At 38.7% G+C, this 144,179-nt stretch overlaps 1 protein-coding gene and 1 long non-coding RNA gene across 7 annotated transcripts; one reads left to right on the top strand and one right to left on the bottom strand.

The window, feature by feature from the left end:
• Window positions 1-37,577: 37,577 nt before the first annotated feature.
• Window positions 37,578-137,210, bottom strand: NRIP1 (nuclear receptor interacting protein 1). Of its 6 annotated transcripts, none has more exons than XM_042230194.1 (4): window positions 136,870-137,210; window positions 117,416-117,497; window positions 89,609-89,731; window positions 37,578-44,824 (listed from the first exon to the last, which is right to left on the bottom strand). In XM_042230194.1, exon 4 carries the CDS (start codon window positions 44,482-44,484, stop codon window positions 41,014-41,016), a length of 3,471 nt encoding a protein of 1,156 aa, XP_042086128.1. In that variant the 5' UTR covers window positions 44,485-44,824; window positions 89,609-89,731; window positions 117,416-117,497; window positions 136,870-137,210; the 3' UTR covers window positions 37,578-41,013. The 6 variants fall into 6 exon arrangements, with proteins under 6 accessions (XP_042086128.1, XP_004002872.3, XP_014947876.3 ...); XM_004002823.4 differs by having other exon boundaries at window positions 137,011-137,210; XM_015092390.4 differs by lacking the exon at window positions 136,870-137,210 and adding an exon at window positions 135,984-136,250.
• On the top strand, window positions 136,528-142,305 carry LOC106990866 (uncharacterized). Its single transcript, XR_003591646.3, has 2 exons — window positions 136,528-137,201; window positions 138,559-142,305. It is a non-coding gene; the product is annotated as an uncharacterized LOC106990866 (long non-coding RNA).
• The last annotated feature ends 1,874 nt before the right edge of the window (window positions 142,306-144,179 follow it).

The following is a 144,179-nucleotide window of genomic DNA, read 5'->3' as shown; positions in this document are numbered from 1 at the left end:
TTTCACCATCAATTTGTCTATTATTATGCCAACATCTCACTGATCATTACTGTAACATTGTATCAAGTCCTTAAATCATGTAGTATAAATCCATCAACTTTGTTCTTCTTTATCAGTACTACTTTGGGCTATTCTAGGTCCTTTGCATTTTTGGACTAACATGTAATTTCTTTTTTAAAAATATCTGCTAATATTTTTATCGACATTGTATCAAATCTATAAGTAATTTTGGGGAAGAGGACATCTTAACAATCTTGAGTTTTCCAGTTCATGAATATGGTGTTTATTCAGGTACCTTATACTTTCTTTCAGTAATATTTTATAATTTGCTGATCTTGCATTAGGTTTATTTCTAGATGTAAGGGTTTGGGGGATATTTAAATGGTATTTTTAAATTTATTTTTACATTTGTTAATAATCAGAGAATGTAGTTGCTTTTTGAATATTGGACCTATATCTGAGAATTTGCTAAATTCACCTGTTAGTTCTAGTAGTTGTTATTTTGTATATGTGGATTCCATGGAGTTTTATACACACATAATTATGCCAGCTATGATTAATGACAGATTCATTCCTTCTTTTTGAATTGTTTTGAATTGTTATGCTTCATGTATTTTTCTGGCCTTATTGTAGTAAATAAAATTTCTGGTCAGCGTAACATGGTTACATCATAGAAATATTTATTTACATGTTTTCTCTTTCTGCTATTCTTTCTTTTCAGTCCAGAAAGCTTTTTAAGTATTTAGTATGGTGCAGATATACTTCAGATAAACTACACCTTTTTTTTCACTCTGAAACTGCTTTATTTCATCTTTATTTTTTAAGTCTATCTTTACAGGCTATGAGCGCTTCCCCAGTGGCTCAGCAGTAAAGAATCTGCCTGTAATCCAGGAGATGCAAGAGACGTGAGTTTGATCCCAAAATTCAATCCCTGGGATGGGAAGATCCCCTGGAGGAGGAAATGGCAACCAGTATTCTTGCCAGGAAAATCCCATGGACAGAGGAGCCTGGCTAGCTAGAGTCCATGGGGTCGCAAAGAGTCAGACATGAGCATGCATGCACCTGTGAGATATAACAGGACGTGAAATACAGGCTGATAATTTTTCTTTTAGCATCTTAAATAAAGAGGTTGTTCTATTTTCCACTAGCCTTTATTGTTTGTAAAAGGGTCCTTATCATCATTTCCCTGTTTGTGGTTGTCTTCTTTATCAGTTTTTAATATAGTCTTTTACTTTTAACTTATGGTACTTGGTCTATGAGGTACTAAGAAGGAAATTTCTTTGTATGTACTCCATTTAAGGCTTGTTGTGCTTCTTCAATGTCTTCCATTAATTCTGGAAAATTTCTGTTCATCATCTTTTCAAATGTTTCTTCTGCCCCATTCTTTCTCTCCTTTCCTTGCACACCAATTACACATATTTTTATCATTTGGTTTTGTCCCATCAATCTCAAGATACTCTACTCCATTGTTTTCCCTGTTTGTTTTTTTTTTTTCTGTATGTTTCATTTTGGATAATTTCTACTGCACTGTTTTTAAGTTCACTAATTCTTTTTTGCGTTCAATCAAGTTGTCAATAAACCCATTGAATGAATTAATGTCTTGGAACATATATTTCATGTCTTGCATTTCCATTTGATTTTATAAAAATGTCCAAGTCTCCAATAAAATTCCTCATCTATTCACACATGTAATTCATCCTTTCCACGCATTGATCACAACCATTTTTAAAAGTCTTTTTGATAATTTCAATACCTGGAACTTAAATTAAATGTGCATTAATATTTTTAAACATCAACCTTGTAGAGAAGGGGGATAAAAAGAAGCAAATGTAGGCAAATATGGGAAACCTATTGAAAATGCGTTCATTTTCCCAGTATCCCTCGACTCCTCCATCCTGCAACACAAAATTATTTCAATTGATATTTGCTTCTATTCACTCTTTTCTCTGTTTAATATGGATTAGATTTTCTTCTTTCATCACTTGGCTTCTAATTTTTTTGTATTTTGGGCACAATCTGTAAAAGAACAGTAATGAAAAAGAAAGGCAATGCTCAAACTACCATACAATTGTTGTCACCTCACACGCTAGTAAAGTAATGCTCAAAATTCTCCAAGCCAGGCTTCAACAGTACATGAACCGTGAACTTCCAGATGTTCAAGTTGGGTTTAGAAAAAGCAGAGGAACCAGAGATCAAATTGCCAACATCTGTTGGGTCATTAAAAAAGCCAACAGGTTCCAGAAACATCTATTTTTGCATTAGTGACTATGCCAAAGCCTTTGACTGTGTGGATCACAATAAACTGTGGAAAATTCTGAAAGAGATGGAAATACCAGACCACCTGATCTCTCTCCTGAGAAATCTATATGCAAGTCAGGAAGCAACAGTTAGAACTGGACATGGAACAACAGACTGGTTCCAAATTGGGAAAGGAATATGTCAAGATTGTATATTGTCACCCTGCTTATTTAACTTATATGCAGAGTACATCATGAGAAATGCTGGGCTGGATGAAGCATAAGCTGGAATCAAGACTGTAAGGAGAAATATCAATAACCCCAGATATGCAGATGACACCACCCTTATGGCAGAAAGCAAAGAAGAACTAAAGAGCCTCCTGATGAAAGTGAAAGAGGAGAGTGAAAACATTGGCCTTAAAACTCAACATTCAGAAAACGAAGATCATGGCATCTGGTCCCATCACTTCATGGGAAATTGATGGGAAACAGTGGAAACAGTGGCTGACTTTAGTTTTGAGGGCTCCCAAATCACTGCAGATGGCGATTGCAGCCATGAAATTAAAAGACGCTTACTCTTTGGAAGAAAAGTTATGACCAACCTAGACAGTGTATTAAAAAGCAGAGACATTAATTTGCCAACAAAGGTCTATCTAGTCAAAGCTATGGTTTTTCCAGTAGTCATGTATGGATGTGAGAGTTGGGCTATAAAGAAAGCTGAGAGCTGAAGAATTGATGCTTTTGAACTGTTGTGGTGGAGAAGACTCTTGAGAGTCCCTGGACAGAAAGAGAACCAACCAGTCCATCCTAAAGGAAATCAGTCCTGAACATTCATTGGAAGGACTGCTGCTGAAGCTGAAACTCCAATCCTTTGGCCACCGGATGCGAAGAGCTGACTCATTTGAAAAGACCCTGTTGCTGGGAAAGATTGAAGGCGGGAGGAGAAGAGGACGACAGAGAATGAGACGTCATTGGATGGCGTCACTAACTCAATGGACATGAGCTTGAATAAGCTCCGGGAGTTGGTGATGGACAGGGAGGCCTGGCATGCTGCAGTCTATGGGCTGCAAAGATTGGACGTGACTGAGTGACTGAACTGAACTGAATGACTAAAGTAACACATTATTCTCCCACAGAAAAATCACGTCTTTTCTTCATGAGCTGGGTCAATCTATCCACTATCAGGCTGTGTTTGGACATTTTTGCAGGTTTAGTTGTATTCAGTTCACAACTAACTTCACATTATTTGATAATGGGATCAGAAATTTCCATTCAACTGTACTTGGGAATCTTAGCACCAGTGATACTCTGGAGATTTCTTTGTAATTTTCATCCAGCCTCCAGTTTTCTGAACCAGGGGCCATCTCTTTTATGATTTATAGCCTTGTGACTAGATTTTTAGTCATTGGGGAGTTATCCTTGCATTTCTTCCAGAATTCCCGAATTTTAACCTTGTACCTATCAATGATTGATTGTCTGACTTGGGTGAACTTACTAAACTTTTTCATCTCATTGCTAAAACAGAATAAGGAGTACCCCACGCCTATGATTCTTAAGGAGAGACTTAACATTAGAGACCCAACATGCATTTAGGAAAAGCACACTGTGTTCTGGTTGAGCTGAATGTGAAAATCAAAGTTAGATTTGTTGTAGAAATCAAATGCTCTTTTTGGATTGATCCGTCTCCATCAATAATACTTTGAACCCAACAGTGTTGTATCAGTTGCTTAATTAATTTCCCTTTTATAGGGATATCCCCTTATAAATAAGAAAGCATTAAGTCAGTATGAGCTATTAAAAGAAATATTGGGAGCATCAACTCAAAAACTATGTGGACTCAAGAAATGATTTTATTATTTCTAATTTTCTAATGACCTCCAGAACCTTAGAAGATATGATACTTTCAGGGAAAAATGTGAAAGACACACAGCATGGATATTTACAACCTGCTGCCAAGGAAGGGCTAGATAGGAAGGGAAGGAAGGAGATAACTATGGAGTTAATATTCAGCATACTTTATCAACTAGCTGTAATGGCCTCTCATTTATGATTCTGGGATATTAGCCACATAGAGTCACACAGAGAGTTTCTGTGCTCTCTGTCTGTAACTGTGGTTTAAAAAAAGAAGTTTGCATTGTTGAAATTAGCCCATATCCAGTGCCAAAAGTACATGATCCAGTGGCTAACATGTAATGATGCTATTTCTGAAAACTGTGTTGTAATTAAATGTCAGAGTCTTGCATATATTTCAGGCAACTCAGCATTGAAGTCAAGTCAGGTCACCGATAGAAAGTTATTGGTCAATGATCCCATTAAGCAAGTTAAGGGATGCTCTATATTCAAAATGACTTCATCTTCTCAAAGGATAAAACCACCACATAATCCCAAAGGATATCTCCTTGTCCTCATGAGAACTCCATTAAAAATTAATATCTCAACCAATTACAATAAACTGTAAAGAGATTTCACATTTATTGTGGGGAAATTCTATTATAATGAGAACATTGCTAGGAAAAATATCCCCAAATAGCAGGTTATAAGGTCAAAAAAAGAATTGAAAGAACCTTCTCTTCACCTTATTATCTTCACCTCATGATAAGACCTAAGAAAATATTTGCAGTGCAAGATAGCTTATGATATACAATTCACCATGCTCATATTTGTAAAGCCCTGTGCTGAAGGCCAAATAAACTCTGGAAATGTTTCCACTGAACTTGGGGGGAAATAAATTCACTTTTGTAAACTCTTCTTGTAAAGATGATTTCTGATATAGGACAGACTGAGCACATATTTATATTCTGCTTCTCATTCCAAACCATGCAAAATAATACCAACGCAAAAAAGAAGTATTTTTTAAAGTATAGAAAGTACTTTTGAAAGTATAAAAAGTCAAATCACTGAACCACAAAGTTTTGGAATCTCTGAGGTATGGGATCATATACAATCAGATCCTTAGCAAAACAAAACTGGAGGAAACTATTGGTTAAAACATATGTAGGAGGTAAGAGGTTATCACCTATGCCATGGAGGAAACAGGTTTGAGGATCTCTAAGCCTCGTGTCAGTAATGCCAAAAATTTGGAGAAAACTCTGGAGCATTTAGAAAGAATTTTCATTGGAGATCTGAATTCGGTCTGGTCAAAGTGCAGTGGGCTATTTCTTCTTTTCTCAGTCTTTTACGCCATGTGGGCTTGAACAACTGGTTCAAGAAGAGTGTAGGGCTGGAGAGGTCTTGTAGTTGTCAGATGGCTACTGATTTCTGGGTATGATGTGTACTCTCACATTTGGAAGAAAAGCATTCATCCCAAAGACCTCCTCCATACATTAGAGTCAGATCATAAAAATACAAAAGGCACAGGGATAGTGACTCTCAAAATAAAGCTAAAGACAGCCAAGAAGCATTACTCATTTTAGGAAAGTCAGTAACATAGCAGTCAAGCAATAACAAAAAGAATGATGCTCCCCCACCAAGAAAAGAGTTAATTAACAAACAAGTATAGAATAAGTATATAGTTAGATTTGAAAGAATATTGCATGTATATGAAAACATATTTCCTAGAGTTCTTAGAATAAAAATGGAACAGAAATGAAAAATTCAGTCAGTAGGCAATAATTGCAGTAAAATATACTATATAGTGAATTAATGGGTTGAAAAATAGAGCTGAGATATTCTCACATGAAGGCGAACATATGTACCAAAGGAGGAAAAATATGTGTAGAGTTAACTGATATAAAGAATATATCCAGAAATTCCAAAGTCCAGATTATAGAAATTATAGAATGCGAGGAAAGAAAATGCAGGAAAGATATATTATCAAATAAATACCAACCAAAATTTCTCAGGCCTGAAGAAAGCATGAATCTTCAATTAAAAGTGCTAAGCTAGACTTTAAATGAGCTCAAACCCTCTGAAAAATCAGCCTGCCATCAGCATAATTTCTCAGGAGCATAATTCAATACTAGAAGATAGATATCACTATTTTCCAAATTAAAGAAGGAAAATTATTTCATGGGCTTCCCAGGTGGTGCTAGGATAAAGAATCCTCCTGCCAATACAGGAGACATAAGAGATGCGGGTTCGATCCCGGATCAAGAAGATCCCCTGGAGGAGGGCATGACAACCCACTCCAGTATTCTTTCTTGGAGAATCTCATGGACAGGAGCCTGGTGGGCAATATAGTTGGACATGACTGTAGTGACTTAGCAGGCAACTATTTCAAATCTATAATTCACTCAATTAAGTGAATTAATATTTTTATTTTATTAAAATAAAAGATAATATAAACAAATATTCAGAAAATCAAAGCCTGGCAGTGTTTACCAAGTTAAGCAATACCTGAAAGAATTAGTTGGGAATACACATCAACAAATAAGCAATGAATCCCCCAAAGAAGGGCATGATGTAGTTCCAAATATACAAAAAGTAGTAGCAGATTCATAGTCATGTCTAAATAATTGTTGATGGGCAGAGGAAAATCAAAAGCATAATAAACTTCAGTTAAACTCAACATGAAAGGTGGTAACATTAACGCAAAAGAAGAAAAGTAAACTGAGATAAGATTTTGCCCTCTAGGTAGAGCAGATACAGATATTTTTAATCATAAATAGGAATAGAAATATTGATCAGAAACATTGATGCTGGGAAACACTGAAGACAAATGGAGAAAAGGGCAGCAGAGGGTGTGATGGTTAGATAGCATCAGTGACTCAATGGACATGAATCTGAGCAAACTCTGGGAGACAGTGAAGGGCAGGGAAGCCTGGCATGCTGTAGTCCACGGGGTCTCAAAGAGTCGGACATGACTCAGCAACTGAACAACAACAACAACAATCAATAGAAACATAAATTTTTTAAAGTGTGTTTAAATTTTAAAAGTACATTTTAGAAGAATAGTATATACAGCTTCTCAATCACAATGTAAGAATAAATGGATCTTAGAAGAAATACCAATTTGAAATCATCATGCTATCACTCTTCCTCTTGTACCTCTGAGGCTGATGCCAAATGCAGTCATTTTCTGCCAACGACGCACTATCTTTGCTGAAATGTTTTCTAGCTATTTGTCTATTAGTAAATTATTTTACAATATATGCTACATCATGTCACAGTGCCAAGAATTTTTTGACAATTTAGAACTTTCTGAAGCTAAAGGAGATTATTAGATGTATGCAGTACAGAATGCCATGTGTAGTCAACTTTCTTCAGGCTGACTAGGTTTAATCAGGGGCTCCTCTGCAATGCACTTGAAAAAGCTCTGAAAAAGAACTCCCAGGCCAGCTATTACTGGAGTATTGGGTTCTAGCAGAGTCATCTGGATTTTGCAAATGTCTGATTCATGCATTCTGATATAAATTACAATCTGAAAAAAAACATTCCTTGCTTTTTTAGATGAGGAATATACCTGATATATAGAAATTTGCCTTTCCCTAAATCCATTTAGACATAATAAAAACAAATTCAGAAAAGGACAATCACGGGTAATTTTATTAGCATCCTATCATATTGATAAAATGTAACCATTTACAAAACTAACCTGTCTCTCTATAGTTGGTCCAATGAAGGCTCCCGTGGAGGGTGGGACAAGGGTGAACTTGGAAGAAAAACTAGATGCCTGGGGTAATCAGATGTATTATTCATTTAAACACATTGTAGATGGAGTCTTTTTGACTATGACATACAATGGTAATTTTTTTTGTTTTGAGAGATAGTTGCTCTTTTACAGATGTGTGCTTTTATATTTAATCAGACAATGATGATATGCTAGTTAATTTAACTTAGTTAGCTGAATATGCGCAGATGTCATTCATATGGGCAAAGTGAAAAGCAAAACAATTTGTTCCAATTTCTCTATAGCCTGTATTATTTTTATGATATTCATGTGGAATAAAAAACAACAACTCCTCAGTGGATTTAATCTAATACATCTGTTAAATCAACCGTGACTTGGTAATGCATTGATAAAATCTACCTAACACTCAATTCTGGAGAAGGAACTGGCAACCCACTCCAGTGTTCTTGCCTGGAGAATCCCAGGGACGGGGGAGCCTGGTGGGCTGCTGTCTATGGGGTCGCACAGAGTCAGACACGACTGAAGTAACTTAGCAGCAGCAGCAGCAGCAGCAACACTCAGTTCTAGCTATTCTTCTCATATAAAGGCTTGTAATTATTTAAATAAAATGGAGAACATAGAGTTGGTGAGAAGAAGCAAATACTCAGCTTTTTCAAACAGCACATTGAAAGCTCCGGTAGCAGATTCTTTATATACTAAATACAAACCTTAGCAAAGAAGAGGGACATTAGAAATAGAATTATTGATATACACAGCAAGATCCTCCCCAACCATATGTGCAGAGATTTTTTCTACCAACAATAGCAAATGATTTCATCAGAAAACAAGAATGTATAGTGTCAGTGCCGAACTGAATGGGGTGACATGGGTTCTGTGAGCGCTGTGGGGCCTGGACAATCCAGCGTTAATATCGTATACAACATGAAACTTTGAGGCCTCTTGCTGTGCAGAGAAAGACAACAGAAACTCTAGATCTAATAGAACCACATAAAATGCTTGAAAGACCTCGGTACTTTGATTTTTAGGATATATGTGCTTGTTTTGGGTTTTGATTTTATGTACGTATATATATTTTTATATACATATATAAAGCAGAAAAATTACATAAGGTCAACTAACTTGTGAACTAGGTCAGTAGACATGTGCTTCTTAAGAGCTCTCTGGCGGAAAGGCGAAAAGTTTAAATTGAGAGAAAACAAAAAAGATTACTTTGGGAGTCACTACTTTGGAGGACTTTTCTATCTGAAACCCTGGTTCTGTCAGGCATGCACAGACACACTCACATTCACACACACACACATTCACACACACACAACACAATATTGCCTGGAAGCTAGCTATTTTAGCCCAAATCCAGACTACACAAATGCCAGTGTTTATTTTTAAAATATCTATTATTTAGATCTTACTATGTTACAGGTACCATTCTAAGTGATTTATGTACATTAATCATCAAAACAGCTATGATCCCTATTTTTACACATTTTTATTCAAATGAAGGCACAGAGTGGTTAAGTCTTTCTTCAAGTTTCACACAACTAAGCAGTTGGAAAACCAAGCCTTGAATTCAGAGGGCAACTTGCAGCTTCCAAAATTTTTCCACTACATGCAGGAGGCAGAGGAGACACTAGTTAGATACCTCGGTCAGGAAGATCCCCAGGAGAAGGAAATGGCAACCTACTTTAGTATTCTTGCCTGGGAAATTCCATGGACAGAGGAGCCTGGCAGGCTATAGGCTATGGAATGACAAAGAGTTGGACAGGACTGAGCAACTAAGCATGACCCGTACTATCTATCACTTGCTAAATTACTTCTCAGCAAGATTGGGAAAGGACAAAATATGCATCCCGTCACTGTGTCCTCTGAGTAGTGGACAAGAATGTAGACTGGGCTTTTCCCGTAATGGGAATCATTTCCACGCCACAATAGCAGCCTTAATGGAGACGTTTACCTTGCTTCTTAGAGAAGGTACAGACAGAGGAGCAGCTCGGCAAGACCAGGACATGTCTGGACAGGATTCACATTATCTATGCTAGATTGCATCACTAAAACAGGTTCTCAAGATAAAGTGGGTCTGTTCCAAGATACATTTATGTTTCACATATTCATTTGATTTAATCTTTAAAATTTTATCTGTCCTGCTGGAAATTTACCTAATTAACTTAAGAATTCCCGCATTCTGTTCCCTCATCTTCTGCTCTCAACCAACTGCAACTGTATGGTTAAGCGTGGAACACAGATGTTTGAAACACCTGGATGCTCCCCCTGACTCTGCTACTGCATAACCGAGGTCAAGTCGTTTAATTGCCTTGGTTTCATCATCTGTAAATTAGAAGGATAGCTTCCAGATTTAAAACTCTGATATTCTAGCTCACTGCGTCCTGTGTGGACATTTCCATAAATTCCATGAATATCTGAATTTAAAAAAAAGAAAAAACTTCATGAGAAGACAGATTATGTTCACCTTAACCATTAATGTGGATGCAGAACTTAGTGCTTAGTAGGTAGTCTTTAATTTTTGTTGAATATAATTTGAAATGTAAAAATATTCCACATATGTAATAAGTAAAAACAAAGGTAAAAATTAAGTATTTCAGAAAGAAACCCTACATTTGGGCCAGTACATGTGGAATGGCCAGAAGTATTTAATTTACACTTTGACACATTTTCTGAGAAAGCTCTGAAGAGATTCAGGACATGTTATTCCAGCATATGGTACCTTGGCATATTGAATATTTTAAGCTGAAGGAGGTTAAGAAAATGGCAGAAGCAGAGAAGTCAACTCTGGCCTGCTCCTCCCTTACTCTTCTTCCCTGAAACAGGTTCGTAAAACTTCCAGGTGGAAGGTAACCTCCCTGAACCAAGAGGAAGGAAGACATTCAAATAACCAGAAACAGGGAACTGAGGGCAGAGAAATCAGCAAACCAATCTTGTTAAACTAACTCTCATCTTCCTAGTTACTTCTTTATCATTCACAACTCCTAGCCCAAACTCTGTCTTGTCAGTTCTTTACAAACTTATTATTTCTATGTCTAAATTGTATAAAAGTTCTTGTTCTAGTCACTTCTTTAGGCCTTCACTGTCTTGTAGACTCTTATAAAAAATTCAATAAAATGTGTATGCTTTCTTCTCTTAATCTGTCCTTAATTTTTAGACAGTTTAGTTTTCAAACCTAGTCAGAGACCTAGAGAGGGTTAAGGAAAACTTCCTCCCCTACAGATCTAATAACACATGTTTTTTTCTCAGAGATTTAGCTTTCAAAAACTTGAATATAACTCTGCTTTCCCTGTAGTGTTTATTTAATTTTTTATAGCCTGGGGGTTGCCAGTAAATATGTCTCATGCACAAAAAGTGCTATTACATTACTATCTTTACTCTTATAGCCCAAGTTCATAAAATATAATGGAAAACTAAAATGTTTAGACTTATGCATTGTTTTTTCAACAATCACCCTTGGCTCACAAGCACCTACGCTTTTTAGCACCTCACCTAGCTTGATTTGCTAGGGTTAAACTTGGGGACACACAATACACACATATACTTAACAGAATCATTATCTTGGGAACCCCAAATGACCAATGATAGAATGCTATGAAATCTTCTAAGTTGTTCTGCAGAGTCTCTAGGTCAGACCTAAACAATTATTACTGACTTTTTGGTTGATATATTGAACCTGAAATTATTAACTTGAATTCTCCCTCTTTTCTACATATTTTGTCCCCTAAAATGCTATTATCACTAAAACTTTCATTTAGGTTCAAGTCAAATTAGTTTTAGAAAAATAGCAAGAGGGAACCATGTGTTAATTATATATGGTTCTGAGAATTTATGAATTGCTCCTAAATAAATGAACTCTTATGCATGGAAAATTCTCCCACTTACTCTTGAGGTAACCTATAGGATTAAAAAGGAATAATAGAATAATTTAAAAAAAAATAAACATTTGTTTGAACTGCCTGCTTTGCTTCCATTCCATGTTAGATGAAATACTTTTCAGCAACAGAAAAGTATTTAAATTTAAATTTGCATGTAATTGACTTAGATTAGAAACTAGAATTTTATATTTAGCTACATTTATTTTGCTGTTAAAGAGTATATATTATCCTAAATTGATAGGGTTTGATATCTTATGTCCATTAGAAAATCTAGTCTCTGGCTTTAAAATATATTCAGAAGAAGAAAGCTCCTAGTTGCACTTCTGTTGCTACCATCCTAATATAAGCAAGAATGCAAAAATCATTTTTCCACTGGATTACCGTGTGTGTGTGCGTGTGTGTGTGTGTGTACTCAGTCATATCTGACTCTTTCTGACCCCATGAACTGTAGCCCACCAGGCTCCTCTGTCCATAGAAGTTTCCAGGCAAGAATATTGGAATGGGTTGCAGTTTCCTTCTCCAGGGGACCTTCCTGACCCAGGGATTGAACCCACGTCTCTTGCATCTCCTTCATGGGCAGGTGCCATAAGGGCCTCCTAATCCTTCTCCCTGTTTCCATCCTTGCTTTCCTCTACATCTACTTTTAACAAAGCAGGTCAGGGAATCTTGTTAAACGAAGATCAGGCCATATTATAATTCTTCACAAAATCTACAAATGCTTACTTCTTTCACCTAGAAAAAAACAAAAACAAAAAAATAAAGTCCTTACAGTGACCGCAAGGTTCTGCATGATCTACCAGTCACATGCACACACTGTCACCTCACTCAAGCCACACATGGTCTCCCTGTGGTTCTTGGGGGTAGACTGGGCTTGCTCTTGCCTTAGAATAGTTACACTGGTCAGACCCAGTGTCTGAACTGCTCTTCCCCAAGTTAACCACAAGGCTAATCTCTCCATCCTTCAAGCCTCTGCTCAAATGTCATTTTCTCAAACTCCTGCTGTTCTGTTTGCAACCACATCTGACCCTAAATCTGTACTTCTATTGCTGAACCAAACTTGAGTCCACTTGCCCAAGTGCAATAAAGCCATCTATTGATACTGAGTTTCGGTGAAGTAATGGACTTCCCTGGTGGCTTAGATCATAAAGCGTCTGCCTATAATACGGGCAACCCGGGATCAACCTCTGGGTCAGAAAGATCCCCTGGAGAAGGAAATGGCAACCCACTCCAGTATTCTTGCCTGGAAAATCCCATGGATGGAGGAGCCTGGTAGGCTACAGTCCATGGGGTCGCAAAGAGTCAGACAGGACTGAGCAACTTAACTTTCACTTTGGTGAAGTAAAGTATAGTGTTTATTGTAAAACACTGCCATACAAGTAGTAGTGCTGAAAAAAGCCTCAAACTCCATGATGGGTTTCAAGAAAGCATTTTGAAAGGTCAGGGAACGGGTGAGAGTCCCAGGTCATGCACAATCTGACTGGTTGATGATGAGATAACAAGGTGCTGTCACAGGGGTTATCATTATGAATCCTTAGGCTCCAGTAGGCCTGAGGGCTATGGGCTCATGGCCACCAAGTAGTTATCGTCTTCCATCTCTAAAACTATTCAGGAAATGTGCATCAGATACTATTATCCAGAAGATATATTTCAGAGAAGAGCTAAAGCTGAGTTTAGGAAAGGCAAAGGAAACAGAGATCAAATAGCCAACATCCCTTGGATCATAGAGAATGCAAGGGAACACCAGAAAAACATCTACTTCTGCTTCATTGACTATGCTAAAGTCTTTGTCTGTGTGGACCACAAGAAACTGTGAAAAATTCTTTAAGAGGTGGGAATACCAAACCGCCTTACCTGTCTCCTGAGAAACCTGTATGCAGTTCAAGAAGCAAGAGTTAGAACCAGACACGGAAAAATGGACTGGTTCAAAACTGGGAAAGGAGTACCTCAAGGCTTCTTATTGCCACCCTGCTTGTTTAATTTATATGTAGAGTATATCATATGAAATGCTGGGCTACATAAATCACCAGCTGGAATCAAGAGTGCTGGAAGAAATATCAGCCTCAGATACACATATGATACCACTCTAATGGCCGAAAATAAAGAGGATCTCAAAAGTCTCTTGATGAGGGTGAAAGAGGAGAGTGAAAAAGTTGGCTTAAAACTCAGTGTTCCAAAAAGTAAGATCATGGCATCTGGTCCCATCACTTCATGGCAAATAAATGGTGAAAAAGTGGAAGCAGTGACAGATTTTATTTTCTTGGGCTCCAAAATCACTGCAAATGGTGACTGCAGCCGTGAAATTAAAAGACACTTGCTCCTTGGAAGAAAAATCATGACAAACCTAGACAGTGTATTAAAAAGCAGAAACATCACTTTGTTGACAAAGGTCTGTATAGTCGAAGCTATGATTTTTCAAGTAGTCCTGTATGGATGTGACAGTTTCACCATAAAAAAAGGCTGAGAGCTGAAGAACTGATGCTTTCGAACTGTGATGCTGGAGAAGACACTTGAGTCCCTTGAACAAAAAGGAGACCAAACCAGTCAATTCTAAGGGAAATCAACCCTGAATATTCATTAGAAGGACTGATGCTGACGCTACAGTACCTTGATAGCTGATACTAAGAGCTGAATCATAGGAAAAGATTCTGATGCTGGGAAACACTGAGGGCAAGAGAGAAGTGGGAGACAAAGGATCAAATGGTGGGATGGCATCATCAACTCAGTGGACATGAGTTTGAGCAAACTCTGGGAGACAGTGAAGAACAGGCAAGCCTGGGGTGCTGCAGTCCATGAGATCACAGAGTCTGACAAGACTTAGTGACAGAACAACCACAATGGGGGCTGGGGGGGGGGGCGGTTCCTGCAAATGCTCCCTAGGGACTTCACACATACTGCTCTTTCTTTCCTCCATAACACTTAGCATTTTCGAATACTGTATATAATTTCCTTAAATATTGTGGATATGACTGATTTTCTCTTTCCCCCTACTATAATGTAAACTTTGTAAAGATAGGAAATTTTTGTTTTGGTTTGCTAGTGTATTTCATGTACTATGGGATATTATAGGTACATCATAAATATTTGTTGAATGAGTAAATGAATTTGAAATTTTAACCATTAATTAAAATTTTCTTGAAACACAAAACTCTAGAGGTAAGTTGATGCCATTAGTTTTGACATTTGATAAGGTCAGGGTCCTAATTCTCTGAAATTTCCTTATCTTTTCCTTGTCTTGATAGCCTCGTAGCTTCCCTATGGCTGCTGCTATTCCAGGCATTTTATCTGTGGTCCAGGCAGAAAGAAGGGCTTCACCAGCGGCTCCATGGTAAAGAATCCACTGGCAGTGCAGGAGCCATAGGAGATGTGGGTTCGATCCCTGGGTCGGGAAGATCCCCTGGAGGAAGTCATGGCAACCCACTCCAGTATTCTTGCCTGGAGAATCCCAATGACAGAGGAGCCTGGCAGGCTATAGACTGTAGGGTTGCAAGGAGTTGAACACCACTGAAGCAACTTAGCATGCACACACGTAAGGCAGAAAGAAAGCCTAAGGAAAAAGGACAGCTCTCCCTAAAAAATTAAAAGATTTCTTTTCCATAATATCACTTATAGGCTTCCACTGGCTTAAATCTAGCTGACCAGAATTGGGTCATGATGTCAAGTTCAGCCATCAGTTCAGTTCAGTCACTCAGTCGTGTCCAACTTTTTGAGACCCCATGAACCGTAGCACACCAGGCCTCCCTGTCCATCACCAACTCCTGGAGTTTACCAAAATTCATGTCCATTGAGTTGGTGATGCCATCCAACCATCTCATCCTCTGTCATCCCCTTCTCCTCCTGCCTCCAATCTTTCCCAGCATTAGGGTCTTTTCAAATGAGTCAGCTCTTCGCATCAGATAGCCAAAGTACTGGAGTTTCAGCTTCAACATCAGTCCTTCCAATGAACACCTAGGACTGATCTCCTTTAGGATGGACTGGTTGGGTCTCCTTGCAGTTCAAGGGACTCTCAAGAGCCTTCTCCCACACCACAGTTCAAAAGCATCAATTCTTCATCACTCAGCTTTCTTCACAGTCCAACTCTTCACATCCATACATGACCACTGGAAAAACCATAGCCTTGACTAGATGGACCTTTGTTGACAAAGTAATGTCTCTGCTTTTTAATATGCTGTCTAGGTTGGTCATAACTTTCCTTCCAAGGAGTAAGCATCTTTTAATTTCATGGCTGCAATCACCATCTGCAGTGATTTGGGAGCCCCAAAAACAAAGTCAGCCACTGTTTCCACTGTTTCCCCATCTATTTGCCATGAAGTGATGGGTCCGGATGGGTCTGGATGCCATGATCTTCATTTTCTGAATGTTGAGCTTTAAGCCCTTTTTCACTCTCCTCTTTCACTTTCATCAAGAGGCTCTTTAGTTCCTCTTCACTTTCTGCCATAAGGGTGGTGTCATCTGAATATCTGAGGTTATTGATATTTCTCCTTACAGTCTTGATTCCAGCTTGTGCTTCCTCCAGCCCAACATTTCTCATGATATACTCTGCATATAAGTTAAATAAGCAGAGTGACAATGTACAGCCTTGACATACTCCTTTTCCTATTTGGAACCAGTCTGTTGTTCCACATCCAGTTCTAACTGTTGCTTCCTGGCCTGCACACAGATTTCTCCAGAGGCAGATCAGGTGGTCTGGTGTTCCCATCTCCTTCAGAATTTTCCACAGTTTATTGTGATCCACACAGTCAAAGGCTTTGGCATAGTCAATAAAGCAGAAGTAGATGTTTTTCTGGAACTGTCTTACTTTTTCAATGATCCAGTGGATGTTGGCAATTTGATCTCTGGTTCCTCTGCCTTTTCTAAAACCAGCTTGAACATCTGGAAGTTCACGGTTCACATATTGCTGAAGCTTGGCTTGGAAAATTTTGAGCATTACTTTCGTAGCGTTTGAGATGAGTGCAATTGTGTGGTAGTTTGAGCATTCTTTGGCATTGCCTTTCTTTGGTATTGGAATGAAAACTGACCTTTTCCAGTCCTGTGGCCACTGCTGAGTTCAGCCATAGGGAACTTGAAAAAAGGGTACAAGATTTCCACAGTAGATTTAGATCAATTATGAATCACCAGCTTTAGATGCAAACATAGCCAGTGGATCCCTTAAGTTGTGCCCAAGGGAAAAGGAGGAGGAAGTGACAAAGATGCTGCCAGTCATGCTCTCATGAAATCTGCACTTGACCTTCTGAGCCTAGAGTAACACAGAAAAATAATAATATAAAAGAAGATAGGAAGTGTTTGTTTCATTGAAGCTCTGAGAAAAGAAACAAAATTACAAGAGTTGGTGAATTATTCTTGAGTTTGTTCTTGGGTAGAGAAGACAAATCAGGAAGAGGTAAAATTGAGAGTGAGGATAGCAAAAGAATATCGGCTCTATAATAAATGTAACCTATCAGTGATATTTATTTTGGGGGCTCCAAAATCACTGCAGATGATGATTGCAGTCATGAAATTAAGAGATGCATACTCCTTGGAAGAAAAGTTATGACCAACCTAGATAGCATATTTAAAAGCAGAGACATTACTTTGCCAACAAAAGTCCGTCTAGTCAAGGCTATGGTTTTTCCAGTGGTTATGTATGGATATGAAAGTTGGACTGTGAAAAAGCTGAGTGCCAAAGAATTGATGCTTTTTAACTGTGGTGTTGGAGAAGACTCTTGAGAGTCCCCTGGACTGCAAGGAGATCCACCCAGTCCATTCTGAAGGAGATCAGCCCTGGGATTTCTTTTGGAAGGAATGATGCTGAAGCTGAAACTCCAGTACTTTGGCCACCTCATGCGAAGAGTTGACTCATTGGAAAAGACTCCGATGCTGGAAGGGATTAGGGACAGGAAGAGAAGGGGATGACAGAGGATGAGATGGCCGGATGGCATCACCAACTCAATGGACATAAGTTTGGGTGCACTCTGGGAGTTGGTGATGGATAGGGAAACCTGTCATGCTGCATTTCATGGGGTCGCAAAGAGTTGGACACGACTGAGCGACTGAACTAAACTGAACTGATCAGTGATATAGCAAAGTTAAATTATGGCAAGGTTTTGTACTATCCCTTAAGGAAAGTGAAAGTGAAGTCGTGTCCAACTCTTTGCAACCCCGTGGACTGTAGCCTTCCAGTCTCCTCTGTTCAGGGGATTCTCCAGGCAAGAATAAGGGAGTGGGTTGCCATTTCCTTCTCCAAGCCCTTTAGAAAACATATATTTAACAGCAGAAGAGACACAGAGTAAATAAACCATATGTAACATATTATCAGATTTCTCCAGTGGCTCAGCAGTAAAGAATCCACCTGCAGTGCAGGAGACTTAGGAGACCAGGGTTGGATGCCTGGGTCAGAAAGATCCCTTGGAGAAGGGCATGGCAACACACTCCAATACTCTTGCTAGGAGAATCCCATGGACAGGGGAGCCTGGCAGGTTATAATTCATGGGGTTGTAAACAGTCAGATACAACTGAATTAACTGAGCATGCATGCATGCAACCTAACATCTGAAAGGAGTTGGAGCTTTTAAGGGCAGGATTGATCCCCAGTGATCTAATCTAATATTTTTATTATAATCATTAAGAACTGAGGCCCAGATATGTTAATTGATTTTTCTAAGATACATGGTTACTTTCATGGCCAAGAAAGGACAGGCACTGAAATCTTTATATTCCATTATTATGTTTCCCAAATTTCATTATAGCATGAATATCCTCCCTTAAAAAAAAAATCACCAAACAGCAGTTTGTTATCAAATAGCAAGATCCTTATTTTTCTCATCCTGGCCTTCCTGAGTCCAGCTCTAACTGTGTTGCTAGTAATAGCAAAAATGCATTAAAGATTTGGATATGCCATAGTAAGGCAGAAAGTGAAGAGGAAATTAAAAGCCTCTTGATGAAAGTGAAAGAGGAGAGTGAAAATGTTGGCTTAAAGCTCAACATTCAGAAAACTAAGATCATAGCATCTGGTCCAATCACTTCATGGCAAATAGATGGGGAAACAGTGGAAACAGTGTCAGACTTTATTTTTTGGGGAGGCTCCCAAATCAATGCAGATGGTGATTGCAGCCATGAAATTAAAAGATGCTTACTTCTTGGAAGGAAATTTATGACCAACCTAGAGAGCGTATTAACCAGCAGGGATATTACTTGGCCAACAAAATCCTTCTACAAGGCTATGGTTTTTCCAGTGGTCATGTATGGATGTGAGAGTTGGACTGTGAAGAAAGCTGAGTGCCAAAGAATTGATGCTTTTGAACTGTGGTGTAGGAGAAGACTCTTGAGAGTCCCTTGGACTGCAAGGAGATCCAACCAGTCCATCCTAAAGGAGACCAGTCCTGGGTGTTCATTGGAAAGACTGATGCTGAGGCTGAAACTCCAATACTTGGGCCACCTCATGCAAAGAGTTGACTCTTTGGAAAAGACACTGATGCTGGGAGGGATTGAGGGCAGGAGAAGGGGACGACAGAGGATGAGATGGCTGGATGGCATCACCGACTCAGTGCACATGAGTTAGGGTGAACTCCAGGAGTGGGTGATGGACAGGGAGGCCTGGCGTGCTGCGATTCACGGGGTTGCAAAGAGTCAGACACGACTGAGCAACTGAACTGAACTGAAAGGAGAAAGCAAAGACATGTATCAACAAATTCTGGGGGAAAACTGGATAAGAAAATGTTAGTGTTTATAGAATTGAAAGCAGCTTTGACTATTGACAGGACAGCTGTTACATCCAGAGCTTTGTATCCCAGAAAAATACCCAATTATCAAGAAGGCATTCATTGATTCACTAGCTGCACATTGCTAGAATTTTCTAAAAGAGGCATAAAGGTTTCCACACTTAAAAAGATATTGAACATTACTGTTCTTTTATGGAAATTGATTCTTTTACTATTTATTCAACTGTTCATTCAGCTGAACTCACTGAGGAGAACTGTACTGCAAATATCGAAACAGGCTCCGGTTGGAGACAGTGAATCAGCATAAGTAGGCAGGGAGCTCCATTGGCACAAGGCTGAAAAAAATACTCTGGATAAAGAGCCCAATTTCACATCCAGGACACCAGCCTCAAGCAGTTTCATCATCAGCAAGTCTTGCCAAGTTCATCATTTGTGCTCAAGACATATAAATGCCCATTTCAAACTTCAAAACAGCAACAAAATGTACTAAGAAACCAGTGTAGGGAGAGCGGAGGAAAACCTGAAGTCTGAAGGACTAGGAAATGAAGTCACCAGCCCATTTTCCTCCTTGACCTCAGGCAAATGATTGACTTTGAAACCGAACAATGGCAGGCTTAGAGCTATTCAGAGTGTCAAGTGCCACCTGGTTTCATGTCACTGAACATGTAACAAAGAACAGGAAAAGAGAGGCTGAAGTAATGGGGGAAAGTACATATCAAATTACGTCTTGAAATCTCCATCTTTCCCAAACAAATGTAAACACTTAGATGCATCTGAATCATTCATTTCGAAAGTTCAACAGAGCCTTTCCGGGGCAAGTAGGACAGATTAAAGCAACAATAACTCCTGCTTTGCTCAACTGGTTTCCCAGATTGAGCGAACAAAACTGCTCTTGCAGAAATCTGGCCTTGCTTCCTTTCTCCTACAGAATTGAAATGTCCCTCTTGGTTATAATGCTGGAGAACCACAGCAGAATAGCCTGAGAAATCCTAGCGAGGCTTGGGGGAGGAACCCAGAGCTGAAAGGTCTGAGTTAGGACTGCCTATTGACTGGTTTTACTTACAGTATTATGATAATTTCAGAATGAGTTAATCATCTGCCAAAGAGCATCGTCACCAGTGTCTCCGTTTCATCATCACGTTTTTCAGTTCAGTCAGTTCAGTCGCTCAGTCGTGTCCGACTCTTTGCGACCCCACGCCAGGCCTCCCTGTCCATCACCAACTCCCCGAGTTTACTCAGACTCATGTCCATCAAGTCGGTGATGCCATCCAGCCATCTCATCCTCTGTTGGCCCCTTCTCTTCCTGCCCCCAATCCCTCCCAGCATCAGAGTCTTTTCCAGTGAGGCAACTCTTCGCATGAGGTGGCCAAAGTACTGGAGCTTCAGCTTTAGCATCATTCCTTCCAAAGAAATCCCAGAACTGATCTCCTTTAGGATGGACTGGCTGGATCTCCTTGCAGTCCAAGGGACTCTCAAGAGTCTTCTCCAACAGCACAGTTCAAAAGCAGCAATTCTTCAGTGCTCAGCCTTCTTCACAGTCTGACTCTTCACATCCATACATGACCACTGGAAAAACCATAGCCTTGACTAGATGGACCTTAGTTGGCAAAGTAGTGTCTCTGCTTTAGAATATACTATCTACGTTGGTCATAAATTTTCTTCCAAGGAGTAAGCATCTTTTAATTTTGTGGCTGCAATCACCAACTGCAGTGATTTTGTGACCGGCCACTTAGTCGTCATCTTATTAGAGAACTAAAGGTCTCAGGTTTCCTTCAGTTGTGTTCACTTATTTCTTTATTCACTGGCTTGATTTCTTACTCTTTCTTCTCCCAATTAGCTACCCAACTAACTTTTTTTTGCATAAAATGTGCAGGCATGATGCAAACTGATGGGGATGTGAAAGGCAAGAAACGACCAGGTAATATATGCCCTTCCAGGTATGGAAATGGAGAAGTTGGGGCAGACTAGATTAACTGAAGCTTTGCCTAGCAGAATTGAGGAGGCTTCTAATATTAGATCACTGGCTTTGAGAAGTGGTGGTGGTGGTGGTGGAGGAGGAGGAGGTGCTTGGAGGGAGGTGGAGATACGAATTAACCAGGAAGAAAGGGCATGCCAGCAGAAAAAATGGTAGGTATAAAGGCAAATAAGCATGGATGCTCTTGGTGTGTTCAGGGAAGAGTGGAAAAGATCAATATGTTTGGAAAGAGAGATGTATAAGGGCAAGGAGGCTAGGGAAGTGATAAAGACCACCAGGGAGTTTGAGGAAACGAGACTGTAAAGACAGGTTACTGTCCAAACTGCTTTTCTACTTACTGATTTCTCAAACCAATGTGATATGGCCTCACCTTCACCACTCCTCTGAAAGTACAGTTGTCAAAGTTGCTAAGGACCTTCTTATGGCTGAATACATAGGTCACTCTTAGGCCTCACTTTACTCATTGTCTTCAGTAGTGTACCAAATGCTGGAAAATGAAAGCTGATTGAGTATAGGCAATAAGTAGGTGCATTTTCTGTAAACAATTTAGAAGCAATAATAAGAACTAACAAGTTTGTGTGCAAATTCACTTTAGTCATGTCCAACTTTTTGCAACCCTATGGACTGTAGCCCTCCAGGTTCCTCTGTCCATGGGGTTCTTCAGGCAAGAAAACTGGCATGGGTAGCCATTACCTTCTTCAGGGTATCTTCCTGACCCAGGGACTGAACCTGGATCTCCCTCATTACAGGCAGATTCTTTACTGTCTGAGCCACCAGGGACGCCCCCCAAATGCCAAGTCTCGTCAATTTTTTATTACTGCAATACACCAGCAATTGATCAATAAAACTCCCACTATTTTATAGCACAGGAAATTATATTCAGCATCTTATGATATCTAGTATCTTGTAATATTCCGATGGAAAATAATTTGAAAAAGAATAGATATGTATGTATATATGTTCATGCTAAATCACTTCAGACGTGTCCAACTCTTTGTGACCCCATGGACTCTAGCCCTATCATGCTCCTCTGTACAAGGGATTCTTCAGGCAAGAATACTGGAGTAGGTTTCTGTGTCCTCCTCCAGGGCATCTTCCTGACCCAGGGGCCAAACTCACGTTTCCTGAGACTCCTGCATTGCAGGCTAATTCTCTATGGCTGAAGCACTAAGGAAACCCATATGTGTATACATGTATAGCTCTGTATACCTAAAACACAACATTGTGAATCAACTATACTTCAATTTACATTTAAATTTTTTTTAGTTTTTTAAAAAAGAATAAACACTCCTCCCCAAAGCTCTTTTATTAATCTAAGATCTGTGTTCAAATTTTAATAATATACATATTATCATATATGTCTGTTTTAGTATATTTGATGTATATTTGTAGGCACAATTAAAATAAACACATTTTTCTTACTTATCTTTACCAAGTATCATATTCTATCTGAATGTGAATTTCAGCATCCACAATTAAACCATTCACCCCAGACACATGTGGACTCAAGAGTGAATCCATAACGATTCAGAATCATTCAGGCTTGCTCTGTTCATTGTGTCTCCAACCCTATAGTACACGTATTCCCATGTTTTGAATTTGTAGATTCAAAATAAACGATGACAGCACAGAGACTACAAGGACAAAGAAATAGAAATTGAGTTAATTCTGTCATCTTTATGTTCTACATGTTAAGAGTTGTTATTTGTGTTTAAAATTGAAAATGGCAAAGCAGACTATATACTCTGACATATTATTTACTTTCTTGGTAAGTACAAATTTTAAACCATACATGAAATAGTTGACTGAGTTTGCATAGTATCTTTAAGACAAGTTCATTTTTTTTTAAATGGTGCTCTTTTTAAAATTATAGAACAGATCAAGAAAATGAAGAGAATTATTGATTCTTACATGATGATGACTGAAAATAATTTCACCATACAGAAGAGAGACTCCACCCTGTGTATTAAATGCACTCATTACTGATCAAGGCAATGTTCAACACTTATGACCACACTCTATTTCTGTAAATAGTCTTTTCTTTTGGTTTCCATAATACATAATCTCCCAGTTTTTCTCCCACTGTCAAGTCTTCTTTGCAGGATTTTCTTCTCCTCAGTTCTTAAAATAACATAGTTCTCAGGGTTTTGCTCCAGGAGGTCATCTCTTCATAAACATACAAGGTTCCCTGGGCAATCTTTTTGACTTCAGAGGCTTTAGCTATCAACTGCATACTAACCAGCCTCTGAATCTATAAAATCTCTCTCCTGAAATAGCTAGTTTATCCAGCTCTGGACTGAATATCTTCCTTTGAACATACCTTGAGTTGAAGTGAAAGTCGCTCAGTCCTGTCCAACTCTTTGCCACCTCATGGACTATAGCCCGCCAGGCTTCTCTCTCCCTAGAATTATCCGGGCCAGAATACTGGAGTGGGTAGCCATTTCCTTCTCTAAGGGATCTTCCTAACTCTTCCCAACCCAGGGATTTAACCCAGATCTCTTACACTGCAGGCAGATTCTTTATCATTTGAGTTACCAGGCAACATGACTCAGACATCTCCAATTAATTTGTCTGAAACAATTTTATTAACTTCACCAACCATTTGGTAAAGTCTAGAAAACCTTAATTTACCTTTCTCCTTTTTCACCCATGCCTACTTAGTTAGCAAAGCCAACAAATCTATCTCATAAATATCTCTTGTATCATCCACTTGTCTCTTCCCTCACCATCATTACCATTCCCTATGCTACCATCACCTCTTGCCACAATTGCTTCAAACAGCTGTCTCGTGCATCGTAGACAGAGACCTTTCCCTGAAGTGTAAATCAGACTACATCACTAAACAGCCAAACATCATTTAATACATTTTGTGTTTTACAAGATGCATATGAAGAGGCCTCTTTTAACCTTCAGAGCCTCATGTCGCAGCCACTCTGATTCAGTTTCAGTTATTTTAATGCTTTAAATTCTCTTCTACCTCCAAATTACTGCTTATGCTAGATCCAGCCTCTAAATTCCAAAGAAAATATAATTTCCTCTGTAAAACCTGGCTGCCCCTCAAGTCTGGGTTACATGCTTTCCTGCTGAACCCTATCAACAGCACCAAGTCAGTCTCTCCTACCAGTCTTTAGTAACTAGACTTCAAATTCCTTAAGAGCAGGTATAAATCTGTTTTACTGGATTTCTAGGATCTTACACAATGCTGTCATAGTATGGGGACTAACAAGTATTTTGTTAAATGAATGAATATGTGTATGAATCACTTTTCCCCTCATGAGAATTTCTCTCTACTTCATGGACCATGGCTGCTTTGCCTATGGCTTACAGTGTCCATTGCTTCATTTTGACTTATTTCATTCCTAGAAAACTTTTCCTATGCTTCATATTTATAAATACATTAATGATTTATTTCAGAATACTTCTGTAGTATAAAAAATGTGACATGCCAAATGAAATCTGGCAAGTTTTTCCCTTACCCTCAGGAAGAAAATGTGAATGGTATATATATTTATATAATGGTATATATTTAAATAATATATAATTTATATATATATACATATACTATATATTTAAATTTATATAATGGTATATATTTAAAGTCTACCACGTGGGAATGGAATGCAGAATCTTGTCAATGGTGAATGTTAGAATTGTCCTTTCAATTTTATTTATTTTTTATATTTATAGCTCCACTATATATTACAATTATTTTTAAGTAGATAAATTATGATTTTTTAAGTTGAAGTTTCAATATCAAGCTCTCAAAAATTAATAGAATGAGTAGACAGAAAAGTACAAGGATATAGTAGACTTGAAAAACACTCAGAACCAATTCAACATGATTAAGATTCATACAATTTTCACCGCACAGCAGGGTACAAATTATATTCAAGTTCCCATAGACTATAAACCAGGAGACACTGGAACATATCCAGGGACATAAAAGAAGGTGCAAAAATTTCATGATCTGAAGATATTGAAATCATTGTGTCGATTCTCTTATCGCTGTGGAATTATGTTAGAAATCAGTGTCAAAAGATACTTATCCTTTCCATTTTAAATCTGTGTATGGACAGAGGTGGTCATTTTAAGTGTCTCTTGGTTCTGAGCTTCAGGGGAGAGTTTATAGAGGGGATCTTTCCAGATTCCAGATGAAGAGTTACACAAAAATTACCAAAGCCGAGACGTTTGAAGAAAAGGATGAGGCATTTGAAGAAAAGGATGAAGCATTCATCACTGGAGATGCCCAACTAAAGTCCAATGCTTAGGAAGAGAAAAAAGAGGCCAAGTCATATTTTCTAGCCAGCCTGACCTTCTCTTCATGTTTGTGTCAACAGCAGTGGTGCCTTCTGGTCTGGTATTTACGTGGAGATGAGAGGCAACTGGATGGATTCTCAGCTCCGTGCTGCCCCAGGCAGGGCTGATAAGCAGCAGGTAAGAGGCACCTGGATGGGACTCCCCACGGGTCATCAGGGGTTCTAATCAGCTTCTCTCAGCCAGCAGATTTTTAACAGTGGGTATGTTCCAAATGTGTCAAGGCCTATTTTTCAAACATCACTGCAGATTCATTCGTTATGTCTTGCCTTTTTTTAGACCTTGACAATAAAGGGACATTTTTAACCAAGGAAGGGAAAGAGAAGCTAGTGTACACTGATGTTTTATGACATGCTAGGATCCACAGTGAGATTAACCTATTTCTTTGAGATCTTTGGGGCCCTATTATCTGTGACTCCTTGTTATTTTCCGTTCCAGCACTGCAATTATATCTCCAGAGGGAGAGGATTCAAACTGCTCTTTCATGTTTATGTGCTCTGAATTCTGACACATTTCAAAGTGTATACGTTAAGGTGGACTTTGAGGAAGTACAGGAATCTGTCCTCTGCTCCAGATGTTTGTGCGTATGTGTGTGTCTAACGTAAGATATAAATAACTCAGGTGTGAGAATCTTTGCCTTCTTACTCTCCACAGGACAGGGAATGCTTCATACTTAAATTTTCCCACACAGGTAAAAAACCAAAATAAAACCTCCAAAGATCGCTAATGTATTTTGCGTCTGTTTACTGTACCTATCCTAGGAAGATATTTGAGGAAGAGCATTTGGAGCATTAAAATGAACACCTTTGTATGATGTTTCATTTATTTCCTATGCAGCAGGCAAATGGTATATCTACTAGGTGCCTTACTCTCTCACTGTGCTGGAGATCGGAAGTCCAAAGTCAGTTTCTCTGGGCCAGGACTGAGGTGTTAGCAGAGCTACCGTCCCTTCAGAGGCTACCGCCCGCTGCTCCTTCCAGTTCCTGGTGGCTCCTGGCAGCCCTTGGCGTGTGGCTGTATCACCCCAGTTTTTGCCTTCATGGTCACATGGCCTCCCGTTCTTCTGTCTGTGTCAAATAACCCCTTGGCTTCTCACATATACGAACTCTGGTGATTGCATTTCATATCCATCTGGATAATCACAATATCTTTCTATGTCAAAAGCCTTAACTGAATTATACCTTCAAATACTATTTATCACACTAGGAAATGTTCAGAGGTTCCGGGGATTAAGATATGGACATCCACATGGGGGCCACATTCAGCCTACCATAGGTAGTGAATGCATCACCTTACTAAAAACAAATTTCTCCTTGGGTACAAGCCATTCAGGGGAAATCAAAGATGAGAACAACCTGTCACAGCAAGAATCAGTCTCCAAAAAAATAAAGATACCTTATCCTCACTCTGATTCAGAAGTCAGTGAGAAGAGAATCCCTTGGCAGTCCAGTGGTTAGAGCACTGTGCTTCCGTTTCGGGGGGCACAGGTTCAATCCCTGGTTGACCCCTCTTTCCATGCGATTCTCCAGGCAAGAATACTGGAGTGGGTTGCCATGCCCTTCTCGAAAGCAACAATATAGAAGGGTTTTAATAAATTATAGAATATTGACAGAATGGAATGTCATTTAGCCATATTAAGTTGATGTAAAAATTGTTAGACATGGGAAAATGTACCTGTGAAATTTAAGTGAAGTAAATCATGACAATATGTCTTTTGCATGTGAATCTGTAATTTGGGCAGGGCTCCCTGGAGACATCTTTTCTCTACTCCATTTGGCATCAGTTATAGCAGCTCAAAGGCTGCAGTCATCTGAAGGTTGACTTATGTGCTCAGTCACTCAGTGTGTTGGACTCTTTGCAGCCTCATGGGCCCATGGCCCATAGCCCACCAGATTCCTCTGCCCACAGTTTTCCAGGCAAGAATACTGGAGTGGGTTGCCATTTCCTACTCCAGGTCACTTACACATCCAGCAACTGATGCCGTTGGTCAGAACATCTCCGGGTTTCCAAGGGCCAAGGTCTTAAACATGAGAACCAGGCAGAAGCTGTCTCATCTTTTATGACCTAGCCCTAGAAGCCAGGCAACATCTTTTCACCAAATTCTGTTGATCAAGGCAGTTGCAAGCCCCTGCCAATTAAACGTGGAGGAAAAATAAGACTCAGTGTGTTGATGCAGAGGCAAGGTTTCGGCACCAGAAGATATGTGGTAGCCCCTTTTTGAAAACACAATCTGCCACACAAGGACATAAGCTATATACAGAGCATAGTCCTGACAATATTAAATACAAATACATGATTACTAGTAGATCAGAAGAAAGTAGTAATAGCTTTTCATATTAATAGAGATAACTGATAGTATTTATATCTTGGTGGTAGAATTATAGGTGATTTTTGTTTCCTCCCTCACGTAATTTTCTGAATCCCCCTAAATTTTATGAATGAATATAATTATTATGAATGAAACCATCAATATCCTTTTTAGAAATGAGAATAGGGGAATAACAGTTTACACAGTATTTTCATACATAACACATCATGTGATCCAAGCAATAATCTAGTGGTCAAGAGGTAGTGAACAAATTTTCAGGCCCAAAATCTGAAGCCAAGACAAATTCATGCTGATTTGTAGTGGATTTGAACTTCAGATTCCAGTCTTCTGATTCCAAAGTCTTCCTTTCCCTTGTACCCTAGTTTGCATGACTTCTCCTTTAAAGTGGGCTGGAAACTGCAATTATACTTACAACCTCTAGGGCAAAATCTCTCCTTTCTTCTTGCCCCTCATTCCCACAGTGACAGAAAGATGATTCCTTCTCCCCTCTTTATGCCATCTCTTTTGCTCTAGAGGTAAGTGTTGGGAAGATGTAGAAAATTAGAAACTCTTGAGAAGTTCCTGGAAATGTTCATGGAAAGAAAGGATGGGAAAGGCACAAGTCTGGGATGGGGACTCGGGAAAATTCTCATGATGTGGGAGACATCAAGCTGGAGTACAGGGCTGACTTTGGATTCTGTTGCCTCTAGGCTCAGCACAGGTAGGGGCTGGTTGTGTCTTGATCTTTACATGGTGATGCTGAGACAAGATAGATGAGAAATATGGAAGCAGGATGACTTTCCTAGGACATCAGTTTCTGTAAGGAAAAGGAGAACTTTCTGAGGTTGGACAAATAAATGAGTGAGTACCTAGTTCTAAGGGGCTTCCCTGATAGCTCAGTTGGTAAAAAAATTTGCCTCCAGTACAACCCAGGTTCAATCCCTGGGCTGGGAAGATCCCCCGGAGAATGAAATGGCTACCCACTCCAGTATTCTTGCCTGGAGAATCCCATGGACAGAGGAGCCTAGCAGGCTACAGTCCATGGGATCACAAGACTCAGACATGACTTAGCGACTAAACCACCACCACCTTGTTCTAAGAGTTGATCATAAATAACTAAAGGATTTTCATAAAGTAAGTGCTGCTGTAAGATGTTATGGGAAAACCTGACCAAACCTTTTTGCCAACCCAATATTATGATACTCTTCATGTGGGTACATGTTATTATACATTCATAGAAACCTATAGAGTGTATACAGCAAAGAATGAACCCTGCTATAAACAAAAGACTAGTTAAAATAATGTATCAATATTGGTTCATCAATTGTAACAATGTACCACATGACTATAAGACAATAAGAAGGGACAGAGAGTGGGCAGCTGTGTGGAGGTATGTGGGGGAACTCTGTTCTTCCTGCTCAATTTTCGTATAAACCTGAAACTGCTCAAAAATTTAATTTTAAAAGAAGCATAAGAAAAAAAGAATAATTTTCCTGAATTAAATACCAAAGAGCCATTCAAAGTACTACAAGCTGAATATAAAAGTGATGGCAGGTTTTTGCATTGAGGTTGGTCTGTTGGGTTTGATTGTGGAGCGTTGCATGCAAGAAGAGTTATGAATCAATCAGAATATTATCCTGGATGACTTCCTTGATGGCTCAGAGGTTAAAGAATCTGCCTGGAATGCAGGAGACCAGGGTTCGATCCCTGGGTCGGGAAGATCCCCTGGAGAAGGAAACGGCAACCCACTCCAGTACTCTTGCCTGGAGAATCCTATGGAGAGAGGAGCCTGGTAGGCTACAGTCCATGGGGTCGCAAAGAGTCGGACACGACTGAGTGACTTCACTTCATCCTGGGTAGGATGTGAAAAGAAATTAAACAAAATTGTTGGAGAAAGAAAATAGATTTAGGTAAACTATGTTTAATAAGAAAGAAGAAAATAGTCATTCAAAATAGCATGCGGTTTAGTCCTCAGGGCCAGAAATGTGTCATCCTATGGTTAGAAAAAAATGCTGCAGCACAAAGTTGCTAAGTAGGTTACCCCGAAGGCAGGTGGCTTTGAGTGCATTTATTTGTTGATAGAAAGATAAGAAGGAGGAATTTACTTTGGGAATGGCACCATGAGGAGCTTTGCAAACCCATTCTCCAGCAAAACAACATACCTGGTAAAATTAATTTTAAAAAACACTCTGAAAATTTTCCTAAAGGAACACAGCAAATGAAGAAACATTATGTAAGAAAATCTATTATATGTTGCTAACAACATCTGAGCCATGGCCTACTCCTTCCCTACTCCTGCAGCTTGTGAAAGTGCTGATTGCTCAGTCGTGTCAGACTCTTTGTGACCCCTCCTACAGCTTATTGTGATGGAAGGTCCCTTCAAACTGGGTGTGGTCGAGAAGATGGGATGCCCCTCTCCTGCTTTGTTAAGGACGTCATTATCTCCCTGGAAGGGCCAGGTCACCAGCATTTCTCATTCTTGGCAAAGTTCTATATAACAAGAGGCCACTGTTGACTGAGCGACTGAACTGAACTGAACTGAACTGTTGACTGAAAAAAAAAAATACACAAACTAAACACTGAAAGTTCTGTTTTATTCAGCAGACAAGAGGCTTTAAGCCCAGGAGGCAGGTAAGGGAGGAGCCAGGATTTATAGTAGTTTCTGCAAAACAAAACAAACAAATAAAAACCCCAGGAAGTCAAACCCATCAAAAGATTATCTAGTTAAATAGAAACAGTCACCTCTGTTGAGTTTGTTGAGTAAATTTAGCACTTTTCTCTCTATGGGAAGATGCAAGAGTCTGGGCTCCTTGAAATCATTCCATTGATACGCACCTTGACTATCTAGGGCCAGTATCCTGTTTTTCTTCATCCTGAATCCCCTCAGGGTGCACAGTTGGCTTGGTGGCTACAACATCCTTTGTTTACTGATACAGCAGATATTTTTTGTCCACAATGCCTTCAAGGTGAATGCCACTGAAAATCAAGGAATTTCTTCCTCTACTGAGATTCTTCTCTAGGGGCAGACAATCAATTCTAAATGTGGCAGGGAAGAATATGGAAATTTGATTGCCTTAGCCCCAGCTCACTCATAGGGTAGAGGTTCCCCACTGCAAGTAGTCAACTGAGAAGACCCAAAGCTATCATCCCCACCCAGCACTCAGCTCATAAAAACAGGGATGTTACTCTTGAGAGAAGCAGGCCACTCTCTCTGCCTAAGCAATGTAACAGTGGCTCGGGGAAATTTTAACCAGAGGATGCACAGAGCATAAGAACAGAGAGTTCTGAAGCTCCCTCCTCACTTAGAACAGAGTGTGAGAAACTTAAAGCTTGAAATATTCTTGAAAGCAGCAAAGATCTCAGTGTTAGGCAGTTGAGAGAAGGTCGGTAGTTCCATGAGAACAATGAGCTAAATCACAGGTCAACTAGTTTACTAGAGAGAATCAGAAAAAGAGACAACTATGAAGAGTCCTCTGGGGAACAGAGCAAATCTCAATGACCTGCCTCAAAAAATACTATTGCTAAAGGGCCCAATGAAATTGGGTCAGACAATGGAGATATTTATGTGCAGGGCATTGTAAAAAAAAAAAAAGAGTAATCACAAGATTCAGCTCAGTTGTGTCTGACTCTTTGCGACTCCATGAATTGCAGAGCCTAATAGCACCACCAGAAGAGGCAGAGAGCTTAACAGATAGATCAGGGAAAGAGTCTTCCAAAGTGGACCCTGCTAATAACAACGTCGTCCCAGGGTGACTGTTGGAAGATGTCAAAAGAGATCTAAATAGGTGGAAAGACACTTTATGCTCACAGATTGGAAGATTCAATTTTATTTAAACGGCAATACTCCTTATTTGATCTAAACAAATTCAATACAATCCCTATCAAAATTCTGAGTATCATTTTTGCAGAAATTGATAGCCTTATCCTAAAAGGCACATGTAAAGTTAAGAAATCAACCATATCTAAAACAATCTTGAAAAAGAAAAGCAAATTTAGAAGATTTACATTCTCTGATTTCGAAAATGCCTACAAAGCTATAGTGATCAAAATTGTGTGATACTGTCGATTCTTTACTGTCTGAGCCATCAGGGAAGTCCAGTTGGCATAGGATAATCATATAAATCAATGGAAGAGAACTGAAAGTCCAGAAATGAACCTCCACATTTACATTCAGCTGGCTTCATACCCTCATATTGCATGTATGGCAACAGCCAAACCAAATACTCATTGGTTGTCTACCTTGTTTTTGATGAGTGAGAACAATAACAAAGTTCATAGCACAGTTACTCATAACAGCTAAAAATGAACACAACCCAAACATCCACCAACAGATAAATTCTGGCATAGACATACAGTGGGAAATTATTCAGCAATAATAGAGAGGAAAGTACTGATACATGCTACAACATGGATAAACCTTGAAAACCTCAAGCTTAAGTGAATAAAGCCATTCATGAAAGATCATGTATTGTGTGATTCTATTTATATGAAATGTCCAGAACAGATAAATCTACAGCCAGAAACAATATTAGCTATCTAGCGACTCTATGAATATACTAAAAATCAATGAATTGTACACTAAATGGGTAAATTGTACAGTATGTGAATTACCTCTCCATGAATCTATTGCATGTTTAGAAAAGAAAAAGAATAAGAGCGAGAGAAAGAGAGGAAAGAGGAAAGGGAAGGAAGAAGGAAATCAGGTAAGTCAGATGGTGTGTTTGTGCTCCGGCTTTTATTCCTGTTTTGGTAAGACTTCACTCGGTGATGATCAGAAACAATTCCTAAGTACCACATTGTCCCAGTCATGTAGTTACACCAATGTCACTGTTATTTTAGAAAGCTGCACTTTGACTATTCAAAGCCAACTACTGGCTTCTGAGAAACTGTCTCACATTACTATTAGTTATAATTTGGAACAAAAGCAAGTCCTAGAATTCAACTGTAGCATGATCACCTCACCCTCACTGTTTTGCTCATTAAGGCCAGTTGGGTAAATAAGCATGTTTTGATGGTGTTAGGCTGGCTGTTTGGTTTGGTTTTAGGGGAAATGTTCATAAGCCTCTTATCACTCTATATTTCCTCGTCTGATATCCCAGTTCCATAAGTCTACCTTACCCAAGGATGAAGAGACAAATAAAAACAAAACACACACCTGATTTTAAATATCCAGACTCACAAGAAACTCACCTTTGATGAGAGTAAAAGTATGATTATATTCTATTAACATAGTTCACATTAGAAGCTTTCTTGATTTGCTTAAGCTAGACAGGAGCTCATAGTAGAGAACAGCTTAGGGAGGGTCCCCTCTTTCTTAGCAAAACTAGGGACACTGTGCTTCAAACATCTGCCCCGCTTCTAAATACATCTAGCTTTCCCCACAATTTCTCTAATTACAAAAACATTCACTTAAAAATGTCCCCTTTGTTTTTTTCCCCCATAGCCTTTTATCAAATAGAAATCATGAGTCATCAGTCCTACTTGGCTAGGGAAAGGGAACTATTTCATCTCCACTGAAAGCTAATCTCTTTATCCTAAATATGCTCTATATTTGTTTTTCCCACTGCCATTTGGACATATAATGAGTAATTTCATCTAAGACTTTATTCTTTCGTTTGGGGATTGGAAACGCTAAGTGTGATTTTTCTGGACAAATAAAACGCAAGTTAAAAAAAGTTTATTAGTTTCATTTTGTTATCAGAATAAAGGGAAATTATCTCTCAGCCCCCTTCCACACATATGAAAGAGAGGACCTGTTGTCACAGCGACACAGCATACCTTCATTAAGCACCTGCTGAATCACTGAGCATTTGTATTACTTTTCCGATACTCTTAGAACCTGGTAATGGGTCTTCTAGGTACATTGCCACTGTTAGCCCTCTGATGAATGTGAACATGCGTGCCAGTGGACTAGTCCACATGTGGCTCCAGGCGCTTGCATTTCTACACCCATAGAGACCCAGATTTCCTTGAGGATCTGAAATAGCCTAATGCTAAATCAGATCCCACCCTGATGAGGATCTTATCATCAAGGAGTTAGTTGTACCATACTCATCAAGAGAGCATGTTCTGCCTGGTTTTGATTCTTGAGGTTCAGGAGAGTTTGTGTGCGTGTGTTAGTTGCTCAGTCACGCCCAACTCTTTGAGATCTCATGGACTGCAGCCCACCAGGCTCCTCTGTCCATGGGATTCTCCAGGCAAGAATACTGGAGTGGGTTGTCACTTCCTTCTCCACTTAGGGAGAGTTTAGTCCTCTGCAACATAAACATATTTATGATTGGCAGGAAAGGCCATGGATTCTTGCCTCAAGTCTATGTCAGTGTGATGTTTGGAAGGTTTGACAGCTTTTGCTAAAGGTAAAAATTCTAAGAAGCTTACTGCTCTTTGTAAGAAGATATGTTACAAAAGGTAATTAGACCTACATTGGCAAAAATGCCTAAGTTCCCTTCCCATTCTCAAAACCCAGCTCTTCTTGTCAGGAATTCCTCATCTGATAATCCAGATTAGACAGAATGCTTGGCTTGGCTTATGGAGATCATGAGCCTTAGGGCCAGAGGTGGCCTGGAAGACTGGGCATTGCTTCCGGGAAACACATGAAGCTCTTTGGCCAAAACTTTGGCCACCTGATGCAAAGAGCGAACTCACTGGAAAAGACCATATTGGGAAAGACTGAAGGCAAAAGAAGGGGTGACCGAGGATGAGGTGGATGGATGGCATCATTGACTTGATGACATGAATCTGAACAAACTTGGGAAGAGAGTGGAGGACAGAGGATCCTTGGCATGCTGCAGTCTACGGGTGCAAAGAGTCAGACACACCTTAGCGACTGAGCAACCAACCACCTTGTTGTAACTGCTCTTTCCCAGTCCAGGGCAGGGGAGGCAGCTTCACATTTTTTGTGTGAGGAGAAATCACTTTTCATTGATTCATTGACTGAGCATACATTTACCAAGCAACTGCTTTATATTAGGATTTGAACACACTTCACACTTCTTGCCTTTAGACAAGCGGTCTGAAGAACACATTGCCTGGTGGAATCATGGAGGGTTCTTTGAAAAGGTAGGTTTTAAAGACAAATACACATTTACAAGACTAAGGATGGGGAGAAGAGGGCAAAGAGAGGAGGTATTTTAGGCAGAGAATGTCACATGGTTTAAGGTGCTGATACCGAGTAGGCAGATGTGCTCAGGAAATTGAATTTTTATGAGAAGGTTTGAACACTATAATGATTGGTGGTGATGGGCAGAGAGGTGCTTAATTGTGGGAGAATGAGTTGAAACTGTGAACACACAGGCAGGGTCAGAAGTCAGGGGCACCCAACAAGATGCAGCGAGGCTTCAGGGCACATCCAATTGGGTGCCACGAGTCTTGGAAGGATTTGCAGGCTGTGGGGAGATTGGCTCCAGTGAGCCAGAGATAACCCTTCTAGTCCTCGGAGAAAACTTTCTAATTACAAGAAAAGTCATTTCACTGTTCTGAGGCTTCCCCAGATGGCACAGTGGTAAAGAATCTGCCTGCAATGCAGGAGACATAAGAGATGTAGGTTTGATCCCTGGTCTGGAAGATCCCCTGAAGTAGAAAATGGCAACCCATTCCAGTATTCTTGCTTGGAAAATCCCATGGACAGAGGAGCCTGGTGGGCTGTAGCCCATGTGGGCATGTAGTCCATGGAGTCACAAAAGAGTTGGGCATGACTTAGCAATCCAACATCTCAGTTTTATCCTAAATGACCATTTCGTATCAGTTAGCTAGGGAAAAGCACAGTTTCAGACAACATACCGACGCTGAAGGTCTACTGTGGGGCCCCACTGGTGTTCAAAAACTACAGGCCATGAAACCCCTGCAATATTAGGCCATTTCCTTTTCCAGGTGTGACCTCAGAGGTGAATGCATATCAGCAAAAAGAGCAAAATGGATAGCCTAAAAGGATCATAAATTTTTCTTAAAGTTCAAAGCACTTACCTCATGAAGTTTAGTAAAAGCAAAAATTGGAAAACAGAAGGTTCTCTAGGTCTTTGTCAGTAAGAACTTTAAAAGCTGTTCGGAATGGCTGAGAAACCCTCTTCTGACTACCGTATACTACTTTAAAATTTGACTATTGTTCAAAAGGCTTATGTATTTACTTTTAGATGCTCAAATAAGGGCATCAGCACTTCTCCAGGACTAGTTGATGGGATCTGAATTTTATTTCCAATTATCCTGCTACCAACTAAAGAGTACATTAACTCTGGTTTTTCAGAGCAGGGGTCTTGAACTTACCTATGGAGATGGAATTTTTAGTATGTTGTAAACATTATTATGCCAACCAATTTGAGAAATCTAGTAGTGAATTAATGCTAAATGAGGTCAACAGATTTCCTCCACCAACCATTAAAAGGTGCTAATGTCAGATACTTCTTAAGCTTGATGGAATAAACGAAAAGTGGCATGCTTAACATTTAAAACCTATTTTTTGTAACCAAATGGGTCATTTGGTGACAGCAGTGGTAGGGAAAAAAAAAAAAAAAGAACTTTTTCAAAATTATGTCTTTCTTTGTAAAGGAGAGTTCTACATTAAGAAGCTTGAAATAGAACTTGGCAGAGTGTGGGTGATCATAATCTGATTAGATTATTAAAAGTCATTGGCACTAATTTATAGTCAAGAAGAATTACTAACGGGTGGTTTTTATTACATGATGTACTTATGCCTTTTCACTGTTTAAATCAATGAACAAAACATGGCTATGCATCTCTGGTTCTGATGATAGTGTCTGTATAGACAGCAGGGCATAACTTTTCAACATTTTAATTATGTAGACCAGTTTTATGTATTTCCATTACTTGGATATTATTTTAGACAATGTTTATAAACTTGTTAGGGAGGAGCTGCAAAATTTTCAGATATTAATTTGAAATTTTAATATGCCTATTTTAGTGTCAGAAAACACAGATTCATCTTTGGGAAAATGCCTTTCTCTTAAATTATTATTAATGTATTTGTAAAAGTAACTTCCCTCCTCCAAGGTCATCCATTCACAAGTATAGAGGTTTTTTCCCCTTTTTCTAAATAAACTGATCTCTATTACTTACTGTGCACATACATTGCTTATCACTCTCAACTCCTCACTACCTATATACATATATTAACAGCATATAGTTATTTGATATATACATGTGTACATACACATATTCATTTTTGCAAAATGTTCGAAGACTTTTATTAAAAAAAAATTTAATGCCCATTGAAACTTGGATAAAAACCTAATAACATCTTATCTTACAACAAGTTTGTATCAAATCAATTTTATTTTTGAACACTGTACAAAGTTTTTCCCACTTTAAAAATCCATGATGACTATCCAGTTACATAAGAAAACAGAACCAAGGGTGGGTAGGCCAGGCTGTAAGCTGATGGTCTTTCTGAGCTACACTTCCATTGCCCTGTCTCTAGATACATTAACTCTAAGGCCATCTTTTCTTTTTTTTTTTTTCTTTATTTTTCCAAGAACGGAAAAGCATTCTCGAAGACTTGCTATTCTCATGACCAGAGACTTATTACATTTATGAAAAATCTGGAAGTCAGAGAGAGCCCAAAAAGTAACAATCATTTCAAGCCAGAGACAATGAATTTTTTCCTTCATTTATTCAAAGTCACTGCAGGAAATAAACACTAAAAGATTAAAAAACAAAACAAAAAAATTCACACTGCAGTATGTACAATTCCATGACATCATATGAAGAAATTAAATTTCTAATAAAAATGACAAATTATATTACTGAGCAGACTGCATCAAAATCGGTTGTGTAAACCCCAGAATTCATACCATGAATGGTAGTGTGCCTGTATTCCAGTACCCTGGAACACTCCTGGTATATGTTTCCAATGGGATTAAAAAATTCATGAAAGTAGTTGTGTGAACTCTTTATTTTGAAAAGTGGTTGACTTGATTTAAAAAGTTTTAAGACCCTTGGATTCAAAGCATTCTTCCACAAAGCTTAAACCACAGAAGTCGTGTCCAGAAATGGAATACTGTTATGTTGGGATGAACATCTGATCTGACTTGTTAAGACATTTTACCAAATGCACAGATGCACAGGGTCCCCCATGCACTTTTCATGCAGCAGGTAATCACAACTTAAATAAAAGGCTTATTCTATACATTTGTCCAGACTTGCAACTGTATACATACATGCACAATTTTTAAACCTGTCTGATTATATTTACACTTGTACATGGAATATACAGAAACCAAAGAGATTAAAAGGCTTTTCTGTTGTATTAGAACAATACAAAATATGTATTTTTTCATTAAGGAAATCACTATTTACATCACCTTTAAAAACCAATTTTAACATCTTCATGTAACAAGTCAATATATATATATACATATTATATATATATATATATATATAAAATATATACTCTCACCGGTTTACTCTTCTGTAAGATGCAGCAGAGAGCAAACAGGTAATGCTACCTTACTGATGTCAATGAGAGCTGTAGTACCTTCACAAGTGACTTTGTTAGGAAGAAATTGTCTAGATATCTAAAATAGTCCTTGAAAATGTGTATATGTGCATCCTTGTATCTACATATGCATAAACGAAGTGCATTTAGGGATGTATGCCCTTTCTCAGCACTCTTCTTTAAGATCATACTAAACTCAAATTGGGGACACTCTCTAGTATCAGAACAGCCTTCTTCCTGGTCAGGTTTATCTATATATGACATATCTTCATTTCTTTGACTGCTGACAATAACCACCACCAAAAGACAACCAACCAACCAACCAAAGGAATGAAAAAAAAAAAAAAATACAATGTTGGCCCTTGATCTTCTTTTTCCTGACCTAAATTTCACTCCCTTGTAAAAGCCCATTTTCCCCTAACCAAGGGGGAACATTGGTAATTTTTCTAGCATACTTCTAAGGCTCTAGAACTTTCATAATGGCAGAAAAAAAAAATGATTTGTTTAAAAGCTTATATAGTGTAGACAGTAAGACTGTCACAGAATAAAGATGGGATGCAGATGAATATCTTCACTGGCCAGTGGAATTTTCAAGACATAGCATAATATTCACTCCTATTATTTTTTAATATATTCAGTAATTATTTACAAATCATTCTGAGAAAAAATAATCGTTTAGGGTTTTAGATCATATTAGGAAATAACGCCCATTTTTGATATAAAAATCTTAGAAACAACTTCAAGTAGAACAATTTCAAATAGATTTTCTTCTAATTAATAGTTGATTATATAACAGTTTTTTGGTAGGTCAGTTGCTACCTGGGTTCACAATTAAAACCAAATCTATCTGGTGAATGAATTGCGGATGGTAAAAAATGAACTGAAAAACACGGATGTGTTTCAAGACAGAAACCCCATGTGGTTCAATAATAAATTAAGTTCTTCTATGAAAACATCAATGTGTCCTTTTAATCACTATTTTAAAATAACAGATCTGATGGAGTGACTGTGTACAACTCTGCCATGTGTATGTGCCCTTTACTTTTTTGTTTAAGCGGTCTGAGTTTAGTGCCTCCCTTGGGTGTGAAATATGTATTTTCATCTTTGTCAGCACTGTTCTTAGGACAATGGTTTTCACAGAAGTTAAGGATGTATTCAGGAGGAGTTGCCAAACCATCCTGGAATCACCTGAGTTTGGTAAGTGGCCCTGTTATTCCATCCCTAAGGCTAATTAAGTAGATGTTACTCTTTAGAACACACAAGTAATCACATATTTTTCCTGAGATGTTGAGCCAGATATGAAAGTTGTCCCCTCCACCCGATTTTTTTTTTTTTTTGTCATAAAAAGTATTCGGAACCCGATTTCCAAAGACATAACAGTAATAATATGAAGTACAATATTGCAAATTTTGAGTTGATGTGTGACTATATTGGGGAAAATATAGGCATCAAATAGTTTGTTTACAATCCTGTTTTCTGAGAAAAGTCATAAGCAGTAGTTTCAATTTTCAAAACCCAAATTTCAGTGTGCAGAAGAAACACCTAGGGAGTGTATTAAGATGCAGAAGGAAGACTCCCAGGTCCACTCAGTAGAGAATTCTTGTTTGGTAGATCGGAGCTGCTGCCTGGGAATCTGCATTTTAAAGCAAGTGCTCTGGATGATGCTAATGCAGGTGGTCTGAGTCCAGCTTTAAGAAACCCTGGTCGTCAGACTCACAGGTACCACAGAAATGGTGAGAAGTGGCTTTTATAAGACATGGTGAAAACTGTCCAAAGAAAAGCCATTTTGCTAGTTAAAAACAACTTATTTCAGTTATTTAGGAAACCATCTGAAGATAAATGTTAACTCTCCTAATTCTGTAAAAGGAGGAATATTAATTTAGTAAAGTAGTTAAAATACAAAAATGGAAATCTGCCTTTTTTTAAGATCTATCAAACTTCCACCAATTGTAATCAATTTTTACCAAGTAGTACAAGGTTTAAAGAAATACAGAATATTGAAAAGGATCGGGGAAGCCCAGACACATTGAGGAATCACAAAACCCCTTTCAATAGTCAAAAATAATTTTTTTTTAGCAAAAGTGAAAAATGTAAGCATATATTTTTCTAATTGTTTTGGAATTGAATGAGAAATGAAACAGCACTAGGTTTTTTAATTCAATAATTACCCTTTAAAGAGTTATTATTTAGTAATGTGGACTTTAAAAAACGTATTATATAGGTTGCTTCTGAAAAGCAAAATCAAGTCCTCTAATAAAGGCAGCAATGCATTAATCTGCTGGATGGAGATTTATATTTTAATTTATGCCTAGTATCTGTGATTAAAAAAAGAATTATCATTCATGGGCTACTCACAGTTGTTGTCTGATGCATACAGAAGGTGTCAAACAACCAATTGCTAGTTCAGCAGCTTCCTCATGACATTTAACATGAAGCAAAAAGTAGTCTGCATATTTAAACATCACCATTAACCAATACTTTTCAAAACGAAAAAGTTTCAATTATACCATGCTTTTCTCAAATCATGCGCTTATTTATACAGATCTCAAGTTCATTAGTTTTAAAAAGATCCAAAGTTGGGTGGCAGGTCCATTTTATTCTGATTCCTTTTTTATTGTTAGCATGTTTCCCAGAAGTCCATAAACTTCTCCGTTTGCACTGTGTGGGCGAGAAGCATTATTGCCCATATGGCTATTATAAGCGCTCCTTAAATTAAAGAAAGAAGCTTTAGTTTCTGCAGCAGGAAGTAACTCTTCTTTGATTGTAACCTGTGAGATACTTTCAGCAGATGAAGGCTCCCTCCAAATGTCCCTGTCCTGTGTTTCTCGACTGGTAACAGAATTGCCTCCTTTCTGGAGCATGTAATAGAGTATTGGGTTAGTTTTGGTCAGTCTTGGAGAGTCTTTCTCATACTCATTCTTGTCCACATCTGTTATCACCCACTTAATGGGTCCTTTCTCACTGGGCATGGAACACCCGTTCACAAGCCCAGCTTCTGGTCTAGACCCTGTGCAGCCCAAGTGCTCAGGGAAAGGAGGACTCAGGGCGGCCCTTCCGACACCTGGGTATGGAAAGGTCCTGCTGTCCATGCAACCGCCGGGCTGAGTGGCACCGTACATCAGTCCGTTTAGAGAAGCAATGCTGAATTCAGGCTTGCTGTTGGTCACACTGCTTCTGTGTCCTTTCTTTTTACTGTCAGCCACAGAGTTACTCCTGTGCTGAGACAAATCTCTCACGCAGTTTTCTGAGAGAAGCAGCTGTTTCAGGACGTTGAAGCTTTTGCTCTCTCTGGTCCAATTCCTGGGTTCACTTTCGCTGGCTGAACCGTGACTGGCAGGATGTTTAAATTCAAGATCACTTCTGCTAAGTTTCAGCTCTTGCTGGTTAAGCAAGGACCCGTACAGCACCTCCGGAGCACTGTGACTGTTTGCAGCATCGACTGTGTTACTTTTTGTCTTTTTAAAGGGGTTTTCTAATGGCTCGCTGTAAAGCTTCCTTTTCTTAGGGACCATGCAAAGGTTCTTCGATTCTACAAGTGTCAGTTCACTGTTCCTGTGACTGCTGTCCAGCTCATCAGCCAGGTGACTGTCTTGATTTTGTCTCAGCAATCGGCTTAGCAGACCGTTCTTTGAGAAAGAAAAATCCTGAGGTGAGCCAGGCTCTGGATTCAAGTCCTCAGATGCTGGTAAGGCAGGTGCGCTTCTCTGCATGGGAGGGGCCGTCCCTAAGAAGGGGGCACCCGGAGCCTCGTGGCTCAAGTGCATGCCCGCGCCATGCGGATGCAAGTCATCACAAGGCTCAGATTTTATTTTCACCATCAGTATTTGTTCACTTAAAGCTCTATCTGTATGTTCCTGAGTGCTCTCATCTCTTAAGGGCATCTTCTCTTTCTTTTCAGTCTTCCCTTTGTTGGGATTTCCCAGCAGTAACTGGAGGACGGTGCGCCTTTCAAGCAGATTTTCTATTTCAGACCCAGAGAGTCCTGGTTCAGGACCTATTGTGTGACTGCTGAATGCTTTCTTCTCTTCAACTGCACTTGTTTTATTGGCTAGCAGAGGGCTATTCAGTCTATCAATCATACCTGGAGGTTTATCTGTGTTTACACTCAGCAGCTGTTTACTGGGTCTCTGCTCTTCCCCTGACACGGAAGACTGCATTCCACATTGCGCTAAATTTTGTAACAGTTTACTGGCACTGAACGTGGCCGAGTTTTGTGCACCTTCATTGTGGATGGCTTTCTCCCCCTGCGATTCTTTGCTTTTTGTAAGGTCCATCAGGTGGCTCGAGGCGGTATTCGCTGGCTTTTCGGGCTGGGGGCCACAGGCATATGGTGGGGAATTCCATTTGATGACCAGAGAGTGTTGGGAAAGGTTGATGGGAGAGTCGGCTTTGGTGGATGCAAGCAGTGGTGGAGTGCTCACGGGAGTAGTCCTGTTGGTGCTGGGGCTCTCTATTACAGACGTCCGGGTGTAATTCTGTGTGCTGAACTTTGTCTCATCGCTGTGTGCTTCCTGAGGGCTGCTGTTTCTTTCCATGTTTTCTTCATTCTTATGGCCAAGCAGCAACTGAAGAAGGGTTACCTTCTGGTGCGAATTTAGCTTAGAATTCTTTGAGGTATCTTGATCTTCTTTGACGTCAACTTCGGGGACTTTTGGATCCCAAGTGTTTAGCAAGGACTGAGTTAAGTTATCCAGAGAAACAGGCTGGTCGGGTTCGGGTTTTTCTATCCTGTGTTTGCAAGACAAGTCTATGGGCACACAGCTGGAGTAAGAACTTTCATCACCACTGCTCTCATCGGTGAAGCTAGGATTGGGATCTGAGTACTCATCAATGGTCGTAGGCGTGCTGCTCTCCTCAAAAATGCTTCCTCTCTCACTGTGACTGTGTCCGTTCATCGGCTTAGGTATGGTCTGGCTTTTAAGAAGATGTAAAAGCAAACTGTTATTAGCAGCCTGTTTTATATTGTTTCTTTCCAGGGAGTTCTTATAGCCTGCATTTTTGGGGGAAGAAGGGACAATACCCACTGGATTCTGAAATGCTGTACTTTTGCTAGCCATTAGTTTGTTTGATGATGCTCTTGCCTGACCATTAAGATGGCCTGATATGCCTTTGGAGAGCTGGAAACTGCCCATGTCCTTCTGGCCATTTTCTTGTAATCTGGCCATGGCAGCAAGTCTTTCGCTTGCTGCCTGATTTGCATTTTGTGTTTTTAAAGCATGTTCCCGAGAATACTGCTGTAAATGGGCTTCGCTGGAGAGAAGTAGTGCTAGTTGGCTACAGGCAACACTGGGTTTGGGTGAAGTGGCAGGACTAGCCCTTTTCTCCACCATGCTTGCGACAGCCTGTAATCTTGCAGCACACGACAAGGGTTCGCTCATGACCTTTGTTCCGCCCTGCCCCATGTGATGAGGTGACTCTATGAACCTATCTCTGATAAGGGTTTTCGTGACATCAGGGACGTTGGTATCAGGCTTTTGATCTTTAGCTTTGCTTTTCTTCAACAGAGTTTTTAAGTGACTCGATGCAACTCCATAGCACCTTAAATCTTTCTCCACTTTTAAAGAATTATGACTCAGGGCGTACCCTTGCTCCTTGAGGCTCTGCCTAATTTGTTGTGACAGGGCAACAGTCTGCAGCCGAGAGCTGAACGACTGAAGCAGAGAGGCCAGTACCTTGCTGTCCTGTTTGCCTTTAGGTGCACTGTCAGCCATGCCAGCCAGCAGAGCCTCCTTCTTTACGTTTAGATTTACGATGGAATCAGACAGCCTCTTCCGCTTCGCTGCATTCCAGTCCTCAGAAGACTGCAAGAGTCTGGCTTTTTTGAGGTGCAGCATGCCAGATCCCTGATACGTGTGTGTGCTGAGAACTGGACCATTACGCTGACAGGTGGGAAACGCGCTACCAGAAATGTTAAAGTTCTGATCATCTTCATTACGCCCAGCAGACGCTTTGTCGACGGCAGTACCTGACCCCTCTGCTGCCTGATGCATTAGTAATCCTTCTAGGTAAGTTAGAACAATAGAATCCTGGTGCACATCAGAGCCAAGCTCTTCTCCATGAGTCATGTTCAATAGAAGTGTTCACGAGGGCTCGGTTTCTATTCACTTCGAGGAATGGTTTTTTGTGGGGAAGTGAGATGTAACTTCAATAAGCGAGTGTTGGTGTATCACCTTCCACAGTAATTAGACAGAGGTATGCGGTTCCATTCTGACCAGGATTATTGCTGGCTGGCAATGATGAGACAAAAGGTAGGCAGACTATGACGTAATCTGACCTCAGAGCTGGAAACAGCAGCAGAATTCCTCTACACACAGAGCTGCGGTGGCAAGCAGACAAAATCCTCAGTGAATATACTGCTTTTCCTTCTTCATCTTCCGTTCCCCAGTAAACGCAAATATCAGTGTTCTAAAAAAATAAATAGAAAAGTTAAGAAGATGAATTAGAATTATGCTATGATACCTGTAGGCAAAAAATACAGCACTTGTAAGTGTCTATGTGGGTGTATATATATATACATATATACAATATACATATGTATGCATTGCAGAGCTTCCTTATTATTTATTGTCATTCTATTAAGTTGGAAGTCTCTACTGGAAATCCTATGGATTAATCCATATTGTTAAAATGATCTAATCGGTTAGAGAAAATACTTTAATGTTCTGTAACTGTCTTACAAAGCCCACCCAGTTTTTGAATTTTCATAAACACCTTTCTGCAAAGCGATATGAATGGTGAGTTTCTTCTGCAGCACCACAGCTCTATGAGGGGCTGGAATGAGCTTCCTTATATTACTAGGAGCTTTGGAAGGAAGAAGAGAAGTGCAAAAACAGGAAAAGGGATCCTTGTGATGTGGACTCATCAAATGAATTTGATGTGGGGTTGAGCATCAAAAGAATCGACGCTTTCGAACTGTGGTGTTGGAGAAGACTCTTGAGAGTCCCTTGGACTGCAAGGAGATCCAGCTAGTCCATCCTAAAGGAGATCAGTCCTGGGTGTTCATTGGAAGGACTTAGGTTGAAGCTGAAACTCCAATACTTTGGCGACCTGATGCAAAGAACTGACTCATTGGAAAAGACCCTGATACTAGGAAAGATTGAGGGCAGGAGGAGAAGGGGACGACAGAGGATGAGATGGCTGGATGGTATCACCGGCTTAACGGACATGAGTTTGGGTAAACTCCAGGAGTTGGTGATGGACAGGGAGGCCTGGCGTGCTGCAGTCCAAGGGGTCACAAAGAGTCGGACATGACTGAGCGACTGAACTGAACTCTAGGGCACTCGCACCATTTTTAGCTTAGAAAATACGATTGTGTGCTCAGTCCTGTCTTACTCTTTGCAACCCCATGGACTGTATAAGGCTCTTCTGTTCATGGAATGTTCTGGGCCAGAATACGGGAGCGGGTTGTCATTTCCTACTCCAGGGGATCTTTCTGACCCAGGGATCAAATCCACATCTCCCGCATTGCTAAGGGGATTCTTTACCACTGAGCCACCTTGAAAACCTTGCAACACATAAAAGGGGCTTCCCTGGTGGCTCAGATGGTACAGCGTCTGTCTACAATGCAGGAGACCCGGGTTCAGTCCCTGGGTTGGGAAGATCCCCTGGAGAAGGAAAATGGCAACCCACTCCAGGACTCTTGCCCGAAAAATTCCACGGACTGAGGAGCCTGGTAGGCTACAGTCCATGGCGTCACAAGGAGTCGGACATGACTGAGTGACTTCACTTACACTATACACTAAGCTATCCCTTTACCCTGTAGAAAATTGGACAAGAAACAAACTTAGGATAGAACTGAAGAGGAATAATTGCTTCCAGAAAACTCTAAGTTAAAGTGGTTACTTTTCATTAATTTCTTTGAAAAGAAAATTCTATAAACAGCACCGATTACATGAAGCAAGCAAGATAGAGAGCTTTTCATAGAAACCTGTATTTTCAACATTTTAAGGTTAAAATAATTCGATTTAAAGCTAGTATTAACCTGGCATTTTCTTTCCGTGGAAAGGCAAGCACATGATTTCTGAATTACCAACATGTGGCTGGCTTGCTTGATTTTATATACATATTACTTAATGCTGCCAGGTGTTGCACTCTACCTGAGTATAGTCAACTACAAATAACTCAGCATCAACACACATTTAAAAATTAGGTTTCTTTGGAGATTTATAAGCAACATATTTAGCAACTAGAATATTTTATAAAATGCTGTGATTCATTGCCTTGTCAGTGAACCTAATGATTTTTAACTTCATTAGAGATTTTATTAGAGCTTGTATACATGTCGTTTTTAAAATAGTCAACACTCTCTTCATAAACAAAATAAGGAAGAAACTTGATTTGTATGGCAAATACTTACGTGATTTCTATGGAAAGGGAACAGAATTATCCAAAACATTTGGTTTATGGAAGGTAAGAAGGACCAAACAAAGGGGGAGTAAAAGTACTGAGGGGCAGAAGAAAATAGGAAAAAACAAAAACAAATGAAGGACTCACAAATTTTGCAACTCTCAAAAGCTTTAGAAGGAAAAATTTAGTTTAGAAACTAATATAATAATACATTAATACCTTCTTTAAGCATTAGGTTGGTAGGAATGACAGGCAAAATGAAGAAAGATTTAAGGAACACTGAAAATACATACATATTTATATATGTGAATGGGGGAAAATATAAAACCTACCCAGTGATAAATTAGAAGCTGAATGAAGAATGTCTGTTTTAACTTAGTTGCCATTTGCATAGGGTGATTACATTAAATTTTCAGAAAAATATTTTCTGGTTTTAACAAAAAAATTAGTGTAACACTTACTATACCAAGAAATGACTTAATTTTGATTTAGAACTATCATAATTTTAACAAATTCATTTAACCTGCAGTATACCAAGAATAATAGTTACCACCGTTTACTATCTGGGTCCAATGAATATTTAATTACTATTTAAGTCAGTTTGTGAATAATTTACAGAATAGTAAAGAGACAATGAAAAGCAACTTCATTAGAATTTTTCATGAGAATTTACACAGCAAATCCAATTCTTAATATCTATATTTTCCTGGTTTTGAAGGACAACATATCTGAAACGGGCAAGGCACTTTGGAACTGATAGCTTAACTACTGTCACGCATGAACTTGTAAGTACCTTGTAAATACCGATTCTAGATTTCAAAAACATGTCTATAAGGTTCTAGACTTCTTTTTGTATTTGTATCAATAATTCAAAACGTGTTAACTTTGGAAACTTTGACAACTCAAAAGTATACTGAGGACAGCAGGACAGAAGTCTTCCTTGTTACAAAATTGCAAAATATTTTTTATTTTTAGATTTATTAATACCAATTATATCATTTCCATGTCATTTATTTTCTTCCAATTCTTTTATTACACACTGGCCTTGTGTACTTGTCAACTTCTGAACTGTTTCAAAAAAAATGTGGGTGTGTCAGCATCAGAAAAGCAAGCCAGGGCAGGTGAGGTTCCTGTCACAAAATACTGACTGATGAAGTCCTTGCTATTAAGCAACTAACTTAATACTGTAGGAGGAAAATACTGTATTTCCTTTTTGCTTTAGAACTATATTGCTATAGCAACTAGGTGCAGTGATGGATACGTTAACTAATCTTACTCTGGTAATCATGTGCATAGCAAATCACCACATTATACCCCTTATAAAGTGTGATATGTCAATTATATATTAAGCTGGGGGAGAAAGCGCTATACTGGTCACTCACTGACCCTTAAGTTTGAGAAAATTCATCTAGGATACTGTCATCTGAAGACAGTAGTTGGAGATTTTGCTGATCCATTCAGTGTCCCCATGATGAGTCGTGTCTAGAATGCTACTATCAGTCTCTGCATTCGCTCACTAATTCATCTAATTGAAGCATCTTCGTATGCCAACTTTCTTCTCTTTAACATTAGGGACAGAAAATAGAAAATACTGAATTCTCTATTATATTTGCCAGAAATTCAAAACAAAAAGACAACAAAGATAGTCTCCAGACATTTTCTTTTTTACATTCTTGAAAGATAATACAGTATTAATGGGCTATGCTATTAAAAAGTTGAAGATAATACAATAAAGATGACATTTCACTACTACATTATCCTTTTAGGCACTTTCATTAAGTTCTTTTGGCTTATTATTTTAGTCTTTATATCCCACAGTTGGAAACAAATGATGAATTAATTTCCAAAATCATAAACGGTCAAAATGATGAAAGATATATAGGAAAAATACAATCATTAAGATTCCATAGTATATGTTCGATTTATAAAAAGTTCTGATGGACACATGTTAATAGGAAGATACAATGTTTTTTCCTATTAAAAAACACATTCATTGAAACTTTAAAAAAGAATAAAAGTCATATAATACAATCCTTCCTACCAAACAACTTCAAACTGAAACTGGGTCCAAAGAACCCTGATAGTATACCAGGGGTTAATGCATTTCAAGATAATTTAATAAAATTCATGTATAACCATTTACAGTATTAAAATTATAAATGAAATCTTTCTCTTATTAATTTAAAATTGTTTACAAGGATAAAAAATCTTTCAAAAATTGAGATTTTACTGGTTCACTAGCATGCAGTAAAAACAATTATTATTGTGGCAGGACATAATTAAAAAAGAATAATAAAATCAAACTAAACCATAAAAGAATTCCATGGAGTCTTGGCCCTATGCATAGATAGATTTTGGTTTAGAGTTTTAATAGATAAAAGACAGTTGTAAATAATATGCACAGTAACAATTCCCAACTAGGTGTACTATTGATTCTCTGAAATAAAATATTTCCACTGAAGCACTGGTTTACATTTTCCATTTGAAAATTAAGCAAAGGGAAAGTTCACTGAATTTTTAAACACTTTTATAAAAATGGTAAAACTCCAAGTAAAATGATTTTATTTTTATAAATGAAGAATGGTCTTTCTCTAGTTGTTTGGAAGGGATTCATATCTCACTTGCAATCAAATTCTCCATTAAAAACACACTTCAATGATTAACACCTATGAAGTCACTTCGTATCTATTTAAATGATATTAATGAATACCTCATGACTTCCAACTGTTTTCATGAAATCTCCTCCAATTTCTTCTGCATTATCAAGTGACACCTGTTTGAGTATTGAATTTAAAGGTATTTCTGCAATGCCACTTTAATGAGCACTTGGATTCTGGGCTCTGGTTCCTGGAAATGCAGAAGGCATTGAAAGGCTACTCCTATTGGGTAATATTACCTAAATTTCACTGTAGATGATTTTGGCGATGCAATTTATGCAAAAGGAAAGACAAACAGTAAGATGTTTCAGTAAGAATTAGGAGAAAAATATGTAAGTACCAAGACAATTGCAAAGCCCTAATTATTGAAACTTTTTACTTAAAAGAAAGTTTTAACAGTTGAACGGGGCGGGGGCGGGGGGGGGGCGGGAAAAAAGACAAGCTTATCAAGAAGTTGTAACTCCAAACATTTTATGCAAATAGATGAAATTAGCTTTCTAATCCAAGGGTCAATGAAAAGTTTGGTTCAGTTCAGTCGCTCAGTCCCACTCTTTGCGACCCCATGAATCACAGCACGCCAGGCCTCCCTGTCCATCACCAACTCCCGGAGTTCACTCAGACTCACGTCCATCGAGTCAGTGATGCCATCCAGCCATCTCATCCTCTGTTGTCCCCTTCTCCTCCTGCCCCCAATCCCTCCCAGAATCAGGGTCTTTTCCAATGAGTCAACTCTTCGCATGAGGTGGCCAAAGTACTGGAGTTTCAGCTTTAGCATCAGTCCTTCCAGTGAACACCCAGGACTGATCTTTAGGATAGATTGGTTGGATCTCCTCGCAGTCCAAGGGACTCTCAAGAGTCTTCTCCAATACCACACTTCAAAAGCATCAATTCTTCAATGCTCAACTTTGTTCACAGTCCAACTCTTCACATCCATACATGACTACTGGAAAAACCATACACTTGACTAGATGGACCTTTGTTGGCAAAGTAATATCTCTGCTTCTGAATATGCTATCTAGGTTGGTCATGACTTTCCTTCCCAGGAGTAAGCGTCTTTTAATTTCATGGCTGCACTCACCATCTGCAGTGATTCTGGAGCCCAGAAAATAAAGTCTGACACTGTTTCCACTGTTTCCCCATCTATTTCCCATGAAGTGATGGGACCAGATACCATGATCTTCGTTTTCTGAATGTTGAGCTTTAAGCCAACTTTTTCACTCTCCTCTTAAAATATATAAAATCCAACACTTAGTGTCACAGAACAAGAAAAAAAAAAAGTACAATTTCAAATAATGGTCCTGGGATGTCACTGAAAGGTGAAAATTATAGTGTATTTTCCATCATAAATTAAAAGTTTTTGGAAAAAAATTTAAAAAATAAAAGAAATGCTCAATTGTTGCCATTTTATATCTGAGAATCATAATGGGCACAGTAAAGGTAGAGCCTGGATCAGAATATACTTATAATTTCTTGAAAAATATATAAAAACTACTGTATATAATTTAAATTGCTAGATAATAATTTTTCTTATAGTAGTATCTATTGAAAGATGGCTGTGTGATTGTTCAATTTGATGGGTGCCAAGAAAATCAACTTACCTAAACACATTTTGCTCAACTGAGGGCCTCAACATTTAAAATTAGACCACAAGAGCTTCTTGCCCTTTCCCAGGGGTTCTCGTTTCAGATGTAAATACTCTTCAGAGATCCGTAACAGAAGTGACGGACACTCATGAGTAAAACAGCTGCCCAGATTACTCTCCACTGCAACCTGAGGGACTTACATATTTTCGCCCAAGGCCAAATCTGCTCATACCTTCCAGGTCCATCAGCTTTAACTTGCTGTCAGCTGCTTCCACAGGAGTGAAGCAGTGTCACTCACATTCCCTATTAAGACTCACTAGGAGACACTAGTGCTTGACTGACTCAAGTGTTCAATAGAAGGACATGAATCTGAGGGCCTCTTCAACTCTAAAATTCTATTTCTATGACTCAAAGTAATTTATCAAATTACAGTTGATAAAAATGACAAGCATTTTAACTAGAAAGATGATACGCTGTCATAAAAGTTGTGGAAACAGCCCTGACCAATGTTTTATAGTCTTTTTAGTGAATTTCAGGGGAAGGAAATGATTTTGAAATAGCCATACACCCTACCCATTCAATCCTCCAGTTACTTATCTTCACTACTTTCTTTACTGGGGAAAAGAATTTCAAACAGATGTTTATTTAAAAGCTAAACACGAGCTTATATTCAAACTGGAGCTTGTGCTTATCTCCTAAAGACTATATACTGAATAAAATACAACAGTGAAGATTTAAGACCCTTGATGACATAGATAAGTGCATAAGAGAGGCAAAATAATTGTCCTGGCAACAGAAACAAGTAACTCCTGTAAATGATACAGCAAAATAAAGAAGCGTTTCTCTGTTCTGAATTATTCTTGGAAGGCCTATGCTACAAACTGGATTCAATAAATCCACTATTCATTTTTATTTGCCTTTCTAGTTTATAGAAAAATGAAATTTACAATCAAAATTAATTTAAGTTAAAAAAGTTCATAGACTCAAAGGAGCTAGAGAAAGAGCTTAGACCATTTCTGCTCCAAAATGAAACCCCCTCATGGATGCTGTGCTGCATCATCTTGCAAACATGGAAACGAGAATATTTTTAAAGAAAATTAATTCTAACTCTAGGTTTTTAAAAATCCAGGAGGATAATTATGATAAAGAGTACCTGTGGTATTTATTTAGAATTAATATTAATAATGTCTGTCCACTGTCTTCAGTTAAACAATAGTTTCTCTGAAGAAACATAAAATAATTATTAAGAAATTATCTGGTGGCACATAAGTGTAGAAAAAAAAGGTTTAAATGTAAAACTAACAGGGTAACTGCTGCTGCTGCTAATCTTTTCCAATTGCTCTTCAAAGTAACGGGTGCTTTCTATCAGATTTGAAAAGCCTAATAATTTATAATCTCTATCCAAATATGAAATATAATGGAAAATGGTGCTTTCTTCTCCTGAAATTGTTTATAGTGTGTATATACATGCACACACACACACACACACACACACACACACACACACACACATACATCCTTTGAGACTGGAGCATGAATCCTATTAAACTCAACTATACTCTCCCCATTCCTAAAATAGATTTGACATACAGACATAAGCACAAGGTCAAGGTCATAGATCAGCAAGAAAGATTACCAACAGAACTGATGTAACAGCTGGCATTTGATCAAAGCTCCTGGGGTTTTTCGTATACTGAGAAGACACTCTGCCTTTACTCACAGGGTACACTCTGTTTTAAAAATGTTCCCCATCTTTGAAGACAAGATCTTTATGCACTTTTTATTTATTACAAAGTATGTTCTGTTAAAAACTGTTGTATTGGATCGGGGAATTAAAAAAAAGAAACTAGTGTATGTATGTTTCAGAATCATTAGTTTTTAGGTGTATATATATTTATGCTTAAATATTTATGTATTCATGTTATAACTGATCCCTGCCGCATGATAAATTTGAAATTACTGTAACTTACAGGTTCCTGAATCCACTGTGCTCCCCCAGGCCTCTAAGCCTTTGTATAAGCTAAAATGGAAACTGTCTATTGTTCAACATCTTGGGTCACTTCTTCTCAAATACAGATTTAACTAACAAAAATTGGTTCAGCCAGAAAAACTTTACAATGTATTCATAGTCTTCCATGATAACTTCCAAATTATCCATATAGGAAGAAACTTTGGTTAACAACAGCAGCAACAAAAGTGATTCTTAATGGAGTATATTAATTAATAGTGTGATTATCTAATAAAAACATGCCTTTTGTTTCAGCTATTCAAGCAAAAAACTTAATTTATCTTAAATTACATTTATGAGACCAAGAGTTATGTGATGAATGTTCTTACTGAACCATTCTGATGAAGAAATTATTTTTAAGAATGCATAAAATGCATTCTTAGTGTTGGGGTAAATTTATAATAGAAGTGCTTTCCTTGTTAAATTAAGTATCATCTGCCATAGCTTTATATAATTTGCCAATTATGATACATGAACATATAAATGTTCTCAGTTATCAGTTTTTCACTTTGCAAAATTGTTTTTGCAAAGAATTTAATAGATTTGAATGAAAATACCAGAATTGTACTATCCTAGAAGATCTGCTAGTTTCTTGATAACAAAGAAAAAAGGACAAAAATATTTATCAAATTAAATACCACTGCAAATGAAACTTCCTTTACCAGGCTGAAGCAGACCATGAGTTTATCAAAATTACCAGTAATGGGCATCGATTTGTACAACAAACTTTGATAACAAAATCTGTTGACATATTTTCTATTTTAAAACAAAACAGAATTCCTTGTAAAATATACTAAAGTCTATTTAGAGGAATCACTCATCAATTAATAAATATGTCCTGGGTGAAAGTGTTGCCCTGCTGGGTGAAGTCTGATTTTCCAGAAACAGTATAAACATAACGATATCCCACTTGCCCATAATGGCCCACAACACAAAGTTTTCTAGATTAAGGGTTTTAGTCGGTGGCAGAGAGCTATCACTACAGACACAATCCATGGACAGAGAGACACAGTGATGATATATGTGGGAAGGGAAAAAGTCAATGAACCCAACAGGTTCCTGCCCCAGGGGATTAATAAGCAACAAGAATATGCACAATGTACCTGGAGAATCTCCAAGTCTTTAAATATTAACGGGTAACATTAAAATATGGTTTTTCAACTAAGTAGATGAAACTACTGGCATGCCGTTAGTGTGCTATTTACTTTCAAAGGTTTCATTCTGAATGTGAAATTGTCACCCATGCCTTTCCACAATGTCTCTTTTGCTCATTGGTACACATAAGGACGCAACTTAGCAACTAAACAACACATAAGCAGATGTCTGAAGTCAGACACTTCTGAAGTCAAACTGCCAGTAACTGCCAGTCTGAGACCCAGTTTTGCTGGTGCCAAGGTCTCAGGCATGCTCTGTCCATGGCTGAGGCTATACCAACCCCAGCCAGGGCGCCTGACACTCAGCTAGAGACTGGGTTGCAGGTAGTCAGGAGGCTTTACAAGAGGCTCCTATGAGTTGGAGAAGAAACAGGGAGAATAGTCTAGGTCTGTGCCGTCCTGACTTCATTTATTGGACTAAAAATATTTCAGATCATTACCTTTTAAGGTAATTAAAGATCATTAGAAACAACTGCTACTATGAGCATTATTTAATAAAACTGAAACATTTTAACATTGAAAAATGAAGTAACCTTAGCTTTGTGAGGACTTCTATTATGTATCTCATCTTTCTTATTTTCTTTCTTTTCATTCTGGTGGAGACAGAACGGCGACACGTGGACTGGCACATACAGGTTCCATACTGACACCTCTCTGTTCAGTAGCTTGGTCAATGCCAGTATCAGCTGCTTACATTCTTATATCAATATTTCCTCTATTGATATTTTATTTTATTGTTCTTAAATTTATCATGCTTTCAATTGTAGAACTTATGTAAAATGAATAATTTGTTTTGTTGTAATTAAATTCTTGTTATTACACGCATGTGTGTCCTCAGTCATGGTCAACTCTTTGTGATCCCACAGACTGTAGCCTGCTGGGCTCCTCTGTCCATAGAAATTTTCCAGGCAAGAATAATGGAGTGGGTTGCCATTTCCTACTCCAGGGGATATTCCAGACCCAGGGACTGAACCTGCATCTCTTGCATCTCCTGCACAGGCAGGCTGATTCTTTACCACTGCACCAAGCTGGGAAGACCTGTCATGAGACTATGACTGAGACTTAACAGTGGGAAAAATAAGAAAGAAAAGAACCTTTGGCTCAGTATCCTTTCCTCTTTTCACTCACACAATTCCTACCATCATCAACATTTGATAAAATATATCATAATTAAAAAAGCATCACAGAATTATGTTCCAGTGGCTCACAATCAAGCTAAAGGAATCAGGTATCTTTTCTATTCTCTAAGTCTCAACTGAGGCCACACCCTCTTCCTCCTTGGGCAATCTTCCCTAAACTACACTGGCTGAAGCACATTTCTCATCTCCGGGACTTCACAGAACTCAGTAGATCTTTCAATCATCTCATTACAAAGCTATTTTGTGTTGTTTATGCCTAGCCTTCAGCTGGAATGTAAACCTCTTCTGGACAAGGATTTCACTTTTGTCATCTTACATCCCAGCACGTGGCACAGACAGCACTGCCAGCAGAACACGCAAGCCAAACTCCTCAAGCCTCAGACTATAAAATGAAGGGCGGGCTGTCATAATTGTAAGGTACTTTAAGGTCGAAGACAGTATGATACTGCTATTATAATGTTTGGTTTCAAATTCAAGATATCACCACCTCCCCTGAATGTAACAAAATTTTACAAAATTAAAGAGTAATAAAGTATTTTATTCTACACAAGTTCTGTGGTTTTGGAAAACATGTACACACTCTGTTAGAAAAACTCAAGATCTAGATATTTAGAAGTGAATCTTTAACATCTGTTTATAAAAAAAAGATCATTCAGTTTCCTTTAATCAGTGTCTTCCTGGCTAAGGTTTGTAAGACCTACTATACTCACAGACTATAAACAAGAATGAGCAAACGTTTCAAAATTCTGGTATCATAAAGCTGTTCATCATTTTCCTCTCCCTAACTATTCATTGCATAGGAATCTGAATAAAGCCTATTTATATTAAACATTTCATTGTTAAATTTTCCTACACTGAAGACTGTATTTAAGAAAGAAGTGTCATATTGAAAGATTCAATCCTTAAAAACTCAGAAAAACCAAACTCATCCTAAAAAGGACATAATGATATGGGGAAAGAAAGCCTTCATGAATTAACTTGGCATCATATATTAACCACAAGTGAGAAATTATTTCTCTTTGGTCATGCGACAAATAAACCACTGAAGTAGATAATAATTATATACCACAAAATTTGAACCCTTTAAATTGTGTGACAGTGAAAGATGATCAGTTGTGTCTAATTCTTTGTGATCCCATGGACTATACAGTTCATGGAATTCTCCAGGCCAGAATACTGGATTGGGTAGCCTTTCCCTTCTCCAGGGGATCTTCCCAACCCAGGGATCAAACCCAGGTAGCCTGCATTGCAGGTGGATTCTTTACCAGCTGAGTCACAAGGGAAGCCCCAGAATACTGGAGTGGGTAGCCAGTCCCTTCTCCAGTGGATCTTCCTGACCCAGGAATCCAACCGGGGTCTCCCGCACTGCAGGCAAATTGTTTACCAACTCAACTATCAGGGTGTGATAAAGATTCAATCAAATTGGTCAAAGCTATCCTTAGGATGATCTTTTTCATCTGAACCTGTATTTGCTGAAGTGTTTCAAGTATGAGCTTGTACTGTGTCTGGCTAAATAAAAACAATATCCTGCCACAAAGTGATTCAATTAGAATGTATAAAAGTGATCAAATTCCTTTTAAAAGACTTTATACCCGAAAATGTGAAAACCAATTAAACAAAACAAACATTATCCAAGCAGGTCTGGAATACTGATGCAAGAAGAGTCAACGTGCCACTGTTTCTTCTTCTTCCATATCTGCATGCTGCTGTTAGCAGTAATATCAAATCAAGGGAATTCCCTCCTTTAGCCTGTGCTGAAGGAATAAACCACCCCCCACCCCCGCCCCCGCTTTGTGCAGGGTATCAAATCTAAACGATGTCTTTCAGGTCTGAGGAGGCTAAGGAGTCATGTGGGTTCAGAAAATAGCTAACTTTGATGTGGATGGAGACAAGTCTGAAAACACAGTTTCCTGAAATGTACAGTAAGTCTTTAATGTGTATTAAAAACAAAATGTATCATACTACGCTCCAAAACTACTAAAGCATTTGTTTTAAAGTAATTACATTATGAAATCAAATTTCCTTGCCTATCATAAACTACTGTGGGGATTTTGGGGCAGATACTTTATTCACTGGGACTACTGACTTCTTTTCAAAGCTAAACTGACAAATATTCTAGCCTCCATAACACTGGAAATACAAACTTATGGAACTTGTATAAAAATGGCACAGCAGCTCATGTTTATAGAGAAACCTATCTTCCTATGATGATTCTACCACTAGCTATCATTTTCCTAACAGCAAATGGATTCTACAAACGTAATGGGACCAATTAGGAAAGAGTTGAAAGGTCACCTGCCTAACCAATCATCCCAGGTAATGCTTAAACCCCTTTAATAACCTGTATGCTAATACTGGTTGTCTAGGTTACTTCTGAAAACCTCCAGTGACCATGGATTGTATTCTAAGATGGTATTTTTTAGAATCAGATGGCTCTGGGTTCAATTTCTGGCTCTTACACTTAGCCAACTGCATGGCTTTGGGCAAGTTAACTACTCTCAAAAGTTTTACTTATAAATAAATGAAAACCAATACCAATTTCAGAGCACCTCTGTGGGGACTAAACCTGACAATGCTCATGTGGTGCTCAGCACAGTGCCAGGGCTCAGGGCGGGTGCTCGGCAAGGATTACCCACTATTCAGAGAACTCATCGCATGTTCCCACAACTGCAACAGTATGATATTCGTCCTTGCACTGGACTATAATCTGTCTCCTTTACACTGATCACTAGTCCTTTGGGGGCCACAGAAACAAGGCTAATCCTTCAATTATCCTTCAGACATTGGAAACTATTCCACTGACTAAATCCATCACCTTGCTAAGGTCTAGATAAGACAGTTAAATTCCACTGTTGAAGGAGTCTGCTGCTGCTGCTAAGTCGCTTCAGTCGTGTCTGACTCTGGGCGACCCCATAGACAGCAGCCCACCAGGCTCCGCTGTCCCTGGGATTCTCCAGGCAAGAACACTGGAATGGGTTGCCATTTCCTTCTCCAATGCATGAAAGTGAAGTCTCTCAGTCGTGTTTGACTCTTCGCGATCCCATGGACTGCAACCTACCAGGCTCCTCTGTCCATGGGTACTGGAGTGGGGTGCCATTTCCTTCTCCAGCACGTGAAAGTGAAAAGTGAAAGTGAAGTTGCTCAGTCGTGTCCGACTCTGTGCGACCCCATGGACTGTAGCCCACCAGGCTCCTCTGTCCATGGGATTTTCCAGGCAAGAGGACTGGAGTGGGGTGCCATTGCCTTCTCCAGGTGAAGGAGTCTAGCAAAGGACAAACAAAGGAATACACACACATGTACCTGGGTACCCGTCTGCAAGGATGACATTCTTTATAAACTCCCGACGGGCCAAAGTAGCATAGAAATACTCGTGGGGACTCTCCACCACAGACTGCCGGGTCCTACTGAGTTTGTTGTTTAGTCGCTCAGTCGTGCCTGACTCTTTGCAACCCCACGGACTGTAGCCCACAGGACTCCTCTGTCCATGGGACTTCCCAGGCAGGAGCATTGGAGCGGCTTGCCATTTCCTTCTCCAGGGGATCCTCCCAACCCAGAGATCAAACCCGCATCTTCTGTATTACATGTGGATTCTTTACCACTGAGCTACTAGGGAAGCCCCTTACTGAGTTCCAACCCGCTCTCCCCCAAGTGTTTTAGGCCTCATCTCCTCCTCCAATGAAATACAAAGTTATGCTTCCTTCGATTCTTCTCCTGAGGTTGGTTAATATTATATTGATATTACACTCATTCCCATTTTAACATACAAGCAATTGAGTGACTAGCCAGTAAATGGTTCATCCGAAACCAGCTGAGGTTCTTCTGAGTTCCAGCCTTCCCTGTGAGTTTACATTGCCATGGACTGTAACGATGAGTTTGAAAACATTTGGCAAAGCAAATGACTTTACAGGACCTGCAGAACTCTGGATTACTTTTCCTACTCTAAAGTCTGTGTCTGTTGTTGCTCTTGCTTGTATCAGAAAGATCACATAGCACAGTGGTGAAGAGAACAGTCTCTGGGTTCCTGACTCTGGGATTTCTCAGTGGGTAGCTCTGGTCCAGGGAGAAGGCACTGGCACCCCACTCCGGTACTCTTGCCTGGAAAATCCCATGGGTGGAGGAGCCTGGTGGGCTGCAGTCCATGCGGTTGCGAAGAGTCGGACACGACTCAGTGACTTCACTTTCACTTTGCACTTTCATGCATTGGAGAAGGAAATGGCAACCCACTCCAGTGTTCTTGCCCGGAGAATCCCAGGGACAGAGGAGCCTGGTGGGCTGCCATCTATGGGGTCACACAGAGTCGGACACGACTAAAGTGATTTAGCAGCAGCAGCAGCGGCTCTGGTCCAGACCCTGATGCTGGGAAAGACTGGAGGCAAGAGAAGAAGGGGGCGACAGAGGATGAGATGGTTGGCAGCATTACTGACTCGATGGACATGAGTTTGAGCAAACTTAGAGAGTTGGTGATGGACAGGGAAGCCTGGTGTGCTGCAATCCATGGGGTCACGAACAGTCGGACACAACTGAACAACTGAACAGGAGTAAACTCTCGTCAAGTGACCAATGCATCCTGGGGCTTGGTTTCTTTAACTGTAAAATTGAAATAATACTATCTACCTCCTCAAGCTGTTCTATGACATGGAATGGAATACGCCTGGCATTTTCTAAGCATGAGAATAACATTAAAATTCTACCATCAGAGCTGAGGCTAGGGGACTCTATCACATTTTCTTCACTTTCCAGTCACCCCACATAAAGCGCCTTGAGAGCTGAGACAGCGTCTCTGGCATTTGTATCTCTGTGCCTGATATTGTCTGTTAAATGCTTCAACATATTCTATATATATCCTGAAAAACTAAAAAAACAGTTTAGATCTGCATTTTAATAAATCTAGCTAATAAACTCTTTAACTTTGTGATTTTGTAAGACATGTTTACTTAAGCCAAAGGGTCATTCATTTCATGTAAAAGATGCCTATCATTTTTTCCTTCCCTGGTCTTTTTCCATAAAGAACCTATTCCCTGATCCCTAACCCCTGGGAATGGACCACGTTGAGAATGTGACTGAACAGGACCAATTCCTTTCGTCTCTTGGGATATGTAATTCACAGAGACTGAAAACCTTCATTTTGGGGTTGCTTTAATGAGGCCACATTTCACAGCTCATACAGAGGAGTCAGTATGCTGAGAGAAAAGAATGAAGCTGGCGCAGAGACAGAAGCAGGATGAGGAAGGCAAAAAGGAAGAGAGAGAACAGGCAGCAAGGCTGATGAGTGGTTTTCCAGTTTCAAGCAAGTGCAATGCTCTCCTATCTCTGGCTTCCTGAAGAGCCTGCTACAGGCCTCCAATAACTCTCCCGCTACTTGAGCTTTGGTGAACAGGCTTCTTTCTGTTCCATGCAAAGGCAGCGTCCCTAAGCTACTGCAGTAACACCATGTGAGGCAAACCATGCCCTCAAATCCATGGCTTAAAGACCTCTGCAAATATCAACTCTCTTCCCTCACCTTTCCTACAGAACCTCCACCTCATGTACTAGGTCTACGTCCAATGCCTGTCTCTGATTTTCAAATGGGGAGAGCGACACAAGGAGGTAAAGAAGATGGTCAAGGTCACACTGAGAGTTTGCAGGGGCAGAGCTCACAACAGAATTTCAGATTTCTTATTCCCTAGGGCCTGAACTAACCGATAAACCAACTGCCTCCCTTGATGAAACTGAAGTATGCCAATTATCCAAACTGTGTAGGAAACACTGACCAAAACAGGGGTTAATTGGACATTGGTTGTTTTAATTCCACAAGCAGCTCTTTCCCTGAGTTACCCTGGGAGTGAATAACATATCTTTTGCGGGGATGGGAAGGAGGCCAGCACAGGCCATCTGGCTGAACATGTCCTTTCGTCAAGTTATCCGTGCAGCGGTGTGAAACTTACTGATGTTGAAGAACTTTACAGTTTAATTTATCATTTTCCTACTCTACTGAATTTACAAGTAGATAAACCTTTATTCTCATATTAGCCAAGCAGTTTAACTGACTCTAAAGTTATTGAATCTATATGAATATATATATTCTACATGGTGCGCAGGGCAGAGGAGACTGAAATGTTCTGATGTTAAAGCCAATTTTTCGTATTCAAAAAGAGAACAATTCCTTTAGACCATTAGAAAGGAAATGAACACTCATTTTTTTCTCATGAAAAGTAAAACAAAATATTGAGCTTCCTTCAATCAAGGAAAAAAGGAATCATGAAAGACACAGATGACCCAATTTCCTTGTCCATCTTTCTGACTTCTTCCATTTTGTAATTTTGCTAAGACAACACATCTGGCCTATTAGATTCAAGACTGCTTCCTAAGACCTCAGAGTCAGAACCCATCAACTGGGCTCAACTCGCGACTGTAGTGCTGCTAGCCAAGGGCATAATCAAGACCTGCTCCAGTTCTTAAATATGTATTTTTTTTCCTTTATCCCTTCTTTCTTCTTGCCTTTCTCTACCCTTCCCAACCTCTCAAATGGTTTACTTTCTTCTTTCCTTCTTTTAACTCCTAAGTCTTTAATTATACCTGATTTATTCATGCTGCTACGGACATTCAGAACTACAAAGGCTCCTGAGACTGACATCAAGACCATATTCATATTCTCTATGTTGGGAAATGTGGATGTGGATGGGATGGGGTGTGTTATTAATACTGAATCATGCAAGTATCAATGCCCAACTCTGAGTCAGACTAGGACTGTCCAGACCCTGAATGATGAGCCTTGAGCAAGGTTCAAGGCCTTGAGAATGAATGGATGAAAGAAAGGCAACCTTAAAGAGACTGCCTTTGCCTAATATACAAACTAGGTACTACGGCTATTCGGTAGAAGAGGGTATGTGTCCATGCTAGGAAGCTAAGGTGGGAAATAGATAAGCAGTAATAAAATCTTAAGGGAGATGCTGGTATTCCAACTCTATGTATCAACAGACTGGAAAATAAATTCTTAAAGTGGAACCCAGCACAAAGGCAGGTAGATGGGTTGTGAAGTTGGCAAGGAAATAAAGACCAGATGGTTCTTGCTCAGAGGGCTAAATAGTAAAATATCACATAAGGGGGATCTTGATTTGGCTACCTCTACCACCTCTAGCAAATTATGCCCCTAAGTAGTCAAGACATCTAACTGCAAGCAGCATCACACTCTTTACAGTGCCTGTAACTGAAGTTCTTTAGTGAAGCTGGGTGGGTGAGAAGCCGGGTTACTCTGGGTCAGGTACGGCCAGGTTATGTCTAAGGTTCCGGGTGCTTCTTTAATGTCATTTACTGGGTTTCAACTGGTCTCCAATTCTTCTTAAATAAACTGTGGTGGCTCCTGGCCCTAGATGACAGCCTTGGCTCCAAAAGTTTCAACAACCGCCCAAAGGAAGGAGTCAGAAATGACAAATGATCCCATGGTAGAATAAGCGAGAAAAAGAGGCAGAAGGTTCCACTGCTAGTTCTCCAACTACATCTCGTTCAAATCCTTCCTGCATATGAGGTGAAATACTTCTTTTCAACAAGAGCTGGGTGGGACCACCAGAGAGAAGACACTGGACCAACTCCCCAAACTCTAGGGCTATGAGAGATACAGAGGAAAGACAAAAGGTAACCATGTGTTAGGACTTTTTTGTGTGCCTCATTTTACTCGTTGAGAAGCATTAGGCTCAACAAGATCCTCTTTAAGATTCTATTGCATTTCCCTGGAGCTAGTTATTTTAGCTCCTTATTTTGAAGCCCTTGAGAATGTTCTGGGTACGGCTAAGCACACTCACTCTGCCTTTCTGTTTCTTCTCTGTCACTTAGGGCTGACGCTCCTTTCAGGGCTAGGTATGTATTCCCATTCTAGATAGAATAAAATGCCTTCTTTCATCCTATCCTCCCCCTTTTACCCACAGAAGGAAGACTTTTATCAGTTCTGTGCATTTTGATACAGTAACAGAAATGGTTTATAAGTTTCTGTATTATATTTACATAAGAGAATATAATTTAAATTCCCAAATCAAAAAGTTAGTGTTTCTCCCCAAAACATCAAACTTGTAAACACAGGTTTGTCAAAAGATTACTACTGAAGTTGACTTACCAAGTAAGGCATCTTCCATCTACCCCTTAAAAGTATACACACTGTAGGAATACTCAAAAGAGTGATGTACAGGGGAAAAAAAAATTCTTTCATCTGCTAAAAGCATTCTCAAATTTGGCAATTTTTTTGTTCTAAATATATTACTCAGTAGCATAAACACTGTGAAGTAGAAATGGTTGGAAACCATGTTCAGAATAAAAGGGCTAAGTGGAGTTCTGCATAACCAGCAAAATGGAAGAACAAAATTACACATTAAAAATTGCATAGTGGAACAAAACTAAGCAAGAATGTGCTTTGAATTGCTACTACATAATTAAGAAAATGGTCATCAGATAGTTGACATGACTTAAATCTTATTTGTAAAATTATGTCTGAGAAGGGATAAAAATGGTTACACCTTCTTAAAAATCTCTGTTCAATAATCAGTTTTTACTTCTTTAAAAAGAATGCCAGTAAAAAAAAAAAAAAAAGCACTTCTATGATTACAGAAGGTAAACTATATATTTTGCAGTGTTAAGGATTTAGACCTTTTTGTTACTAGTGGTGGGCCTGGTAACAAAAGACTGGAATTAACCAACTAAAATCAAGAATGGTAACAACAGAATATCAGGATTGAGAAGCTCGACTTCATAAACTATTTTACAGTCTGGTGTTGGCTACTCATAGGACTAGACACCACTCCAATCTACCCACTGTCAATCTCAACAACCTATGCTGGAGAAAATCTGAGAGTTTCATTTTCCACAGCTCATTTCTGAAAGGTGTTCTTTTACACCTTTCAACAAGCTGTAAGATAAAAAATTCCCTCTAGTTTTTATTTCTAAAAGATACCACAAGCTTTACAAATAAAAACACTAGGGCTCATCCACCAGTTCTGTAACTCTAGGTAAAGCTTTTTATGCCTCCGTTTAATGTGGACAATACCAACTTATCTAGAAGGAGAGCTGTGAAGATTCAATAACACATATAAAACATCCAACACAGCAAGTCCTCCAGAAATGCTACTTTTCCCCTCTTTGTGCTCCTTATTCTATGGATACTAACTTACATAATTGCTGCAATATAATTTTATGCTAATTAGGCAAAATCTATCCTTTCCAAAATCAAGTAGTATGAAAGTGAAAGTGAAGTCACTCAGTTGTATCTGACTTTTTGCAACTCCATAGACTGCAGCCCATCAGGCTTCTCCATCCATGGGATTCTCCAGGCAAGAATACTGGAGTGGGTTGCCATTTCCTTCCCCAGGGGATCTTCCCAACCCAGGGATTGAACCCAGGTCTTCCGCATTGCAGGCAGACACTTTAACCTCTGAGCCACTAGGGAAGTAGTATCACATGGCAAATGCTTTGGATACTCAGGTATTTTAAATGATCTGTTTATAAGACAACACTGCAAACCCAGAATCTGGCATTTCTAATTCCTAACTAGCTGACTCTGCAATTTAAAGTGGACCCATATACAGGTATTTTACTATGACTTGATACTTTAAAAAAGGTGACGCTGCTTAGTAACCACATGCCTATTGATTCCACCATCCTACTATTTACAAGATCATCCATTAAAAGCAAACTGCCAGATTTTTACGCTGCGCAGAGAGCTTCCTTGAGTGTTACCTGATCTTTGTTTTATTTTCATTAACTAGAGGAACTAAAACTAACAGCTTGCCAAAAAAGCATCAGTCCTGTCAGTGATAAGAGACAAATCAATTTCAATTCTGCTAAAGAAATATCAGTTTTAAAAATTTTAAACATTTTCACTTGAATTTCAAAAGTCATTTGATTTTTATAATGAAAAATACTGTTCACAATGTCATTGATCATAACAGGGATACTGTGAAGATACTTAACTTCAAAGATACCTAAAAATGGGTAACATACTAAAGCTAAGAGTTCAGGTTTTGAATCTTGGTTCACCAACTAACTTAACTTTTCTAAGACTTTGGAGATAATGCTACCTAATTAACAAGATCATAAAAAAAGATTTCATGAACTAAGACCTGCAAAGCACACAGCATTATACATGGTGTGCCCTAAGTACTCATAAGTGGAAGCAGATTCTATAGCAAATAAATTTTCCTCTAAAGCAAAACACTAAAAGCAATACAGGAAAGGAAAAAAAAAAGACATCTGAACTATACTGTGTCTTGCATTTTTTCAGTACTATGAAAGATAATCTAAAACTTGTACTATCAGAGCAGCAAAAATAAGAGCAAAAAGCCAAAGATTAAGAATTATTCCAGTTTTATAGAAATTAAAAGGGGGTACTGCAATTATAGCTTCTGAGTGAAATAAAATATGGCAAATCTAACTCACATTCTTGCATAAATATACATACATACACAATCTATATATCGATAAAAGGAGCATTTCCATAAAAGGGTATCACAACATGTACCTGAAAGAATGAAGTTTCAGCCCAGGGCCTGTCACTACCCTATAACCTTGGCAACTTTTTAATTACTCTTAAGTGTCTCAAGTTTCTTCACTTCAAGAGAGAACAAACTGTATCACAGAGAATAGTTGGGAGGGTTAAAGGCTACATAGGCCTGCAGAATCTGTGCTGTCAGTAGCTTCCATCAAATCATCACAGTATCAATAACCTCAGATATGCAGATGATACTGCCCTATTGGCAGAAAGCAAAGAGAAATTAAAGAGCCTCTTGATGAAGGTGAAAGAGGAGAGTGAGAAAGTTGGCTTAAAACTAAACATTCAAAAAACTAAGATCATGGCATCTGGTCCCATCACTTCATGGCAAATAGATGGGGAAAAAGTGAAAACAGTGACAGATTTTATTTTCTTAAGCTCCAAAATCACTGTGGACAGTGACTACAGCTATGAAATTAAAAGATGCTTGCCCCTTGGAAGAAAAGCTATACAAACCTAGACAAAATATTAAAAAACAGATACATCACTTTGCCGACAAAGGTTCATATAGTCAAAGTCATGGTTTTTCCAGTAGTCATGTACGGATGTGAGAGTTGGACCATAAAGAAGGCTGAGTGCTGAAGAATCAATGCTTTAGAACTATGGTGCTGAAGAAGACTCTTGAAAGTCCCTTGGACAGCAAGGAGATCAAAGCAATCAATTCTAAAGAAGCCAACCCTGAATATTTATTGGAAGTACGGAGGCTGAAGCTGCAATACTTTGGCCACCTGATGAAGAGTTGACTCACTGAAAAAGATCTTGATGCTGGAAAAGACTGAGGACAGGAGAAGGGGGTGACAGAGGGTGAGACGGCTGGATGGCATCATCAGCTCAATGGACATGAGTCTGAGCAAACTCGGGGAGATACTGAGGGACAGGGAAGATTGGTGTGCTGCAGTCCACAGGGTCACACAGAGTGGGACACAACTGAGTGACTGAACAACAAACCATCACAAAATATCACAGGTTTGACAAAAATTTTAAAAATCTTTAAAACTATAAATGAATTTAAAGTGTCACTATTTTCATGAATTACAGTATTTCAGGAGGCCAGGAGAAATTTAATTTTGTAAGATTTTTAATACTCCATGAACATGGAGGAAAGAGAACTACACATGTAAACCCTAAACCAATGCCTGCACCCACAGCTTAAGAAACTCCATCAAATATGATTGAAAAAAACTCACTGATGATTAGATACTCTATTTTATGTAACATCATCCGGCAACTGTTACGATAAATGGTTCAGTGCTGTGTCTGTTGTACACTACTATTTCAGCTTCCTAACTGGCCCCTTCCAATACAATCTTTACACTGTAGCCAATGCTCTTGGTAAAAGGTAAATTCCTCTGACTAAAAATGCTTTATGGTTTCCTTCTCACTTCAGATAGTTTGAATTCCTCTCTAAGGTCTACCAGGTCCTGCATAATCTGGCTTCAGAGAATCTAACCAACCTTATGTCATTTAGTCCCTTATTTGTTATACTCTAATCAGGTGCTGTCCAACAAAATGTAATAAGAATCACATGTGGTATTTTAAATTATCTAGTACTTTACTACTTTACTGTAAATTTAAAAGAAAGCTAAAATTAATCTGAATATATTTTAACTTGATATATTTAAAATATTATGGCATCAATATGAAATCAATATAAAATCCTTAAGAGGTTTCACGTCTTTTTTTGGTCATACTAAGACCACCTGACCTGCCTCTTGAGAAACCTGTATACAGGTCAGGAAGCAACAGTTAGAACTGGACATGGAACAACAGACTGGTTCCAAATAGGAAAAGGAGTACGTCAAGGCTGTATATTATCACCCAGAGTGCGTCATGAGAAATGCTGGGCTGGAGGAAGCACAAGCTGGAATCAAGACTGCCAGGAGAAGTATCAATAACCTCAGATATGCAATGACACCACCCTTATGGCAGAAAGTGAAGAACTAAGGAGCCTTTTGATGAAAGTGAAAGAGGAGAGTGAAAAAGGTGGCTTAAAGCTCAACATTCAGAAAACTAAGATCACAGCATCTGGTCCCATCACTTCATGGGAAATAGATGGGGAAACAGTGGAAACAGTGGCAGACTTTATTTTTCTGGGCTCCAAAATCACTGCAGATGGTGATTGCAGCCATGAAATTAAAAGATGCTTACTCCTTGGAAGGAACCTAGACAGCATATTAAAAAGCAGAGACATTACTTTGTCAACAATGGTCTGTCTAGTCCCGGCTATGGTTTTTCCAGTAGTCGTGTATGGATGTGAGAGTTGGACTATAAAGAAAGCTGAGCGCTGAAGACTTGATGCTTTTGAACTGTGGTGTTGGAGAAGACTCTTGAAGAGTCCCTTGGACTGCAAGGAGATCCAACCTGTCCATCCTAAAGGAGATCAGTCCTGGGTGTTCACTGGAAGGACTGATGTTAAAGCTGAAACTCCAATACTTTGGCCACCTGATGTGAAGAGCTGACTCACTGGAAAGATTGAGGGCAGGAGGAGAAGGGGACGACAGAGGATGACATGGTTGGATGGCATCACCGACTCAATGACATGGGTTTGGGTGGACTCCAAGAGTTGGTGATAGACAGGGAGGCCTGGCGTGCTGTGGTTCATGGGGTCACAAAGAATTGGACACAACTGAGTGAGTGAACTGAACTGAATTCTTAATTGGTGTGTATTTTACACTTACAGTGCATCTCATTCGGACAAGTCCCACGAGGCTCAAAGCTACTATACTGGAGAGCATCTGGAGAACATAACTCTAAATACAGAGATCTCCTTCAATACCAGAATAGACAGTTCTTTCTGGCCCCTAGCCCCTGCGTGTGTGTAGGTGCCTCTCCCAGGAAGACTCTTCCTACAGCTGCTCCTTTGCCTTCTTCCACCTGCCTATGTGTGTGTGCTAAGTCACTTCAGTCTTGTTCGATTCTATGACCCTATGGGCCACAGTCCTCCAGGCTCCTTCTTCCATGGGATTCTCCTGCCAAGAATTCTGGAGTGGGTTGCCATGCCCTCCTCCAAGGGATCTTTGTAACCCAGGGATCCAACTCGTGCCTCTTAGTCTCCTGTTTGGTAGGTGGGTTCCTTACAATTAGATATACCTGGGAAGCTTTGCCTCCTTCCACAACTCAGCTTAAATGTTACTTCCCAAGGCAAGGTTTTTCCAATGGCCTTCTGTAAATGGGTCTCCCCACTTTCCTCTAGCAGAGAAATCAGGAGACCATTGTTGTAGGACTTCTCTCATTCTTTAACACTTTTTGCTTGCTTTTCCTTGCTGTTATTTTTAATACTTATTTATTGCTTGTCTTATACTGCTACAATGTACTTATTGTTTCGTGAGGACAAGAATTAGTTTTATTCTGTTTGCCAGAGGCATATTTGAGACACTGAATTTTTGCTAAATAAGTGGATGTCTATACATATTCTAGTTTCTTTCTAACTGCTTAATTCTATACATAATGCTAAAAAGCAACTGGCAGCATAGGAAATATACATATATACATGTATATATACCGGGGAAGGCAATGGCACCCCACTCCAGTGTTCTTGCCTGGACAATCCCAGGGACAGGGGAGCCTGGTAGGCTGCCATCTATGGGGTCGCACAGAATCAAACACAACTGAAGCAACTCAGCAGTAGCAGCAGCATATATATATACACACACACAATTACATGGGGTTTCCCTTAAATTTAACATATAAGCCAAGTAAAGATGATTACAAGGCATAACTTTAAGAAATCCTTTAGGTTTTCAAGTAATATGCTTTTATAAAGTTCAAAAGAAATAATCACTTCATTTAAAATTGTACTGTATAATGAAAAGGTAAAATTTATTTAAACAGGTCAAATCCTCAGTTCAGTTCAGTCACTCAGTCGTGTCCGAGTCTTTGTGACCGCATGAATAGCAGCATGCCAGGCCTCCCTGTCCATCACCAACTCCCAGAGTTCATTCAGACTCACGTCCATCGAGTCCGTGATGCCATCCAGCCATCTCATCCTCTGTTGTCCCCTTCTCCTCCTGCCCCCAATCCCTCCCAGCATCAGAGTCTTTTCCAATGAGTCAACTCTTCACATGAGGTGGCCAAAGTACTGGAGTTTCAGCTTTAGCATCATTCCCTCCAAAGAAATCCCAGGGCTGATTTACTTCAGAATGGACTGGTTGGATCTCCTTGCAGTCCAAGGCGAATCTTCTCCAACACCACAGTTCAAAAGCATCAATTTTTCGGTGCTCAGTTTTCTTCACAGTCCAACTCTCACATCCATAAATGACTACTGGAAAAACCATAGCCTTGACTAGATGGACCTTTGTTGGCAAAGTAATATCTCTGCTTTTCAATATGCTATCTAGGTTGGTTATAACTTTTGTTCCAAGGAGTAAGCATCTTTTAATTTCATGGCTGCAGTTACCATCTGCAGTGATTTTGGAGTCCCCCAAAGTAAAGTCTGACACTGTTTCCACTGTTTCCCTATGTATTTCCCATGAAGTGATGGGACCAGATGCCATGATCTGTTTTCTGAATGTTGAGCTTTAAGCTAACTTTTTCACTCTCCTCTTTCACTTTCATCAAGAGGCTTTTTAGTTCCTCTTCACTTTCTGCCATAAGGGTGGTGTCATCTGCACATCTGAGGTTATTGATATTTCTCCTGGCAATCTTGATTCCAGCTTGTGCTTCTTCCAGCCCGGCATTTCTCATGATGTACTCTGCATATAAGTTAAATAAGCAGGGTGACAATATACAGGCTTGACGTACTCCTTTTCCTATTTGGAACCAGTCTGGTGTTCCATGTCCAGTTCTAACCGTTGCTTCCTGACCTGTATACAGGTTTCTCAAGAGGCAGGTCAGGTGGTCTGGTATTCCCATCTCTTTCAGAATTTTCCACAGTTTACTGTGATGCACACAGTCAAAGGCGTTGGCATAGTAAATAATGCAGAAATAGATGTTTTTCTGGAACTCTCTTGCTTTTTCCATGATCCAGTGGATGTTGGCAATTTGATTTCTGGTTCTTCTGCCTTTTCTAAAACCAGCTTGAACATCAGGAAGTTCATGGTTCATGTATTGCTGAAGCCTGGCTTGGAGAATTTTGAGCATTACTTTACTAGCATGTGAGATGAGTGCAATTGTGTGGTAGTCTGAGCATTCTTTGGCATTGCCTTTCTTTTGGAATTGGAATGAAAACTGACCTTTTCCAGTCCTGTGGCCACTGCTGAGTTTTACAAATTTGCTGGCATATTGAGTGCAGCACTTCACAGCATCATCTTCCAGGATTTGAAACAGCTCAACTGGAATGCCATCACCTCCACTAGCTTTGTTTGTAGTGATGCTTCCTAAGGCCCACTTAACTTCACATTCCAGGATGTCTGGCTCTAGGTGACTGATCACACCAATGTGATTATCTTGGTCGTAGAGATCTCTTTTGTACAGTTCTTCTGTGTCTTCCTGCCATCTCTTCTTAATATCTTCTGCTTCTGTTAGGTCCATACCATTTCTGTCCTTTATTGAGCCCATCTTTGCATGAAATGTTCCCTTGGTATGTCTAATTTTCCTGAAGAGATCTCTAGTCTTTCCCATTCTATTGTTTTCCTCTATTTTTTTGCATTGATCACTGAGGAAGGCTTTCTTATCTCTTCTTGCTATTCTTTGGAACTCTGCATTCTGATGCTCATATCTTTCCTTTTCTCCTTTGCTTTTTGCTTCTCTTCTTTTCACAGCTATTTGTAAGGCCTCCTCAGACAGCCATTTTGCTTTTTTGCATTTCTTTTCCATGGGGATGGTCTTGATCCCTGTCTCCTGTACAATGTCATGAACCTCCGTCCATAGTTCATCAGCCACTCTAGCACAGGCGGCTCTCACGGCGCACACTGCGCGGCTGAGAGGAGCTACCCCATGTCTGAGGTTAGGGGCAGAAGCAGGGAGGACCCCATGCCCGAGTGGCGGTGGCCAAGAGGAGTTACCCCACGTCCGAGGTCAGGGTCAGCGACAGAGAGGTCAAATCATAAGAAATCTCTTATATTCCTCTATTTTGTGCAGTCCAGAGAAAAGTGTTGTGTTAACTGCTATTTATTTGGCATTTACATTTGTTAACAAAGATCACCCCAGTGTCCTAAGGATCTCCAAAAGTCTATCAATGTTAAGTAATTTCTATAATTAAAGGGAGAAAAGTCTAGAAACTATGACAGGCATTTGAGGAAAATGAAACTTTTAAGCTAAGATTCAAGCAAATTAAACTTCAGCTTATCAGCTCTGGCCTCTCCCTTTCAAATTATTTCCTATCATTCTAAAGTGAGGTACATGATTCACTTATCATTAGTTTATACTGTTAGATGGAAAGGCGGTTATTGAAAATTACACACAGTTTTTGATACATATTTTAATAAAGTCCACACAAATAAAAATCACATAACTGATCAAGACAAAGATATGTGGTTTGTGAATGTGAATCATTAAAGTTACAGACTTTTTTTGTTTGTTTGAAATATGTGATTAAATTAACAGGTTAAAAATATGAATGAGTTTAGACCTGGCTTCACCACACTGAATACACAAGATGAAAAGAATGCATCATTCATTCTGAGATACCCAAACAGCTCTACTACATCATATTATGGCTACCTAGCCCAATCCTTCTGTTAACAGTGGTATAAAGTATATATCTGCAGCATGACTATCTGACACTCGTACACACACACCTAAAAACAAATAATTTCCAGATATGTATAATGGTTCAGACACTATACACTGCCTTCGCATTTAATCATCATGATCACCTGTCGAGTTTGATGTTATAGTAATCCCTACTTTGAAGATGGACAGAGTGAAGTTTAAGAGGTGAAACAGTTTGCCTGCAAACCTTGGTCTGCCCAGTTGGTGAAGCAAAAAGCTGGGTGTGAAGTTTTGTTTCATTTATTCATATTTTTTTAATCTACTAATGGGAGGGAAGGGTTTAGGAACAGTTTACTGCCATCTCCCCATCCCCATATCTTACATACTTTATATATCCTTAATATTGAGCATGACTCTAGTTCTTAGACCACATCTCCACTGCCCAATAGTCTCCCATTGCCCCTATACTTGGTCAACTTGATTTTCTGACATCTCTCTTTATTTGTTCATTTCTCTATTGGAAATAAAACCAGCCCAGTAGGATGAAGGCAAGTTCAGTCTTGTCGGGAACTGATTTTTGGAGTGACCCTTTCAGTCTTTAACTTGGATACCCATCTGACATGTACTGTTGGGACTTATTTGCAAACCCAAACTCTTAGCCCCTGGATGACTCCATGATCAATCTTTCCATGAACAATCTGAATTAGAGTGTTTCTTGAATTTTTCAATTCAGCATTTAATTTTGTTTGAAGGGGGCCATGCCTGGTCAGTATACCTCCTTGGAGGTCTTTACCTAGCAAAGTCCCAGTTGGCTGCCCACTTTCTCTGCTCAGCTTGATTATATGATTAAAGAAAATATTGCTATAAAATATTAAATAGTGACTGAAGCAGAGACATCACTTTGCCAACAAAGGTCTGTCTAGTCAAAGCTATGGTTTTTTTCAGTAGGCATGTACGGATGTGAGAGATGGACCAGAAAGAAGGCTGAATGCCAAAGAATTGATGTTTTCAAACTGTGATGCTGAAAACTCTTGTGAGTCCCTTGGACTGCAAGGAGATCAAGCCAGTCAATCCTAGAAGAAATCAACCCTGAATATTCACTGGAAGGACTGATGCTGAAGCTGAAACTCCAACACTGGCCACCAGATGCGAAGAACCGACTCACTGGAAAAGACCCTGATGCTGGAAAAGGTTGAAGGTAAGAGAAGAGGGGGACGACAGAGGATGAGATGGTTGGATGGCATCACCAACTCGATGGACATGAGTTTTAGCAAGCTCTGGGAGTTGGTGATGGACGGGGAAGCCTGGTATGCTGCAGTCCATGGGATCACAAAGAATCAGACATGATTGAGTGACTGAACTGAACTGAACTGAATCAGTAATTCTGTCTGTGTATCTCATTACCAAACAGATTGTAAATTAAAGCAAAATGAAACTGTATCATTATAAATATGTATAATGATATATAAATATATATATAATGATTTAACATCCATTTGCTTAAATTTATAGCCCATTTAGTTATGAATTAAAATTACTGTGGCTACAGGTATAACTACTGTTGGCTAGTATCAACATAATTATTATTTTAGGAGAATAATATTAGGTAAAGAGTTAACATCATGTGAAAAAGTGATCACTTTTTATAAAGCTAGCAATTTGTATTTTTGCTTTGACTCAGCTACTAAATAGTTTTATAACAGTGACCATGTATCAACCTGTCTAAAGCTTAGTTTTCTCATCTGTTAAATGTACCTTTATATTAACTGATCTGTAAGGTTCTACCACTCAAAAACTCTGGTCTAAGCCTAACGTTGAAAACTTAACAATAAAAAATACACTCATTAACTGGGTTGAGGGAAGTTATCACCCACATATTTAAAGCTGTTCTCATAAATGACTTTCATCTCATGCCTTCAAGTCATATCATAATGATAAGTCAAATGTTTGTTTTCTCCATAGATTTAAATCTCTCTGACTAAAGTTATAATGCAGTTTTCTTGGATGTTCAAAATAATCTGTTGATGTAAGCATAACAGACCTAGACTCACAGAATACATCTACGAAGACACAGACTTCAGTGCTTGAAAAATTTAACATCACAGCAGACCAGCATATGAGGGAAAAGGATATCCTGGAGGCAATGTGAGGTGAAGAAAAATCCTAAGTATGATTGTCTATCTGTGCTTGTCTGTGTTGAGAGGAAGGACAATTTAAAACACAGTTGGGCACCTGAACTACTCTGAGTAAAAAAACAATTCTGCAAAAACAGTTTCTACTCTGGTTCTGAAACACCAAATTCTGGTTCCTTCAATACCTAAAATGCTTTCAGAACAGAAGCAGATGCTGAAAACTACTACCATGAGAACAGCTGAAAGTATAGAAAAAGTATAAAAACCAAGTGTGTAGGGTAGCTGGACAGGCCGGTCAAGTGTTCTTTATTCATTTGACTAACAAGTATTTATTGAGTAGATACTAGATGCCAACTAGAGTGCTAAGCATCATTGTCTATTTTAGTAAACACAGAACACAGCTTTTGTCTGTAAAAAAACAATCTCCTACTCCATCAAAAAACTACAACCACCACCACAAGAAAAGAGAATTTAAATATAAATTCCTTCTACTTCCTATTTCCTTCATTATCTTTCCATTCTGAGTTGGTTATACAATAAATATACACATTCCATGCGCTTCTTTTGGAAGGGTGAAAGATAGCAAATGTTTCAAAAATTTTAAGGTAATTACAAATTGAAAACTAAAAATTTTTTAAATTAAAAACTAAAATTTGAATGAGAAAGAGTTTAGAACATGTTTTATTCTGGAAAGTAAAATGTTTGAGTCTTAGTTCTATGGTTTATTTTTTCTCTACATTTTCTCAATTCACATTTTTTCAAAACCAAAAACCCTCCGATAAAACAGAGTGTAAGAATGAATGCAGTACCAATAATTCTGATGGCTGATATTCCATTGAAAAAAATATTTAATAGTCAATTTTGCCACTGAATTAAAGTTCTTTGAAAATATCTTCTTTCCTTAATAGATAACATGACCTCAAACAATTAATGTTAATCAATTATTTATATCAGAATTTGGTATTGTATTTGTTGTTTAACAAATGCTTATAATCTTGCAAGTTGTCCAGATAACCACTTGGAAATTTAATTAATTTCAGGTTTTTCATCTTTACTATAAAAATAGTCACATTCATTCCTTATTTCTCAAAATTATTAGTAAAATTAAAGAACTTGTCGAATAAAAACAAAAAACAAAAAAAGCAAATGCTTAAAAATGTTTCTCCATTCACACATTTTTCTCTAAAAGTATCTGGGAATAAGTTGAGACCAATGTCTGTGGTCTCTGATTTCATCAATCTTCAGTACCGGAATGTTTGTACAAAGTATGAGTAGTACATACAGAACAATTATTCACACATTTAAATAGGGGGAAAGTGTAATCAAAAAAATATTAAGCTATATACTGATTTTAAGAACATAAAAGTAAACAATAGAAAACAACTTTAATCCACCAGTGAACTGTTTTTGCTTCCTCTCTCTCTTAAATTAAGGGCTCTGATTATAATCAAAGATCACGACAGGGACAGAGGAGGCAAAGGGCACCTGCAGTTCACATGTGGCAAGAGGCTTGGACAAGAGGAATTTCACCTCTCCCCTCATGGTACAGATTTTCACATAACCTAAAGCGTGTGGCTCTGGCAGCAGCTCATGAATGCCTGGATCCCAATCACAGGGATTTCAATCATTTTGTGAAATATTAAAACATTTTTTCAATTCACATTTAGAAATCCAAATTTTATACTATATGTCTCTATATGAAAAACATTCCACAGAATTAATTTAAAACAAAAAACAACTAGGAGAAACATTTCAGTTTCCTTTCCCACAGCAGAATCAAACAGTATGTTTATACAATGAAACTAGTAAAAGAGTAAAGTAAAAATTACATTTCTTAATTTTCTTAATATAGTTTAAGGTGGTAGAGTGGCTACTTTTTCTTTTAATGAAAATCTCTTTCCTATTCTCTTCATCATGTAATGTAGGACCTTTAACAATACAATGTACTGGAAAATAATTAAAAATCATTTCCTAAACTAATTAGTTTCGGAACCACCTCCCTGGTTTCTCCCATTCATCTTGTGCTTATAACCTTATAATATTAGCTCGAATTTCATCTCTGCCTGACATATTTCAAGCAGTGAAACAGATTAGTGCCTCAGAACACTTTATAGGGTTTCGTTATCAATCAGGTTATGTTCCCAGTGATGCTTGCAGCAGAATTATCTTATCCGAATGAACTCTCATGGACTGAAGTAAACAAAGCTACAGCCCACTCCTCTTCCATACTTCCCATTCATTTATTTCCTTTTTTTTTTAAACTTAGACTTACAGCACGTGCCACAGAAAGAGAGCGCGTTAAATATTCCTGGAGTGTCACAATATGTAATACAATAAAACAGATTACAACCCTACCTTTCTTTCACAGCAGTGGTGCCAAGCACAGGTACACCGGAGCAATCAATTTGTTCTGCAGACAGTAAGGCTTTCATAGAATACTAATGTAAAATCTCTTTTCTTTCTCCTTTGCCTTGACTCCCCAATGCCCAGGTCCCGACCAATACAAGGAGGAGGGCGGTATGTCTTCTGCTGAGATAACCACAACTACTAATCAAGTCTACGTGTACAAGGGCACAGGATTAAACCTCCACCAAGCTTGAGTCAGGGTTTGAGAGCAGCTAAACACACGCACAGCACAGTCAAAATTAAACACACACACACATACACCACGCACAAGCCACGAAAATACGGATGTGTCTACTTCAGTGAACTAATTCATCACACTTTTACCACTGATAGTTTTTTACCTCAGGGATATGAAATTAGCTCCTGTTGAAGTGAGGGCTTAGATTCAACATTACCTAACAATAATTAGTTCGTTTTTTTTTTCTCCCCAGAAAACGAGAATCATGATATTTTTTGCATTAAACTGTTCTTTGTTTTTAAAACAAGATTTGCACTATCCAATACAGTTTATATGGACTTAATCTCTCAAGTATTAACATAGGGTTAACAGACTCAGCAGGGATCCTGAAGATTTTACACTTTAAAAAGGGTATTATATAGTTCAAATCTACTTATCCAAGAAGAGCTTGTGTATTACCAACAATGAAAAAATATCTAAAAGATCTTCATTTAGCTTTTACATTAAATATAATCCCAAGATATTAAAAAATATTTTTGGGTCTCAACAATTACCTAAAAAAAAAAAATCTTTAAAATTTTACACTTATTCTGTGGTGGTATTTTTGATCTCCTAAATCTAGAGTTTTGAGGTTCCTTTCAATTGGATTGCATTTTCACTTGGCTTATTCTCCTTTTATTCAAAACATGAAAAGGTGTGCCAATCACTGAGTTAGGATGAGAACGGAAGTTGTTAAATGGTTACCAATATACAACACCTCATTTTAATTTGCTGCCTTAATTTTCAAATAAGTCTTGAAAAACACTGATAATCAAGGGACTACAAACTAAATAAGAATTAAGAACAAAACAGTCTAGATGACTGGAGAAACTTATGAGGAAGCTTTCTAAACCAGCTCTATGTTCATGTACACACTTGCCTTAGCACTGCTAAAATACATGTCTTATTTTGCACTCTTCCTTTTTCTTAAAAACAAAACAAAACAGCAGAACAATTAAGAAATACCAGGCTTTCAATGAAGTACTGCAATAATGTTTAACCGATACTGATGCCTTCGTCCTTGACACGCTGACCATGTCATCAGGCTTCTGTCATGTGATATCATGTCATTTCCCCACCTGGCTGGTGACCTTGTCCTCTAAATGACCTAAAGCTTCCCTCAAGTAGCAGGAGGCCCCTCCCCGCTGTCTCAGCAAGGTCGAATGGGTCAGCGTGTCCTCATCTATAATCCACCACCATTTGTCAGCAGGGAGGCTGGAGGAGGCAGGCTTGCTACAAGGGGAGAATGCCCAATTAGGCAGCTGTCACACAAAGCATAGGCTGCGAAATTATCCCCTGTCAAAAGAAAGAGCAGCTGCGGGTGCCAATTACAGCAACCTTTCAACCCTTTAGGTACTGGAAACTACACAGAAGTAAATGAAGAACAATTAGTGATAACAAATCGATGAATTAGGACAGTAAATTAGAAATGACTAGCAGGTGAGCGTGGGTCATACATGACAGAAGGGCATACCAGACTCCAGGCAAGGGCAGGGATGCACAGAATCACACTGCCCTTTCCTTGCAGATAGATTTCCCCTCCAGGCTTTTCTTTTGGCAAACCTAAAATCCTCTCAAACAGCCATAACCTAAAAGAGTATATACCTTTTTACTTTCCTGGGAGGACCCAAAGATACTGCTTCTTGACAGGAGCAAAATGGTCCAGAATAAGAAGTCTAGATAGTTCTAAACTGTTCTTCTAATACCATTCATCACGGCATCCCCAGAAGCTTCATTATCTGTGGGCCCCAAAGTCCAACATATCAGTTCAAATAAGCACAGTGTGTTATGTCCACCTTCCGGAAGTATGTGCCCTAGTTCTACTTTAGTTACACTTACACGGAAGCATCTTCTTTGAGAAAGAAACAACCAAATTCCAAGAAAGCTTTATGTTAACATTGTAATGTTGAATGGAAGTTTCCCTACAGACATGATTTTTTGCATAAAGAAATAACTTTAAGCGCCTCTGTACCTGATCTACACAAAGAAGTATCAACTATAAAAATTTCTTGGATTATTTGGCTCTAATCCTACAGAGGTGATACGCATTAAGTCTCAAGCTTAGAAAGCCAGTTTATTTGGACTCTTTCCAACTGATGTCCTGTAGTTAGCACTCACAGGCAACAGAGGAGGAGCAAGTCCCACAGAAGAGAGGGAAGCCAGTATGGCTGTCAAGTGGTTATGCACACGGTTTCACTGTGCTTTAAAAAGTCCGTATGTTGACAAACAACTTTCTTAGAGGCTATTTGAAATGAAAATTGCTTTTCTCCTTCCTGAGGAAAAACACATGTGTCTTTTTATACCAATTCTCTGAAAGTTGAGAAACTGAATGATAGATGTTGTATTTTCTGAAGACTCAAGAATGGCTACCCACTCCAGTATTCTTGCCAGGAGAATTCCATGGACAGAGGAGCCTGGCGGGCTACAATTCATGGGGTTGCGAAGAGTCGGACACGACTGAGCGACTTTTACTTTCAAGCTAAACTGATTTACTGAAATTCCAAGTCACACATGTAAAAGTGAAGAAGAGAAGGTGAGGTAATAAAGAAGTATTTTTTTCAACCCTCCCCAACCAATTAAAAATAAATCAGTTAACAGAAAAAGTTTCTAATTCCTGCTTCCTCAGTCAAGCCATCTGATAAAATTTCTAAGAGGTGAATGGCACGGGGAGAAAACTTCTCCTATAAAGTTTATCTAAGAATTTTATTTATAAATTATGTTTCTTCCTTTAAAAAAAAAGGCATTTATACATTTTCTTAAGTTTAGATTGCAGTCTTCTAAAGGAATTCAAAGTAATGGCAAGGAGACAGAAATGAAGGAGTTAATGCCTTTAGAATTCAGCTTCCATCATACATGGGTGACTATCTCTTTAAATAATTTAAATCCTCTCCATCAACTACAAAGCTGTTTTGAAGCCATTTAGCTTTGTTCTTTACATGTGTTCTAATTAAGAAATGACCTTGTCATCACACACACCAGAAATCCAGGATTATTTCCTACAGCAAAAATTCACAGAGCCACCCCCCAAAAAAGAAAAACAGGGGAAAAAATAGACTTCTTCCACACTTCCTCACTAAAGGAAGTTGTTGGTTGGTTGAATGCTGAAGCAGTTTCACCGCATAATTTTTTGTTGTTGTTGAATGTCACAGGGCGGGTTAGTGTGACCTTGAGCCGCATCAGCAGCACAGCAAGGGTCGAGATGCCTGCAGGCGCCCTTGTACTGGATTTGCAAGACAAAAACCTTCAAACTGGCTGAAGGACATCTTAAATCTCTTCAAAGGTTTTCCGAACTAATCTGGGCTGCTCTTAGCAGGATCTGTGCCAGTGTGCAAAGCAAAATTAAAAACAAGGTCTTTGACAGGATGTTGTCTCCTCTTAACCCTTCCCAAGCAGAACAGAACAAATCACAAGCATTTGGGAGACAGTTTATCTAGAAGCCTTTCTTCATAACAAATTATGGAAGCAAGCAATCACAAAGGATGAGGCAGCTATTAGTCCTTAAAACGAAACCCTCCCACTGCGAGCAAAGATTTTGGGTGGGATTTCTTTTTTTCTAGATCATATTATAGTGTAGAGCATATTAAACTTAAATTCTATTTGTTTATCTTTTAGAGTTGCTACAAGTGATGTGTTAAGACTAAGGAAATATTTTCATTGACATTAATCTCAATTTCAATTTATTTTTAAAGAATAAGCTTTTAGCTGGTTAAGTCATAAATTTCATGTTGCATACAGCTTCTAAAATTAAAATAATTTTTAAAAATGCATGATATGTTTACTAAAGTTCTTATTCCTAACATGATGAATACACTGGTAAGAGGGGGCAAATATCAGAATAGTGAAAGTGAACATAAGTAAAACAAGATAAGACAGTCTCAGCCTTATTACAAGAAATCAGCAAGACATCTTTTTTTTATTGTAATGTTATAGTATTTCTACTGTAGGCCAAAAAAGAAGGTATTAATGCCAGCAGAGGGTGTGCGTCTTCTCTGCAGTACCCTTAAAATTTAATTTAGTGGCTACAGCTCTCAGGAAATAATCTAAGCGAAAAAAGAGCTATAATATTTAAAATGCAATAACCTAAAATCAGTGTAACCTGTGACATGTTTCTCATCACATATAATATATGCCATAATTAGTTATAAAGAGTATTTAGTATAAGGTATAAAATATATTAAGGTCCAACAGATTGCAAATTATACTTGTCTGAAAATACAGACTTGAGTTTAAGTTTATGCTGAGTGGAAACCAAACTAACTCACTTGAATTTGGATATGCCAGGGGTCCCCAACACCTAGGCCATGGATCAGTACCAGTCAGTGGCCTGTTAGGAACCAGGCCTAATTGCAGGAGGTCAGCAGCAGACAAGTGAGTGAACCTTCATCTGTATTTACGGCTGCTCCCCATCACTCTCCCATTACCCTAAGATGGGACCAGCTAGTTGCAGGAAAACCAGCGCAGGGCTTCTATTAATTCTGCATTATGTTGAGTTGTATGATTATTTCAATATATATCACAATGTAATAAAAACAGAAATAAAGTGCATAATAAATTTTATGTGTTTGAATTTTCTGAAGCCATTCCCCGCCCCTTCCCCCAGTCCGTGGAAAAACTGTCTTCCATGAAACTTGTCCTTGATGCCAGAAAGGTTGGGGACCAGTGAGATACGGTTTCCCAAATGGGGCAGGAAAAGGGTAAAGTATACCTAGTAAGTATATAACATGAGAGTGAACATGTGAAGTTTTCTTTAGTCACTGTGCAAAAGGAGACAGGGTGTAAGTGCTAAATGCTAATGCTGAGGTTTGTAAGAAGTTCAGCAGGAACAGAGTGGGCTGTGCTATGCCCAAGGTTAGGCTAAGATCATGGCATCTGGTCCCATCACTTCATGGCAAATAGATGGGGAAACAGAATTGATGCTTTTGAAGTGTGATGTTGGAGAAGACTCTTGAGAGTCCCTTGGACTGCAAGGAGATCCAACCAGTCCATTCTGAAGGAGATCAGTCCTGGGTGTTCACTGGAAGGACTGATGCTGAAGCTGGAACTCCAATACTTTGGCCACCTCATGCGAAGAGTTGAGTCATTGGAAAAGACTCTGATGCTGGGAGGGATTGGGGGCAGAAGGAGAACAGGACGACAGAGGATGAGATGGCTGGATGGCATCACCGACTCAATGCACATGAGTTTGGGTGAACTCTGGGAGTTGATGATGGACAGGGAGGCCTGGCGTGCTGCGATTCATAGGGTTACAAAGAGTCAGACACGACTGAGGAACTGAACTGACTGATGCCCAGGGTGGTGATCAGTGATGGTTAAAAAAATGAGGAGGGAGAAGAGAATGGCAGTCACTCTAGGTTCAGAAACAGCACTCAAATGCAGGGAGCTACTTAGTGGGATACAGGAAGCAGTGGCCCAATGTGACTAGAGATTAGGCTGAAAACACAATTGGGACCAAGGACTCTGAATCAAGGTCATGTCAAGGAGTTGGCATTTATCTGGTGAGCAGTAGGAGGTTTACAGGCAATGGTGTGACTAAATGAATGTTAGATCACAAAAACAAAAACAGAGCTGTAGAGCTGCTGATGGCTCGGAGGCGAAAGAAACTGAAACAAATTAGTGTGGAGAAGAAAACAAGTCAAATAAGGTAGGAGCAGGAGAGCTGAAGAAAAAGACAACTCTGAAAAACAATGAAACCTGGTTTAAATATTTAGATAGCGATATATCTAACATAAATGTGTTACAAAATAGGGTATTTTCAATAGCAAGTTCATTAAGTAAAAAAAAGAAAATAATTATAATGTTTCGAGCCTAGGTTTGTAGAATACACGGCAATATGATGTACGAATTTACAAGAAAACTAAAGGTATTTAACAAAGAGAATCAGATTCTGTTAGAGATTTGAAGTTTGTATATTTCAAATAGCAATCTTCACTAAGTATCAGGTAAGGATTTTGCTTATAAGGCTGCAACATGTACTTTTTCAGAAGAGTGTGATTGCAGAGTTCCCTTGGCTATAAGAGAGAGACGTGCATGCTTAGTCACTCAGTCGTGTCCGACTCTTTGTGACCCTATGGACTGTAGCCTGCCAGCCTCCCCTGTCCATGGGATTTCCCAGGCAAGAATCCTGGAGCAGGTTGCCAATTCCTTCTCCAATAAGGGACAGAGGCCTGGCTTAAACCATAAAGTCATTGTTGGAGCTCAGAGTTTCATCAACACTAATGAAAATAAAATTAAGTTAGCAAACATTTACTGACTGGTTACTATGTTTAGGACACAGACTTAAAAAATAAAAAGTCCCCAACATTCTATCAGCTTTGTGCTTCTAGTCTGTCACTCATAAAGATAAAGCCCCAAATTACAGCTCACACGACAACACCAACACACAACACAAAGACTGATGAGCGAACAGAATAGAGCCGTCAGTGAGTTAACAGGAGTGTGTGGACGAGCAGCCATCTTGGTGCTCCCATGCAGCTGACAAGTATGTACAACGCACGCCCAGGACACTCCCGGAAGACCCAGTCCCCTTTCAATTTGAAGAGAGTCGTCAAACACTCTAGGAGGCTGACTGTCCTGCTAAGACCTCAGAAAGAATTCAACAGAGTATCAGCCAAGGTAAGAGGGTAGAGAGTGACAAAGAACAGAAGTCACTAGGGCCAAGTCACTATCTGCCAGAGAGCAGACTGGACTCCCAGAAAAGGAGAGCCAGCATCAGGGATCATGTTGAGGCAAGTGGAGGGGAAGGTCAAACAGAGGAGAGAAGAAGGAAAGGTCTCGAAGGGAAGACTTCCCACTCCACTGAAAACGATATAAACTTTACTTTGTGAAATAGGAAAATGACCAAACCTCCAAGCCCTCTGGAGTAAGGAGAATCATCATAGAAGAAGTATTTGGAAGTTTATTAGTCATAAAAAGGGCTAGCACGTAAAAGCCAGGGTACTGACAGGGCATAACTAGGAATGACCTTACTGAGTATCCACAAATAAAATGACTTCTCCTTGAGTAAGCATCTCCTTCTTACAGCTGCCAAGCCAACACTGGTAATAAGCTCCAGCACATTCTATGTCTAGACATTAATAGAAGAGTAGGTAACATGATAGACCTTGCAGATACTTAAAAAAAAATAAAAAGACTATTAATCTATAAACAAAAAACCTAGGTTACAACATGATCAAAATAAAAAATACAGAATATTCTGTTGGCAATTAAAGAGAATTCTTATAAAGCAGCAGTTCCCAAAGTGTGGTCCAGGGACTCCAATGCAACCCATGATGCATTCAGGAGGCACATGAAGTCAATACTACTTTCATAACACCAAACTGTTATCTGCTTTCTTGTCTCTTTCTCTTCTAAGTGGACAATGGAGTCGTCCAGGGCTACAGGATATGTAGCACTCTGTGGACGAGTCCTGGAATGCATACTTGTGTAATCCTGTGTTTTAAAGTTTTTCTCAGTTTAAAATTTCTAATATGGTAAATATTGGTTGATATGACCCTCTAAACAAAAACTCTCTGGGGTCCCTCAATATTTTAAGAGTACAAAAGGGTCCGGAGGCAAGAAGTTTGAAAAACTGCTGCTGGTTTACTAAAGCAAAGAAGTACTTCTTGAGAAGCACAATCTTGGTTTTAATCTTCAAATGAAATCTCTCCTTTCTAATTTTCAAGAATTTACATTATAACTGTGACTGATAAACACTGTTCTCTGTGCAGAAATGCTTCCAAAACACTAGGGGGAAAATAAAAGGATGACCTTTTAAAAAGACTACAGGGGATATATTCTTAATTTACAAGAAGCAATGACTCCACATATATTTATAAAGAAGCTGCTATGTTGAGAGCTGAAGATAGAAGAGTAACTAGGTAATAGACCAGCCTTTAGCGGACCCACAATATTGCCAGAAAAAAATATAATCAGTGACATAATGAGATACTACTATAAGAGAAGGCATGAACAAAGTGTAAAAAGCATGGAAGGGCAAATTCTTGGGAAGAAGATGGGATGAAAAGGCAAGCAACGCTTTTTTTAGTGAAGACACTCCACAGAGGTGGTATGCAAATTGACTTAACACAAGCAAGGCTTTGCCAATTAGAAAAGAAGCTAAAAGCATACTAAAAGTAGGAGGAGCATCAGTCTGAGCAGGGTAGCAGAGCAATACAGTGTGTTCCAGAAACTAGGTAATTCACTTAAAAAACAAAAATTACAAGTAATTCTGTGCTCAGTTGCTCAGTCATGTCCAACTCTTTGCTATCACATGGACAACTGCACTCCAGGCTCCTCTGTCCTTGGAATTTTTCAGGCAAGAATACTGGAGGGGGTTGCCATTTCCTCCTCCAGAGGACCTAAACTTTCACACAATTTGACAAAGTAATTTGCTATCTTTTGAATTTAATGATCAAAGATTTGGATGTATAATTTGTATGTATGTTTCTTAATTTTCAATCTACCTTAGATAGAAGCTTTTTAAAAGCACGGTAAAAGTAAGTTACTAACATAATCAAGTGAAAACAACCAAACAAAAACTAGTACTCCACCACAAAAATTTCGAAAAGCTTAGCACACAGGCTGCAAGGTGGTGGAGAGGAAGGGTAGCAATAGCAGGAAATAAAAACTTCAGGCTAGAAGCTTGCATGGCTTCCCAGATGGTGCTAGTGGTAAAGAAGCCACCTGCCAATGCAGGAAACATAAGAGACGTGGGTTCAATACCTGGATCGGGAAGATCCCTTGGAGAAGGGCTTGGCAACTCATTCTAGTTTTCTGGCCTGGAGAATTCCATGGACAGAGGAGCCTGGTAGGCTACAGTCTATGGGGTCACACAGAGTCGGACAATGACTGAGTGACTTAGTATGCAGAAGCTTGCACAGATTATACTATCAACAATTTCTCTAAAAGTAAATGCAAAAAAGAAAATAAATAGGGTTTGAAAATTACTAGCATAGCTCTAATCTAGAATGGAGAAATTCTAATTATCTAAATAAAGTACATAATAAGCTCCACTATCAGAATCACACCAATTTCAGATATGCAAACCACAGGCCACATGGTTGAAGCGCAAAATGTACCAGAGAATCAAGGAAAATATCAGATTGAAAACAGTTAATTAAAAAAAACACCCAGGATCTGTGTAAGAAGAGAAAGTGAATTGACACTTAATTAAAATAATTTTAAAATATGTTGATTTAATTCATTTGAAACCTTTCATGGTAGAGGGAAAAAAACCTTAGTCGAAACAGAGGCTAGGTATAGTGGGAATTTTCCTCCTAAAATACTGTTAGTGATATCAACTGAAGTATTAAGTAAAAAAAAAAACAAAAAAACACTTATGGAAAATCAATTTTTATAGACATCAAATTCAGAAAAATGTTAATTATATGAATGTTTCCCATTGTAATGGTAAATCAGGATTGATTGAAGAAAGTCTCGCCTTTTTTTTTTTTTTATGGTCATTTTGCTCCTGGCATAACTGAATTATTTTGACCAAAGAAGTAACACAGCAGAGTGGAGTTTTGGAAAGAACTAGCACCTGTGAGAGACTGCAACAAAGACATCAGCATGGAGGCTTAGCAGCACAAGAGCTCCAGAAGAGAAAGAACTCTGAACCCAAATGCTGGTCATGGGAAAGGAAACTAACGATTGGGTGGAAGCTACCTTGGGAACTAACAATGCAGAACATCCAAATTTTCTTGCCCAGGGCATCCACGAAACCAGGGAAGCATAAGTGAGATAGCCAAGTTAGTTTATGGCCAAGAAATTCAATAAACCCCAATGACTCACCCAGATTCTGGACTGATCTTGATTTCACCAACAGCAAGCACAAAGGGAAACCTTTGTGTAGAAGTTTAAATACTTTTTAAAAGCAGTATTTCTTTAAAAACTTACTTTAAGAAGCTATATAAAGTTATATAAAGCTTTATAAAGTTCAGAGAAGATTTCCCATGTTGACAATTAGCCTCACTTCCAATCTGGTAACCCGAACTGTTAGAAGCAGCTAAATTACTGGCCCACATTTTTGTTTCTTCATATAGATACTATATATGACAAAAAAGTTTTTAACACTTTAGACATCTGTTGAAATAGTCATCAACAATTTAACCAAACTTGGAAAAAAATAATGTACAAAAAAGCACCATTCCCAATGAGAAATCATGAGATATAACAATAAAACTCCATTTAGAAAATGAGTATATTCAAGTGTTTTAAGCTAAACTGAGTTATGGCTAATAATCCACTTCTACCCAAGATATTAAGTTTTTTTAATCAATATTTATCAAAATTAGTTATATACGTTACACACTAAGATGAACAGAGCACAGAAAATACATGGGGCCCTTTAAAATACAATAAAGGGGGAAATCTTGGTCTAAGACATTAAGAAGCTTTATAAACACTCATGTTTCATATGGTTTACAATATTATTAATTAAATACTTTTCCTTTTTTCCTAATCATCCTCTTTGACTTCTTATTCAGGACATTACTATACTTAAAAATATAACTAGTTTCAAAGTGGAGTTGTATTACAGACAAACCATGGTAAAACCTTATGAAACATTAATATATTAGTTCAGAGTTTTCAATCTATTCTGTCAAATACTAGATATATTCAAGATCTTCCTATTGGAGACTGATAGTCCATGGGCTAATGGAAGGCCTAGTGAATAGGTATTTTATAATATGATTAAACTTCTCCCAAACTTATTTGGCCATGAGTTTCTCATTCAAAAGGAAAAACTGTTCAACAGGACATATTATAGAAACAATACACTTAACATATTCATTTTTAAAATCTTAAATATTTAAAAACATATATAAATGACAGAGATAATCACTAATAATTCAAATTTAATTGCTTTGAAAGTTGTTCACTGTGTATTCTAAATAATCTATCTGCTATCTGGAACAAAGACCTAAATTTGGCCATTTTTTCAAGGACAATTTATTGGCTATGTATGTTTACCATCTGGCTATAACAATTTATTTACCAACTGTCAAAAGTGGTTGGAGCTTAGCACAAAACAAGGGTGGTGACAAATTAAGAGCAACAAACAAGACATAATTATATCTTGATGGTCACAAGAATATGAATCATTAGAATTTTCATTTTTACAAACTAAAAATCAAGAATTAGGATTTAACATCAACTATATTCCAACAAATATAAGAGCATATTTCAGACTATCAAACAGATATCAATACATAATTATCCCTGAGTAAAATAACTTTGAATATTTATAAATAAAAGTTAGGTTGAGGAAAAAGATAAGTGAATATGTGAAAAAATGACTAGCAATCAATAACCACTAATAACTTTATCATGTTTTTATTTAATAAGTATAACATTTCAAAGATTTCCTTGCCTAAATTACAAGAAAGAATAAAGAGAAGTGGAATATTGAAAGAAAAACCTCATCACTAGATTTTCTGAACATAATTAAAACAGTGAAGAAAAAGGAGTTAGTATTATCACTGTGCCAACTATATGATACCTACACGTAGAGAACAAATCTGGCTCAAAGTTGCCATCCCCCTACTGAAACATCATGGTACATAAAACACCATGAATTTAGGATAATCTATCTGCTATGTCTCTTCCAAAACAGAGCTTTCAGTTAGCTGAACTCTTCACAACTAATAATGACCCCAATAATCAGTCACCATGCCTTTTCCCTGTTTACCTATTGTTCTTCTGTCCATGCGCAAGTAGCATAAGGTCCAAGAACTTAAGACGTGACAAACGCATCAGGTTGTAGCTATACTACAAAACAAGTTAAGTCCTAGTAGAATTAGCCACTCACTTATCTCTTTCTGCAGCCCATCTACTCATGATAATTTAATCAGATTTTTAAATCACTTCTCAGAAATGCTGAAATACTATCTGCCTTGGAAGAGGTACCCATTTTATATAATTCAAAGAGTAATCACTGACTTATACTGTAATAAACCCACAAAAACCAAATATACTTCTATTTTTCCTCCAAATGACAATTAACTTTTTATCTGAAATCAGATTGCTATTTATATTAATTGTCCATTCTCTCTGGTTTCTGGAAATAATTTTTGTTTTTTATCTGGTAAAAAAACAAAAGCATCATTAACATAAATGCTGTTCTTCTTTTAAACATCTCAATCACTCTCTCCAGAAGTAATCCACACCTCTGAATTCTCAAGAATGTTGTCTGTGTCTTTCTTATGGCATTTAACCTCTTCCTATTGTTTGATGATACTTATTTACCTATATTTATTCTTTCCCTGTAAGTTCCTTAGTTATAAGAGCATATCCTATTCAATTAAAAACACACATACACACACACTGCATAATAAAGTTATTTGCACAGACAAAGCACAAAACACAAATCTGGTAATTATAAGCTCATTTATAACTAAGAAAGGACTGTCTGAAATACACTGAAGTCACAATGATTAAGCTTAAGAACTCAGGAAAAAAATTCTCACCGTCCATCTCCAAGGCTAGAGTCTCTGCTTTCTGAGAAAGGAAATCGAGAAGGCTGCTGAAAAGTAACTCTGATGTCATTTGGAGTCTTCAGATTCCCGCTCCTCCTTCAATCTAGTGAGTATCTTAGGAAGAGGAAAAAAAGAGTTTGGCATCTATTCCAAACCAGATTCTGGAGTATCTTTTGTGGAGTTCTGTAAACTTCTCTTAGTATCTTTTCTTGCTCAAGTTCAATAGAGTCATTTCACAAAGAAATATGAGTTGTTTATGAAATACTAATTTACCACTAAAGGCAAGTAACAGATTTTTGCTTCTTAGACAATACATTTACTTGATACAAGTAGATGATTCAAGAAAACAAACTGTGAAAAAGGTTGATAGTTGCTAAGAAGCACTTAGTAACCCGTTAATTTCATATTTCTATCAAATTAATCCAATAAAGTTACATCTAAAAATTCTAAATCCTCCCAAAGATGTATTTCCAAAGTTTCTTAAAAAGAAAAAAAATTGCTAGTTTCATATTAAGCTTTGTCTGTTTCAATATATTACCTATGTAACCTTCCCAGAAAAAAATTTGGTAATAAATATCAAATATTTTACGTATACAGAAAGACTTCTACATCTATGTCCAAAGCAATTTTATTTTTAATAGCCAAAAACTGGAAACAACTCAAATTCCCATCAATAGGTGAATGAATTATGGTATATCCATACAATGGAACATTTACTACTCAGCACTCAACAACAAAAAATGATATACTGTTGATATAAACAGCATTAATTAATTTCAAAATAACTGTGCTGAATACAAGAACCCAGACAAAAAGGAATACATAGTGTGTGATTCTATAAGCCTGAAAATGTAGTAAATGCAAATTAATCAACAGGGAGAGTAAACAGATCAGTGGTTGTCTGGGAATAGTTGTGAAAAGTTATAAGAAGATGGGATTACAAAAGAGCATGATCTTAACTGTGGTGCTAATTTAATGGGTATACACATATGTCAAAATTTATCAAATTGCATACCTTAAATATGTGCATTTTATGTCAATTACATTTCAATGAAGCTAAAAACTTGTATTTCTTAAAATGTTGTATGCCCCTTGATATAGCAATTCTAAGTATAGAATTTTTCCTAATGAGGAAAAAAAAATTAAGAGGATATGTACACATATTTAGCCATAAGCATGTCATTACATACTACATAGCCACTAAACTATTCTATAAGGGAATCAAGTTTCAGGGAATAATATACAATATTATATATTAGTGATAAAACAGGAAACATTATGTTCTGTGTAACTGAATTTTTGTTTTAAAATTATACAAAAATAAATATAGTAATTATTCTTCCAGGTACAGGTTACTTTTTTTTTTTCTTTTTCCTTATCTGTATTTTTTAGTTTCTTCACAATAAACGTGTATTACTTTATAATAAATAAAACAAGTTAAAGGATGAAACATCAACAGTTTACCACTGTCTAATCCCTTGTATGTGTATAAAGCAAACACCCGTAGGAGGTAGTGTACAGTCCCGATTTCTGGGTTATCATGTCACCCTCACCAGTGACCTACCAAACAAGAGTGAGAAAAGGGCAGGTCTGACAGGATGAAAGGGTGTCATGCCAGTTACAGAGCACTTTCATAGACATGACCTCGTTGAATATTCGTAACTCAGTGAAACAAGCAGGGGAGGCCTTTATCCCATTTTACAGAGGAGAAACGGTACGCAGGGCAGGGCAGGGCAGGTTAAGTGTCATGCCCCAAATGATAGATCCTAGACTCAAATTAGGCCTTGAGTATAGATTCTGATAGGACTTCTGAGAGAGTCAGGAATAATCACTTCTGATAATTTATAAGGCAGTGCTTTATACTTGAACTTAAAAATAACCATATTTAGAATCAATTTAGTATTCCTATTAGAATATGCCAGTTCAGTTCAGTTCAGTTCAGTCACTCAGTCGTGTCCGACTCTCTACGACCCCATGAATCGCAGCACGCCAGGCTTCCCTGTCCATCACCAGCTCCCAGAGTTCCCTAAACTCCCAGTCCACCAACTAGGAAGCTACACCCAAGACAACTCTATCCTGCCCCTTGTCAATGTTCTAACTATTCAATTTTTAGTTCCATAAAAAACCTATTTTCTTTCATTTCAAGTTGGAAAAGAAAGTAATTACAAGTATATTTTTGAGTACAATAACTACAAGTTAATGACAAAAGGTCTAACTTAATTTACTTTAGAATACCACCTTTTGGGCCATACCTTTTTTGGCACATGGGCAGACAAGAAACAGTCTTGAAACAGCCATATTCACTGAAGAATATGACCAATTCTTGACAAGAGCAAAATTAAACATCTTCAGAGGCTTCGCTACCACTCTCACCAGCACTCCCAGGACTACGAGAGACTCAACGGAAGGAAAAGATAGCTCTCATTTACTGGACAGTTCCCATGCATCAAGTACTGCACTAAGCTCTATACAACCCTACGAGATGGAGGAGCCTGGTAGAATACAGTCCACAGGATCGCAAAGAGCCGGACACGCCTGAGCGACTTTACTTTTCTACAAGATGATGACTATAATCCTCATTTTATAGATGAGGAAACTGAGTTTAAGTTACCCCAAATTACAGAACTAGTAAGAACTTAAAAGTGGAATTCAAACCCTGTTATATTTTACTTGCAAACAAGACAAGGCCTTGACAGTTCTCTGGAGCATAATTCCAGACTTTTTTCTAATACTACTCACTTCCCATAATAGTACATAAAGTTCATGAGTCTACATTCTTTCATGTAGAGAGGAAACAATATGCAGTATCCACAGTTCATGTTTGATATTTTGCCACATACTAGAATTGTTTTATCTATTAAAGCATTATTATAACCTTTCTGAGCTAAACTTACAACCATATGAAGAATAAGTTAAAAGAATACTTAAATAAAAATTAGTAAGATAATATAAAATCAACAGCTATCACAGAATATGAATAAATGGAAAAATAAGCCTTAAATCCAAATCATTGAAACAATATGCCAGATGTGTTGTAAATCATGAAGAAAGGAAGCATGCCTATGAATAAAAAAACAAATAAATGATGAAAACATTCAAATGATTTCTTATAATTATAAAGTATTATGCAATTGTTAAAATATATGTTTCCAAAGGATAAGAAGATATTAAGAAGAGGTGGCAAGAATACACAGAAGAACTATACAAAAAAGATCTTCATGACCCAGATAACCACAATGGTATGATCACTCACCAAGAGCCAGACATCCTGCAATGCAAAGTCAAGTGGGCCATAGGAAGCACCACTATGAACAAAGCTAGTGGAGGTGATGCAATTCCAGTTGAGCTATTTCAAATTCTAAAAGATGATGTTGTTAAAGCGCTGCACTCAATATGTCAGCACATCTGAAAAACTCAGCAGTGGCCACAGGACACTTTTCATTCCAACACCAAAGAAAGACAATGCCAAAGAATGTTCAAATTCTCACACAACTGCACTCATCTCACACACTAGCAGAGTAATGCTCAAAATTCTCCAAGCTAGGCTTCAACAGTACATGAACTGAGAAATTCCAGACGTTCAAGCTAGATTTAGAAAAGGCAGAGGAACCAGAGATCAAATTTCCAACATCCGTTGGATCACAGAAAAAGCAAGAGGGTTCCAGAAAAATGTCTGCTTCTGCTTTATTGACTATGCCAAAGTATTTGACTGTGTGCATCATAACAAACTGTGGAAAAGTCTTAAAGAGATGGGAATACCAGACCACCTGACCTGCCTCCTGAGAAACCTGGATACAGGTCAAGAAGCAACAGTTAGAACCGGACACGAAACAACAGACTGGTTCAAAACTGGGAAAGGAGTAGGTCAAGGCTGTATATTGTCACCCTGCTTATTTAACTTACATGCAGAGTACATCATGAGAAATGCTGGGCTGGAGGAAGCACAAGCTGGAATCAAGACTGCGGGAGAAATATCAATAACCTCAGATATGCAGATGACACCACCTTTATGGCAGAAAGTGAAGAGGAACTAAACAGCCTCTTGATGAAAGTGAAAGGAGAATGAAAAAGCCAGCTTAAAATTCAACATACAAAAAACAAAGATCATGGCATCTGGTCCCATCACTTCATGGCAAATAGACACGGAAACAATGGAAACAGTCAAAGACTTTCTTTCCTTGGATTCTAAAATCACTGGGGACAGTGACTGCAACCATGAAATTAAAATATACTTGCTCCTTGGAAGAAAAGCTATGACCAACCTGGACAGCTTATTAAAAAGCGGAGACATTACTTTGCCAACAAAGGTCCATCTAGTCAAAGCTATGGTTTTTCCAGTAGTCATCTGTGGATGTGAGAGTTGGACCAGAAAGAAGGCTGAGCACCAGAGGACTGATGCTTTTGCACTGTGGTGTTAGAGAAGACTTTTCGGAGTCCCTTGGACTGCAAGGAGATGAAACACATCAATTATAAAGGAAATCAGTCCTGAATATTCATTGGAAGGACTGATGCTGAAGCTCCAATCCTCTGGCCACCTGATGCAAAGCACTGACTAACTGAGAAAGACCCTGACGCTGGGAAAGACTGAAGGCAGGAGGAGAAGGGGATGACAGAGGATGAGATGGTTGGATGGCATCACCGACTCAATAGATACGAGTTTGAGCAAGCTCCGGGAGATGGTGAAGGACAGGGAAGCCTGATGCGCTGCGTTTCATAGGGTCTCAAAGGGTCAGACACAACTGAGCAACTGAACAACGACAAAAAGAATATGTCACCGTAACTTGGCCAGAATGTGACTGTCAAGAAAGCAAGGTACTAAACCATCTTTTGCTATCTGAACAAACTGTAGGGGCAAGGCACTGTGGGAGATACTGGGATTACAAAGTAAACAAATCAAGTGCTGAACAGCTTCCTGTTCACTTTATTCTTTGTGTGACTAGGCCCTCTACGTTGTTTAGAGCTTTTTGTCATCTCAGAGAAGATTTTCCTCTTCACTATATCTAAAGTAGCTTCCTCTCTCTCTCTCATTGTTTAAACCCTTTGTCTTCTGTTTCCTTTATCTTTTTTGTCTGTGTCTATTGAGATAACCATGCAGTTTTGTCCTACATTATTTTAATATGATACATTAGTTGATTGCCTCAATGTCAAATAACCCTTCCTTTCTGGGACAAAAGCCTAAAAGTGATACCATGTTTACTGGAGAAAGACTGAATACTTTCCCCTCTCTGACATCTGAGAAGGGGCAAGGATGATGGCTATAGCCATTACTATTCAACACTGTACCAGTGACTCTATTCAGAGCAATTAGGCAAGAAACATAAAGACATGCAGACTGGAAAAGAAGATAAAAACTCTTTATTTGAGGCAATATAATTCTTGATGCAGATTATCTTAACCAAGCCAAAAAAAAAAAAAGTGCTAATAAAATTAAGAAAGTTTTGAGAGATTGTAGGATATGAGCCATGCATTAAAACTAAATGCATTTTATATACTAGCAACAAACAAGTCAAAAATGAAATTAAAAAAATCTCCACTCACTCACAATAGTAGCAAAAAAGAATAAAAGACTTAAGAATAAATCTAATTTTTAAAAATGCACGATTTCCTTGGTGGTCCAGTGGTTGAGACTCTGAGCTTTCACTGCAGGGGGCTCAGGTTCAATCTCTGGTTGGGGAATGAAGACCTCAAATGCTGTGAGGTGTGATACAAAATTAATATAAATTATTTAAAAAATGCAAAACCTGTATAATCAAAATACAAAATACTGTTAAGAGAAATTAAACATCTAAATAAACAAAGACGCATGTCTTGTTCATGAATTGGAAGACTCAGTATTGTTAAGATGGCAATTCTCCCCAAAGTGATCTATCAAAATCTCATACTGCTTTTTTTTTCCTGTAGAAATTGATCCTAAAAAATATACATGATAGTCTAAAGAACCTCAAATAACCAATGTTGAAAAAGGAGATTAATGCTGCCAGGACTTTACCTGGTTTCAAAACTTAAATAAAACTATAATAACCAACACAGTGCAATATGGGCACAGAGATGGACAACTGAATAATGAAACAGAATAGAGAGCCCAGAATAAACAGTCACATTCATGGTCATTTAATTTACAACAAATATGCCATGGCAATTCACTGAGAAAAAAAAGTCTTTTTAATAAATGGTGCAGGAACAGCTGGATATTCACATGTAAAAATAAACTGATAAGTATAAACATTTACCTCACAACATACAAAATTAGTAACTCAAAATAGGTCATAGTCCAAATTTTAAGAAATAAAACTACAAAACTTCTAGAAAAGAGCATAAGGGGAAAAAAAATCTCATAACCTTAGGTCAGGGAAAGATTTACTAAATATGACAATAAAAGTTCAATCCATTAAAAAAAAATCAGTTCAGTTCAGTCATTCAGTTGTGTTCGACTCTTAGCCACCCCATGGACTGCAGCACGCCAGGCTTCCCTGTCCATCACCAGCTCCTGGAGCTTGCTCAAACTCATGCCCATCAAGTCAGTGATGCCATCCAACCATCTCCTCCTCTGTCGTCCCTTCTCCTCCTGCCTTTGCCAACATCAGCATCTGGACTACATCAAATTTTTCAAAAGATACAACCTAGATAGAAGACAAGCCTCATGATGGGAGGAAATATTTGCAAACAGCATACATGATAAAGAAATGGTATCCAGCATATTAAAAGCCCTTAGGCCTCCGAAAGAAGATGATAAATCAATTTTTAAAAATAGGCTAAAGACTTGAGAACTTTTCACCAAAGATACACAAAAGTTTGGTAAACACACAAAAGATGCACATATCATGACTTATGAGAGAACTGCAAATTAAACTATATTTCACTATATACCCACTAGAACAGATATATATATGTAAATATATATATATATATTTAAAAGACTGAATAATTCTAAGGATAGGGAGGATAGGAAGAAACTGAAACCTTTATACCTTGCTGATGAGACATAAAATAGCATAGCCTCTTTGGAAAACAGTTTGGCAGCTCCTTAAAAAGTTAAGAGTTACTACTAAATAACCCAGAAATTCTTACTCTGAGGCTATAAACAGAAGGGAAAAGAAAACTTATGTCCACACAAAAACCTATATATACATGCTTACAACAACACTATTCATAACAGCCAGAAATCAGAAACAACCTATGTGCTTATCAACCAATGAATAACAAAATGTAATATATTCAATACAATGAAATATTATTCAGCCATAAAAAGGAATGAAGTACTGATATATTCTACAATATAGACAAATCTTGCAAATTATGTGCTTAGTGAAAGAAACCAGTCACAAAAAACCATGTATTATAAGATTCCATCTATGAGAAATGTCCAGAATAAGCAGATTCAGAGACAGCAAGTACATGAGTAATTGCCTAGGGCTGAGAATGGAATAGGACAAGAATGGGGAGTGACGGTTAATGGGCATAGGATGCTTTTTAGAGTCATGAATATGTTCAAAAATTCAATGGTGTTTACTGAGCACCTATGTGGCTAGAAAGAATTCTTGAAATGGGTGAATTTTATGGTAAGAAAATTATTTCAATAAAGCTGATAAAAAAAAGAAAAAAGATGACTATCTACTTAGTACTTATTAAAATATCAAAAGTAATTTCAGAGTAAAAACTTGGACTTCTAATCTTACTTATCTGCTTTTGAGCATGTCTGACATTTAATCTGAACAGATTTTAGTATTTAACTCATTGTAACTAAATATAAATCACATAAAAAAATCAACTGTTTTTATACACCAGTAATAAACAGAAAATAACATTTAAAAAATATCCAACATGAAAATATACCTGAAGAATTAACTTGTAAACATTGCAAATTCTATATGGAGACAATATTGGAAGATAACCTGAATAAATGGGATGACGTACCATGTTCCTAATAGAAGAAAGACTCACTACTATAACATGCTAACTCTCCTCAAAGTGAACCAATACACTGAATGAAATGCAATAGAACTCCAAAGGTTTAATAAGTTGATTCTAAAATTTACAATGAACAGCAAAAGCCCATAGGAGACAAGTCATCTAACCAGATAAAGCGTACAGTACAGGAACTTGCTCTATCTGTACAGAGATTTATTATAAAGTTTTAGCCATTAAGTTAGTGTGCTCCTGGAAAAGAGACAAACTGACCACCGGGAGAAGAAACAGACCTTCACATATATGGAAAATGAGATTTAATAAAAGTTGCATGGCAGATCGCTAAAGTAAGGAGGAATTTATTCAACAGTGCTGAAACAATTGGTTTATTCATTTGGGGGAGAAAAAGAAATTTGACCCTACTGCATAATACATAAAAAATAAATTCCAGAGGAAGTCAAGTTTTAAGTAGAGAAAATAAGTCTCTAATATTTTTAAAATAAAATATAAGAGATATCTTTATGAACTCTGGGTAGGGAAGGCTTTCTTAAGATATAGAAATAGTTACCTATAAAGCATATGATTACTAAATTCAACTCTATTATACTTAAAAATGTCCATTCCAAAAAAAAAAAGTCCATTCATTGACAAATACAAAAAAAAAAAAAGATAAAACTATGTTGCCCAAAATTTGGAGTATAGAATATGTGTGTATCTTGCAACAGTTTAACTAAAAGTGGGCAAAATAGAAAAGAGGCATTCCTAATAAGGGGTATCAGAGTCCAAGCAAGATGAGGCAGGGGTCCATGGTAAAAGGAGGAAACACTGTGGCGTGGAGACAGAGCCCAAGCTCTGGGACGGTGGTTAGGTGAGCAGAACTCGCCCTGGCAGTGCTCCAACAATGGGTGTCAATGCCTGAGCAAGGTGCCTATAAAAAGATGCACCATGCTGTGCAATGTAGGAATCCAAGTCGGGTGAGGAGGGCTTCCACATAAATGGTTTTGAAGTTCAAACCAGAATTGTGAGGTGGTGGAGGGTCAATGAAAATGGCAGATCAACCACATAAGGGGAGACTGACCAAATAAGTAAGTACATTTAGGATAACAATAGGCAAGCTTTTCACTGTTAGAGGGGAGGTGCCAAAAAGGGAGAAAATGTGGTTCATCTCTGTAATGTGGGAGTGAAATTGAAGGTAGCAATATGGTCGATGAATGACATGTCAAAAAGACCCAGAAGCCATCTTGAAGGAGACCCCACTGGGTAACTCAGGGTAAGATAAGCATCAAAATTAAGTTAACAACAGTAATGCATTATAGAGCACTAAATAAAATACAGTCATGAACTCACAGTGACACAAATTAATTCATTAATTAAATAAAAGTTTGATCAGGAGGGGGATATTTATACTTTCAAAGCACCTTCACACAAAATAATCATTAATTACAGAGGAAAAATAGGTAATTTCACTGTAGAGAAACCTGACAAAAACTGATTCTCTGAATCAAGTAATCCAAGTGAACTCCCATAGTAATAGGTCAAAATGAAATCTTGTGCCACCTTATAAGATGAACAAAGACACTGTATAACATCTATGATATTCCCGCCAAATATTCATAACCTACATCCTACGAAATGACCAGCCTAAATAGTCCTCAAAGCGCCAAGATCCTGCAAGCATCAAGATCCTCAAAGTCAAAGACTGAAGAAAGGCTTCAGCCTGAAAGAGACTACAGAGATGCGACAAGTAGAATGCAAGGTGTGACTTCAAACTGGATTCTTTTATTATAAACAGCAATTTACTATAAGGGGCATTACTGGGACTTGTGAAAACTGAATGAGATCTGAGGATCAGACGATAGCAATGGACTGTGAAGAAAGCTGAGCGCCAAAGAATTGATGCTTTTGAACTGTGGTGTTGGAGAAGGCTCTTGAGAATCCCTTGGACTGCAAGGAGATCCAACCAGTCCATTCTGAAGGAGATCAGCCCTGGGTGTTCTTTGGAGGGAATGATGCTAAAGCTGAAACTCCAGTACTTGGGCCACCTCATGAGAAGAGTTGACTCACTGGAAAAGACCCTGATGCTGGGAGGGATTGGGGGCAGGAGGAGAAGGGGACGACAGAGGATGAGATGGCTGGATGGCATCACCGACTCGATGGACATGAGTTTGAGTGAACTCTGGGAGTTGGTGATGGACAGGGAGGCCTGGCATGCTGTGATTCATGGGGTCTCAAAGAGTCAGACATGACTGAGAGACTGAACTGAACTGAACTGAGCTGAATGCACCACTATTAATTTCCTGATTTTCATGGTTTTATTGTGGTTTATATGAAAATGTTCTTGTTTACAAGAGATCTACACTCACTTATTTAGAGATGACAGTGCATCAGATCGAATCTTTAGGTGAAAAATTTATCTTTATTGCACTTGCAACTTTTCTATATGTTATTCTTTTAAAATATAAAAAATAAACACATTTACTGCATAGTTTTAAGTACATAGTGGACAAAACACATGAACAAGCATTTTGTGCAAGAAAAATACCAGTGTTGAGTACCATGTGAAAAGATGTTCAACCTCATTAGCAATCACAGAAAAGCAAATTAAGACCATAATAAGATGATACTACATTAAGAAAAGTTAAGAATTCTGAGAATTCTGAGTTTTGGCAAAGATTTGGCTCAACAGGAGGTTCTGATGTATGACTAGTGGAAGGTAAATTGGCCCAAAGGTTTTGGAAAACAATTTGGCATTACTTCATAGAGTTTAACATTCTCTATGCTTCTACCGTTACATATGTATCCTCAAGTTTGCACACATACACTAGTACACATATAAATGATGGCTGAATCATATATAAACACAAACATCTGTATCAATGCATAGATACATCAAAACATGTATCAAAAATGAGTAAAACTAGCAAACTGAAACCCTCCAACAGTAACCCAGATGCCCATCAATAGGATAGCAAATAAATCCATGCAATGGAATATTAGTCAGTAGTGAAATAAATGAACTACAATTACATTCAACAATATAAATAAATGTCAAAGAAACATGGTGAATGGGGAAAAAGAGCCAAGTCCCAGAAGACTTACATAGAATGTTACCAATTTTACAAAACTTAACCAAAAAAAACAAGCATATTATTTAAGGAACCACATGATAAAAACCAGTAGTATTAAAAAGAAAGTAAATGATGAACACAAAATTGAAGAGTGGCTGGGAGTCAGGAGGGCAGTTAGGGTAAAGACACAGGCAAGGAGAGGCACACGTTATTAGAAGCAACTGTGTTAGTGAAGTTGTGATTCCACGTTGGTTGGTGGGTTCTCAATTCATTACTTTGATTTTGTGTTTCATGATTTAAATTTATACTGGATTTACATCATTCACGTTTACATAATAAAAAGTAAGCTGCTATGTTTGGCAAATCAGAGTTTTACTTTGACAACAATTTTGTTTAGGTAAGCATCTTAATAACTTGTTCAGTTCAGTTCCGTCGCTCAGTCGTGTCCGACTCTTTGCGACCCCATGAATCACAGCATGCCAGGCCTCCCTGTCCATCACCAACTCCCAGAGTTCACTCAAACTCATGTCCATCGAGTCAGTGATGCCATCCAGCCATCTCATCCTCTGTTGTCCCCTTCTCCTCCTGCCCCCAATCCCTCCCAGCATCAGAGTCTTTTCCAGTGAGTCAACTCTTCTCATGAGGTGGCCCAAGTACTGGAGTTTCAGCTTTAGCATCATTCCCTCCAAAGAACACCCAGGGCTGATCTTCAGAATGGACTGGTTGGATCTCCTTGCAGTCCAAGGGACTCTCAAGAGTCTTCTCCAACACCACAGTTCAAAAGCATCAATTCTTTGGCGCTCAGTTTTCTTCACAGTCAAAGTAAATGATGAACACAAAACTGAAGAGTGGCTGGGAGTCAGGAGGGCAGTTAGGGTAAAGACACAGGCAAGGAGAGGCACACGTTATTAGAAGCAACTGTGTTAGTGAAGTTGTGATTCCACGTTGGTTGGTGGGTTCTCAATTCATTACTTTGATTTTGTGTTTCATGATTTAAATTTATACTGGATTTACATCATTCACGTTTACATAATAAAAAGTAAGCTGCTATGTTTGGCAAATCAGAGTTTTACTTTGACAACAATTTTGTTTAGGTAAGCATCTTAATAACTTGTTCAGTTCAGTTCCGTCGCTCAGTCGTGTCCGACTCTTTGCGACCCCATGAATCACAGCATGCCAGGCCTCCCTGTCCATCACCAACTCCCAGAGTTCACTCAAACTCATGTCCATCGAGTCAGTGATGCCATCCAGCCATCTCATCCTCTGTTGTCCCCTTCTCCTCCTGCCCCCAATCCCTCCCAGCATCAGAGTCTTTTCCAGTGAGTCAACTCTTCTCATGAGGTGGCCCAAGTACTGGAGTTTCAGCTTTAGCATCATTCCCTCCAAAGAACACCCAGGGCTGATCTTCAGAATGGACTGGTTGGATCTCCTTGCAGTCCAAGGGACTCTCAAGAGTCTTCTCCAACACCACAGTTCAAAAGCATCAATTCTTTGGCGCTCAGTTTTCTTCACAGTCCAACTCTCACATGACTACTGGAAAAACCTTGACTAGACGGACCTTTGTTGGCAAAGTAATGTCTCTGCTTTTGAATATGCTGTCTAGGTTGGTAACAACTTTCCTTCCAAGGAGTAAGCATCTTTTAATTTCATGGCTGCAGTCACCATCTGTAGTGATTTTGGAGCCCCCCAAAATAAAGTCTGACACTGTTTCCACTGTTTCCCCATCTATTTCCCATGAACTGATGGGACCAGATGCCATGATCTTCGTTTTCTGAATGTTGAGCTTTAAGCGAACTTTTTCACTCTCCTCTTTCACTTTCATCAAGAGGCTTTTGAGCTCCTCTTCACTTTCTGCCATAAGGGTGGTGTCATCTGCATATCTGAGGTTATTGATGTTTCTCCCGGCAATCTTGATTCCAGCTTGTAATAACTTGTACACATGAACAAATGCTAACTGCCCGACAACAGATTTTGCTAACTCTCCTTTTTAAAAAACAAAAACAAAAAACAAAACAAAACAAAAACAAAGGAGTATATAAAGAAATACAGTCCAAAGAACTTGAAAGTAAATTTGCAGATTAAAAACATACAGCCTGGTCAATCAAAGAATGAGGCTAATTCATATCTACCATCAATTTCGTCTCAAATAAGACAAACAAATGCTAGGTTAATTACTGCAAATTTGCAGAACTCTGGTCATTTTGCAAAACTTACTTAACATGGGAAAGAGGTAAAGTGAAGCAATTCAGTACACTTCAGTTCTGAACAGATTCCTCCTCTAAATACGCACATTTCCCCTCATTGGTCATACAGGCCAAAGATCATATATTCACCAAGCCTGTGCAAAAGCGTGAAGAGAAAAGCCTAATCCAAGTTAAAGAGCAGCATTTCTTTGCCCACGAAATAACTTCTTGTGTTTACTCCATAGTACTTTTTTCACCTGACAAAACAATTAGAATTCAGTTTTCTCAACAACCTCATATGAATAGAGCACATTTTATCAGGCAATGTCTACTTCATGATCCACAATTTTAAGTTTTAAAATAAATTAGAAATGATAATGTTCTAAGTAAGATTTTCCACCTAAATATTTCTTGAGTACCTATAATGCAAGTCAAAGGTACCTATAAAAAGGTACTTGACAAGATGCTTCTCAGCATTTTATGTGATGCATGCAGTTTGAAAATCGCACCTCTGCGTGGCATCCTTGTCAAATGCAAATAGGTGCAATAATCTGGTTAGAGGATATCTTGGGCTAATTCTTCTTCAAAAGAAAAGCCATTCATCCTGATAAACTCACCTTAAGATGCAATGTGTTCATCTCTCTTCTGACTTTCTCACTACTGAATGATATGCTTGTGTATTAACTACAGGCTGTATGATACTCAGGAAGCTGGGTCGGGGGAAGATAGCCTGGACAGTTAACAATGCATGTATTTAGAAGGATCATCAATTGCACCATTTTCAGAGGAAACAGATGTCCCCTAAATTTTTATCACTGGTTTTTGTGGTGTATTTTTTTTTTGATGTGTGCTTTTAAGAAGATTTGGGGTTTCAAAATTGGGGTACTGATTCGATAAACATATTTAACATGTAATTTTTGAAACTAAAATATAGTAGGCACTAGATAAATGCTCAGTGTATAAATGCTTCTTTGAATATTCTATTTTAAAATCAGTTCCAGTGTTTCCCTGTATTTGTTCAATGGAATATAAAATATCCCTCCACACCCCCTCCACATAAAACTTTAGCTCCCCATTTTGTACTCTCTTCTTCCTTACTGTTTTTTTTTTAAATATATACATTTTTAAAAGCCATTTCCTATTATTAATGACCAAATTCATCCTTTAAAAAAATATGTATTGATCTATCTTCAAGAAATATTTATACAATTATTTATTTGACATGTCAAATTTAAATGTGTCAGTAACTGAATCCCTGTTCTTCCTAATCTCAGTTAATATTAACTCCATTCTTTGAATTGTTGAGGCCCCAAACCCTGGCTGCCACCAGGGCCTCTCCTCCTCTCATACCTCACATCCAATTCGTCAGCACATTCTGTGGGCTCTGCCTCAGAAATATCTAGAGTCCAACTACTTCATACTGCTCCCATTCACGTTACCCTCTATCGCCTCAATTATTACAATAGATTCCTAAGTTGTTTCCTTGCTTCTGTTTTTAATGCCTACTTTGGTCTACTTAACACAACTGCCACAGTGATTCTGTAAAAATGTTACATTGGGTCATTCCTCTGGTCTAAACGGTCTCCTGGCTTCCCCCTCTGGCCTCACTTCCTGTGATCCTTAGTCACCCCATTCCAGCCACAGGGCATTTCACAAGAACACTCATCTCCCCAGAGAGCTGCATCATCAACTCCCACATCAACACAGCCTTTACTCAAGGCATCTTCTTTCTGGGTGAGAGACCTTCCCTGGACAAAACTTGCAACTTCAAGCACACCCCATCCCAGACTTTCCATGTTCCCTTCTCTACTATAATTTCTATCTATCATTTGATCATAAGATATCATGAATTAAATTGCTTTATATTTTTCTCTATTTCATCATAAGCTCCAAGGGGGCAGCGATTTTTTCCCCCTTTTATTCAATTCTCTATACACAGGGCCAAGAAATGGAATACAGTTCAGTTCAGCCAATCAGTCCTGTCTGACTCTTTGTGACCCCATGAATTGTAGCACACCAGGCCTCCCTGTCCATCACCAACGCCCGGAGTTCACTCAAACTCATGTACATCGAGTCAGTGATGCCTTCCAGCCACCTCATCCTCTGTTGTCCCCTTCTCCTCCTGCCCCCAATCCCTCCCAGCATCAGAGTCTTTTCCAATGAGTCAACTCTTCGCATGAGGTGGCCAAAGTACTGGAGTTTCAGCTTTAGCATCATTCCTTCCAAAGAACACCCAGGACTGAGCTTCAGAATGGACTGGCTGGATCTCCTTGCAGTCCAAGGAACTCAACAGGCATTTAAAAATAAATATATTGAATGAATCAAGTCGTGAGTGCCCTATATTTTACAATCTCCTAAGAAAATTTGGAGCAATTACTAAAATTGTGACATTCCCTAGCTGCGACAGACCTGAAGCAACCTTCTCAAAGACATACCTCCTCGTTTCTTAGTTGCTGGCAAATGCTCACCCTTTTATCCTTAGAAGGTGAATATTGATTAGGTCAAGCTGCTTAAGACAAGTAATGTTTATTCTGCCAAAAAGGGGTGTAGGCACAGGCATACGATACAGTTATGGCCAATGAAGTTTACTAGAAAAGGTTTTTCCACCACCTAAAAAATAAAAAACTAGCATGGAAAAATAGCTCTCTTGGAACCATGAAGAGTGAAATTGTCAAAACACTCATGATGGTAGAGAAGAAATATGGAAAATACCTTGTGGGTCCTTGATAACATCATTATGACAATTAAACACCAGTACTCCAAACTTCCTGTTGGGTGAGATGATCTACTGATTATTTAAGCTATTTTAATAAAGTATTCTATTACTTATATCTTAATCAATACAGAAACTTTTTCAAATATTCAGTTTCCTGAAATGTGTTAAGTCAAACTAAAGTGAAAATGGATGTCAGGTGTTTCCCCTCTTTTTCATGCTGTATGCCTAGAAATTATGTCATATGACAATAAATAAGATCTCTAATGAGAATCATATTTTCTTATGGGAATAATTGTATAAATAGTGTTTTTGTTCTTAACTAAGAATTGGAAATAAACGTATGACCATGTTGTCAACTGTATATTTAATTTAAATGCAGAGTACATCATGAGAAATGCCAGGCTAGATGAATCACAAACGGGAATCAAGATTTCCAGGAGAAATATCAATAACCTCAGATATGCAGATGACACCTCCCTTATGGCACAAAGTGAAGAGGAACTAAAGAGCCTTTTGATGATGAAAATGAAAGGAGAATGAAAAAGCCAGCTTAAAACTCAACACTGAAAAAATAAAGATCATGGCATCTGGTTCCATCTCTTCATGGCAAACAGACAGGGAAACAATGGAAACAGTGACAGACTTTCTTTCCTTGGATTCCAAAATCTCTGGGGACAGTGACTGCAACCATGGAATTAAAAGATACTTGCTCCTTGGAAGAAAAGCTATGACCAACCTAGACAGCTTGTTAAAAAGCAGAGACATTACTTTGCCAACAAAGGTCCATCTAGTCAAAGCTATGGTTTTTTCCAGCAGTCATGTATGGATATAAGAGTTGGACCATAAAGAAGGCTGAGCACCAGAGGACTGATGTTTTTGCACTGTGCTGTTAGAGAAAACTTTTCAGAGTCCCTTGGATTGCAAGAAGATCAAACAAATCAACTGTAAAGGAATTCAGTCCTGAATATTCACTGGAAGGACTGATGCTGAAGCTGAAGCTCCAATCCTCTGGCCACCTGATACAAAGAGCTGACTCACTGGAAAAGACCCTGATGCTAGGAAAGACTGAGCGCAGGAGAAGAGGGTGACAGAAGATGAGGTGATTGGATGGCATCAGCGACTCAATGGACATGAGTTTGAACCAACTCTGGGAAACAGTGAAGGACAAGAGAAGCCTGGCGTGCTGCAGTCCATAGGGTCGCAAAGAATCAAACACACAACTGAATAACAACAACTTTTACAGATGGAGGAACTGGGACTCAGAGCAGTGGAGTGAGTTGCCCAAAGTCATACAACAGGTAAGGGTACACCATGATTCAGATTCAGGTCAGTGTGCTGCTATAATGCGTTTCACAAACCACTACCCATTAAGTCTCCACAAGGTCAAAGCAATTTCCTTGGTCAATTTGTGTGATCATTTCTTGAAAAATTTTTAAATGACCAAATTTTCTGCACCCAGCTGCTACTGCTAAGTCGCTTCAGTCATGTCCGACTCTGTGTGACCCCATAGACGGCAGCCCACCAGGCTCCCCCATCCCTGGGCTTCTCTAGGCAAGAATACTGGAGTGGGTTGCCATTTCCTTCTCCAATGCATGAAAGTGAAAAGTCAAAGTGAAGTTGCTCAGTCGTGTCCAACTCTTCACGACCCCATGGACTGCAGCCTACCAGGCTCCTCCATCCATGGGATTTTCCAGGCAAGAGTACTGGAGTGGGGTGCCATTGCCTTCTCCAGAGCTATGCTGAATACACACACATATATACACTAGTTCTTACTGCCTCCACTAGCCTCTTTAAACAAAAATATATTTCTAGAGTAGTCTAGCTTTCGGCAATTTCTATTAACAAATTCACCAAACACAGTTGACCCTACATGGGTCCATTTATATATGGATTTTTTTTTTCAGTAAATATATTGGAAAATGTTTGGAGATTTTATAATTTGAAACAGCTTCAGACAACAGGTAAGGGTACATAGACTAGAAATGTCAAAAAAATAAGAAAAAAGTATGTCATGAATGCATAAAATGATACCAGTCTCTCCTAGTATCAGGATAGGCATAAGGTGAGGGATATTTAAAATAAAATTGATGATGTGTTAGTTTTCGCACTTCTTACAACTTTGCTTTCAGAGAATTATATTACTATATAGTATGCCCACAAACATAAATCTAGTTGAGAATGCCATAAAGATTTTACAATGATTCATTCATTAGTGTATACGCTGGGCTACTGCAAAATAACTGTATTGATTACACGAAGATACCATAAAGCAATCATACTGATCTTTGTTATCAATACCTGAATTGTTATACCTGTAAATAAATATGAATTTTTCTCATTATCTTTTCATGCCTGATGTCTAGTGTTAATGCACATAACGTCTATAGCGTTTTACGTCATACAAGACAATACTGATGCAGACAGATAATTCAACTTAAGAAATGATATAAACATACCATATGGATGAATATAGCACAGATTTATGCACTTCTCTTCCTCAAGATTTTTTTAATAACATGTTCTTCCCCTAGCTTATTTTATTGTAAGAATATAGTTTATAATGCTTATAATGTACAAAATATATGTTAATTAGCTATCTTGGCAGTAAGGTTTCTGATCAACTGTGGGCTATTAGTAGTTAAGTTTGGGGGGGAATCAAAAGTCATATTCAAATTTTCAAATGAATGAAGGTAGGCGGTTAGCACCACAACTCCTGTCTTTTTGAAGAGTGACTGTATATCGTTTTTGTTACTACCATAGCATAAGCATCCTGAATTTTCCTTACTGGAATAAAGCCTTTTAAAACTTTTTGCAGGAAAATCTGTATGATTTTTTAAGTATCAAAAAAGCTGAGGAAATGTTGATACTTTAAAATAAAATCTTGACCCAGTAAGAACTGGCACTAGGCCTTTTATTTTCTTGCAGTCAGCAAAAGTACAAATCTATAAAAATTCAAATAGTAGTTAAAGGCATGCATTTTGAAGTACCTACATGTGTGGTGAGTCACTTCACAAACTCACACTTACTAAAAAAAATGTTTTTTAACCTGAATGTGTGAACAGAAATCACTTTTAAAACTATAAATGCTAGACAATGAAAGAAAAAGCAAGTCCATGTGGGGTTTTACTAATTGTTCTCTAGAGGGAAAAATTATTACTGACTGCTATGCACCTTGCTTTATAGGTTAGACGCATTTAGAAGCTGCTGTTTCTAACCCTATATTAATCCAGATCCTTGGAAAAATCAAATTGAGGCCAGTTTAATCACCCAGCAAAAACAAGCAACTGCGTATTGCAGAGGGCCGGATTAGAGGAATGGAGAGAACTGGGTCAGTAGGTGGCAGATGCTAACCAGTTCAAATTTGAAAGGCATTCAAAAGTATGACCCGAGTTTATGAACATTCTTAAAGTGGAGGAGAAACAACAACAACAACAAGAAAAATGCATCATCTGTTGAAGAAAAAGTTCTAATTTAGAAGAGTGTTCTACTGAGTAAAGAGTGGTCATCTGTAAACTTATTTCTTTTGAAAAATACAGAATTAACAACACTGTCACATTCTCTTTCTAGAATGTTATACTTGTGACAAGAAATTTTACTGCCTCATTTATCAATACTTGTGGAATATTCCTGTGATGTAGATCGTATCCTCATTTTGAAGTGAAGTGGAAGTGGCTCAGTTGTGTCTGATTCTTTGCAACCCCATAGATTATACAGTCCATGGAATTCTCCAGGTCAGAATGCTGGAATGGGTAGCTGCTTCCTCCAGGTCAGAAAACGGAGACTTAGGTTAAGCAATCTGCTAACAATCTGCGTGGAGAGCTATGGCTCAAATATAAACCTTACGGTTCTAAGACCAGCATTTTTCTCATCACGTATTGAACTGTAGCCTTGATGGTGGCTCTTCTTTAACTGTCTGCATTAGAGGTAACAGAGAAATATATCCCTTGGGTTAATTATTTTGTTTGTAAAACCAAGAAAGAAAACAAACTACTTCTGCCTTCTCCAATGAGAAAATGGGAATCCAATCCCTTATAAATGTTTTCTTTTAAAATACAAGCTTATAAGCTAGTGACTGGTCATTGTGTGATAAGGCTATCAGAAAAAAAAAAGTGTTTAAATGTTGAAAGTTGAATGTTTTAAATAGTTCACATATATTCATTTCAGACGTTTTCTGATGGAAAAAAGCATGATAATCTGCATCTTTCATTAACATAGCCAAGAAGAAGAGAAGCTATACTATTATAGAAGACTTAAGCAAAAATATAACAATAATATTCTGTGCTCATCAGACTAGCGTTAAAGTGTATGTGACTTTCTAACAAATACTGTAATGACATTTTCACCCGTAACAGAAACTCACGGGAGTACTTAAATAAAATAAAAATGTTATCCATTTCTTACTTCCTGAAATTACCATGAAAAGGGCAAGTTAGCAAGAACTCAGCATTAATACAATAACTCCAGGCACATATTTTGAATATACTTGTCAATATAACTTTAGTAATTTTCTCTCAGGTTATATCCATTTCTATTAGAATAGATACAGACTGTCTTTAAGAATTTTTGTAATATAAGTAGAAAATGCTTAATATTTTCTAAATTTTATACCCTAGGTAATAAAGTAAGGGCCCTCTGTACTGACTGCCTAAATATACCTGGGCAGCCTATAAAGCTAACCTCCCAAGCCTATTTAGTTGCCAAAAGAATGTTATTCAGCTGCATATATTTTGTTATGAGTAAGAAGACTTGGGCTTCCTAGGTGGCTTAGTGGTAAAGTATCCATCTGCCAACACAGGTTCGATACCTGGGTCAGGAAGATCCCCTGGAAGAGGAAATGGCAGCCCACTCCAGTCTTCTTGCCTGGGAAATCCCATGGACAGAGGAGCCTGGTAGGCCACAGTCCATGGGGTGGCAAAAGAGCTGGACACAACTGAGCGGCTAAACAACAAGGAAGACTCAGAAACCACAATCACTCCCTCTTCCTTACTGATACAGTCTCTGTCACCACTTTGTGTCACCAATATCTAAGCATTTAAATACAGAGGACTATAATGGGTCCACATTTTCAGGGCCTATTCTATGTGTGATGCCAGTGCCTGCGTGTGTGCTAAGTCGCCTCAGTCATGTCTGACTCTTGTGTGATCCTAGGGACTGCAGCCCACCAGGCTCCTCTGTCCACGGGATTCTTCAGGCAAAAATGCTGGAGTAGGTAGCCACTTCCTTTTCCAGGGGATCTTCCTGACTCAGGAATCGAACCTGCATCTCTTACATCTCCTGTGTTGGCAGGTGGTTCTTTACCATGAGCACCACCTGGGGAAACACTGTGAGGACAGTATTCGTGGCTTAGGATGCTGGTCCCATGAATATTCATTCCCCCCTGAATGTCAACCTATCTCTTTCTTTAAACTAACTTATAGCTATCATCCATGTATACATAACACTCAGATTTTGCTTTTTAGGGGTAAAAGATCTCTGAAAGATAGAAACTTGTGTTATTCCAAAATATTTCTCTTAGCACTAGAACTCATAATCAAAGAAAAAAACTTTTCCCAAATTCAGTCCTATTACAAACCTGCACAAGCCAGGTAAGCTGTTTAGTTTTAAATACTTCTAGGAAAGAGAATTGACGCAGATGGGGTCACCTTTAAGAAATTTATGGAAATCTGTGAAAACATGCCCTTCAAAAAAATGTATTTAACCCTAATGTAATTCAATATGAGGAATTAAGGATCAATTTTGTAAAGTTAACAAGATTTTTAAATTCATTCATCTTTGAAACTAATCATTCTGAAAAGGTAATTCATTACTTTCACCAAAGGCATCTGTATTTTCATTCTTGTTTCAGGTGAACAGTAAAGAAACTCAGAATACACAATCAGCTAACATTAAATCAACCTTGCCGTCATTCAGGTAAGGAATATTGAACAACATTCTATATGTTTCACATTAAGAGAAATTTACATGCTCAACAAAACGCAGTTTGGGTACTATCACAAACACTTGTGTCAAGCTCTGGAACCGACAGATTTCTGACACACACGCTATCATTTCATCCTCATACAAACCGCCTGCAAAAACTACTGCACAACAAGTTTAAATAACTTACCTAACACAATGCAGGATGAATTTTTAAATCCATTGATTGTTTTTAAAGCTCCAGGGTATATACACCCTGAAGTTGTTTTTTCATCAGCACTTTAACTTACTACCTTGTGTATGGGAGGCATCAAGCTAGGTGCTTTGTATATCACAATTTTATAAAAGAAATGGTCCCTTCCCTTTAGAAGTTTACAATCTCACTGAAAAGATCAATAAAATAATGCTGTGTGAATGGTACTCATCAACTACCGAGACAGAGTGGAAGAAGGCACTTGTTCCTTTCTCTAAGGTGATCATATGAATCACAGGACGGATAGCGTTTTTGTAAAAAAAAAAAAAAAAGAACTAGAGAGACAGAGATCACAACACATATAAGATGAAGACAGCCGCAACTGTGGCAGGGTAAGAAGTGTGCAGTCAACATGCTCAAAGATGAGGCAAATGGAATACGATGCAGGAGGCAGGCAGGACCTGGCCTTAAGCTTGTGGGCAAAGGTCTTTGTGTTCAGGGTAATGATTATCTCTTCAGAAAGTTTTATTGTGCTGTAGTGTGGAGAACATATTAGATAATAAACACTAAAAGGTAGAAGAGTGGTTAGAAAGCTACTATAGTAACTGTATAACAATTACAAAATACTAAAGCTTGATTTAGAAGATGGCAGTGGAAAAAGAAATCAAATCTCATAATTCTGTTCTAATGAAAATGATTATAGAAATACTTGCATTTATGGTCACGTTATAATGTGTTGAATGTATAAAGGCATAATATAAAGCTCAAAACTTGCAAACAGACTTGCAGGAAAGACTGCTTAACTCATCCCATAAGTTACCCATGCTAAAATGGAATAAACACTTAGAACATCTCCTTCAAATGTATTCCAGAGTAACAAATACCATTCCTCAATACAAAAGTCATTGATCACTTTATTACAGCTGACCTAAAACTGAAACTTTCAAAAACTACATTAAGAAAATATCTATATATGATGGAAAGACAACCTTCACTTCACTATATAGAAATTACTTCTTAAAAACCATCAAGGTCTGCCTGATTCACAGTAATTTTAAAATATAATTAATCTCTATAAAAAGGTATCTCTTATAGATGTACTTCTCAAGCTGATTACCATTATTTTATAAAACAAATGGAAAAATGCATGTTTGTATACTCAAAAGATGAAAGACCCGATCATAATACTATACTCTGTTTTTAGAAAACTTCATATCTACATAGTACTCTTAATTGAGATATACATATCAGTTTGATAAATACACTACTTTCAACTAATTCAAATTATCAAAATGTATTATTACAAATACAATTGAAGATTTTGTTTTCTCTTCCTTCAAATACTCCCTGCCTCAGAAAGTCCATAAGGCAAAATTTGGGGAGTGAAAAATATACATTCAATAACTATTTAGTCAATAAACACTTATAAATACTTCTAGACATCCAGCATTTTCTTAAACCACTTTATTGAGTAAAGATTTAGCTAGAAAAAGCTGTACATATTTAATGATGAGTTTGGAAGTGAGTATACATTTGTGAAACATTGCCAATATCAGGAACCACACACACACACAAACACACACACACACCCCTTATATCAAGAACCCAAAATAACTGCTAACACATGCAATTATGGAAAGTATTGCTTAATAAGCTTTACTGCTTATGACAACCCTCTACAAATGACCACTGTCATAGATTAGTATTTCTTTATCCACATTCCAAATTCTGAACACTAGAAAGTTTTTTAAAGCAAACCAAAGTGGTAGCAAAATCTGACCCAAGTTCAAGTAAGACAGCTTACAGATCTCGCTTCATCTCACTTGGCAAATATACTCATGAATAAACATTGACTCTCAAAATCTAGGTATTCTTTGAATATCCTAATTAATACAAAGTCATAGGTACATTTATATGTATACAACCTTTTCTGAGTTGCTCTATTGGAGAAGGAAATGGCAACCCACTCCAATATTCTTGCCTGGAAAATCCCATGGATGAAGGAGCCTGGTAGGCTATAGTCCATGGGGATCGCAAAAAGTCGGACACGACTGAGCGACTTCACTCACTTCCCTATTCTACTTGGAAGATAGTGAAGTTACATCATACGTCAATTTATCACACTAAAATTAAGACAGCCATGCTTAAAAAAAATAAAATTCTACTAGCATATAACCTAGAGGACAGACAATGTGGATCTGACATTTTGATTTTACAGTTTAAAGACATGCATTTTTCACACAAATGACCCCAAAATGCAGGCTAATTGCATTAATCTTGTGTCATTTTTTAAAATGTAATTTATTCCTATATGGAAGGAAAAACAGGCTGTTTGAGACCTACTGAAACATACCATATTAGCATCTGCATGAAATCTTTCCATTGAATTTTTAGTATATTTTAACTGATACGAATTTAACTAAAGCAGTATTTTTTTAAAACATCCAAGATGTAACTTTATAAATTTATTGTTCACCAGACACATGTGGCTACTGAGTACTTTAAAAGTGACTAGTCTGAACTGCAATGAGATACAAAGTGAAAATATACCCTTAATGTGAAAAATTTAGCATGAGAAAAACAATGTAAAATATCTCATAATTTTATACTAATTATGCAATGAAATAATATTTTGTAGATAATCAGTATAAAATATTTTACAAACTTCATCAGCTTTTTACTTTTATTTAATATGCCTTACTAGGACTTCCCTGGTGGCTCAGATGGTAAAGCATCTGCCTACAATGCGGGAGACCTGGGTTCGATCCCTGGGTCGGGAAGAAACCCTGGAGAAGGAAATGGCCACCCACTCCAGTACTCTCGCCTGGAAAATCCCATGGACGGAAAGAGCCTGGTAGGCTATAGTCCATGGCGTCGCAAAGAGTTGGACATGACTGAGCGACTTTACTTCACTCACTAGAAAATTTAAAATTTGAGCTAACATTACAGTTTAATAGAACAGCTCTGCTCTATAAAAAAGACTGAGAAAAAGATTAATATAAAATTTCTCAAGTACCTATGTTCTAGAGTGAATAATTTCACTTAATCACCAAGCAGATTAATACAAACCCAGATAAAGGTCACAAGAAACATTCATCATAAATGTGGAAGTACTGCTTTGTTACTCACACATATCCATGATTTTAGATAGCCAGAGGTTACCAAAAATTCAACAATAAAGAAAAAGGCTTCATTATATGATGTGAGCAATTTGTTTCAAAATCCATTTCAGTATTTTCTTAGTTATAAGTATATATAGGAGGATTCTGTGTCTTATTTGCTTCCAGTGGGGTTAGGACAGATGTAAGTTTCATAAACCAAACACATAATGGAATCAGAAAACTCGCTACTTAATTTTAACAGATAGGAAAATTTCATAATTCTTAGAAAAACAACTTTAGAGTTCACATAAAGCTAGAGAAAAATAAGTCCATTTCATAATAAGAGCTATCATTAATAAAAGATACAATGATTGACAGTTCCTAAATATCCTTAAAAGCACTCTAGGTATCTATTTACTATAAAGTTAGACATATATATTTTGTCACATAGGAGTTCCATCCCTATGCATACACTGATCAGAAATGAATGCTTATTTCTACCAAAACATTTTAAAACATTCACAGTAACCTTATTTTAGCCCCAAACTGGTAAGATACTCAATGTCCATTTACAGTAGAAGAAATAAAGGATAGTATAATCATACAATGGAATATACACGATTGGGCAGTGGGGAAGGGGGTGATATATACATGGATGACTCAAAGACATAATATTAATCAAACAAGTCAGACACAAAAGAGTTCACACTATATGATTCCAACTGTATAAAGTGCAAAAATAAGCAAAACTAATCCAAGATGTAAGATGCTAAAGACCAGTTTCTGCTGGGTGGAGGCAGTACTGACCAGGACAGACCCCAGTGAACCTTCTGGGGTAGAGTATAGTTATGCAGGGAGGCAGTGGTGGTGTAGTCACTCATTCATGTCAAACTCTTGTGACCCCATGGACTGTTGCCTGCCAGGCTCCTCAGTCTATGCGATTTCCCAGGCAAGAATACTGGAGTGGGTTGCCAAAAATCTTTGAACTAGCAAATAGGAGTGCCAAGTTGACTATATGAAGTTAGACTTCAGTAAAATGTTTTTTGTTTTTTTTTTAATATAAGAAATTATTTTTTAAGAAGCTTGACCTAAGTTATTTTCAAAAGAATGACTTAAAAGCAATTTCTATTCAAAATTTACATAAGAATTTCTCTATTCAACCCTGCAACTAAATTTCTTTGCAATTTCTTTTTAATAAAAGCTAATAACCAGTTCAATTCTATTCAACCTACTCTTAATTTTGCAATTACTTGATGAATTTTCATAAACAGATAAATTACAATGGCTTTAAAAAGTATAGGAAACCTCTCTATAATACTTATGAACTATTTGAATGTTTATATTTTTAAGTATGTAATATGTTAACTTTCAATTTAAAAAGATAACTTTAAATTTCACAAAATTTAGGCTTTCAAATCATATCCTCTTTCACTGATAAAGTATATATAAAAATTAAATTTACTATCTGGGAGTTCACTTAGAAGTTCTTTTACAGTTCTAATGTTTATTTAGATTTACTATTTGCTTTTACCCTCTCCATCTGACAGGAACAGGCAGAAAATGTTGTTTTGTTAATAGTGAATAACCTTAAACCTACAAAGTTTAATATACTGTGCTATAGAAATATAAAAGACTATATTGATCCAATTCTACAAACTCATAGTACTTGACAAGTGATCACATAAGAAAATTCGTAAAACTGACTTCTGTGTTATTTCGTGTGAATATAAATCAAGACTATCCAGTTAACAGTCATATGGATTCAAAGAGGTTGACACCAGAAGTTGACCAATCTTCAGTCGATAGTCACCTGTAATCACTACAACCTTAACAAATATATTATCTTATTAAATGTATTAATGCATTCTTCCTTTATCAGCTTCTATTCTAGCAAGACAGCTGCCAAGTTTTTCAAAAGACCACCACAATGCTTACAGGAGATATGAAGGAGGACACCGAGAAGGAAATCTGGGATGTGACTGAAGGGGACCTATGTTCACCACTGACCTCAGCAAAACTGGCTGGTAAGTCCACGTGGGGTCTTGGGGTTGTAAAGGAAGAAACACAAAGCAGGTAAGTTTACCCACTGACAATCTTAAAATCTTTCCTTCCCAGGAATATATCACATGTCCTGAGACGCAGGGCCTATGGAGCAGATGAATTCCTGTTGCACCAACCTAGACACATGTGATGATGCAGAGGAATTCAGCAGATGGATGTTCAGAGGAGGAGTCAGGTGACCTGGTTGTTTATTTCCATGGACCCTGATGAAAGACTGATGGAAATACAGATGATAGCTGGTCCCCGTTCTAAAAGGTAGAATTTTATGTAGGCACAAAGAACTTGAAGACTGCCTGCATATTTAACATATATTTCACACCGTTTCAGATTAACAGTAATTTTTTACAACTCACTTTCAAATCAAAACATTCTTTAAAATAGTACTGTGCTCTAAAGGTAAAATGTAAGTATCTCAGATGTTTAAAAAAGGCAAAACTGGTTCCATCTAAACCAGATTTCTGTGCTTATACAAAATTCAGAATTTACCAACACTGAAATATATCCCTCTCCTCTGTTACAAATGTCTAGCAACTCAGTTATCAATCTCTGAAGCATAAGAAAAATAAACTAAATATGGCATAATATTCTTTCTTCCCTATAACTGAAAAGGCTTAACTACGTTTTAAAAAGCGGAGCAATGAGGCAAAATACATACCTTCTGGATGTGTTTCTCCTCAATGTTAAAGTAATGGGTCCTGAGAACAGAGTTCTTAAATCGCTCACAATCCAAGCACTCTCTGAAAATTAATAAAAAGAAATGTTACTTCAAGTGCATCTTATCTCAAAGAATGTTAACAGTATCTTTTAAAATTAAATCTTAACTAGTGACTGAAAAAAAAAAATCTGAAAAAATGACCCCCCCCAAAAAAAGATGTATTATAAGTAAAGAAATATTCTTAATTATAGACATTTTCCTTAGGCATGGTTGTTGATCACATGTGATAAACAAATATGCATTACAAAATTATTTACGTCAAAACGTACTACTTATCTGTCTATACACTGTGTAAAGACTCTTCCATCAATTCTCAACTATAGAAGAAGTTAATGTCAATGACCAAGAGGAATTATGATCAAAGATTCTGGGAGAAAAGTATTAGAATTACTTGGTAGTCAACACAAGAGTTGAAATACCTCATTTACCCCCCCTAGACCATTAGAAACAAAAAATACTAAACTTGGAATCAGAATCATCCTAGATATAGAATGACATCAACATGTGGAACAGTTTATACTTATAAGAACAAAAGAGCGGATGAAAAAGTTCTAGGCTAGCAAGGCCCATAGCCCCCCTTTTAACACTGCGGTGGCTGAGGAAACTGTATTTTGACCAATAGGCCAGTGGACAGTGAGCCCAGCTGATGATAAGACAAGTATGGGGCGAACTCCAAGATTCCTCACAGCAGCACTCCACTCACACCAGCCACGGTATGTATGTCAGATTCACATTTGACATACAGTTCTCAGTTCCTACCCCTGGGCTTCCCTGTTGGCTCAGCGGAACAGAATCTGCCTGCCACGCAGAACATGAGGGTTTGAGTCCTGGGCAAGCTACAGTTCACGGGGTGGCAAAAGAGTTGGACACGACCGAGTGCCTGAACAACAATAACAATAATCCCACAGTCTAAGACTGGTTCTCAAGGATTATAGCTTATCTTACAAATAAATAAATGAACCTAAACCCTAAACTCCCCAAATGAAGCATTTTCATCATTAGTTCATTAGTACCCTTCAGTCTCCTTAAAACCATGCACAGATTATACAGCTTTTTGAGTGATGCTTCTGTGACACCCTAGGCAAGCAGCTCTCTAACCACCTTGCCTCTGGTCACTGTGCATCCTGCTTCCTGTTACTCCCCTGTGACTGTGAGTCCTTCATTCCTCTCTGTATCCCCCAGGACCTAGTATGGTGCAAGGCACAGAGCTGATGCTGAGTAAAGTCTGCTTTATGAGTCACTGAATCTGAGAGACTTTATCAACTAATACATCAGGCTGAAGGAAAAATAGGATCAGCAAACAAAAGCAGGTAGTTACATGAGCCAACCACAGTGGAGAAGACTCACCTTTTTTAAAAATTTCACGCTTCATACGTACACATACTCAATTCCCATTCTCCAACGCTCTCCTTCTCCCTTTCTCAGTCTGCCTTAGCAACACTTTCCTGGCATCTAAGTCAATACTCTCCCAATCCCTACAACACTCAGCCAGCTGGGTGGCAGGGCTCTTTTCTGCCCTAGTGAACTGGGACTCTGCACCAACTGGCATGGTAACTGAGCATTAACACAAACTCTCTTAGCACACTCTCTTAGCACACTCCTAAGCTCAGCAGCTCCTAAGCTACCCTCCAGCAGCAGCAAGGAATGTCACCTAATGTGTAACTCAAAAATAGCTCGAATCATAACTAAAGGCAAAATGTTCCCCAAACTTTATTAGGAGAGAAGTACTTATCACCTTAAAATAGAGGAGAAAAAGAAAAAGAAAAAGAAACACAATAACAAAAAACCCTGAAGAGACTGCTTAATGACTAAAAACAAAAAAGAGCATTATCATTTCCTATTAGGACACTACTTTTTCAGCAGCTAAATAAAAACATTACCAAATCATTTTATGTAATAAAATTTAACCTTACTTTGACCTTCCTCATACAGCAAACAAACCTCTCTATCCAATAAAGTTCCATCTGAACTATGTAAGATGATAAGCAATACCTTAATTGCATTCATTTACATGACTTTGAAACTATTCTGGGCTGAAGTCACTGACTGCAAGGTCACAGAATACAAAAGAGCAAAATGTACGCAATTTACCAAGGAGGAATGATGCACTGAGACAGTGGGGAGGCCTGCTCCCTGCCTCCTTAGGAGAGACCCAAGGCTTGATGCAGTCAACAGGTGCAGCCATCTCTAACATCTCTATCTGAAATGTATCATATATAATCGTACATACCGGTTTTATAAATACACATACAAAATATAATAAGAATATGTATTTGCTAAATCCATCTTATATTACGGCTCTTTTATTAAAGACTATCTCCCTGAATAGAGGCAAAGGACAATTCTATGCCTTATCAACACTAAAGATCAAAACATGGAACAGGGCTATTACTATTTCCAATGGTTCAAAAAAATTTCTAACAACTGAAAGTCAGGTTATAAAGCTATAACAATTTTTAGGACAAGAACTGCAAACACAGAAAGTTAAGTATATTAAGCATTTCTGCTTTCATTTTTCACAACCTAAGCATATATTCAACTAATTTGCTTAGAGGAGCAGACTTTTTACATATCTCAAAGCCAATAATACCATATTAGTGAAAGTAAAGAAATAAAACTGGCTGATAGAAACTGGCTACCAGAAATTACAAGGGACAATGTGTATTCTTCAAAACCTTATAATATCATAACAGACAAAAGCAAGTTAATCCTACAAAATAAGTCTTTAGTAAAATTGTAACACAAACTAGATGTTATTGGCCCTTGAATTTACTGGAGAAAACAGAAGGAAACTAAAAGGTTAGGATCTACAGACTTTTAAAATGTACTATCAATACAAATACAGAACCTCAAATATTTGTTTTAGGTTTAATATATCATCACCAGGAGATTCATTTAAGAAGCTTCTGTCCATTAAATTAGATAAATCTCCTACATTTAATGTATTAATACTATTATACCAAAACACTTTTATACTACTCAAGCCAAACTTCTGTAATTTAAAAACAATTTAGCCAAAAAAAAAAAAAAAAAGAAGCAATAATATAAAATGTATGCCCCTTCACCTTTTCTCCCTACCTAAAAGGGCAGGACTCTTTCCATGTAAATCTATATTAGATCCCAATCATTTCAACTGATGTTACTCCACAAAGAACATACAGATGAAAACATTTTTAAGTACTGCATTCCTAAACCAACTCCAACACCTTGCTGTCACTTTGTCCTTTTAAAATGATAAATAACATATCTCAATTTCTCTCTAAAAGTTAAACCAGTTCACTTTGGAATAGCTTAGTAGTAAAAATAAATGCATACATGTATTTTAAAATGTACTAGTTACTATTATGATTCACATATAACTTTCAGTGACCATATCTTTAGGTATTTTAATTCTAAAACAATTCAGGATTTAACGTGGGCATGGCAACCCATTCCAGTATTCTTGCCTGGAGAATCCCATGGACAGAGGAGCCTGGTGGGCTATAGTCCATAGGGTCACACAGAGTAGGACATGACTGAAGCGACCGAATACACACACACACGATCACACAGAGTAGGACACGACTGAAGCGACCTAACACACACACAGGCACGCGTACACACACACACACACACACAATCTGTATAACTATGTAACAAACAATTCATGGTTCACATATTTCAATAAGGATAAAAGCACTGGGGCCAACCCCAACTTCAAATATTACTTCCAGTGCTCTTGGTCACAATTTTAATTTCAAATCTCAGGCTTATGAAAATTTCTGATAAACAGGATAACATTTTGTTATTTCTCAAACACTTCCCTCTACCCATCCAAAAGACTGAATGCTTCATGCTCTTAAAGCTTACTAATTATCATCATAATGTCTATCTAAAATTCTTTCATACATATAAAATTAGGTTTTCCTTTCCTTGGATATTAGACTATATTAAAACCAATTTTTATAACCACATTCTAGCCTTTGTATGTCTTCATATAAGCTACAACTTTGAACTGAAAATAAACTTTTAAAGGCAGCACTCTTATAGTTCTCAAAACTGAAGGAAAAAGTTCAAGCCTAGGTTGGGACATACTTCATGTCACAGCATGTATCAGCCTCACAGTATATCCTACCCAAGTAGCAAGTACACAGGTGTGTGCTCTCCTTTTCATTCTCTCTTCTTTTCCTTTACCTCCCTAGGTCAGTGAACAAAACACTACACTTTATATAAGTAAAGAACTACAACCATATATATATATATGGTATGGAGGTAAATGATCCACATCTTGCCCAAAAAAGAGGTACCTAAATAAAAAACTTATCAATTCTGAGTATAAAATTATATTCTGCACTGATAGGTTGCTCAGATAACTCTCAAAAAAGGACACTGTAACTCAACAACTGTAAGGAACAGACCAGAAACACTCCATAAGATGGAGTATGTAGAATAGTCACATCTCCATTTGAAACACTTGCTCCGGAACATGTTAATTGACAATTCTGTCTTGGACATAGTTTTCTTCCTCTCTCACCTGTTCATTCCCCCACCCATCTTGCATTCAACTCCATAAACAGCAGTTATTCCCCCATTATAAAACAGTTGACGGTTAAAACAATGAGCCAACGAAGAAAGTACGATATTCTATAACTGACGTTTACTGCATTGGCCTTGGACTTCTAATCTTTACCAGACGGGCACACAAATCAGTCCATCAGCTCATAAAGGTGTGCTTTTTTAACCTCTAAAACAGATGGGATTGGCCAGAAGTGTCTGGCATGTCAAACTGCTAATCACTGCTGCCCTTTGCACAAAATAACCCACTTAAGTTGAGGCATGGTTGCACTGTAACCGACATTAGTCTGTGGGAAACCCATTTAACTGTCACACACTCCTGCCACTCCTGCTCTCCCTTAATTAAGCCTAATGCCTTATGCTGTGACCTTTTGTTCTAGCCTATTAACCCTATCTAGTACAAGTTCAATTATGTTAAACTAAAAACTTTGCTGTAAAATATTAAATGCCACGCTCAAAAACCATAAGGGACATCCTCACAGCCCTTAGTTCTATGCACCCTGCTACTCAATGCATGTGACAGTGAAACCTCATTTTTGAAGTGATATTGATTCTGACAGAGTCAAGAAGAACCGAATCCTCATTTTGGTCCAACCCCCTTATTTTACAAACTGAGACCAGAAAGCAATAAATGACTCACCTATTTCACAGCTTCAGCTGAACCACACTGAAAGTTATCTAATCTTTAACACTGATCCTCTATTCTCCATGTCTCCGATTTATAGTCAAGCCACTCTGGAGCATGTTAAGGATACTAATATTTTTAACGCATTACCACTTTTCACCACCCACTAAAATTCACTACACAAATAAGCTTAAAGCAAAATCAATGAGCATATCAACATCAGTTTTGAGGTAATCTTTCCTTTCCAAACCAAAACTTTCTATCCACTCACTCTTTTCTTCTTTTTAAAAGGAACAATGGTCATCTGAGGGAACTGCTAAATTCTGTAACACTCCCAAGGCAATAGGTACGAGAACAAATTTTTTTGTTGTTGTTTACTGATGCTTCATTCAAGTACTGAATCAAGCAAATGACTTAAGCTACAGAAAGCAACTACAACTGGCTATTTATCCCCATTGGAAAAAGCTGATTATCTTTAAAAATATCCTTTTTACACCTGTATGTAAATGGACTGTTATTCACATTTACTAGAGTGCCCAAAAATAAAAATGGCATCATCAGAAAGAATATACACAAGGATGTATAAAACGTAATATATGCAGGTAAATGAGCAGTCAAACAGAACACAAACACTGAGCCAACCAGCAGCAACCTAATGATTCAGAGTCTCATTCACCTTTTTCACTGCAAAGGATATTAATGCTAATATTATACATATATATGCATTCTTTTTTATATTCTTTTCCATCATGGTTTATCCCAGGACACTGAATAGGACCTTGCTATCCTTAATATTAATTTAAATGAGACATTATGCCTTAATTACAAGTCAGTTCATAACATAGAAGTTAAGTTTGGGTCTCAGACACTGAGGAATTCACGTGGGGAAGTTACACCAGTGCATAGTATTCATGCACCCTACAACACACTGACACTGAGGAGCAACGAAAAAGTTCAGCACTGATAAAAACACAACGTAGAGCATACCACATTAATAGTAAAGGGGCTAATTTCTCTACTCTTTTGCTTTGGACAGTAGTCTATTAGCCTGTATATCTTCTTCACTATGACTTATAAGCTTATGAATAGAAAAATAGGCGAGTCCTGACAGATATCTTCTCTGCTTACAAAAGACACCTACTTCTAACTATGCGTAAAGTTTAGTAAACATTTTTTGTCTTCACAGGCAAGAAACTGGATTAAAGTCATTTTAAGAGCATTTGTTAAACCTCCGTGCTGGATATGTGTATACCAGATAACCTAAACATTTTCTTTAGTATTTGAAAATTGCTAGTCTAGAAATTGTGACCTCCATGCTAAAATAATTTTATTTTCTACCTTAGCATTGTTAATCTAGTTGAATATGATATTGTTCTAACAGAAAATTCACCTCTAGTGAAGAGCAAATCCTAATTTTTAAAGACAAAAGAACTTCATAAACTACTTAAATTCTTTTTTTCTTAAATTCTATAATTTACTAGGTTTGAACAAGTCCTTCTTGATACCTCTTAACTTTCAAGATTGCTGAATGCCAAAATTAATACTAGATATTAGATTATAAGATGCCTATAGTATCCCAAGAAGTCAAATTCAATGCAGTTAAATGTGTTGAGCTGGTAGATCTTGATGACTACTGCAAGTGAGGTCAAGAAAACTGCCCATGAGGCTCTAGAAATATTTTCTTTTTTGTCTTTAAAAAATGTAAATGTTGCCCCCCATTCTAATATATTATAAATTGTGTATTTTTGAAGAAACTTAGTATACAAAACAATTTCAAGTGCCAAGTAATTGCAATGTCACCAGCAGTTTCATGGTTTCCTTCATAATAAATATGTCTGGAAAGAAGATGATACATTTTAAAGAAGAAATATTATTCCTTTTAGAAGTTCTAATTTAAACAGACTAAAGAAGAAAAATGGTACAACAGCAGTTATTATGCATAAGTTATTCATAATAATTAGTAGCTGTTATGTATTAACACAGAAAGGCTCCATTCCTAAGCCCCCAAAAGCCAGATTTCACCAACAGTTGAGATTGGTACAGTAAAATGAATGCTTTTTAGCAACCTTCTACGTAACAGGCTCCTACAGCATGGATAATGCATTGATGGATAAGCTCCTATTCATGAAGCTGACAATCTACTGAGGAGGACAGACATTCAACAAAGGTGGAACTACTATAATCAGGGGTTCAAGGAACTGTGAGAGACAAATCTGATCAGTTTAGAGGTGTGGAGACCACGATGAGCACCTACACTCTTTTGTCTTCTGTCCCATGAGTAGCAATATTCCATTCCAATTTGCCTCACCAAGGTCAGAAATGTGGTCAGTGTGTGGCCCACATCACAGGCTACAGTTACGCTTCTTCTCTTCTGCCCTCTTTCTAGAGGGGTGGATCTTGGTGCAGCTGGTTCAGGGCACTGGTCACCCCTGGTCTACACGGTGTCATCTCTGATCTGGTACCTCTCCTCAGGAGAATACAGGAGTGGGGCCCATAATCTCTGCACTATGTTCCCAATAGAATCAACAGACCCAACCACCTTCATTAGTGGTTTTAGATTATTATTCTTCGGTAGTAAGCAGAGCTGGCCTGTGAGTGTTGTGATCACACTAGTTAACTACAGTTACCTGACTCTATTGATCTGCAAATAAAATTCCCTTTATTGTTATTCAGTTGCTCAGTTGTGTCGACTCTTTGGGACCCCATGGACTGCAGCACACCGGGCTTCCCTGTCCTTCCCTACCCCCTGGAGCTTGCTCAGACTCCTGTTCATTGAGTCACTGATGCCATCTCATCCTCTGATATCCCCTTCTCCTCATGCCCTCAACCTTTCCCAGCATCAGGGTCTTTTCCACTGAGTTGGCTCTTCACATCTGGTGGCCAAAGTATAGGAGCTTCAGCTTTAGCATCAGTCCTTCCAATGAATATTCACGGTTGATTTCCTTTAGGATTGACTGGCTTGATCTCTTCGCAGTCCAAGGGACTCTCAAGAGTCTTCTCCAGCACCATAGTTTGAAGGCATGAGTTCTTCGGCACTCAGTCTTTTTTATTGTCCAGCTCTCACATCTGTACATGACTACTGGAAAAACCATAGCTTTGACTGTACAGACCTTTGTAGGCAAAGTAATGTGTCTTTTAAATACGCTGTCTAGGTTTGTCACTGCCCTACTGACCTTTAAATATAACTCAAAAATACATGTAACATGTAGAAACAAGGTTGCCTCATGAACAGACGTGCACCTGTACTGTAAAGCTTCTCTTTTTTAAATTCTCACCCTAGAAAATATATCCCAAGTTCTAGAATATCAAATGAATCATAAGACTGTCCTGAAGACCATATTTTAACAGCATGAGAAGAAAGCAGGCTACAAAAAACAAGGATGATGCAATTGACCCAGCTCACTCCACTTCTTAAGATCCAGTCCTGACTATCACAGGTCCTCCCTTGGGGTCAGCTTAGACTTAGTGTATTTCTGGATCCATCATCAAAGGTTATTAACTATTCCTTAACACCTGGTACAAAAGTCCATCTTTCTAGGTTATCTTAGCAAAAACAAACAAAAAAGAGTGAAATAAATCAAAACTTGATTTCTCCACCCTGGGATTATACAGCTGCCAGCTGGTGGCTTTAAATTCTTAGGTGCTCAGTATCCTCCCGTGTAAGATACAGACAAAAAAAATATCTTGGAAGTTTTAAATTAACAGTGACAAAAATGGTAGAAAACGAATAAGCATTTACCCTACTGTATCACACAGATACTCCTAGCAATTTTAGAAAAAAGAAAAAGATTAAGTGAGAAATGAAGAAAACAAAAGAGAAAACGGGAAAAAAGGAAACAAAAATAGAGAAAGGAGGAAGATCAAGAGAAAAACAAAGGTGTATAAGGCTAAGTAGAAGCACTGATCACTATTTGATTTACAGTCTATACCAACTACCTAGCCTATGTGCTTTTCTGTTAAGCAAGATGCCTCTAAACACCGACTTGTTTGAAAATGAGCAAGTAGGACAAGGTATTTCTAGAACAAGTACATTTATACTCAGAAATTTCACAGTTTCTATCAAATTCCTTTCCAACCTGATAGCTAAGGCTCCTATGAAAGTACTTCAGCTCCTGAAAGCCCAAGCAAAAGCAAAAAAATTAACAGAATATAACACTGATTCAGCTCAGTTGAGGATTACCAGGACAGGTGAGAGTAACATTTTACTAACAGAGTGAACAGGGTATTGCTTTGAGTTTTGCCTCAGTAATACCAAACATTCAGATACTGGGGAAAAAACAGGCAGTGAATAAAACTGTTCATCCTCAAACTTTGACCTCATGTACATTTAGTCTATTTCAATTATTTTTTTTAATGTGTCTGAATTTATATACGTATATGAACTCAGGGAAGATTTTCTTACTCAGATTGTTCGCTTACACAGTTTCTCACTTATTTGGCCAGATACAATATACTCTCTTAATAAAAAACCATAGTCAAACATTCTTTTGCAGCTTTTATACTAACACTTACGTTTATCCAACATTTACTTGGCAATTCAAAATCTAAAACACACTAAAAAGTATGTATATGAACCTTATTACTCAATCTTATGTATTCAATATAGTTTCAATTTGACTGCCTTTTAGTGTATAAGGAACCACTCAGCTTGATTCTTTTGGGTTCAAAATTCCATAAATTTTAAATGAGGCAAGTAAAAAGAGGTGGAGAGGTTTATAACTCCATTTCTCATGGTTCCAACAATAAAAGAACATGCCTCATGTGTACTTAAAAATACATGATGTGCTGCAAACCTCCCTAACTCAAAAATTTCTTTCTTGACCATGGTCTACTCCCCAAATGAAGCCACATACTCCCTGTCTCTCGATTTCTGCATCCTCTTGATAAATTCACAAACTCATTGTCAGTTTCCTCTTTGTATTACAGAGACTAGTTCATCAGCATAGCACAGTACTTATAATTATTGGGGGTAAACACAGGGCAATAAAAATAAAAACCATCTTAAGAGCCGTAATAGCCAAGAGATTTAACTTTTCAACCAGGAAAAGCTAAGGCTCTGAATCTGATACAACGGCTCCTTGAAGTACACCAACATAATTGGCCTTGGGAATACCTAGATTGAGACCATGCCAAGCTCTTTTAATGAATTATATCAAGAAACACAGTAGCCTTCTCTGCCTCAAAGAACACTGTGGTCCATTTCACCGGAGCTCAGAGTCTGCATAACTGCTCTTGGGGACTCCATCCCCGCCTCCAAGTGCAGGAGCAGGACGTCAGCTGACAACTCACAGCCAGCAGTGGCAGAACACCTGTTGGAAGCAGGGTGCCTTCCCAGTGGGGCTGCTCTTCGAGAAGCCAGGCTGCCTGAGTCCTGTGGCCATTGAGCTGGGAGCAGGGTTTTGTTGTTGTTATTTTTTTTAATGATTTTCTAAAAATCAGGTAGAAACTGGTTTTCTCTTCATAAGATGTCATATTCTCATAGAAAAGCAAATCATCATCAATAAAATTAGTTGTGTGACCTCAGGCAAGTCACTCAGGCCTCTCTCAGACTAGGTCTCTTATCTGTAAAATAGAGAAGTGTTAGGCACTCAGTTGTATCCTACACTTTGTGACCCCATGGATTATAACCTGTCAGGCTCCTCTGTCCATGGAATTCTGCAAGCAAGAATACTGGAGTGGGTAGCCATTCCCCTCTCCAGGGGATCTTCCTGACCCAGGGATCAAACTTGGGTCCCCTGAATTGCATGCAGATTCTTTACCATCTAAGAGACCCGATGGATTATAGCCTGCCAGGCTCTTCGGTCCACAGAATTCTCCAGGCCAGAATACTGCAGTGGGTAGCCGTTCTCTTCTTCAGATTTTCCCAATCCATGAATCGAACCCAAGTCTCCCTCATTGTATCTTCTTTCCTGTCTGAGCCACCAGGGAAGCCCAAAATAGAGAAAATGATGCCTGTATGTCACAGGGGAACTCTACAACAGGCAGCCCTATGCCTAGCATAAAAGTAAGTGCCCTCAAGCCTCTTCTTTCCCTACCCCTCCTCCTCTCAATAAAAAAGGAAAAGGCAACAGACAAGTAACTAAATAACTTATTATATTTCAAGTTTGGACTCAATCGTCTCTACTTTCAAAGCTACAACCTTGAAACCTTTACTGTTTCCCGTCAACAACAACATATATTGATATATAGTCAGGGTTTCAGAATTTCGAAATGAAATCTAACCTCCCTGTTCTATAGAATCTACAGATGTTGCCCAGAGAGATAAAGGACTTCTCTTTCATCAGTTATCATACATTGATTCAGTAGCAGAACTTAAGCTAGAAAAGTATGTGTGGAATAATAAAACAGAGATGCTTTTTCAAAATATGTTTTTCAAAAGTCAAACCTGAGCCTCTGTGACCCACTGTGCAAATACTCCCTTTGGCGAAAAACTGCAACTGTGATTAATTTCATTTGGAGGGTAATTCTTATATCCCATTTGATAGTGTTTCCTGTGCTTTCAGGCACTTTTTCTTGCTGTTCTCCACCTTCTTCTGTTCTCCTTCCTTTCCTTAATTTCTTTTCCAGGGTAAAAATCTACCACTCTATCGGAGATTACTATAGATTTGGGAATTTAAAAAAAATTCTTTAAAATGTGTCCTTTAAAAAAACAAAAGATATTATCTCTGAAACATTTCATATCTCTCAATATCTAGATAAATTCCTCAAGACAGCAGTCTCTTGAAACTTCTAATTCTCAAACTTTGATTGTGTCCCGTTACATGTCAGGCTCTCTTATCCACATTGTCATTAAATCATCACAGTTATAATAATATTCTTATTCTAAGATGGTATACAGACATAATTTCCTCTATTACTACTGTAATGCTAAATTACCTTACTTTTTTAACACAGTAACATAGTTAACATGTTCACATACTATGTACAGCACAAGAAAATTCAACAATTACAAGTACACAACCACTAGGAGAAGCTATCTTAGCCACTATGCGATTTAGCTTTCCTCTTCTGTAAAGAGAAAACTACGTACTTTCACCTAGTACCCTCACATAGCTGGTAAAGAAGCTAAAAGTAAAATCATCAAAGCCGACTGCAAAAAACACAGGTCCCAAACTTGTCAGGTTCCTGAGCTACCCTCAATCTGTAAGCAAAGTACAGATTTGAAAACAAGAAGTAGCCCTGTCTATCATTTAACAGGTGACTGAAAAATGACTTTCTTAATTGCAGGTCCAAGGGTGAGAGCCTCTTTTTCACAAAAGGTCTGAATAAACACCAGCATCAGGTCAGTCAGAGTTGTCCTGGTCCCAGTGGTATCCTAAGCTCATGACTCAAATTCCCAGCAGGCTTCTAGTTGAGTATTTCTTGAAACTCTAGGCTTAGTCACACAGTGACCTGGAATTTAAGGCAAATAAGGGTCTCTTCCTTCCATCCTTAAAAATATTTTTGCTGAAGGACACCAAGCTAAAGAGGCAAGATGGGTCTAGAGCTTTTTAGAGCTTTTACTCTTTGAGGTGTACCAAGTTAAAAAAAACTGGGGAGAGTGAACGATGCTAGCTTTGAATTTCAAACACAGCTCTTGACTGTCAGAGAAACAAGTTCATTTCCAAGTTTATTAACAAAATGCTTTTTTTTTTAAACCCCAGTGCTATTTATCCAAAGAGGAAGGAAAGAAGAATGAAAGGAAGAAAAGGGAGGGAGGGAGGGAAGGATGAATGTTGGGAGGGAGAGCAGGAAAGAGGCTGGCTGGCTGGCTGGCTGGGTAGATGGATGGCTGCATGGATGTCACAAGCATCTTCCTAGGAAAAGTTTCAACATATTCTGGAGTTTTTCTTGAATTTATTTTGATCAAAAAACATGTAAATAAAATTTCTTTAAGAAGTAATTATCCATACATTATCTTCAATAATAATTTATCTTAAAATCTGGTTTAGCTTTAAAAAAAAATCTTAGTAATACTAGGTAAATACAGTGGGGTACTTTTTTCCATAACTTCAAAGAGTAATTTTTTCTACATTTCTCAGTTATCTATCTTCTGAATCCTTCAAATCCATTCCTCATTACTCTTAGAGCTCTAGGCTAAATGTTATCCCTAGCATGGTTCAAGATAGTAATTTTAACAAAATTTTAACAAAATTTAATGGTAAAATGTAGCATATTTACCTTTTCCTCATTCTTGTTCTCGATGTTTTATGAATATAAGAAAAATTATATGTTTCAGGCATAATAATATCCTAAACATCAATTTTTTAATAATTCTTTGTAATATTTGCAAGATTGTGTAGGGATCAATTGGAATTTTAAGGTTTACAGTACAGAGCATGTAATATAACAGTGATAACAATTAGTATATCATCCTGCTTCCCTGGGGACTCAGATGGTAAAGAATCCACCTGCAATGCAGGAAACTGGGTTTTAATCCCTGGGTAGGGAAGACACCCCCCTCTTCCCCCATCACCACCCCCGGAAGAAAGAAAAGACAACCCACTGCAGTATTCTTGCCTGGAGAATCCCATGGACAGAGGAGCCTGGTGGGCTACAGTCCATGGGGTTGCAAAGAATTGGACATGACTGAGCAACACACACACACACACACACACACACACACACACTTATCTAAATAACCTATATTTATCATGAAAAATTAAAATTACTCTTCATATCTGTAGCAAAATAAAAGGGAACGTCTCTTCTAAACAAACTCTACTTTTTAGAACTCTAAAAATTCAATTTGAACATTACATTTCAAGGAACAAAAAAACAACAGATGGACATCTATATTACAGTTCACAAAAAAACCCTGATAAGGTTTCAGAGGTCTCTTTGGTCCCAGTTTTCCCCCTACCCTTGAATCACCAGATAATGTGCTTAAAGAAAGCATTCTTTCTGGGGCTATTTACATGAAGTTATCCTTATCAGCAATCTCATGAAAGAGTTCTCCAATTATACCACCCAAACCTCAGCACTCTCTTTTCCATGTTTAATAAGACCCCTGGAAAACACCATATCTCAAAAGAATAAAGAAAAGATGGTCTATTTTTAATTCATTTCCTTCAAAATAAACTATTACTCTCTAAGTCCTATTTCTATGCTGGTATCCAATTTTGACCTTCCACTTTATAGATATATTTAAGAGACATTCAAAAACAGTGTGCACACGCACCAGTGGGGAACTTGCCATTTCTCCCTCTCAAACCACCACTATTTATATAATATTGCTGCCCTCATAAAAGGGACTCCATTACCATCAGCAATTCATGTCCCTGCTTCAGTACCAGATGTAAAACAGGATACAGAAACAAGATCTCTCTCCTCCATTTACTTTTTTTTTTCATTCCAACCTCTGGATATAATCCTCAGTTCCATGCCATTGGCCTGCTTCGTCATCTGACACTCTCGATTTTTACCTTCTCAAGTCTTAGTGACCCTCCTGGAGTAATATTGTGTCAATCCTGATTACTGCGTCAATCTAAATATTACAGAATGAGTTTGCTCATTTTCCCCTCTGTCAGTCCCCTCACAAAACTGCCACTTAAGGAAATGCATCTTGAACAATTCGCCAAATCAAACTCATGATCCTGAAAGTGCCTCCAAGCACCACCCCACCCTATTCTGTTCAGAGCATCTCTCTAACTTTTCCAGAGTAATCAAAAGTTGCTTTTCATAAAAATATTTCTCTAGTTGGACGTCGGATACAAAGGGCTTTGTTAGAACAGCAAAATGCTTTTCTCCCCAGTCTGCACCCACGGAACACTAAACCACTATGAAACCAAACCAAAACAGAACCCACCCTCATTGTGCGTCAGCCACGTGAAGGGGCATCTGGAAAGAACACAAGTGTCAAGAACCTTCATGCCAACACAGCCAAGAAGCAAAGCTACAAATGAAGGCAAAATTAATGGGAGAAAACACCCACAGATGTAGAAGCTACTCATTTTAAAGAAGGTGACGAGAGCAGGAAAGCAGTAAGGAGAGAAGGAGGAGGGGTGAAGACCAACTGGAATGCTTCCACCTACACTTTAAAACCTGACTGTATCTGGGAATCTAAAGTTTGAAAAGCAAAACTCAGCCTATCACAATTTAAAGAGAACAACTTTTTTCTTGATAAAAATGAGCTGCTTCGAACCTATGTGGGGCAGAGTTATTTTTTAAACCTGATTCACAAAGCTATCATTGCTCTTTCAGAACACTTAAAAATGACCTTTTAAGTTTCTTAACAATTGTCAAGTTTTAAAACCTAATCCCTTTAACATCATATATCCTAAGCCACTCTAATTTAAACCTACTTTGGTGCCGTCTTCCAGTTTCGGTTTGCAATGGAATCTGTACAATTAACAATAACCTTCCTCCTCCTCATCTTTTTAGGGAGCCGAGAATGACATATCTCCTTATCTCCCTATTTGCGCCATTAGACTGACATATTTTGCCTCATCTGTCACCTTCCATAAAACTCTGCTTTCGGATATGAGTTAATTCATTTTTAGTTGTCCTCGATGTTCTAAAATAGTGATGTTTGACAGAATTAATACAGTGCTCTAGTTTTCTCTGTTCAACTGGTATTTAATTAAAGATCTTGGAGGCCATCTTTCTCTCGGGTTACACTGTTTAAAGAAGGAATGTTACTTCCTCCCTGGACAATGTACTAAACCACATGGCAACAGAGCTATCTTCTTAAGGTCTCCCATCCTCCCATTTAACAGATTATTTCACTATGTAAAAACTACCAGCAGGACAGATTGCCACTTGATTTCATAGTGATGCTACTTTTCACATCTCTGAACTGCAACTTTACTATAGCCTACCTTCTCTCTTACCTTTAAAGTTCCCAGAATTTCTGGAGTTCTGATGCTCCCTTATATTTTTATTTGATCATTGCTTTTGTTTCACTTGGACCTCAAGGAAGTCCTAATGGTATTAAATTGTAAGAGGTCTTGAATCTCTGGTAACAATGCAGAGAGTCTTTAAGCAATTAGAACTACCTAAAGCACAGACACAAAATTTCTTAAAGTCTTTTGAATTAATATCTTTTGGTGAATAGCCCACTTAACCCGGTATGTCATCATTTTCTATTGTAAAGGTAGCATGCGTAATTTAAACTGGCACCTGCTATTTACCACGCAAATAATCATTCTCTTGGATGGCCTTTTGAAAGTTAGCATTTCTTAATAATTCTTTGGCTGTATCAGAACCACAAGAGGCATGTCCACTGAAGCAAACTTCAGGAGCAATAAACTAACAAACAGACTCTAGGTGGTGGTATAGGTTATTTTTTATCATGATGTTTTGCTCTTAAAAAAACTGCAAGAGTCAGAGGAGCCTTCAGCCTCTTTTACTCATGTCTTTTTACTGCAAACTTATACAGTTTTAGGGTGGACAATTAGTAAAAGTTTGGAGACCCACACAGGAAGTGGTCCAAGCATTAAACCTGGTTTTCAACTACCTCAAAGGCACTGTAGAGAGCGCACTGGAGTAAAACCAACAATGAGGAGTCCTTTTTGTTTGTTTTTTTGTAAGTATTTTACTCATGCTCCTAGGGCAGTTTCAAGGCGTAAGTGTGGAAAGAGGTCTTTCCCCACCAGAGTGTAGGAAACAGACTAAAGTAATAATCCTGCAGCCCGCAGGATAATGGCTGTTCCACTGCTGGAATCTTCTTTGTCTTTAGGAACTAATTTCAAGCAGAGAAAAGTTAGCACTAGTGATGAAGCCACTACTCTCTGAAACCAGTTAAACCCAAACCACATTACCAAAACGCTGGGCAAAACCAGAGCAACTTACTTCAAAGCTGAAAACATTTCAACATACTCCAGGCAGCAACCCACACTTTGGTGCCAGGCAGAGGAAGCACCATTTGTTTAAAAAGTCCACTTATCTCACTGTGTCTTCAACAACAAAGGTGGCAAACTAGTGATTAAGCATTGAAGAATCACATCGGGAAGATGCCACCCACTTGCTAAAGTCATGATTCTCTAATAAGCAGGTTCAATGCAATTCATAACTTTAAAGAATGAATTACCAGAGCCCTCTGCTTCACAAATCACTCCCTCACCAAACGTAAAAAACAACCATCATCTGTAACTCCACAACCATTTTTCACTTTCATCCTATGGACTCTGTTCCTCTAAGAACAGTACCCCCTCCCCAACCCCTCCCCCGCCCCGCACAATTTCACATTTAATCATTTATATTACCGGAGACAAACTCCAACTCAGTTCCACCAACTGAGTGAAAAGTCCCTGTGGCTAAGAACGTATTACTTCTTTTTCAACATAAAAACGCCTTATTGAAATTTTTTTTTTAAACACAAAAGTACTTCTGTTGTCCGTCTACTATCTTCAAAACTCAATTCAATAACGAGATAGAAGGTAAAAACTCCTATAATACTTCAGAGATCAACATGTGTCACAGACTCGCAGACTGTTCGCCTCTAAGACATAGTTGATTCCTTTGTTCCTCCAGACGGAACAGCAACTCTTGATTAAAATTTGGAAAACTACTTTGGAAGGGTTGTGACGGTTTGCAGAATATTTCCCGGGAAACCCTTCATAAGACAATATCCGCTAGTAGTAGAAGAGGACACATAGATGTAGGAGAGAAAAACGAAGCCTCCCAGGACCTGCACGGGGTTCACTCTAGAGGTGAGCCCGGTTTTCTGGCTCCGGAGAAAAGTGATGGTTGAGGCCTCGGGTCCCAGGGGCCTCGCCCTCGGGAGGGGAAGGACACGTACCAACGGGCCTGGCTGGACCCGAGGGTCGGCTAGGGGCCGGGAGCGCGGTCCCCTTGCCTACCCACTTTCCCCAGTCCGGGATCCGGCCAGCTCAGAGCAGGGAGGCACCCGGGCGAGAGGCGGGGGGAGCTGCGCCCGGCGCCGCCCAGGACGCCCGGGGCAGCAGGACTGAGAACGGCGCGACGAGAAGCGCCCGGGGCTCCGGGCCGAGGAGGACAGCCGAGCGGGGGCGCGACCCCGGCCCGGGTCCGGGGCAACACGGCGGCCGCCCTCCCGTCCCCGGCCCAGGACGGCCAAGAACGCGCCGGTGAGCCCCCGGGCCAACTCCACAACTTGCCGGCCCCGCTGCCCGGGCCCCCCGAGTTCCCGGGCAGGTTCGGAGCCGGCAGGAGAGGCGGGATTTGCCCGGAAGCCGTCCCCCTCCGCCGAGCTCACCCCGCCGTCCGCGTCCGCTCCCGCCGCCCCGCAGCGCGGGCCCCCCGCCGCCCCGACGCCCCCCGAGGCCCTGCCCGCCAACGCCAAGCCAACGCCGCCGCGGGCCGCGCTCCCGGCCATTTCCGGCGGCGGCGGCCGCTCGTCCGAGCCCCCCGGCCGCGGCCGCCACTCACCCGAGGCCGCCGCAGCTCCGAGCGCCGGGGCTCCGGCCAGCTCACTCCGCGAAGGCGCCCCGCCGCCCCGTCCTCCCTCGGCGCCCCGGCGAGCTCTTCCCTGCGATCGGCAGCGCTGCCGGGCGCAGCGGCCGCCGCGAGGCCACGGGCGGGCGCGCGGGCGAGCGCGGGGCCGGGTCGTCCCTCCGCCTCGGCCGCCGCCGCCGCGCCGCCTCCTCCTCCGCCGCCGCCGCCGCCTCCCGAGTTCGGGGCTCTGCTGCAATGTCTGCGAGGCTGACTTTGAGCGCCTCGCTCGCCGCCTGCCTGCCCGCCCGCCCGCCCGCAGCCGCGCTCCTCCCTCCGCCGCCGAGGCGGCCGCGGCCCAGTCCCTCCCCTCGCCGCTCCACGCCATTCAGCTCTTCAGCCAAGTTTCTTAACCCTTTTTTCCCCCTCTCTTCCATTGTCACCGGGGCGGCAGGCACGCGCTCGGGTCCCGGAGGCTCGCGGGAACTGCGGGGCCCCCTCGGTTGGCTGGTTTTCCTCCTCGCCCGCCCTCCGGCCGGCCGGGCGGGGGCTGCGGGCGCCCCGAGGCAGCTGGAAGAGCGCGGCGGCCGGGAGAGGTGGGTGCTCCAGGCGCCCCGAGCCCTTCCCCGCGGCTCCCAGCTCTGTCCAGCAGCCCCCACCGCCGCCGAAGGCGCCGGGACAGCTCCTCCTGGGGCTCCCGGGGGGGTGGGGACCACTCTCGTGACCCAGGCCAAAAGCCCGCGAAGGGGGCTCAGCCTGGGGGTCGGGACGCCCCGGGTCCCTTCCTGGGTGCCGGCATCTTAGGCTTCCTTCTCCTCCCACTTCACCCCACGACCCGTGTCTCCTGGGCTCCCTCTCGCCCACCCCCCCCAACTTCCACCACCTTGTAATCTGTGTGTCTTGCTTTAGTCTGGCCGGGGGTGGGGGGGGCTAACTGCGGGTCCCTCTGATCCCGCGCCCTGCACGTAGAAGGCACCCAGGGATAATCGGCGGGTGAGTCCGAGAAGAAAACTGGGAAGGAGACCTGAGGAGCGCCGGGTTCAGCTCCTCGGACGGGAGCAGGGTTTATCTTCTGCTGCTTTGTCACTGCGAAGTCTCCAGCGGAGCCGTTCCTCGAATCGACACCGTCCTCGGACCGAACCTGACCCTCCAAGACAAGGCAGAAGGCACCCAGCTGCCACTTCTCGGGCAGCTCTCCGCCGGTTCAGGCTCCGAGTAAGAAATAACAATTACATCACGAGGCCGGGGCGGCAGCCCCGGAGAGCCTCCTGGTTTCCTGCAGCCTGATCTCCCTGAACCCGCCTCTAAATTGGGGGGGATACGGATTGGTGAAGAGAGAAAGTGGAGGGAGGAGAGAGTCATCCGAAACCATCATTTCCCCCTTCTCCGTGTATTTGCTGTTTTAAAATCTTATCCTCAAGGCTCTCCCCAAACATCAAGCTAGAACTATTAACACCCCCGCAACACCTCCCCAGATGTCAGGTTTCTTTTTGACTCTAGCATCTAGCATTTAGTAACTCGCCATGAAAAAGAAAAAGAAAAAAAAAAAAATTGCCAGGGGAAATGAGGACCGTTGCAGAAATTGTTTTTGCTTGCTGCAAAAACGCTGAAGTACAGCTTAGGCTCACTGTAAACTCCGAAATGGCATGCCTGTGTTTAAACACTTATTACACAAAACAAGTGAGTGGATAAGACACTCCATTCCTATGTGTAGGTTTTCAGATCCTTAAGGATTCGACAGCATTTTAAAATAAAGTTGCTAGTGCACTTAAAAAAAAAACACAAAACTATCCAAGTCATAGAACAGTATTCTATGCCTGTTATGTAATGGTTGTGTTGTGCGTGTAAAATGTCATTTAACCTTTAAAAATATGAATGAGGATTCGGGAACACCTTCACAGTCTTAAAAGGGAAAGCGATATTTCAGAAGAATGCTTAATAATACAGCACCTAGCACAGTGCTGGGCACATGGCAGGAAGATTTTTCTTCATGGTGATAGTGCATTTTAGAACAATTATTTTACATCACCCTAGTGATTTCAACTGTGCGATCTGTTGCCATCTTATATATTTAAACCTCATATGAGAGCTTATTATTTGTATCTACCACCATTTGAAATCTGTTCAAGGCAGCTTAGTAAAGTCCACTGTTCTGCATGACAACATTTATCCAGGATTGATTCAGAGCCAACTGTTTGAATTAAGTGATAGGCAGCATTATTGGAGTGTGACCCTTTAAGGAATCAAACTAATTTTCTTTAAAACTGTTGTACAAAGATTTTCTGAAAACGTATTATAAATGTTTCTATTTTCTTAAGCCATTTTTTGGCTTTTTCTTGAAAATTCAGAGTTAATTTTGATAGTAGGTTATAATGAATTTAAGGACTACATCAATTTCCTGTTCTCTATCAAGCTCCTTCCTAGGAGTCAGGGATGCTCCCAGGATGAATAGAAGCCATCAGTCCTCTCCCTGAAGGACTCCAGGATACTATGATCCAGTGATCATCTCTGTCTTTCATAGTTGCTCTCTCTCCCCCTTCCCTAACTAACAATCTTTTCTCTCTTTTGCCAGGGTTCCTGTCTCTAACATTATCCTCCTCTTCTGATTGGCAACTGCTAGTCTGGTGCAGACTGAGATTCCAGATAGCCTCATTTGTCACCATTCAGTCTAAAGTAAAACAAAATAGTGCCATGTAAGGAACTGATGTGCTCACCAAGGAGAAAGGCAGGTGAACTTTAGTGCATCGACCTTGTGGCAGATATGTGGACTACTCAAATGATGCTTTAAAATCATTCTTTTTTCTTCTTAACTGGGTTTTAGATCATTGTGGTTGGTAGATAAACGACCTCCTAGTAAATAAGATTACACAGTTAATGCAACAAGCCAAATACAGGTCCTGCCCTTTTTAACACTCCTGTTAAAAAGTCTACTGCAAAATGTTAGATAACTTAACAGAGCTCCTCACTTAATTCTTCATCTATCTTCTCAAACCCACAGAAATCCAATCATTGAAAGCCTTAACTCTTTTTGATAGTACATTAATGTTAAGTAAATTGCACACCTTTGTGGAATTCATTTTTAATCATTCTAATTGTTTTAGGGCTATTTTGTTGTTGTACTTTGTTTTTTAAAAAAATCAATACCTAAATTTCCTGGCTAAGAGAGTCATTGTAAGGATACTGGGGCATATATGTAATAGAAGAATGCCTATTCTGGAATTTGTATTTTGAAGTCAACTCATTTTAACCAATTGTGATGTGAAAAAGATGCTCTTGAGCTTTTATACTTACACACACAACTATTTTTTAAATTCAGGGTTCCTGTGGGATCAGATACATATAGTTCAGGCTCAGAGCTTTTATCTGCCACAAAGAAGTTGTCTGGGAGAGGCATGCTTATGATGCGCTCCCTGAACCTGTCTGTGATAGCACTTTTCACTCCAGTTGGTGACTGGGTTACTTATCTGTATCCCATTCTAGATGCAGTCACTACAGGCATAGGGTCCATGTCTTTTTGGTTCATGTTTGGATATGTCCCACCTATCCCTGTGTTCTGCAAATGGTAGGCATCCAGTAGATATTGGGCAAGATACTTTCACAGTATAGAAAAGTTTTGTATAGGCAAAGCTATGGTCGTTTGAGTAGTCGTGTACAGATGTGAGAGTTGGACCATAAAGAAGGCTGAGCGCTGAAGAACTGATGCTTTCGAACTGTGGTGCTGGAGAAGACTCTTGAGAGTCCCTTGGACTGCTAGGAGACCAAACCAGTCAATCCTAAAGGAAATCAACCCTATTCATTGGAAGAACTGATGTTGAAGCTGAAGCTCCAAAATTTTGGCCACCTAATGCAAAGAACCAACTCATTGGAAAAGACCCTGACACTGGGAAAGATTGAAGGCAAAAGGAGAAGGCAGTGGCAGAGGATGAGATGGTTGGATGTCATCACTGACTCAATGGACATGAATCTGAGCAGACTCTGGGAGATGGTGAAGGACAGAGGAGCTAGGCATGCTTCAGTCCATGGGGTCACAAAGAGTCAGAAACAACTTAGTGACTGAACGACAACAACTTTCACAATCCAGAGGACAATCTGTATTTCTAGTTTGGGTACAAGTGTGGAGGAAGTGCGTTCAGAGAAAATTTTACAGGGAAAAGAATGCTTTAACTGGCTATTAAAAGGTAAGAATTTGCCAACTAGGCCAGTGGGAAAGGGTTCTTAAGAGGGAAAAGACTGCCTAACAGTAGTAAGGTGTGAAGAAAACAGAAATATGTGTTGAGAAGTACTGAACTTACCTTATATACTATGAACTAATGACTAATGAACTATGACAGAGAACAGAAATCTATACAGATGAAAGTCTAGTATAGTTATGCAGTTAAAGTCCTTCAACATCTAGAAAAATGCTGTCCAATAAAAACATAAACTCAGCCACAAATGTGAGCTGTGGATATACCTTTAAATTTTCTAGTAGCCGCATTTTCAAAGTACAAAGAAACAGGTAAAATTAATTTCAATAATTTAACTACCAAAAATATCATTTCAGTGTGTATACAACATAAAAACTTTTCAATAAACATTTTATATTCTTTCATTCAAAGTAATGTCTCAAAATCCGCTGGGGTTTTTACACTCCTAGGATATCACCTTCAAGTACTTAATAGCCACGTGTGGTTAATGGCTACTGTATGGGACAGTGTCTCTCTAGAGGACAGATAAAATCTTTGATGGTACAGTTAAAGGAAATTTTCTGAAAATGAAAATCTGAATCTTGTGTAATCTATGATTTTAGTTGTGTTGATTACTGGTGTTTAACTTTGCTATGTTATAAAGACTACTTTCTTGTATCTAGGCTTTTATGCCAATTAGAGAATCAGCGAAGTTTACATTTTATGTACTGTACTCCATTAACCATACTGTAGTTACAACTAATTTTATTTCTATTAACTCTGGTGATGAACTGTAAATGTAACCTGACTGTATAGCTTTAAAAAACACTATAAATTTGGAGTTGAGTAAACTGTTAAAAACTCTTCCTTAGAGCGCAAAACTACTTTGTAAGTTACTGTCAAACATCATCCTGGCTATAGAAGCCCAGGGTTTTGCTCTTCAGTTCTTCCATGCCCACGCACTTATGGAGAATATTAGATTGGTGCAAAAGTAATTCCGGTTTCAGACTCTGAATTTTAAATCATTAAGGAAGTTGCAAGTGAAAGTGTTAGTCGCTCAGTCAGGTCTGACTCTGCGACCCCATGGACTTCAGCCCACTAGGCTCCTCTGTCCACAGTGTTTTCCAGGCAAGAATACTGGCATAGTCCTCCTCCAGGGGATCTTCCCCACCCAGGGATCAAATGTGGGTCTCCTGCATTGCAGGTAGATTCTTTACCATCTGAGCTACCAGGGAAGCCCTTTAAATCATTATAACTAGGCTCAAACATCTTTATTAATCAAAATAGGAACTATTACAATCAACACATCTTTGCCAACAAGAAATAAGTTTGCTTATTCCTGCAGCGTAAAAATTTGTGCTTTGGGATTCAGGTACTCTTGGAAAACATTTTCTGCCTCATGCTAGTTGTGAAAGCATTTTCCCTGCAAAAAGTTATTGAGATGCTTGAAGAAGTGGTAGTTGACTGGCAAGAGGTCAGGTCAGTAGAGCAGATGAGGCAAAGCTTTGTAGCCTTCATAGCCCAGTTCATTCAACTTTTTAAGTGTTGGTTGCACAGTGTGCAGTGGGGCATTCTTCTGGAGAAGAATTAGGCTTTTTCTGTTGACCAGTGCCTGCTGCCAATGTTGCAGTTTTCAGTGCAAGTCATCTATTTGCTGAGCATGGATTCAGAAAGCTATAGTGGATCAGAGGGGCCGCAGACTAACAAACAGTGACCGTGACTTTTTCTGGTGAGAGTTTGGCTTTGGGAAGTTCTTTGGAGCTGCTTCTCAGTCCAACCACTGAGCTGGTTTTTGCTGGTTGTTGCATAAAATCCACTTTTCAGCGCACATCACAATCTGATTGAGAGATGGCTTGTTGTTGTGTAAAATAAAAGATGACACTTTAAAATGAAGATTATTTTGATTTGCGGTCAGCTCGTGAGGCACCCACTTACCCAGCTTTTCGCCTTTCTGATTTGTTTCAAATGCCTAATGACCATAGAGTGGGCTACACTGAGTTCTTGGGCAGCTTCCCATGTAGTTGTCAGAGGATCAGGTTCGATGACCCTCTCAGTCAGTCATTGTCAGTTTCTGATGGTCGGCCACTACTCTTCTCATCTTCAAGTCTCTCATGACCCATTTTGAATGTGAATAAAAAAATTGCTCAGGTTTGCATTTTGTCTAACATCATTTCTATAGTCTAAAATAAATATAAACAGCAAGTAATGTCATTAGCAAAAAAAAAAATCAAGTAAGAAATGCACATTAAAATGATGTGTAACAGAATCACATTTATTTAAGAATATATTCTAATATCGAACAGCAAAGTGCAACAATGCAAAACAGTTACGTTTGCACCAACCTTAATAGCTTTTCCCCCACAAATTTGTTAACAATTTAGGAAAACAGATAGAGTCATCCCTTGATATCTGTAGAGGACTGGTTACAGCACCCCCCACAAAACCTAAACCCTCAGATGCTCAAGTCTCCTGTAAAATGGCAGTAGAGTTTGCATCCTAGGAACATCCTTTCTTATATTTTAAATAATCTCTAGGCTACTTATCGGAGAAGGCAATGGCACCCCACTCCAGTAGTCTTGCCTGGAAAATCCCATGGATGGAGGAGCCTGGTAGGCTGCAGTCCATGGGGTCGCAAAGAGTCAGACATGACTGAGCAACTTCCCTTTCACTTTTCACTTTCATGCATTGGAGAAGGAAATGGCAACCCACTCCAGTGTTCTTGCCTGGAGAATCCCAGGGACTGTGGTGTCTGGTGGGCAGCCATCTATGGGGTCACACAGAGTCGGACACGACTGAAGCGACTTAACAGAGGCTACTTATACCCTGGAAGAGGACATGGCAATCCACTCCAGTATTCTTGCCTAGAGGATTCCATGGATTGAGAAGCCTGGCAGGCTATAGTCCATGGGGTCACAAAGAGTCAGACATGACTGAGCAACAAAACCCAGACTACTTATAACACCTAATACAATGTAAATACTATGTAATAGTTGTAAATACAATGTTAAATGCTGTTTAAATAGTTGCCAGCAAGAAGCCAGTTGAAATTTTCATTTTGAAACTTTCTGGGTTTTTTTGTTTTAGCATATTTTCCATCCTTGGTTGATTAAACCCATGGATATGAAATGTGCAGATATGGAGGGCTGACTGTATGTACTTTGCTTTAGTTTAAGGTTATCTGAGTAAAATCTCTAAAAATGAATTGAATTATGTTTTACCCAGTTGATCTATTATACAGATGTATATTTGTGAAATCCTGAAACGTCTTATTCATTTATGACAGGGCTGTGTAATGAGATCTACATGACCCATTTCTACGTAAAACAATAGGATTCTGTGTAACATTTACATGGACATATTAAGCTGACATATCATCAAAACTGACAGATTTTCCTTAGCTTCTTTGGGATTTCTTGGGTTTTTGGATCCCTTAACTATACTGCATGTTTTCTTTTGGAGGGACTGAGAAAGCATCGTCCATATTTGCCTTTCATAAAGTGTCTGCCTTCTCCTTCCTCACTTTCTTTCAGCTGCTTGTATGCAGTCATTTTCAATTGTTGTTGTTTTTTTAAGATCCAGTTTTCAGGATTCATTCTAGTGAATAAATTGAGTGCCCTGGTTTCGCCAGTCCTTGGCACTCATGCCCCACCAGAATAAAAGGGCTCCAGTCTCATTACGGAAAGCTGCACAGGAACCTACAGACTGAGTGTCTGAATGTCTTATCTTAGCTCTTCAGACCTTTATGGTACTCAAAATGCTACAGTACTTGCTTACTGCTGCCCCGTCAAGCGGGTGGCTGCCTCAAACAAAGGCTAGTGTGGATTTTATTGATATTTACGTATGTGTGTGTGTATTGTTGTTGTTTAGTCACTAAGTTGTGTCTGACTCTTTTGCAACCCCATGGACTATAGCCTACCAGGATCCTCTGTCCATGGGATTTCTCAGGCAAGAATACTAGAGTGGGTTGCCGTTTTCTTCTCCAGGGGATCTCCCCCCACTCAGGAATCAAACCATATCTTCTGGATAG

The sequence above is a fragment of the Ovis aries genome, chromosome 1 (genome assembly GCF_016772045.2).
Source record: "Ovis aries strain OAR_USU_Benz2616 breed Rambouillet chromosome 1, ARS-UI_Ramb_v3.0, whole genome shotgun sequence".
Lineage (NCBI taxonomy): Eukaryota > Metazoa > Chordata > Mammalia > Artiodactyla > Bovidae > Ovis > Ovis aries.
The sequence above is the reverse complement of the archived record's forward strand: the minus strand, read 5'-3'. Positions and strand labels throughout refer to the sequence as shown.

What these genes read in the sequence shown, in the direction of transcription:
- NRIP1 (XM_042230194.1), bottom strand. Translation starts at nt 44,484, where the DNA reads ATGACTCATGGAGAAGAGCTTGGCTCTGATGTGCACCAGGATTCTATT.